This window comes from Scyliorhinus torazame, chromosome 1, assembly GCF_047496885.1.
Source record: "Scyliorhinus torazame isolate Kashiwa2021f chromosome 1, sScyTor2.1, whole genome shotgun sequence".
Lineage (NCBI taxonomy): Eukaryota > Metazoa > Chordata > Chondrichthyes > Carcharhiniformes > Scyliorhinidae > Scyliorhinus > Scyliorhinus torazame.
This window is the reverse complement of record NC_092707.1, coordinates 153,348,463-153,492,641: the sequence shown is the minus strand read 5'-3', so window position 1 is coordinate 153,492,641 and position 144,179 is coordinate 153,348,463. Positions and strand designations below refer to the sequence as shown.

Sequence of the window (144,179 nt, the reverse complement as noted above, 5' to 3'; positions counted from 1 at the left end):
CCCCCCCCCCCCCCGAGTTTCTCGCGGCCCCGAACCTAACCCATTTTCAGGCCCTGAATCGGTCGGGATCGGGGGCCATTTTGCGTCGTCGTGAACCTCAACGGCATTGACGACGGCGTGGGCACTTAGTCGCGGGAGCGGAGAATCGCGCCCGGCCTTCTCCAATCCTACACAGAACTGTTTCTTTACATCTGCCACTCATGAGACAGTGATGGAGTTGGATATTGATTGGCTGTAGGTGAGGTGGTGATGTGGAGGAAACTAGGATTGAACTTAATTTAGCGCACTGTACTTTATTTTTTTTTACATCAATTGAAGATTCAGTAAACACTTAGTAATTTTACATTTTCAGCCTTCGTTATGTAGAATGGTGGGACTTGAGGCTGTTTTCGTTAGAGAGAAGAAGGTTACTTGCTGACACAAAGTAGCTGAAACAGGGCATTGACACATTTAAGGGGAAGCTTTAGAGTACCCAATTAATTTTTTTCCCAATTAAGGGGCAATTTAGCGTGGACAATCCACCTAACCTGCACATCTTTGGGTTGTGGGGGTGAATCCCACGCAGACACGGGGAGAATGTGCAAACTCCACACAGATAGTGACCCGGGGCCAGGGTCGAACCAGATCCTCAGAGCTGTAGGCAGCAGTGTTAACCACTGCTCCACCGTGCTGCCCCAAGCGGAAGCTTGATGAGGGAAAAGGGAAGAGATGGATAGGGAGGTGGGTGGAAAGAGATATTTGGGAGTGGGAGGAGGTTCATGTAGGTAAGAGACAATAAGGGCAGCACAGTGGCGCAGTGGTTAGCATTGCTGCCTCGCGGCACCGAGGCCCCAGGTTCGATCCCCGCTCTGGGTCACTGGCCGTTGGGTTTGCACATTCTCCCCGTGTTTCCGTGGGTTTCGCTCCTACAACCCAAAGATGTGCAGGGTAGGTGCATTGGCTATGCTAAATTGCCCCTTAATTGGAAAAAAAATGAATTGGGTACTCTAAATTTTTTTTTTTTTTAAAGAAAAAAGATAATAGACAATAAACCAGTGGGCAAAATGGCCTGTTTCTGAGCTTTAGATTTATGTAATTCTATGAGGTCAAGGAGGAAGGGTGTATCCATTGGTGCATCATGTTTCAGATTCCGTGGTCAGTGCCTGATTACCTTAGGAAATTGAGAAGGAATTTCCCACAGGTTTCTTTACTGAAATTAGCTCCAGGTTTGTTTCTTTAGGAGATGGTAAGGTATTCAAGATGCGTCTGGGCAGAGGAATCTGGGTGTCTTTGTTCATGAATCACAGAAAGTCGGTATGCAGGTACAGCACATAAATATAAAGACAAATGGAATGTTAAAGTTTATTGCAAAAGGACTGGAGTATAAAAATAGAGAAATATTGTAATTATATCGGGTATTGATGAGACCACATCTGAAGTATTGTTTCCAGTTTTGGTCTCCTTATTTGAGGATGTGGTGGCATTAGAACATTGAGACTGCGCTGTAACGTTCTATGTTGTGCCGACCTGTGAAACCACTCTAAAGCCCATCTACACTATTTCCTTATCGTCCATATGTCGATCCAATGACCATTTGAATGCCCTTAGTGTTAGCGAGTCCACTACTGTTGCAGGCAGGGCATTCCACGGCCTTACTACTCACTGAGTAAAGAACCTACCTCTGACATCAGTCTCATATCTATCTCCCCTCAATTTAAAGCGATGTCCCCTCATGCTAGACATCACCATCCGAGGAAAAAGGCTCTCACTGTCCACCCTATCCAATCCTCTGATCATCTTGTATGCCTCAATTAAGTCACCTCTTAACCTTCTTCTCTCTAACGAAAACAGCCTCAAGTCCCTCAGCCTTTCCTCATAAGATCTTCCCTCCATACCAGGCAACATTCTGGTAAATCTCCTCTGCACCCTTTCCAATGCTTCCACATCCTTCCTATAATGCGGCGACCAGAATTGCACGCAATACTCCAAATGCGGCTGCACCAGAGTTTTGTACAGCTGCAACATGACCTCATGGCTCCGAAACTCAATCCCTCTACCAATAAAAGCTAACACGCCGTACGCCTTCTTAACAACCCTCTCAACCTGGGTGGCAACTTTCAGGGATCGATGTACATGGACACAGATCTCTCTGCTCATCCACACTGCCAAGAATCTTACCAGTAGCCCAGTACTGTCTTCCTGTTATTCCTTTCAAAATGAATCACCTCACACTTTTCTGCATTAAACTCCATTTGCCACCTCTCAGTCCTGCGCTGCAGCTTATCTATGTCCCTCTGTAACTTGTAACATCCTTCCGCACTGTCCACAACTCCACCGAATTTAGTGTCATCTGCAAATTTACTCACCCATCCTTCTACGCCCTCCTCCAGGTCATTTATAAAAATGACAAACAGCAGTGGCCCCAAAACAGATCCTTGTGGTACACCACTAGTAACTGGACTCCAGTCTGAACACTTCCCATCAACCACCACCCTTTGTCTTCTCCCAGCTAGCCAATTTCTGATCCAAACTGCTAAATCACCCTGAATCCCATGCCTCCGTATTTTCTGCAGTAGCCTACCATGGGGAACCTTATCAAACACTTTACTGAAATCCATATACACCACATCAACTGCTTTACCCTCATCCACCTCATCACCTTCTCAAAGAACTCAATAAGGTTTGTGAGGCACGACCTACCCTTCACAAAACCGTGTTGACTATCGCTAATCAAATTATTTCTTTCCAGATGATTATACACCCTATCTCTTATAAACCTTTCCAAGATTTTGCCCACAACAGAAGTAAGGCTCACTGGTCTATAGTCACTAGGGTTGTCTCTATTCCCCTTCTTGAACAACATTTGCTATCCTCCAGTTTTCTGCCACTATTCCTGTAGACAAAGATGACTTAAAGATCAAAGCCAAAGGCTCAGCAATCTCCTCCCCAGCATCCCAGAGAATCCTAGGATAAATCACTTCCGGCCCAGGGGACTTATCTATTTTCACACTTTCCAGAATGGCTAACACCTCCTCCTTATGAACCTGAAGCCCTTCTAGTCTAGTAGCCTGAATCTCAGTATTCTCCTCGACAACATTGTCTTTTTCCTGTGTGAATACTGACGAAAAATATTCATTTAGCACCTCTCCTATCTCCTCGGACTCCAAGCACAACTTCCCACTACTGTCCTTAATTGGCCCTACTCTTACCCTAGTCATTCTTTTATTCCTGGCATATCTATAGAAAGCTTTAGGCTTATCCTTGATCCGACCTGCCAAAGACTTCTCATGTCCCCTCCTGGCTCTTCTTAGCTCTCTCTTTAGGTCCTTCCAAGCTAACTTGTAACTCTCGAGCGCCCTAACTGAGCCTCCATGTCTTGTCTTTACATAAGCCTCCTTCTTCCTCTTGACAAGTGTTTCGACTGCTTTAGTAAACCACGGTTCCCTTGCTCGACCACTTCCTCCCTGTCTGACAGATACATATTTATCAAGGACACACAGTAGCTGTTCCTTGAACAAGCTCCACATTTCGATTGTGCCCATCCCCTGCAGTTTTCCTTTCCATCCGATGCATCCTAAGTCTTGCCTCATTGCATCATAATTGCCTTTCCCCCAGATATAACTCTTGCCCTGCGGTATATAACTATCCCTTTCCATCACTAAAGTAAATGTAATCGAATTGTGGTCACTATCACCAAAGTGCTCACCTACCTCCAAATCTTACACCTGTCCTGGTTCATTACCCAGTACCAAATCCAATATGGCCTCGCCTCTCGTTGGTCTATCTACATACTGTGTCAGGAAACCCCCCTGCACACATTGGACAAAAACAGACCCATCTAAAGTACTCGAACTATAGTGTTTCCAGTCAATATTTGGAAAGTTAAAGTCCTCCATAACAACTACCCTGTTGCTTTCGCTCCTATCCAGAATCATCTTTGCAATCCTTTCCTCTACATCTCTGGAACTATTTGGAGGCCTATAGAAAACCCTTAACAGGGTGACCTCTCCTTTCCTGTTTCTAACCTCAGCCCATACTACCTCAGTAGACAAGTCCTCATCAAACGTCCTTTCTGCCACCGTAATACTGTCCTTGACTAACAATGCCACCTCCCCCCCTCTTTTATCACCTTCCCTGGGCTTACTGAAATATCTAAACCCCGGCACCTGCAACAACCATTCCTGTCCCTGCTCTATCCATGTCTCCGAAATAGCCACAACATCGAAGTCCCAGGTACCAACCCATGCCGCAAGTTCACCCACCTTATTCCGGATGCTCCTGGCATTCAAGAAGACACACTTTAAACCATCTTCCTGCCTGCAACTTTGAAACCTTACTCATGACCTCACTACTCTCAACCTCCTGTATACTGGAGCTACAATTCAGGTTCCCAAGTCCCTGCTGAACTAGTTTAAACCCTCCCGAAGAGCATTAGCAAATTGCTCCCTCAGGATATTGGTACCCCTCTGGTCCAGGTGTAGACCATCCCATTTGTAGAGGTCCCACCAACCCCAGAATGAGCCCCAATTATCCAGAAATCTGAAACCCTCCCTCCTGCACCATCCCTGTAGCCATGTGTTCAACTCCTCTCTCTCCCTATTCCTGTCTCGCTATCACGTGGCACGGGTAACAACCCAGAGATAATAACTATGTTTGTCCTAGATTGGAGGCAGTTTGGAGGAGGTTCACCAGATTGATTCCAGGGATGAAGGGATTGACGTACGAGGAGAGTTTAAACCGTTTGGGCTTATACTTGCTGGTGTTTAGAAGGACGAGGGGGGATCTGATCGAGGTGTATAAAATACTAAACGGGATTGATAAAGTAAATGTAGATCAAATGTTCCCTCTTGTGGGTAAATCTAGAATGAGAGGTCACATATATAGGTTGAGAAGCAGTAGATTTAGAACTGAGATAAGGAGGAACTAATTCTCGTAGAGGGTGGTGAATTTGTGGAACTCGCTGCCCCATAGTGCGATGAAATCTGAGTCATTAAATGTTTTCAAGAAAGAAATAGATATATTTTTGATTTAGAAAATGTGTTAAAGGGATATGGGGAACAGGTGGGGAGGTGGATTTGAGACCAGGAAGAGATCAGCCATGATCTGATTGAATGGCGGAGGAGGCTCGAGGGGCTGAATTGCCTATTCTGCTCCTAATTCCTATGTCCTATTTCCCCATGAGGTTTACTGGATAGCAGGAGCTTTTTTTCTTTCCTTTTTGTGTCCAATTTAGCAGAATTGGTAAAATAGGGAGACAAAGCAGAACATGCTACAAATTAAACCATGACAGATGGACAATGTTGCACAGGCTCAAATGGGGAAAAGGAATATTTAGGGTGGAGGTCAGAAGATCTTAGTCCCAAGAGATAATGATGCATGGAATGGACTCTGTGCAGGGTAGTGGAGGCAATGCTCTCAGAATAATTTTAAAATGTCCAACATCTTCACAGTAGAGTGAGGTGGCACAGGACTATGGGGTTTTGAATGGGTGCGTTTAAATGGGCTGCAAATAGCCTCACCCAAACTAGTCTGGTGAGCCTATGAGTGTTCAGGTAACAGGTGGATCGGAGGCTCAAAACATCGGAATCCCATCTTTTAAAAGACAACTAGAAACGAGTGTCAGCTGTTAAAATGCTTTGACAAAATCTCAGAGTTGTAAGATAAATTATACAGCTATAAAAGGGGATTTCAGTGAGACAGCCTGTTTTGATAATCTCTTGAATGGGCAAAAGTGCCATGATTTTATTCCGTTCTAAAGCCAGCAACTGGATAGAGATGTCATACACTTATACGGTTAGTTATGTAAAGGTTCCAAGGTGCTTCACAGGATGAGTTATCAGTCACAATCTGACACTAAGCCACAAGAAATGTTGGGCCAGGTGACCACAGGCTTGGTCAAAAGGGTAGGTTTTAAGGAACATTTTAAAGAAGAAAAAGTGAGGTAGTGAGAGAGGGGATTTGGGAAGGAATTTCAGACCTTAGGCCATGGGCATAGCTGCCATTGTGGAATGATAGAAATTTGGGAAACGCAAGAGGCCAAAGTTGTAGGAATATACGTATCTCGGAGGACTGTAGCTTACAGATGCAGGAAGAGGATGAGGCCATGAAAGAATTTGAACAGAAGGATGAAAATTTTAAAATGGAGGCTTTGATGGACCAGGAGCCAATGTAGATCAGTGAATACAGTGGGTGATGCATGAACAGAATTTGCCGTGGGTTTTGGGTGAGCTCATACTTACTTTAATGTGGAAAAGCATCTCAAAGAGCTTTCTTATCCACAGTGAATACTGATTATGCCATTGGGTCTATAAAGGTAAAGAAGGTTCTGACTCCTGCCGTGTACTCATGCTGAATTTCTCCAGATTCATCAGCCCCAATCACACATTTCAATAGGGCTGCTCAACAGTGGAAGCTGAGGCCTTGGCTTACCCACATCCTCCCCAACCCAGGGACATATCTGCTGCATTCCTTCAGATCAGTGATCTCTGCACAGGATGTTAATTGAATGTAGGAGCTTCCAGGTTTAGAATTACTCAGTATCTTGCAGGAAAAGGCATTCACCAATTGAACCATTAAGGAAATAAATTCTGCATTAGGATAATGGCTTAGGATAATGGCTATCTGCCTTTTTACAACATGGGCCAATAATTGAGGCTCCCTACCATTTACACATCTTCTTCAGCTCTCGCCTGTTTGATTTTATTGAAACCAGGCCATATCCTTAAAAATAATCTTTTTTGTCCCTTTGTTAAAATAAATTTAGAGTACCCAATTAATTTTTTTCCAATTAAGGGACAATTTAGCGTGGCCAATCCACCTACCCTGCGCATCTTTGGGTTGTGGGAGTGAAACCCATGCAAACACGGGGAGAACGTGCAAACTCCATATGGACAGTGACCCAGGGCCGGGATCGAACCTGGCACCTCGGCACCATGAGGCAGCAATGCTAACCACTGCACCAACATGCTGCCCCCTCCTTTAAAAAAATCTTCATAGATAGGCACTTTGTTTACTGTAAATATAAAAGTCGCCACAAGTCCCAGAGGACCTTTTGAGAGAGAACTGGCCGGTGGGGATTTAACCTGATGATCACCACATCTCTGGCGAGAGGAGAGAATGAAAAGGCAGGGCCTCCATGAATAACCTCAGACGGTACGGGAATTTAACCTGTGCTGTTGACATTGCTCTACATCAAGAACAGCAATCACATCAAGAACAGCAATTAAAGTTTTCAGTGAGAGGCATCAATGTCATCTCAGGGTCTTGTGCTGTGTATCAATGTTTTGTATTTTTTCATTAATCGCATTGAGCTGACAGCCAAGTGCCAGGGTGGGGAGGGGGTGCAGTGCTCCAACAGAAACCCATCCTCAGGCCATCTGGGACATAGGTGACTCCTATATAACATAGATCAATACCATAAATTATGAGGGCCGGATGCATATATTAGGCTTGCATTCCCTCGAGCTTAAAAGTTATGAATGAATTAATCAAGGATTTCAAAATGATTAAAGATTTCCATTGGATAGATAGCAAAAAACTGTCTCCTCTAGTGTGAAGAATCCAGAAGAGATTGGTAAAGAAATTAAATAATACTCAACTGTCCAAATCTTCATATTATTTTCCAGCAATAAAAACCATGAGATTGTGGTCAGCGATGACTATTGTTTGCAAAGCATAGCGTACAGATCAGTTTGGTGCAGAGGTACAGGTGAAGCATTAGATGGCTATCAACTGTGCCTCCATCAGCAGCATTAGTAAAATCACTGGACGGAATTCTCCACAATATTTCTAAGTGGTGAGATTAACACTGAGTGGGTCGGCATGATGCAGATCGCAATCCACCCACACTTAGTTGTTTGGAGCTTGGGGAGATTTCCTCCAGGAAAGAGATGTGCAGAACCTAAAAACACCGGCCAGGCCAAGAACGCCCCGAGCTCCAGACAGCGTTACAGCAACAAGCCCTCCTTCTTGCTAGAAGAGACCTCCACCCCCCATCTGCAGGTGACAGGTCTTGCCCATCACTGGTCCCAGTGCCCCCCCCCCCCCCCCCAGTGACTGACACCGCTGAGAGATCGTCGAAGGCCTCCCTTTAAGGCCCCTCCCTCCATGTCCCCTCTTTCAGGCACCTCCCCTCAGGGTACTGCCAGGGCCCTATCCCCAACCATCCAGTGCCTCCAATGGCCTCTGAGCCGCCCGGCGAGATCCTCATGCTTGGTCTCCATTGATAGAGACCAGAGTGATTACCACCTGCCTCACGCTGCGCTGGCAGTGGTGGTGAATCCTGGGAGCTGGGAGACTCTGGCTAAAACCCAGAAACGCACATTTAAATCTGCAAATCTGTGTCCAGTACAGAGAGCTGGGAGCATCGAGCTCCGTTCGACACCCGGCGGGACTCTCCCGCTATTCTCCAGGAGTTTATAGTTCGGGACTAGAAACCAATCCAAAAGTTCAAATCCTACCATGGCAAATTGTGAAACAGAATTCGATAAACATGGCAAGTGCACTGTGAAGAATATCAACCAATATGCTTTAGGAAAGGGAACATGCTGCTCCTACTTGGTCAGGCCTATATCTGACTTTAGTCACACAATAGGATTGACTTTCAGTTCCCATTGTTTGAAGGAAATTAGGGATGGGCAATAAATGTGGTCTTGCCAGCTAAGAGCAACTGTGGATGGCCTAATTTAATGCCAAGCATGATGCTGCACCCATTGCGCTGACCTGTAACACATCATCTTCATATAATTTCAACTGGCCTTGATAGTTCCTGAGCTGTTGGGATAATGGAAAGATCAATGGCTGAGGATGTGTAAAGCTTTGGATTTTCTGCAAAGGAAGATGATTTTTCACTCGGTGTGAACATGGGTGGCAATTCTTGGATTTGGAGAGTGGACTCCCGATGGAGAAACCTGTGTCAAAAAAAGAACTTGGGATGGACAGACACGCCTCTCATCCCAACAGTAATTGCATCTGTGGTTGATCATAATCCATGGGAGAATGGATTATGCATGTTCTGTGGAAGGAATGAGTTTCATGGACTAAATGGCCTTGTGTGCTTTAGGCCCTTAAGATTTCTTTATCGAATGCTAGATGATAGAGAATAGTGACTTATTTTTGAAAATTCTCCTAAGTCCTCAAAGGGTTCAATTGAGCTATCTCCGCTAAAAGCAAATGTCTCATTCTCCTTATTTAACTGCGTTGTAGGTGTAATCATACTCCTGGTTTAGTGGACTGGTTTCGCTGTGTATGGTAAATGGCTGATCCAGAATAGGGTTTGAATCATCTGAAACAAAAAATAAATGTCACATTCAAGATAAATGCATTAAAATAATAAGGATTACGCACTGTGGAAATTTAGTCATTGGATAACACTTTGGTTTCGGTCTCAAAGGTTGTGGGTTCAACTCCCGCTCCAAAGTCTTGAACAGACAATCCTGACACTCCCAGAGCAGTACTACTAAGAGGGTGCTACACTGTTGGAGGTGGCATCTTTCAGATCAGAATTAAAACTCATCATTGTCAGATTGCTGCCAAAATTGACTGGTCCCTTGACATTATAACAGTCACTACACTTTCCAAGTAATGCTCTTTGAGGCATCCTGAAGTTGCGAAAAGTGTTGCCTAAATGGAAGTCTTTCCTTCATTCTATTAGGATTTTATACTCCCCAAGTGTTCACGTGGTCTGGTAGGTAAGGGTACCATCTTGATAGCACCAAACCTCAAGACACCAAAAGGTTTTTGGTTCAATCTCTGCTATGTGCTACGTTTGCTCATCTCACCTGGACGATTGATTGAAACAATATAAAGTGGAAGAACAGCCAGTCACACCTGCCCCGACACCAGAAATTTCCACTCCACTTTAAATGATCTGTCAAATTGTCCATCCTGCTCATGATGATTCCCGTGGTGGGCGGGGCTGGAAAATTTACCCAGTCTCATCAAAGCTGACCAATGTTGTGTCCAATCTCTCCCATCAACCTGCTCACTACCCCAACTTTCTGATTGAAACTAATTCTCACACACTAGCACCTCCAACAAAGCTCATTGTGTATTCCTAAAATCTCTCATTGAATGTCCAATCTCTGCTAGTTATCAAAGCCTGCCACTCTAGTACTTATAGACGCCCATTAAATCCCATCCCTCTTGTATCTTAACCCTCCCTTAAAAATCCATTCCTCTAGTCCCTTATGCTCTCAAATATATCCTTAACTCTACGACCCCATCGAAGCACACCAGTGTCCTCACACTCCCATCAAGACCCATCCTCCAATACCCTATCTCTCCAATCCAACCTGATTCCTCCAGCACCCAATCTCTCCCACTGAAACTCATTTCTCCAATATCCTAACTTGAAACCTATCACCTAGGAGTGCATGGTCTCCAATTCACCTCAGCAGCAACCTGTGGACTAGGGAAGTGTCCTGGTCACCTGCTGGAAAGCACAGGTGTTTAGCAAATGGCCACGGTGCAGGGCAAGTCGGCTGTATTCAGCCATTCAGGGATGAAGTCAAAGGTTCATGGAAATCTGAAACTCTCTCCCCTAAAAGCTGTGAAGCCGGAAGGACAATAGGAGCTTTAAAGATGGAAATGGATAGAATTTTGGTTGGATAAGGGATATAGATCACTGGTGGGTAAACAACAGCATTATGATCATCAGCTGTGATCTAATATAATATGGACCCAAGCCAGAGGGGCTGAATGGCCTTCCTCCTGTAGCTATGCTCCATACCCCAGTGGGGATCAGTACCTTTAGGAAGGCAGGGTGAAAATCAAATGGATGGACACAGGAGTTAGCATTTTCAAACAAGTCTGCAGGATGTTTAAGTGTGCACCTCCATCACTGTGTGTTTCTCACCTGTGGGAATGTCCTCTGGGCTCAAATTGGTTTGATCAGCCTTTGGGAAACACTTGCCGCAGCAGAAGCAACAACACAAACAGCAGCAACAGCATGTGATGACCGTGCAGAAATAGGCCAAAAACTGCAAGACAAACAAACAATTCAATGCACAATTACAGAAACCAAGTAACTGAGACCAGGCATTACAATCTTCCCCCTCCTAAACCTAAGAACCTGAGTCCCAACAGTAAAGGCACAAAAACACAGTGCTAGTTTTGGACCAGGCATGTTCAAGTTTTGAATGGACCAATTTGTTAGGAAACAGTTGATTGTATGGTACTACAATTGATTAAGTTTTATATTAATTTCCTTACTTGAACAATCCAATAACTTTTCAACTATAGCCGATTTCATTAAAGTTTGATCAAGCCTTTGATATAAACAGTTCCTGCAACTTGCAACAAAACTTTGAGAGATTAGAACTCCGGGTGATGTGTAGATTACATGGCATTATGTACTTTTTTTTATCTTTTAATTTCACAGAGGCGCAAGAGAGTTGTGACATTTTCCCGATAGATGAAGTTGGTAAGAAGGAATTGTATTGATTCGACAAAAGTGTTTGTAGCCGACGTGCTTTGTCCAGAATGGTGGGAAAGTAACACGCTGACTGATGAGTCAAAGGCATTTGATTATTCATGAATTTGTGTAATTGTCTTCTGCCTAAAGTTTGATTGATGGATCAATCAGGATGCGTAAACCTGAAGCTATTGATACGAGAATGAGAAGCAGATTAAGGAATGCTGAAACATAATGAGATTGAGGAGAGATTCAAGGGAAGAGAAAGCAGGATTAATTTGAGGTTTGATCAAACTCAACTGATAATGTGTGTGCATTCTCCAGGGAAGTTGTAAGTTTTTGCTGCAAGAGCTGCTGTGTTTAATTATTCTCAAGAATAGTTCTTAACATATACTTAACTAATCTGTCACTGTCTACCTGGAATACTATAAATACCAATATTTTGTTTGAGTATTTTGAGTAAGTACACTCATCCTCTAACATGATATCGTAGAATGATACAGCACAGAATGAGGCCATTTGACCCATCTGCCTCTTTGAAAGTGCTATCCAATGAGGCCCACACCCCGCTTTCCCCTTAACCCTGAAAATGTTCTCTTTTCAAATATTCATCAATTGCCTCCTCAAAGTTAATATTGAATCTGCCTCCACCACAGTTTGGCTATGTTTAAAATATGAATGAATGCACATCAAAAGCCATTTTAAAGTATTTTTCCTCCGCATTTTCATGATATGAACTTGTCAGCTATTTTAAAAATTTCAATTAACTTTCATCAGCTTCTGGTTGAGCGGGGGGCTATGATCCTGATGCACATTCCCTCAGCATTGCACCGAGTTATTAGCCTAGATTCTCCAATCTCTGATGGTGGGTGCACAGACATGGAGCCAAGGCTGATACCTAAGCGACGGAGGAAGAGTGTGCAGGACAGAGGATCTGGAGTTGAAAAAGAATAGAAGACGGCTTAAAGATACACTCTCCAATGTCAAGATGAGAAAAGAGTTGTGTTAGGCTGTGATGGTACAACATTTAAATGGTCACCAATCCTCACCATAGAATCCCTACAGTGCAGAAGGTGGCCATTCAGCCCATCGAGTCCACAGCAACCCACCAAAAGAGCACCTACCAAGCCCACTCCCGTGCCCTATCCCCGTAACCCCACCTAACCCTTGAACACTCGGGGGCAATTTAGCATGGCCAATCCTCCTAACCAACATTTCTTTGGACTGTGGGAGGAAACCAGAGCACCTGGAGGAAACCCATGCAGCCAAGGGGGAATGTGCAATTTCCACACAGACAGTTATCCAAGGCTGGAATTGAACCCAGGTCCCTGACTAACCCCAGTGCTAACCATTGTGCCACCCCACCATCTTACATGTGGAGAAGGGTGACTTGATTAAGGGGCTGGAGGGCACCCCATGCCCATGGAACCTTAACTGATTCATGAGAGAAGTGGGGATAATGGAGACAAAATTTTGAACATGTATCTCATTTGACACATGGTCCCACTGTCCCACTGCAAATGCATTGCCACTGTGGGAAAAACAAACATGGTAATGGGCTGGGGTTGCCAATCCTCCAGAATGGTCATGAAGGCGACAGGAATTAAAACTGAATCGCCCAGACACGGAGAGCAAAAAAATTGTTGGGGAACTAAAATAAAACAGTGCTGCATGTTATTTGCATTTCTTTGAACAATTTTATTCATACCTCATGTAAATAAATTGGAGATTTGGGATAAAAGTATAATGAAGAATCACCAAATCGGATAACCACATGGGGAGGTGGGGCGACGCGAGGAATGATGTGTTGGTGACCAATGATAGGAGCATGGGAACAGAGTGATTGGAAATGAGTGGTTAGGTAACAAAATCTGTGTCTAGCCAGTGTTGGTGACAAGAGGCGCAGTGCGCCAGCAATGTAGCTCACCTTCATGCAGCAGTTATTCTGTGAAGCCAGGATGTTTTCCCCATCCTCCCCAAGCATGGAAGCCATTTGCAGTCCGACTGAGCCATATGAATCATAGATGCGCTTCTTCTTTTCGTCTGAGAGTATGGCATTGGCTCTGTTTATTTCCTTGAACAGGTCGGCCGCCGTGGGATCATCCAGATTTTTATCCGGGTGGTATCTCAGTGCCAGCCTTCTGCATTACAACCAAACACAAAATCAGTGTCAGTCAAAAAAGACTGACATAGGCACCGTTACACAAGCTTGAAGAAGTCAGCACTCGGTCCTGAGCTATGGGTGGTTGCCTCACTAGGGATGTCTTCATTGGGCCTCCTGAGTTTACATCGCCTGAACTCCCGTTTTAGTGCCTCTCCCTAAACGTTCTCTCTTTCTCCCTGTCCTGAAATTCTTTTTCTTTGAATTTTAACTCAAGTCCCTGTTGTTACAGCTGTATCTTTGCTCAGGCTGGTCTGCCTTTTTCAGTTCCTTCAAGTTCAGTGTTCAAATGGTTTGCCACATGTTTCAGGATGTCCATTTTCCGAGTGCTGTATTGCGAGGCAAGCATTGAGGCAGGGTTAAATCACAACTGGGACTTATTTAACTAAGAAGAACTTTACATACAGAACAATACAACTACTACACAGGTCTTGTTCCCTCGACTCCCAAGCTAACTGTGAGCAAACCCCAGCAAACCCCAACAACCAGGTCTGCGCCCAAACCCCTGATAGGCTAATGTTCACACACTTTGTCCCCATAGGCTCCAGGCCTGTCATGTAGCCCCCAAAGGACTGCCCCTTAAATGGGCCACAGTACCACATTCCTCCCCCCTTAAATTGCCTTGCAGATCCCTGAAATACAATGTATAGAATTTTGAAAATGCCAATAAAAAGATTGATTTTTAAAAAAAGTTTATCAGGTGACTTCCTAACTTTTGCTGAACGCCTCAACTTGGCAACACCTTTTCTAGGTTGTAGACATCGGAGTCTACAACAAGGGCAGGCGAATTGGTAGCTTCCGTAGTAGGGGCAGTACTGACTACCTCTTGAACTCCTACTGTAGCCCCTGATGATTCCCCTTGAGAAGATCTCAGTTCTAACACCACTGACTCAGCTAGTGGTATACTGGGTTTGGGTCTACCTGCCCATTTGCGGGAATTACAGTTTCTCTCCTCAAATGAGCACCATGTTGTCTCGCTTTACACCTCTGAGTGTCTATGGCAGTCCTGGCAACAACTCTCCCAGGTAACCATTCTGGTCCTACACCAAAGTTCCACATGGATACTAAATTGTCTGTTTGAAACAACCCTTCCTTCATGGCTGTAACATGGTGGCTTTTCTATGAGGCCTCCACCCTCCCTGACAAATTTGGAAAAATTAGGTTAAACCGGGTCCATTAGCAGCCCAGCTGGGGTGACCACAGTAGTGGTATGCGGGTTTGTATTGAACACGAGCAAGAAGTCCGCGGAACAAAGCAGCAGTAGTCGATTAGCATGTTTGGACTGTTCTTTCAGTCGGACTGTTTGATGCAGGGTCGTAGGGGGCGGTTCTTACATGCTGGATCCATTGGGTTTAAAGAAGAGTTGAAACTCTTAGACTGTGAAGGCCGTACCATTTCCTGAGACAATCACTTTGGGTAGGTCATGGATGGCAAAAATTTGTTGCATCTTGTCCACAGTGACCACCACAGTGGTTGAATGCATAAGCTGAGCATCCAGCCACTTTGAGCCGGTGTCTACCACAATCAAAGACATAATTCTGAAAAAGGGACCTGCAAAGTCGTTGTGGAGCCTCATCCATGGGCTCCCCGGAAACTCCTAAGGGTGCAAACTTGCTGCAGGTGGAAGATTGTGTTGAGTCTGACACTGTTTGCAACAGTTGACCATACTTTCGATCTCCTTGCTGATCCCTAGACACTCAACATAACTCCTGGTCAACAGCTTCATTTTGGGTTGGCCAGGTGTAATCCTAGGTGAAGAGGCTGCCACCCCAGGGGTGGCACTATCACTCTGCAACCCCACAGGTAAACCCCGTCCTCATAGTGATTTTGTCCTTACATTGCATAAAGGGCCTAATTTGTTCTGACTTCTCAAAATGCCAGCCCATGAAAACCATCTTTTTAACTCTTGACAACGCAAGGTGTCTATTGGTCCAGGTCTTTATGTGGCAAGATGAAATAGATAGAGTGTCAAAAAAATTTCAAGCCAGGCCGATCTCCTGTGGAGTGAGAGGTTTGGAAATTGTTTAAGGCTGTGGAAGTCTGGTCAACGCATTAGATATCTGGGCTCCCGGTCCATGTTGGCAGGTTTATGAATATGCAGCCAAGTGCAGTGCCCATCGTTGCACTCGAGCCGACCTATTGGCAGATTGGGTTTATCCTCACAAAAAATGCCAAGTAATGATTTATTGTCCAAGATGATGGTGAAGTGGCGGACGTAAATATATTGATGACATTTTTTATGATATAAATGACAGCCAGACTTTCTTTGTCGCTGTCAGAATATTTCCTTTCAGCATCCAACAGTGTTCTGGATGCAAAGGTGACAGGCCTTTCCGCACCATCTGCCATATTGTGCCAGAGTACCACATTGATTCCATATGGTGATGCATCGCAAGTAACTACGATGGGTTTATCCAGGTTGGAATGGATCAACAAGGCCAACGGCTGCAAGGCCTGTTTGATCTGATTGAAAGGCTTCCTCTGGGAATCTTCCCACTCCCAATGTTGATCCCCTTCAGCAGTTGATGCAGGGATGTCAAAATGGTAAATAGGGTTAAAAAAAAGGACTGTAAAAATTGACCATCCCTAAAAAGGACTTAAATTCCAACATATTCCTTGGTTCATGAACCCGATTTATTGCCATTACCTTATCTTCAAGTGGGTGCAATCCCTTCGCATCAACTCTGAAACCTTTAGGCAGCACAGTAGCATTGTGGAAAGCACAATTGCTTCACAGCTCCAGGGTCCCAGGTTCGATTCCAGCTTGGGTCACTGTCCGTGCGGAGTCTGCACATCCTCCCAGTGTGTGCGTGGGTTTCTTCCGGGTGCTCCGGTTTCCTCCCACAGTCCAAAGATGTGCAGGTTAGGTGGATTGGCCATGATAAATTGCCCTTAGTGTTCAAAATTGCCCTTAGTGTTGGGTGGGGTTACTGGGTTATGGGGATGAGGTGGAGGTGTTGACCTTGGGTGGGGTGCTCTTTCCAAGAGCCGGTGCAGACTCGATGGGCCAAATGGCCTCCTTCTGCACTGTAAATTCAATGATAAATACATGACCGCATCAGCCTGAAATGTGCACTTCTCTCCCTTTAGCTGAAATCCGCCTTATTTAAACCTCCAAATTTGCTCTGTGTTCCTCTGGTGCTGCCCCATCACTAGAACATTGCCAAGATACACAACAACCTTCTGAATTCCATGAAGAAGGTTCTCCAGACACAGGCCGAGGAAACACCGAAGGGCAACCTCATATATTGGAACAAACCTGTAGTGATCTGTACATACATCTGCACATACACCAGGGACTGCAGACAGATGTAACAACCACAGCATCACTAGAGGGCATCAGAGACGGGTATAAAGGGTCCAGCCCAAGGTAGGATCCGCCTCTTTCAGAAGCACAGGGCTAGTGAGCAGCAGCACAGAGACAGCTCAGCATAGGCAGCTTACCTTAGCTTCACTGGTCATACCTCTTGACTTGATTATATCTAGTTAAGCTCTGGAAACAGAATGAACCCACTGAATAAAGTATTTGTGTTAACTGGAAGTCTACAATCTTTATTCAGACTTAGAGAATAACATATGATACCAGGAGTGATTTCAGAAAGCTAGCTAGACACCAGCAAGAGAAGAAAAACTTAAACCGGATATTCGGCTGTGGAAGACTTCACAGCAAATGGATCCTCGACGACTAACTGATTCGATGTAACTTGTTGGAACTCCATGGCAGCTGGAAACAGCCGGTAATTTAAGTTATAACTGGAAAATGTTTGACCAGCTGTTCCAAATATTTATTACAGCTAATGATTTAAGCACTGCCTCTGATGCAACAAAAATAGCCCTACTACTCTCAACAGGACGGCATGAAGCTAGATAAATCTATAATTGCTTTAATTACTTAGAAGGTGAGGACAACACCAAATTAGAAGTTCACACAAAAAATGTGATGAACGCTGTACCAGTCCGTCTGGTGTGATGCTGGAAAGATTTAACTGTCGTCAGAGAAACGGAGGGCCCATTTCTGATTTTATTACAAATCGTAAGTTAATACCACAAGGCTGTGATTATGCTGATTTCAGAGACACTGTGATAATGCATCAATTAATTTCTGGACAAGCTGATAAAAATTTGAGGGAAGAACTTTCACAAATTAAGTATCTAACTCTAGAAATCGCTATACAAAAATGCCTTGCTTATGAACAAAAACAAAATCAATACTTTGAGTCTCTACAAACACAGAATCATCAGTTAGAAAACAAAATCGGTAAAAATGGCGCGAACACTCACCATGATGCGGAGGCAGGGTTGAATCGGAGGAAGACGGAGGTTCTGAGCGGTGGCCATCTTGAGAAGGGAGCCGCACATGCCCAGTTGCGAAAAGAGTGCACAGTACAGGAAACTCGGAGTGCGCATGGGCAATCGAGGCCTACGCATGACGTCACGAGCGTCATGACGTCAGAGGACCAGGACCACGCCCACTTAAAAGGGAAATGCACAGAAATGAACAAAAAGAGATTTAAAGCTGCAAAACCCAATTTTCTTGCCTCAAAAGACAGAACAATGCACAAACTTACACCAGCAGTTGAAAATAACTTTCACAACGCCCTGGAACAAGCAGTTAGCACCGCCCTAGAAGATGATATGATCCTTGTAGACTACGACTCAGACGAAGATTTCATCTTGGGCGATGGCTACCCCAGTATCAAATCCGAACCGCAACTAGAGGTGTTGTACCGTGAAGACCCCGCCGATGAGTTCTCCAGATTGGGGAATCTTCAGCCCAGCATATATGACATCCCAACTCATGAGTGCAGGATTATGCTGCGGCCTGACGCCAAGGAACAGAGAGTGGTCCACGCACCACGAAGGGTCCCAGCCTCCACACAAGATGATTTGTTCATTGAACATAAAGAGAACGATCACGACTCCGAAACAAAAAGCGATGATTTGTCTATCGAACAATACACACAATACTGCTCAGACATGGCTGAGTTATTCGGAGATCCTGATCACAGCATCAGCAACACGGTTGAAAAGCTCAATACGACTCTTCTCATGGTAGATGGATCCAATACCATGGTGCCATGGCAGATCGTCAATACATGGGATGACAGCAGTACCCAAGATGAAGACGATGCCACACAGAGCACAGAACAACTCCCTTGAGAGAGCACAGATCGACTCTACAGTGAGAACACTGCACGACTCCACAGAGAGAGCGATGAAGGACTCCACAGAGAGAGCAATGAAGGACTCCACAGAGAGAGCAATGAAGGACTCCACAGAGAGAGCGATGAAGGACTCCACAGAGAGAGCGATGAAGGACTCCACAGAGAGAGCGATGAAGGACTCCACAGAGAGAGCGATGAAGGACTCCACAGAGAGAGCGATGAAGGACTCCACAGAGAGAGCGATGAAGGACTCCACAGAGAGAGCGATGAAGGACTCCACAGAGAGAGCGATGAAGGACTCCACAGAGAGAGCGATGAAGGACTCCACAGAGAGAGCGATGAAGGACTCCACAGAGAGAGCGATGAAGGACTCCACAGAGAGAGCGATGAAGGACTCCACAGAGAGAGCGATGAAGGACTCCACAGAGAGAGCGATGAAGGACTCCACAGAGAGAGCGATGAAGGACTCCACAGAGAGAGCGATGAAGGACTCCACAGAGAGAGCGATGAAGGACTCCAGAGAGAGCGATGAAGGACTCCACAGAGAGAGCGATGAAGGACTCCACAGAGAGAGCGATGAAGGACTCCAGAGAGAGCAATGAAGGACTCCACAGAGAGAGCGATGAAGGACTCCACAGAGAGAGCGATGAAGGACTCCACAGAGAGAGCGATGAAGGACTCCACAGAGAGAGCGATGAAGGACTCCACAGAGAGAGCGATGAAGGACTCCACAGAGAGAGCGATGAAGGACTCCACAGAGAGAGCGATGAAGGACTCCACAGAGAGAGCGATGAAGGACTCCACAGAGAGAGCGATGAAGGACTCCACAGAGAGAGCGATGAAGGACTCCACAGAGAGAGCGATGAAGGACTCCACAGAGAGAGCGATGAAGGACTCCACAGAGAGAGCGATGAAGGACTCCACAGAGAGAGCGATGAAGGACTCCACAGAGAGAGCGATGAAGGACTCCACAGAGAGAGCAATGAAGGACTCCACAGAGAGAGCAATGAAGGACTCCACAGAGAGAGCAATGAAGGACTCCACAGAGAGAGCAATGAAGGACTCCACAGAGAGCAATGAAGGACTCCACAGAGAGAGCGATGAAGGATTCCCACAAAGAGAGCGACACAAGCCTCCACAAAGAGAGCGACGCAAGCCTTCACAGACAGCTCAGTGACAGATTCAAAAATGGAAGCAAGCAAACACTCCATAGCGAACGCCATGCATGTACAAGACCATGACGATCTATCAAGCTTATTTGAGCCACCAGAAGAAGACACTGAATGTCTACCCACTGTCTGTGAGACAAGTGACGAAGAAATCACAATTCTCATACAGGATGTGCAGGATCACAGCGAGAATGACAGATCTCAGCTCATCTGCACAGAAGCACTCAATAATCAGAGGACGGCCACCCAAGAGTCCAGAGAGACCACGTCAATAGAAATCTTGACGATTTTGACTCCAGAAAAGGAGCACCACAACCCATAACAAAATGAAATCGTGAAGATTTTGACTCCAGAAAAGGAACACAAAGAGACTCCAGATGATTCAAATGAACCTGAAATGACTCCAACAGAGGAGCACCTAGAAATCAATGATGATTCAAGTGAACCAGAAATGACTCCAGAAGAGGAGTGCCAAGTAAGCAAAGAAGAGGAATCGAATCCACCACAAATGACTGATGTCACCAACATCAATGCAACATCAGATCATTCTCACAATTCTCAAACTGATACGCTCAATGTAGCAGAGACCACAAAGAACACTGACACAAATAACTGTGCAATGACTCAAATCATCCACATGGCACACTCATTGAGCACAACAAGAACAACAATAACCGCAAGAAGCACATCAGAAACAAGAACAACAGCAACAAAAACAACAACACGCTGGGATCTGTTAGAGATTCGACCTACAACGCCAGTATTTCCCACACTGGACTTGACCGAGTCCATTTGTCCACAGGACGTTCCTCGCCACTCAACGCCAGACAGTACTCTTGATGACATCAAACCATCATCCCTACTACCAACGTTAAGACGCTCCAGCAAATGCCGTAAGGCCCCCATCGGGCTAGGTTTGTGACGACACTTCAACACACGCACAAGACGAATATGGACATTTCTCACGATGGATACAACACAGTTAATTGTTTCTGTATTACTTTTATCATTTTCACAGTATGCAGGTTTGCATATTCTCACCACTTGTTATGTACAGTTTTCTTGCGGCCAGTCTTGAAAACATGTTCAATAAAAGGGAGGGGGGGGGGGGGGGGGTGGGGATGTAGTGATCTGTACATACATCTGCACATACACCAGGGACTGCAGCACAGATATAACAGTCACAGCATCACTAGAGGGCAGCATCAGAGACGGTTATAAAGGGTCCAGCCCAAGGTAGGATCCGCTTCTTTCAGAAGCACAGGGCTAGTGAGCAGCAGCACACAGTGACAGCTCAGCATAGGCAGCTTACCTTAGCTTCACTGGTCATACCTCTTGACTGAATTATATCTAGTTAAGCTCTGGAAACGGAACAAACCTACTGAATAAAGTATTTGTGTTAACTTGAAGTCTACAATCTTTATTCAGACTTAGAGAATAACATAAAGCCTTTGTGGGGCTTTTTGGTAACAAACCTTGTTTATTCACCTTCCAGCTCAAGCTGCTGGTACACATGGCCTAAATCCAATTTGGTGTATTTGAGGTCCCCTGCCAACTTGGCATATGAATCTTCTATCCTAGGGTCGGATATTTATCTATTTTAGCAGTCCTGCCCACTGCATCTTGTAACCACTGCAAATTTGGACTGTGGGGTCCAGCTTCAACACTCGGATGGTCAGTGCTGTCCATTCTGAAAACTGTACTGCAGTAATTATCCCCAGGTCTTCCAGGCGCTTCAACACAACCTTTACCTTTTAGTGGAGAGCATAAGGCACCGGTCTGGCGCAAAAACAGTTTGGTGTTGCTTCTGGCTCGATCTAGATCCGTGCTTTCACTCCTTTGATACACTGAGGGCTGGATTCTCCGCAGCCCCACACCGAAATTGCGTTTGGCGCGAGGGCAGAGAATCAACATTCGCGCCAAAATCGGGCCTGGCGCCGCTCCTGAGATTCTCCGGGAACTGAGAATTGGTGATTTTGCGAATTACTCCGCGTGACGGGGGGGGGGGGCCATTGCCAGAGGCCCACCCAGCGATCCTCCGCTCCCAGCCGGCTGAGTTCCCGGCGGCATGGTTCTAACCACCTATTGCCGATCGGGAACCACATGTGGCGGCTGCAGACTCCGTCCCCCCCTGGTGGGGGGCAGGGGGGGGCTTATGGGCGGCCGGGGGTTACATTTCGGAGCTGCCTCTGCTGTCCGAGTCCGCCATGGCACTCAGCGCGGCCGCTGGACTCGAAACCGGAAGTGTGGGGGCCATATCCGCAGCTAAAGCTGCGTGAATTACTCCGGGTCCCTGCCAGCCCCCTGAATGCAAGTGAACCGGTTTATCTTTTTTTGAGGAAACACGGGAGTGGAACACTAGCGTTTTTACGCCACGTGGGGACATAGCCCCATTTTGGAGAATCCAGCCCCCTAACTCTCTCTGGAGGACCTCATGGCATTTCCGTAGAAGTTCCTGGAAAACCCTGTCAGTGATGCTGAACTTTTCTGACCAATTCAACTTGATTTTATTCAGCCAATTCCGCCCCATGAGGTTTGGCTTTTGTCCCTTCATTACGATTAAAGGCAGCTGACATCTGTCGGTATGATACTGGTGTGGATGCCACCCCCAATATCTTCAGTGCCTCCCCAATACAGATGGCTAAGGTGGCTGAAGTGCTGCTGAGATTCACAGGCTGCAGGCCTTCCTGCAGATACCTAAACATTTGCTCACCCACTACTGGGGCAGCCGCCCCTCCATTGACCTCCATTTTAAGTGGCCGGCCGTAGATGGCAAGAACAATCCCAGTGGGGGATGTTTTACTTAATCTCGCCATGCTAAGTTTTTCTTCAGGGTCTTCCTCAAGCTTGTTCACTGGAGTCGCCGACTTTTTTTGCACGCTTGGTATAGACTGTTTGACTTTGTATCTGGCCTTCTTATTACATTTTAAACAGATGAATTCCTACACTTGCATCTGTATTGGGAATACTCTCCTCCACAGCAGGAACAAGCTTCTAACCCTTGTGACTGCCGGTTACTTTACTTCTTCTCTGGCTCAGTTGCTTCCTCGCTTCAGGAACCTCGAATGGCTGCCACTTCCTGCCACAAATGGTTCAACTCGCCTTGCATGCTTTGTAATTCAAAAGTGCTTTGTTCGGTGCTTTCAGTCGCTTGAGCCAAGTCAACCACTTTGTCCAAGGATATCTTGATTTCTGCCAGCAGTTTCTTCTGAATTTTTAAGTTGCTGATCCCACAGACCAACCGGTCACGCAGCATGTCACTGAGAGAAGTACTAAATGTACAATGTTCTGGCATTGTAATGTTGAAATCTGGCTAAAAAAGAAAATACCATTTCTCCAGGACGTTAAATGGTTCTATGAAATTTACAGTGCTATATAATATGGAGAGTCAGGGATTGTAGTGGTCCCTAACTAGCTGCAACAATTGATCAAGGACTTTGAGTCCTGAGCCTCCAGAGATGTTAAGCTTCGCACAAGGTTATATGTTAGAGGGCTGCAAACTGTAAGTAATATTACTTTTTGTTTGATTTCTTCCATGATTTCACTGGCAGTGAAAAAGTAATAAAGCCTTTTGACATATTGGTCCCGACTTTCACCCTCCTTAAAAAGTGATTAAACGGATCCATTTTCCCCAGTTTTGGCATAGCTATTCATCTGCTGGCGATCTTTTATCTTTTCAGGACTCTGGGAGGTCACTCTTTAACCACGTTCACGTTTCGCCAGGTTTCCTTAAACTGGATTGATTTATTTTCATCACCAATGTTTTATTGCGAGGCAAGCGACGAGGCAGGGTTCAATCACAACGGTGATTTATTTAACCAGGAAGAACTTTATATACAGAATAGTATAACTACTCCACAAATCTTGTTCCCTCACATCCCAAGCTAACTCTGACCAAAACCCAACAGCCAGGTCTACACCCAAACGCCTGATAGGCTAACATTTGGGTGCTCCTTGCCCGTAGCTTCCGGGCCTGTCGCGTGCCTCATGAAGGATCGACCCTTAAAGGGGCCATGCTACCACACGTAGCTTTTGGCCAGACCCCTGGCACAAAATGCCTTGCAAGGGGTAGACGTTTTAAACTGTCCCAAATTACGTCATCCTGTTCTAGGAAGGCACTGGCTTAGACGGTGGACAATTTGTTAGTACTCTAGTACTGCATCAAAAGAAATCCTGTCGTGGAATTTTTAAATTACTTCTCAGGATCAATTTGGTTCCCCCCTTCCAATTTCTCTTATTTGTCTCTGGGTTCAATTTGAATGCTAGCCCCCAAATTTCTGTTGCAACCAGGTGAGGCAGGGTCAATAGACCTATCCTCGTTTGACTGCAACAGGGTTTTTAATCTTTAAAAGAGGTTATACTTACCAATTCAGTGTCTACTTAACTGTTTTATGTGCTGTGATTATAAATAAATAGTTAGGCAAGTTTTCTCGAGTTGAACAAAGTAAGGAATCCGTTTTATCACACTAAAAATCTGAACCAGATTATTAAATTATGTCCTGACTTCCGTAAGCATATACACACGCCAACAATCAAAACCACACACAGAAATACAGATTATAGAGCAGGGGAGGATAGTTTTGGCCAATTTTAAGTTCATTAAAAACATTCACAATTTGTAGCTTGCTTTCATGTCTGGCTGTAGATAGTTCAATGGTTTTGTTTTGAATTCTTCCTTTTTAAAATCTATGTCTATTGCAGTAATGAAGACACAATCAAATTTAGTAGACAGGGCTCAGGCTTTAGATTGGGGGAGGGGGGGGGGGGGAAGAGCAGGAGGCTCTCTCTCTTTCACTGAACTGCTGGTGCTTTTTCATGGCCCTTCCCTGATCTTTGACTTAATAGGAAACGGCTCCTGTCTTCTCCAATACGACCCCAGGGATCTAGCTGGAACCATCCCCGAGGTTCTGTATGTATACGGCATCTTCTGTTTCAAATGCTCTCGCCGGCCTCCTGGCATCGTAATTCCTCTTTTGGCTTTCCTGTTTGGACTCCACCTTCCCCATCAAATTGGGAAATAGCAGGCTCAGCCTGGTGCACCTTCGCCGTGACATCAATAATTCCACCAGGGCGACTCCCGTCGTGGTGAGAGGTGTGGTTCGGTAATCAAACAGGAATGGAGCCAACCTTGTGTCCGTGGAACCCGCCGGCTGTTTCTTCATTCGATTGTCTGTACCGCTTGCTCTGTCAAACCATTGGACGACGAGCGGCACGGCGCCATCTGGATGTGTTTGATGCTGTCTGACTTCAAGAACGCCTGGAACTCCTCACTGGTAAAGGCGGTAGCACTATCAAATATGAGGACCTTTGGTATGCTGTGGGTACAAAGACTTTGCCAGAGTTTTTCTATTGTTGTGTGAGAAGTTGTGGAGGCCATGCCATGCACTTCCAGCCATTTAGAAATGGCGTCGACCATAATGAGGAACATTGATCCTAACAACAGACCAGCGAAGTCTATGTGCATCGGTACCCATGGTCTACCTGGTCATTCCCATGGGTGTAAGGAGGCCGAAGATAGGAGGAGCCTCTGGTTCTCCAGGCACGAGGAGCATTGCTTTACCAAGTCCTCGATGTCAGCATTGAGCCTGGGCCACCAAATGTAGCTCCTTGTGAGCATCTTCATCTTGGATACCCGGAGATATCCCATCAGAATTGGTTGCCGACCTGGGTGGAGGACAACTACCTGGGATCCCCACAGGATAGTACCATCTTCACACTTAGTTCTTGTCTTTTCGTAAGCAAGGGCTTCATGTTGTCCATGGGATGTCTTGGATCCCAGCATTGAGAATCATATGGCATAACTTGGTCTCCTTCTGAGACCAAGCTCTAATCTGTTTTGCAGATACTGGCAAGGTAGCTAAAAAGTTTAAAGTCATGATGACTTCTTCCAGCACCAACAAAGGAGCTAAGCTTGCTAGCAGCAGGATGTGGCTCACAGCAGCTGTGTTGGCAATAGGTGCTCCAGGGCAATGCTCGAGGGAGTATTCATAGGCTGCCAGTATCAAGGCCCAAGGAACTGAGCTGAGGCGATGAGGGGAATTGCTTTATCTTCTGTGAAAAGGCCCAGCAAAGACTTGTGGTCTGTTATGATTATAAAATGTCGGACATAGACATACTGATGGAATTCTTTCACAGCAAAATAACAGCAACCCTTCCTTTTCAATCTGTGAATAACGCTGCTCAGCGTCCACCAGGTTCCTGGGCATGCATGCAATGGGCTTCTCCATGCCACCGTCCCGTTGATGTGCAAGGACTACACACACACTCCATCACATGTCAATATTAGTTCTATTCTGGGGTCATAATGGGCCAGTATATTCAAGAACAGCTGTTGCTGTTTTACATTTGCGAAGGCTTCATCCTGCGGTGCCTGCCATGACCACCTTTGATGTTTTTTCAATAACATGCGCAGGGGCGACAGCTAAGTGATCAAATTTGGGAAGAATTTCCCTTAGTGATCTATCGGCCTAAAAGAAATTTCAACTCTGGTGTTTCGCTGGGTCAGCACCACCTTGATGGCCTTGGACTTTATCCTCCATAGGGAGTAGGCCTTTCCTATCTATCTGGTATCCTAGGTGGACCATTTCACCTGCCTGGAATACACATTTCTCTCTTTAGACGTACGTCTTCATTGAAAAATTGCCTCAAGACCGCCTCCAAGTTCACTAGGTGCTCTTGTTCAGTGGCCCGTGTGATTAACACATCGTCGAGATATCCTGCCATCCTGGGCAGCTCTTGGAGAATATTTTCCAAGACATGCTGAAAGATGGCACATTCCAACGGGACTCCGAAGGGTAGGAGTTTATATTTGTTCAGGCCCTTAGGGATGTTACCTGTTTACTTGCTGGATATTTCTCCTAGTTCGATCTGGAGATAAGCATGGTTCATATCCAGTATCGTGAAGGTTTGACAACTTGCCAATTTGGCATACAAATCCTCTACACGTGGCACAGGGTACCAATCCAGTCGTGAGACTTTGTTGACTGTAATGGAATCTCCACAAAGGTGGACTGATTTGTCAAGCTTGAGGACGGGGACCACTGGCACAGCCCACTCCATGAACTATACTGGCCGTATTATCCCAAGGCTTTCCAATCACTCGATTTCCATCGTTACCTTTGCAGTGAAAAGTATGGAATTGGCCGTGCCCTGAAATATTTTGGTAAGGTGTCGGAATCCACATAGATCTTGGCTCTCACTCCTTTTATTTTATTGAGGCCTTCTTGGAATCATTCAGGGTATTTATTAATAATCTCGTAAAATCCTCCGATCCCTAATTTCAAAATTTCCAGTCAGTCTAGTTGGATCTTCTGGAGCCAGTCCCTGCCCATGAGATTGGGTCCTAATCCTCGAATGACTATGTGTGGGAGTCGTGCAGAGTACTGTGCATAAACTACCGGAGTACCCATAATCTTCAAAGGATCTCCAGTGTACGTGGCTAGTCTGGCCCTGGTGGGTTAGATTTAATGTTTAAGGGCAGAATACCCGTTTGGAGATGCTGGAAATGTTGGTCCCCCAATGACGGTGGCTCCAGTATCCATCTCCATCTCTAAGGAATGACCGTTGACAAGCAGACTTATTCTTATCAGGGTGACCTTTGTAGATATGATGCAATTTCATTCTCGGAGGGCTGGTATACTTGCAAGGCATGAGCCCGAGGTGACTTTTGCTTTTGGCCTGGGCGGCTCATGTACTGCTGATTCTGGCAACATTGCCCGGATTGTGCCTGGGTTATGCCCTTCCACAGCACCTACATTTGTGATCTTCCAGGGAGATCTCCCGGTACCTCTGGCCATTTAAAAAAATGCCAGGATGCCCTTTCGGAATATTGGGTTGATGGTGGGTGAGGCACGTGGATGCCTTCCCCGGATACACTGTCTTCTCTATGCGAGGACCTTCCCTCCAACCTGAGAACCCTACTATCCATCATCCCTTTAAGTTCTGGTGTCCTTTCTCAGCATTCTCCTTTTTGAGGTCTAGGTTGGACTCTGTCAGTAAGGTTTTCTGGGTTGTAACGTTGTTAATCCCACACACTACTGCGTAGCATCTCAGTGAGGGAGCAGGCCAATTCGGAGTACTTTGCCAACTTCCGCAATCTAGCAAGGAATTCCATAACGGATTCCCCCAAAGTCCACCCAGCTGTTTTAAAATGGTGGCATTGGAGTATTATGGGCGGCTTGGATTGTAATGGTTTCTCACCAGGTCCATGAGCTCATCGAATATTTTGGTCTTATACGTTAAGCTGGATAGGTTAAAGTTTTGATAATGCCAAACATTGGGGCTCCGCATCCTCTTAGGAGGATTACCTTTTGTCTCGCATCCCCTTCAATGCCATTGGCACAAAAAAATAGCACATGCTCTCATCATACTGATCCCAGTCCTCTACGTTTGCATCATATGGCTCAAGTTTTCCAGAGAAAGGCATTTCCGGGTGTGTTTGTTTGTTTTTTCGTAACTGGAGTTTAATCCAGTGTTTGATCGTCATCGAACAATATAATAATTCCAGGAGGGAGTGGCACGTGCCGGTGATGCAGTAGTTAGCACTGCTGCCTCACGCGCGGAGGATCCGGTTTCGATCCTGGCCCCGAATCACTGTCCGTGTGGAGTTTGCACATTCTCCCAGTGTCTATGTGCGTCTCACCCCCACAACCCAAAAGATGGGCATGGTAGGTGGATTGACCACGCTAAATTGCCCCTTAACTAGGAAAAAAATCACGGTGGCGCAGTGGGTTAGCCCTGCTGCCTCACGGCGCCGAGGTCCCAGTTTCGATCCCGGCTCTGGGTCACTGTGTGTGTGGAGTTTGCACATTCTCCCCGTGTTTGCGTGGGATTCGCCCCCACAACCCAAAGATGTGCAAGGTAGGTGGATTGAACACACTAAATTGGAAAAAAATGAATTAGGTACTCTAAATTGGTTTAAAAAAAAAAAACTGGGAAAACACTGACTGGAATACTCTACATTTTATAAAAATAATAATTCCAGGAGGTGCAAGCTGAAAGGCAAAGGAGGTTTATTCTCCAACACAAATAACGCCACAGCTACGGCATACAAAACAATTGCCCTAGCCCAGAACTATCATAAACTGCCAGTCCGCATCTAGGGGTCAATATTTAAGGCCCCATTGGTGAGCCCTGATTGTGCGGGTCTCCGCCTGCTCAACACAGGAACTCCTATTCTATGACGCCCATGGGGAGATCAATCAGCAATATCCCATGGTATTTGTGAGGGTTATAACACTTGCCTAACAAGAATCTATTTTCCTCAGTCTTAAATTATTGAGTGGCCTGACTTCCTCGCTGAGGCAGAGAGTTCCAAAGTTGCACAATCCTGAGAGAAAACATTCCTCCTCGCCGGTCATAAAAGGGCGCCCACTGATTTTAAAACAGTGTCCCCTGGCTCTGGACTCACCATAAGAGGAAATATCCTTCACACATCCACCTTGTTGAGACTGTTCAGAATCTTATATACTTCAGTCAAGTCACCCCTCACTCGTCTAAACGCCTGCGGAAACAAACCCAGTCTGTCCAACCTCTCCAATAAGAGAGGAGAAGGTAAACACAATGGAATGATTTTCTCTGGAGAGAGTCTGGAACAAGGAAGCACAAACTTAAAATTAGAGCTAGCCCCTTGAGAGAGTAGTATCTGGAAGTATTTCTTCATCCATAGGGTAATGAAAATCTGAGACTCTCGTTCCCGAGAAATTGTTGAGGCTGGAGGAACAACTGGAGATATTAAAACTGAGATTGATGGATTTTGTTAAATCAAGGTATGAAGGGGAATGGGGCAATAATTGGTTGATGGAGTAAAGATGCAGATTAATTCTGCTCCAATTTAATGGCGGAACAGTTTCAAGGGACTTAATGGCATTCCGTGTGCTTATGTTCTTACCTGTATGCTGCTTTGACCTCTTCTGGCGGAGATCTCTTTGGCAAGTGTAGAATCCTGTAGAGAGCTTCGCCACTTGCCGAATTTGATCGTTCACGTCTGTTAGCCATCGTGGCTTCCTTTGGTAAGTGAAGATAATGTGTCAGGTTAACTGCTGGTTATCAAACCCCCTTCTGTCTTTTTTATAAATTTAGAGTACCCAATTCATTTTTCCAATGAAGGGGCAATTTAGCGTGGCCAATCCACCTACCTTGCACATCTTTGCGTTGTGAGGGGAAACCCACGCAAACACAGGGAGAATGTGCAAACTCCACACGGACAGTGACCCAGAGCCGGGATCGAACCTGCGCCACCATGCTGCCCTCCACCGTGCTGCCCTCAAACCCACTTCTGTTTGACAGATTTCAGTGAAAGGATACTGTATGGTTCACTCTTGGGGCTGAACGTAATGGAGGGAGGACACAGAACCTTAGAACATAGAGGGAAGGCATTCTACACATTATGCTTGTGATGGCTTCTATCATTCTCAGGGCACATAGGATGAGCAGCAATTTCTCATATTGCCAACATCCCAAAAACAAAAGTAACAAAATCCTTTAATGCACCTCATCTACCCTTTACAACACAGCCGCCCATCTCTGTCTCACCTCCTGTCCCAGTGCCTCAATGCAAATCTGACAGCCGATAAAGGGCCAGAATTTCCTTGGGCTTACTGTCACTGTAATTTCACTGGATGTGTGTCATGAGAAGGTGGGGGAAGGGGGTGGCTGTTGAGGCCAACATGGGGGTAGGAGGTCCATGCAGCAGCAAATACGAACATGGCACCAAAGGGCAGGTGGAGAAGGTAGTGAAGAAGGCATATGGCATGCTTGCCTTCATTGGCCGGGGCATTGATTATAAAAATTGGCAAGTCATGTTGCAGCTGTATTGAACCTTAGTTAGGCCACACTTGGAGTAGAGTGTTCAATTCTGGTCGCCACACTACCAGAAGGATGTGGAGGCTTTAGAGAGGGTGCAGAAGAGATTTACCAGAATGGTGCCTGGTATGGAGGGCATTAGCAATGAGGAGCGGTTGAATAAACTTGGTTTGTTCTCACTGGAACGAAGAAGGTTGAGGGGCGACCTGATAGAGGTCTACAAAATTATGATGTGGAGATACCGGCGTTGGACTGGGGTGAGCACAGTACGAAGTCTTACAACACCAGGTTAAAGTCCAACAGGTTTGTTTCGATGTCACTAGCTTTCGGAGCGCTGCTCCTTCCTCAGGTGAATGAAGAGGTCTGTTCCAGAAACACATATATAGACAAATTCAAAGGTGCCAAACAATGCTTGGAATGCGAGCATTAGTAGGTGATTAAATCTTTACAGATCCAGAGATGGGGTAACCCCAGGTTAAAGAGGTGTGAATTGTACCAAGCCAGGACAGTTGGTAGGATTTCGCAGGCCAGATGGTGGGGGATGAATGTAATGCGACATGAATCCCGGGTCCCGGTTGAGGCCGCACTCATGTGTGCGGAACTTGGCTATAAGTTTCTGCTCGGCAATTCTGCGTTGTCGCGGGTCCTGAAGGCCGCCTTGGAGAACGCTTACCCGGAGATCAGAGGCTGAATGCCCTTGACTGCTGAAGTGTTCCCCGACTGGAAGGGAACATTCCTGCCTGGTGATTGTTGCGCGATGTCCGTTCATTCGTTGTCGCAGCGTCTGCATGGTCTCGCCAATGTACCACGCTTCGGGACATCCTTTCCTGCAGCGTATGAGGTAGACAACGTTGGCCGAGTCGCACGAGTATGTACCGCGTACCTGGTGGGTGGTGTTCTCACGTGTAATGGTGGTATCCATGTCGATGATCTGGCACGTCTTGCAGAGATTGCCATGACAGGGTTGTGTGGTGTCGTGGTCGCTGTTCTGAAGACTGGGTAGTTTGCTGCAAACAATGGTTCGTTTGAGGTTGCGCGGTTGTTTGAAGGCAAGTAGTGGGGGTGTGGGGATGACCTTGGCAAGATGTTCATCGTCATCAATGACGTGTTGAAGGCTGTGAAGAAGATGACGTAGTTTCTCCGCTCCGGGGAAGTACTGGACGACGAAGGGTATTCTGTCGGTTGTGTCCCATGTTTGTCTTCGGAGGAGGTTGGTCCGGTTTTTCGCTGTGGCGCGTTGGAACTGCCGATCGATGAGTCGAGTGCCATATCCCGTTCGTACGAGGGCATCTTTCAACGTCTGTAGATGTCTGTTACGCTCCTCCTCGTCTGAGCAGATCCTGTGTATACGGAGCGCTTGTCCATAGGGGATGGCTTCTTTAATGTGTTTAGGGTGGAAGCTGGAGAAGTGGAGCATCATGAGGTTATCCGTAGGTTTGCGGTAAAGCGAAGTGCTGAGGTGACCGTCCTTGATGGAGACCAGTGTGTCCAAGAATGCAACTGATTTTGGAGAGGAGTCCATGGTGAGTCTGATGGTTGGATGGAACTTATTAATGTCATCGTGTAGTTGTTTGTGATTCTTCGCCGTGGGTCCAAAGGAAAAAAATGTCATCGATGTATCTGGTGTATAACATCGGTTGAAGTTCCTGTGCGGTGAGTAGGTCCTGTTCAAACTTGTGCATGAAGATGTTGGCGTATTGGGGTGCGAATTTGGTCCCCATGGCTGTTCCGTGCGTCTGGATGAAGAACTTGTTGTCGAAGGTGAGGACGTTGTGATCCAGAATGAAGCGGATGAGTTGCAGAATTGCGTCTGGAGATTGGCAGTTGTCGGTGTTGAGTACTGAGGCTGTTGCAGCAATGCCGTCGTCATGGGGGATGCTGGTGTAGAGTGCCGAGACGTCCATTGTGACGAGGAATGTTCCTGGTTCAACTGGTCCATGGGTGCTGGGTTTCTGTAGGAAGTCCGTCGTGTCGCGACAGAAGCTGGGTGTACCTTGTACGATGGGTTTCAAGATGCCCTCGATGTAGCCAGAGAGGTTCTCACACAGGGTCCCATTGCCTGAAACGATAGGGCGGCCGGCCGAGAGATCTGCAGTGCGGCAACCGAAGAGGAAAGAGTCGAATTGGACCCCTCCGGAAGGCCGCTGCCCTAGACTCGACATGTATGCTCAAGCCGTCAGGAGTCGGGTCAATGCCAGATTCATCAGTCGCATTCACAAGACAGCCCCGAACGTCACCCAAGCACAACGCAATGCCATCCGCGCTTTCAAGACCAACCACAGCATCGTCATCAAACCAGCAGACAAAGGGGGGGCTACTGTCGTACTGAACAGAACGGACTACTGCAAAGAAGTATACCGACAACTGAACAACCAAGAACACTACAGACAGTTACCCGCAGATCCGACCAAGGAACACATCCGCCAACTTAACAGACTGATCAAGACCTTGGATCCAGATCTTCAGAGCACCCTACGTGCTCTCATCCCACGTACTCCCCGCATTGGAGATCTCTACTGCCTCCCGAAAATACATAAGGCCAACACACCAAGCCGCCCTATCGTTTCAGGCAATGGGACCCTGTGTGAGAACCTCTCTGGCTACATCGAGGGCATCTTGAAACCCATCGTACAAGGTACACCCAGCTTCTGTCGCGACACGACGGACTTCCTACAGAAACCTAGCACCCATGGACCAGTTGAACCAGGAACATTCCTTGTCACAATGGACGTCTCGGCACTCTACACCAGCATCCCCCATGACGACGGCATTGCTGCAACAGCCTCAGTACTCAACACCGACAACTGCCAATCTCCAGACGCAATTCTGCAACTCATCCGCTTCATTCTGGATCATAACGTCTTCACCTTCGACAACAAGTTCTTCATCCAGACGCACGGAACAGCCATGGGGACCAAATTCGCACCCCAATACGCCAACATTTTCATGCACAAGTTTGAACAGGAGCTACTCACCGCACAGGACCTTCAACCGATGTTATACACCAGATACATCGATGACATTTTTTTCCTTTGGACCCACGGCGAAGAATCACTGAAACGACTACACGATGACATTAATAAGTTCCATCCAACCATCAGACTCACCATGGACTACTCTCCAAAATCAGTTGCATTCTTGGACACACTGGTCTCCATCAAGGACGGTCACCTCAGCACTTCGCTTTACCGCAAACTTACGGATAACCTCACGATGCTCCACTTCTCCAGCTTCCACCCTAAACACATTAAAGAAGCCATCCCCTATGGACAAGCGCTCCGTATACACAGGATCTGCTCAGACGAGGACGAGTGTAACAGACATCTACAGACGTTGAAAGATGCCCTCGTACGAACGGGATATGACACTCGACTCGTCGATCGACAGTTCCAACGCGCCACAGCGAAAAACCGGACCGACCTCCTCAGAAGACAAACATGGGACACAACCGACAGAATACCCTTAGTCGTCCAGTACTTCCCCGAAGCGGAGAAACTACGTCATCTTCTTCACAGCCTTCAACACGTCATTGATGACGATGAACATCTTGCCAAGGTCATCCCCACACCCCCACTACTTGCCTTCAAACAACCGCGCAACCTCAAACGAACCATTGTTTGCAGCAAACTACCCAGTCTTCAGAACAGTGACCACGACACCACACAACCCTGCCATAGCAATCTCTGCAAGACGTGCCAGATCATCGACATGGATACCACCATTACACGTGAGAACACCACCCACCAGGTACGCGGTACATACTCGTGCGACTCAGCCAACGTTGTCTACCTCATACGCTGCAGGAAAGGATGTCCCGAAGCGTGGTACATTGGCGAGACCATGCAGACGCTGCGACAACGAATGAACGGACATCGCGCAACAATCACCAGGCAGGAATGTTCCCTTCCAGTCGGGGAACACTTCAGCAGTCAAGGGCATTCAGCCTCTGATCTCCGGGTAAGCGTTCTCCAAGGCGGCCTTCAGGACCCGCGACAACGCAGAATCGCCGAGCAGAAACTTATAGCCAAGTTCCGCACACGAGTGCGGCCTCAACCGGGACCCGGGATTCATGTCGCATTACATTCATCCCCCACCATCTGGCCTGCGAAATCCTACCAACTGTCCTGGCTTGGTACAATTCACACCTCTTTAACCTGGGGTTACCCCATCTCTGGATCTGTAAAGATTTAATCACCTGCTAATGCTCGCATTCCAAGCATTGTTTGGCATCTTTGAATTTGTCTATATATATGTTTCTGGAGCATACCTCTTCATTCACCTGAGGAAGGAGCAGCGCTCCGAAAGCTAGTGACATCGAAACAAACCTGTTGGACTTTAACCTGGTGTTGTAAGACTTCGTACTGTACAAAATTATGAGGGGCATAGACAGAGTGGATAGTCAGAGACTTTTCCCCAGGGTAGAGGGGTCAATTACTAGGGGGCATAGGTTTAAGGTGAGAGTGGCAAGGTTTAGAGTAGATGTACGAGGCAAGTTTTTTTACACAGAGGGTAGTGGGTGCCTGGAACTCGCTGCCAGAGGAGGTGGTGGAAGCAGGGAAGATAGTGACGTTTAAGGGGCATCTTGACAAATACATGAATAGGATGGGAATAGAGGGATACGGACCTCGGAAGTGTAGAAGATTTTCGTTTAGACGGGCAGCATGGTCGGCGCAGGCGTGGAGGGCCGAAGGGCCTGTTCTTGTGCTGTACTTTTCTTTGTTCTTTGTTGTGAGTCATGTGCTTGAGCCGATCCATTTGCGCTTGTTGGAACGTATGGTCCATCCATCTCACACTTTTAAGAACTTTATATCTGCCAGGTAATGTAGGCTCAAGGCATGGCCTTCTCTCTTTTAAAAAAAATTAAATTCTTATATTTTGCCGTAATAGTGGTGAGAACTGCTACGTCACAACCCTAAGGGCCAGGGTTCGATTCAGGCTTTGGTGACTGTGTGGAATTTGCATGTTCTCCCAGTGTATGTGTTGGTTTCCTCCGGGTATTCCGATTTCTACCCATAGTCCTGGTTAGATGGATTGGCCATTCTAAATTGCCCCTCAGTGATCAAAGTGAGGTGGGGCTATGGGAATTGGGCGGGGGAATGGCCGAAGTGGGATGCTCTTTCAGAGGGTTGGTGCAGACTCAATGGGCTGAATTGCTTTCTTCTGCGCTGTAGGGATTCTATGGATGTATATGGATGTCATTGGGGTCGTTTCTTCCTGGCCAAATTGTCCTGGTCATTTATGCCCCTCTTCCAATGTCATATCCCATTTTCTGGATGATAGTTCCTCAGGTGCTGCTCACACTCTTCTACCTCCCAAAATTTCCATATTCTGTGCGTAAGGTTAGACAGGGAAAGTCAAACAGGCTGTTACACTCTGGGTCGATGCGCCACCAAGTCCAATGGCCCCCTGGCGCTCACACAAGTGAATTCCAACAGGAGACCATGGAAACCTTTGAGGCAAGAATGACAATTGAATGCCACTTTCATTCTCTATGATGAGAGCAATCGCAAAACATTCCCCCTGCACCTCCCTGAGGTCAGCTAACTCAGGACAAGAACTGCAATTGGGTGTGAAACCCCTGTCCATCTGTAAGGCTAAGAAAAACCATGAGAAAAAACTCAACTACAGGGGACCCCCCACTTCATCAGGTAAATGCAGTAGCATGTGCAGAAGCCAGGTGATCAGATGTCACATGATCAAAATATCACGCTATCAAACATTCAGGCATGTCTCCAACCAGAATTAGTAACAGCAAAGTGACTGTTCCTTCCATGTCTGCGAACTCTTTATACCAACAAATATATTTTTTAAATAATTTAGAGAATCCAATTTTTTTTTTCCAATTAAGGGACAATTTAGCGTAACCAATCCACGTAACCTGCACATCTTTGGGTTGTGGGGGTGAAACCCTCGCAGACACGGGGAGAATGTGCAAACTCCTCACAGACAGTGACCCGGGGCCAGGATCGAACCCGGGTCCACAGTGCCATAGGCAGCAGTGCTAACCACTGCGCCACCGTGCCGCCCTTTTATATCAACAAATAGAGGGATTTTAGTTCTATATGGAGGAGAGTTGTTTTAACCTACCAGCTTACCATTGGCTGGGGTCTAATGGCAAACCCACAATCCTTAGGGAGTATGAGCTTTCCCAATGAGGGGGGGGGGGGAAAGAAATCATTAGCAGGTCCCTGCATAAATAAAGCTGGCCATATGGAACCAGCTAGAGAGGAGTGAGTGGCAAGGGAGTTACTGCTGCTGTTGTAGATATATATGTTATTGTAAATAAAGTTTTCTTTCTGTTCTACAAACTCATGCTGGATTCTTCGTGGCCCTCCCAAAAATAAATTTTATGGACTTCCACAATCCATATAATGAGAGGGAGGCAAACACACTTGATTATCCCATTGCATGTCAGCCTGGAATTCTGAGCAGCTCTGGTCTCCGCACGCCAAGTTTTTCTGGAGCGGGGTCCTAACCTGCTGACTCGGAGGCAGGAATATTACAACACTGAAGCTTAAAGCTGCCTCTTACTGAAATGTTTACTGTTTACATGAGCAGCTACCAGATCCAGAGCCTTTGACAGAAGTAAAGCCAAATTTGGTTAGTTTCCTGTTGTAAGCACACCAGTTTAGACATTCATGCGATAGGGTGTCAGAAAGCCACTAAAACGGAGCAGCTGACCAACAGAATGTAGAGTTTATTCGTCAGATCGAAGTTAAATTCATCAGTAAGTTTTAAGCTCAGCCAGCTCTAAATAAAAAGAATAAATAATGCCTTTCATAACGTCCGGACTTTCCAAATCGCTTTGCAATCAATGAAGAACGTTTTGGAATGTATTCACTTGTTATAACTTGGAAGATATCATCATGTGATGTTCTCAGTATTTAAGTTCTGACTGTGGGACATCAGGTACATGCTGCTGACCTCATGATAACTGATCAGTTGACCTCTCCAAATGTTATCACATTTATTGCATAATGACAGGCTGCCTCTGCCAGATTATTGTTGCTCAGGGTTTAGCACCAGACTCTGGTGAGGGAAACTCTGAGGACCAAGAGGAGAAGAGGTGAAACCTACAGCAGGAGTCGGGAAAATGGAGGGCAGGGGGAGGGAAAACAGAGGTAGGAGCAGGGAAACTGAGCGCAGGATGGGAAAACAGAGTTGGGAAGAGCATTGATTTCACCAGCAACTAATATGAATTCAATCAAATTACACTGATAATAGTAAAACTGATAGAACTCAGAAGCAACACTAAGATAACTCACTAATAGCCTAGATTTAACTGCAATGGGGGCATTGCCCCAATATCCAACTTCTAACCAGTAGTAATGCTGGAACTCATTGTCATTCATCCTGAAACCAGAGTCAGCACACACTATACTTTCAACAGGCCCCATCTCTTTCCTGATCTCTGTGGATTCTGGTATTAACCAAGGATCTGTGCAAACCGGGAATCCCAGTCAGAACTGATCTATCGATGGCCTTCACACCGACTGGTGCAGACAGGCCTGAACCAAACTGAGAGATCATGTAAACAGGGTCATGGACTCAACGTCTGAGTCACTTCTCACAGGGCACATTATCCAAAGCTTGGCTCGGCTTCGACATTCCAAAACCACCCCCTGCGCTTGGGCTAAATAAAGAGGCGTTTTCATTGAATAATAGAAATCACAGCACAGGGGGAGGCCACTTGACAGCTGGTCCCTTTGTCAGTGCTGGCATTCAATGCAGTAAACGCCATTTCACACACTCCACCCAGGTACTTTTACATTCCTCATTTTCAAATACTTATTCCAATCTTTTAAAAATCTTTTTGAAAGTATGTTCAACTTTTTTCCTCAATAACTGCTTGTGCTACTCCCCTAGGCTACTTTCAGGAATTTTCCTTCAAGGTTCTTCCAGTGAGAATCCTCAAACGCCTTCTTTCTCATCTGCCCATCGGTGGAAATAATCTTTCCTGCATATTAGCAGCAGGGGCTCCAGGTTTCACTCTGCTCTTTATTTGCAGTTTCTGTCCCACTGACGCTCCCATTCATCACCGGGATGTTTCTTAAGCAGCTGCTGCTCCTAGCCCTGTGGAAAATGTCGATGCCCTTTCTCAGGTCATTCCCTGGTCACCCCCTCTTCCCAAATAAAAAGCAGAAAATGTTGGAAATACTGAGCAGGTCAGGTAGCATCTGTGAAGAGAAACACAGTGAATTTACAGCTCGATGACGTTTTCTCTTCATTCCCCAGTCTCCCTCTCCTCTCCTTTCCCAGTTTCCATCTCTCCTGCAACCCCTTACTCAAGACCGAACCTTCAGTAACCAGAGCCACTCCTTCCCCCCCCACCCACAACCACCCGCCCCGATTCTTAAATGGAAATATAATTTGAGATATACAATAGACAGCCAATTCTCTACTGTCGGTGGTATAATATCAAAGAAGTTCAAAATTACTTCCAGATTATCTAAAATTGTTTTGAAATCTCTTGTTTTTAAAATTCCTTCAATACTGTTCACAGTAAGCAATAAAATAATAATAATCGCTTATTGTCACAAGTAGGCTTCAATGAAGTTACTGTGAAAAGCCCCTAGTCGCCACATTCCGCGCCTGTTCGGGAAGGCCGGTACGGGAATTGAACCCGCGCTGCTGGCCCTGTTCTGCATTACAAGTCAGCTGTTTAGCCCACTGTGCTAAACCTGCCCCAAGTAATTGTTGTGTAAACCTTCAAAGTGCTTAAATATTTCAATATATAACTAGCAATAGTTTTTGTTATATTTACAGCCCTCCACTTAAATGTTGCAAACATTAAAATAATTATCAGGAACTTGAGAATATAATCCAGGCTGAAACTACATTGCCATTACTGGGGGAGTTCCGCACTGTCAAAGGTGCTTCGGATGAGATGTTACCCGAGGCTCCATCTGCCCTCCCAGGTGGATAGGAGCGATTCTACAGTGCTATTCTGATAAAGAGCAGCAGTCCTCCCTGACTTTCTGGCCACTATTTATCCTTTAATAAACATCAACCCAAAGCAAGATTATCTGTTCATTACCACATTGCTGCACGGTAGCATAGTGATTAGCACTGTTGCTTCACAGCACCAGAGTCCCAGGTTTGATTCCCGGCTTGGGTCACTGTCTGTGCAGAGTCTGCTTTCCGTTTAGTATTACTATCGGGACAGGTTTTCTGACTCAGCACAGAGCTGGTGAGATTCCGTGGTTAAAGTGAAAGGCATCCAATTTACTTCCTGTGGGGCATTTTCAGGTGATGAATATGGAAGAACAGTGGCACAGTGGTTAGCACCGCTGCCTCACAGCACCAGGGACCCGAGTTCAATTCCGAGGACTGTCTGTGAAGTTTGCACTTTTGCCCTGGTGCTCCAGTTTCCTCTCAGTCCAAAAATGTGCCGGTTAGGTGGGGTTACGGGGATGGGCCAAGGTAAAGTGCTCTTTCAGAGGGTCGGTGCAGACTCAATGGGCCGAATGATTTCCTCCTGCACTGTAGGGATTCTAAATTCTATGCTCCTATGCTTCCCGACAGAACAGTGGAATAAAGCATCAGGGTCCTTCTCCAGAGATTGCTCTCCACCACCCTCTGCTGGAAAGTGTGTGTGTCTGTTTGAACCTTTAGTAGCCATGATGCCGGTTGGACTGGGGTGAGCACAGTAAGAAGTCTTGCAAAACCAGGTTAAAGTCCAACAGGTTTGTTTCGATATCACTAGCTTTCGAAAGCACTGCTCCTTCCTCAGGTGAATGACGAGGTATGTTCCAGAAACATATATATAGACAGATTCAAAGATGCCAAACAATGCTTGGAATGCGAGCATTAGCAGGTGATTAAATCTTTACAGATCCAGAGATGGGGTAACCCCAGGTTAAAGAGGTGTGAATTGTATCAAGCCAGGACAGTTAGTAGGATTTCGCAGGCCAGATGGTGGGGGATGAATGTAATGCGACATGAATCCCAGGTCCCGGTTGAGGCCGCACTCATGCGTGCGGAACTTGGCTATAAGCTTCTGCTCAACGATTCTGCGTTGTCGCGCGTCCTGAAGGCCGCCTTGGAGAACGCTTACCCGTAGATCAGAGGCTGAATGCCCTTGACTGCTGAAGTGTTCCCCGACTGGAAGGGAACATTCCTGCCTGGTGATTGTCGCGCAATGTCCGTTCATTCGTTGTCGCAGCGTCTGCATGGTCTCGCCAATGTACCACTCTTCGGGACATCCTTTCCTGCAGCGTAGGAGGTAGACAACGTTGGCCGAGTCGCACGAGTATGTACCGCGTACCTGGTGGGTGGTGGTCTCACGTGTAATGGTGATATCCATGTCGATGATCTGGCACGTCTTGCAGAGATTGCCATGGCAGGGTTGTGTGGTGTCGTGGTCACTGTTCTGAAGGCAGGGTAGTTTGCTGCAAACAATGGTTTGTTTGAGGTTGCGCGGTTGTTTGAAGGCAAGTAGTGGGGGTGTGGGGATGACCTTGGCAAGATGTTCATCTTCATTGATGACATGTTGAAGGCTGTGAAGAAGATGTCGTAGTTTCTCCGCTCCGGGAAAGTACTGGACGACGAAGGGTAATCTGTCGGTTGTGTCCCATGTTTGTCTTCTGAGGAGGTCGGTGCGTTTTTTTGCTGTGGCGCGTTGGAACTGTCGATCGATGTTGAAAGATGCCCTCGTACGAACGGGATATGGTGCTCGACTCATCGATCGACAGTTCCAACGCGCCACAGCAAAAAAACGCACCGACCTCCTCAGAAGACAAACATGGGACACAACCGACAGAATACCCTTCGTCGTCCAGTACTTCCCCGAAGCGGAGAAACTACGTCATCTTCTTCACAGCCTTCAACACGTCATTGATGACGATGAACATCTTGCCAAGGTCATCCCCACACCCCCACTACTTGCCTTCAAACAACCGCGCAACCTCAAACGAACCATTGTTTGCAGCAAACTACCCAGTCTTCAGAACAGCGACCACGACACCACACAACCCTGTCATGGCAATCTCTGCAAGACGTGCCAGATCATCGACATGGATACCACCATTACACGTGAGAACACCACCCACCAGGTACGCGGTACATACTCGTGAGACTCGGCCAACGTTGTCTACCTCATACGCTGCAGGAAAGGATGTCCCGAAGCGTGGTACATTGGCGAGACCATGCAGACGCTGCGACAACGAATAAACGGTCATCGCGCGACAATCACCAGGCAGGAATGTTCCCTTCCAGTCAGGGAACACTTCAGCAGTCAAGGGCATTCAGCCTCTGATCTACAGGTAAGCGTTCTCCAAGGCGGCCTTCAGGACGCGCGACAATGCAGAATCGCCGAGCAGAAACTTATAGCCAGTTTCCGCACACGAGTGCGGCCTCAACTGGGACCTGGGATTCATGTCGCATTACATTCATCCCCCACCATCTGGCCTGCGAAATCCTACCAACTGTCCTGGCTTGACACAATTCACACCTCTTTAACCTGGGGTTACCCCATCTCAGGATCTGTAAAGATTTAATCACCTGCTAATGCTCGCATTCCAAGCATTGTCTGGCATCTTTGAATTTGTCTATATATGTGTTTCTGGAACATACCTCTTCATTCACCTGAGGAAAGAGCAGCGCTCCGAAGGCTAGTGACATCGAAACAAACCTGTTGGACTTTAACCTGGTGTTGCAAGACTTCTTACTGAATCTTTAGTGGCCTTTCCTATCCCTTGCCAGGGATATGCAACGACCTTGGCCCACACTTGAAAGACACGCACAAGAGTGAGAGGCATCTGTAAAACGGATCCCAAAAGTGATAAAAGGGCTTTGGGGGCCAGCACAAAAGAAAATTTGTCCCTAAGCCACTGTAATATCTTAGAGGGAGGGGGAGATGGCTTATGTTGAAATAGATAGAACATCAAATAAAATGCCCATTCTCAGTTACACCACACTCAGTGCACTATCGCGTCCAATCCTTACAAATCTCACTATTTACCATGATCTTTTTTTTGACTGACTCGTCCAGAGTTTGGAGTCTGAATGACCAGAAATTTCCAAAACATAAATCCTATGGTAAAGAATCAGTTTTGACTAAAGATGTCTTTTTTTTCTTTACAGATTTTAGAGTTGTACGGTTTGTATCCTACTCATCTGCTCCCTTTCTCTCCTCCTCCGCCTCGCCACATTCCCCCTCTATCCCACTCTGCCTGCGGACCCCTCTCCTCCACTCATCTCCCTTCTTCCCTGGCCCCCATTCCCACGCCACCAGTCTACCGTTCCTTTACTTCCCCTCTCCTTATGCTCCTGTCCTATTTCTATCTTCCTTCTCCCTCCCCCAAGGTGCCTTCTCATCCATTCTCTCTCTCCCCTTCCCCACCCCTTGCCCTCTTTTGCCATCTCACCTCCACTCTCCCTCTACCCCTCCCTTCGAGCTTGCTTTCCGTCAGCTTTTGTCCTTATCAAGTGTACATTTTGTCTATGAATATTCTAGCAATCACAGCCAAGAACCGCACACATAACAGCTCTGTCCCTCTGTATCTGTGCAGCTGGAATCGCTAAGAGCTCTCACTTGGGCAGTGCTGCATTTTCAATGTGGTTTTCTTACCTTTAGTTTTTAATTGACTCCAATGTGTGCAGACAATAACTCCGCGGGTTAGATTATGACTTGGCAAGAAACCTTGCATAGGGACTTCCTGAATTCTGCTGTTGAAAGTCTGTCCCGTGCATGTAACAGGTCTTGTGATCAGTGACAAATAGAGAACTGCCTTTCAGATTAGGGAACATAGGACACGCCCTCCTGCCGGGTGCATAACATAAAACAATATATTGTTAGATTCATTGAGAAAGCCGATTTCAACTACCTACCGTGGCTCTGGTTGTACAATGCAGCACCCAGCGTGGAATTGAGCTATGCTCAGGATAGTACCAACCTTATTCCTGACTAGCTCCTAGTTAGTCAATCTGAAATCATGAGATACTGGAGGTGCAGTTGACCTCGATTTGCCTTGGGCTCAGTTAAGGAAGACCATTAGCTGGGGCTTCCCGCAACCTGATCACTATCAGCCTGTTAAGTGTATGGTTGTCAAGTAGCTTGGACTGTGATGCTCTTCATTGTTGAGTAGTCAGTAGAGACTCACTATCGGACTCTCAAAGGATGACTGGTCATTAGGCAAGTTATCAGTATATATAAACCACTCAATTTATATAAATATATAGAAAAATAAAATATAAACAGATCAGCTATAATCTTATTGAATGGCAGGGCTGGCTTGAGGTGTCGAATGGCTTACCTCTGCTCCTATTTTGTATGTTCGGTTGTATGTACTCCTGACTCGGTAGGAACAACGTACAGTTATTCTGCTCACTAACCTAACCATTTAAACTGTCTAAAATTATTGGGTCAAAACAGCAGACAAATTTCATATGAACCCAGAATTGCATTTCAACTTACAATTTTCTACAGTTTAAAGTTTGCAGCAAAGCAAATTAAATCAGAGTCTTCTATCACTATGGGCTCACTGAATAGGTAATTATGATGTCAGCATATTCTATCACTATGGTTTCAGTAATGAGTTCAAATGGGCTTCATAAGGTCTTAGAGGAAGATGCCATGGCCATTGTTAGAGAAGGATAAGATTAAATGGATAGTAAGACTTTCTTCATGTGTCAAATAGTAAAAACTGGCAGCAAAGATTATTAAGTGCCAGAGGGTCGATAAGCACCTGTGGAAATGTTCTGCAACATTAATTAACATATTTAGTATTGTGTGATAAAATGCACATAAATGGCTCCTTAAGTAGCAGAATTGCAGAAGCCTCCTTGGGCAAAAGGGGAATAAATAAGTCAGTGCTGACAGTTTCCAGTGGTGTATCAGTCATTCCTACGATACATGCATGCCATGCTGAGAGGTTCTAATCAATGTTGCCATTCAGTCTGTCAGGGGATAACCTTTGCTGGTATTTCTCGGTTGTGAACGATGGTGCTGATCAAATTAGCTGGCTTCAGGACTCTTTTCAATTCTCTTTTCCAATTTTCATCCTTGCTTCCAAATCCCTCCATAATCTCCCCTCCACCTTCCATTCCAATTTCCATAGCCTACCTCCAGACCTTAGAGACCTCTACAGTTCTCCAGTTTGAGCCTTTTACACATTCTATTTTAATCGCTTCACCATTGGTAAATACATTCAGTTACCTAGGGCCTAAGCTCTGGAATGCCATCCTTAAACCTTTCTGCATCTCTACCTTACTCTCTCTTCCTTTAAGATGTTGTTAAAAATCTACCTCTTTGACAAGCTTCAGGTCAGCTGACCTGATGTCACCTTACCTGTCTCAATGTCAAATGTTGTTGTTGTTTTTGCTGTTACAGCTGATACAGACATGATAGTCCTAGGAGGGTGAGCCCACGGAGTGATCAGTAAATTACGAAAAGGATTTAGTGATAAAATCTTTAAATGATAATGCATTTAGATAGCACCTTATCCACAGGGCATCCTAAAGTTCTTAACGACCAAAGTAACACCTTTTGAAGTATTTTAATGTAGGGAACACAGCAGCCAATTTGCCAATTGCAAGGTCTCACAAATGAGCAGATAATCTGTTTTTAGTGAGGTTAGTTGAGGAATAAATATTGGATAGGACACTGGGGAGAACTTCCCTACTCTTTGTCAAAATAGCACCATTAACACTCACCTGAGAGAGCAAGCAGCAAGTCAGATAAATTACCAACTGAAAGAGAACACCTCCAACAATGGAGCATTCCCTCAGTGCTTCACTGGGAGAGTCCGCCTAGATTTTGTGCCAAAGCCTCTGGAATGAGAAATGAACAACCTTCTGACTCAGAGAGGAGAGTGCTTCCATTGAGTGATGGCTGACACAGTTCACTGTCAAATTGCAATTCCAATAAAATTGCAGTAAAACAAATAAACTATCTAACAAAAAAAGGAATGGATTAAATAACGGTACTTAAATTGATCATTTTTGTGGATATTGTATGCATTGGGTGGCACAGTGGCACACTGGTTAACACTGCTGCTCACAGCGCCAGAGAACTGGGTTCAATTACAGCCTGGGGTGGCTGGCTGTGTGGAGTTTGTACGTTGTCGCCGTGTCTGTGTGGGATTCCTCCAGGTGCTCTGGTTTCCTCACACATTCTAACCCACGTTAGCTGGGTTGGCAGTGTGCTCTTTCAGTGGGTCTGTGCAGACTTGATTGGCTGAATAGCCTCCTTCTGCACTGCAGGGATTCTATGGAATATTGCATGATGATAAGATATGTGTGCAAGATTCCTTTTGTGTTGGGTTCAATTTGCGAGTCGAATAGTGACCCCTGTTGTACACCATAGTTATGTCATGAAAAACAAGGATTTACAGATCTGCGTCATTTAGACCTGCCACATTTTGCTAAATAATTTCCAAGAATAGAGTAATAAAATGATGCTGAGCAGGTGTCAGCATCATAGTTTCAGTTCTTGCTAAAATTCCAAAGATCTGTGGATTTTATTCTCTATTCCCAATTCTCAAGGGAAACTTGAGCATATGAATTTACATTCCATGCTGGAAGTGCAAGCATTAAAGTAACATAGACAAAGTGTGCGAACTGCGAGTTTTGATACTGATGGTGATGAATTAATTGGAAACTTTCATAATCAATGTCTTTGCACCACCAGGGATCAAAGTAGAAGTAAATTGATTTCTGTTGGTGCGTGGATTCTATTTTAGTACTTCAAGACAAAAGCCAGTTATTTTCCAGTTTAGCAATCTTTTTCCTCCATTCTTTACCTAAAGGCATGTCCAATCCATTGCGTTATGAACCCCACCATGGGGTCAGACAAGGAGGCAGGTCCAGAATGCACCCCACCTGGAACAGGGATCGAACCCCATAATGTTAGCACTGATCCGATCCGCACTGGCCACCCAGCCAACTGGTCTGAGTTGCTGCGGTAATGTACGCTTTTACATTTTGTAGCCTGGAGCTATAAATGGGGATAGTGATGGTAGAGGTTCCAATTTGCTTTCCATCACATGCCTGACCAGGAATCTCCCCAGTTCTTACTGCCTGCCATTGGCACATAATGGAAGGATTTACACGTTGATACTCAACCTTTTCGGCCACATTATCAACGCTCCTTCCTTGGCTATCAAGTCCTGGAGTGGGACTTGAACTCAGAGCCTCTGGCTCAGAGGCAAGAGGTGCTGCACACTGCACCACAATACCACCTCAAGAATATATAATTATACTACATAATTAATACAATATAATTATATTATATTCATTTCACACAAATTTAATTTCCCTTAATGCAGTTAATATAGAAAAGATACAGCTGAAAAATATTTTGAGGCCTTTATTCTTATGTGAGCACACAAGGGGAATATGTTAAGTGCATATGTCCTAATATAGACAATGCTTCACAGAAATCATAGAATTGTTACTGCGCAGAAGGAGGCCATTTGGTAAATTGTGTTTTGTCAACAAAATAAAGAATTGCGTTAATGTAGCACTGTTCACAACCATCGGATGTCTCAAAGTGCTTTACAACAAATAAAGTACTTTTTTGGAGTGTAATTGTTATGTCTTCTGGTTCCCTTAAATTAGAAATAATCACACTTCAGGCTCAAAAAGCTGGAGCGTCATCAAACAGGTTTCTTGCTGCTCTCAATGTGACTGATAGACTGATACATTATTACCTAGCACATGGTAGCATTGAGAAGGTGAATGTGGCACCTCAGGACATGGATTCAGATATAACATCTAGTTCCTAGCTCTTTACAAAAAATATAACAATATAACAGTAATTACTGTTGTAACACAAGAAATGAATGTAGCTGACAAAACTCGCTCAGCAAAATTCCTCAATCAACAATCAGATATTCTGTATTGGTGATGTTGTTTGAGGTTTTTGGAAAATCCTCTTCAGACAAATAATAAATGAATGCTAACGTAGTGTACCGATCTGGGTAGGCCTGCCCCTATATTTGTGCTTCTTAAATGCTTTATACATGACAGTCTGTATGGGTTTGCCTGTTCTCCCTGTGCCTGCATGGGTTTCCCCGTGTTCTCCAGTTTCCTCCCACATTCCAAAGGTGTGCAGATTAGGTGGATTGGCCAAGCTGAATTGCTCCTTTCTGTCCAAAAGCTTAGGTAGGGTTACAGTGATAGGATGAGGACGTGGGCCTGGTAGGTGCTCATTCCCAGGTTCGGTGCAGACTCGATGGGCCGAATGGCCTCCTTTTGCACTGTAGAGATTCTACGATTCTATGATTATTTTCCTACATTGCAACTGAGGATGGATGAAAGGAGAACAGGTCAAAAGGAAATGCCAAATCTGAAAGGGGTAAGAAAAGAAAATTATAAAACCATAAATATTTTCCAAGTAAGTTACAAAAATAAAAATGTTGATCCTGTGATTAAACTGAAATACTTACCTTAATCTGAAGTTGGGAGTTCGAGAACTCCAGTTCAACAGGCTTTGGACCTGTTGCACACGTGCCAACCAGAAAATGGCAGCACAATGCGAGGTTTGGTGATTCCGCATTTTAAAAAAAAAATTTCAACAGATTTTCAACAAACCGCCTCCCCCCCCCAACAAAAAGAAAGAAACAAGAACACAACAATCAAAAATTATACATTGGATTTCCCCCATCTACGATAATCCCCCATATGACATTTAAAAGCACCAATAGGGAAGCCCCCCCCCCACCCACCCAAACGCCCCCCCCAAAAGAACCCCCCCTCCCTCCCCCCCCCACCCACCCAAACGCGCCCCCCCCCCCCCCCCGCCCCTGGGCTGCTGCTGCTGCTGACCTCCTCCTAACGCTCCGCGAGATAGTCTAGGAACGGTTGCCACCACCTGAGGAACCACTGCACAGACCCTCGCAAGGCAAACTTTATCCTCTCCAGCTTGATGAACCCTGCCATGTCATTGATCCAAGCTTCCACACTAGGGGGCTTCGCATCTTTCCATAATAGCAAAATCCTCCGCCGGGCTACCAGGGACGCAAAGGCCAGAATACCGGCCTCTTTCGCCTCCTGCACACCCGGCTCATCCTTCACCCCAAATAATGCCAACCCCCAGCTCGGCTTGACCCGGGCTTTCACCACCTTGGACATAGTCCTCGCAAAACCCCTCCAAATCCCATCCAGTGCCGGGCACGACCAGAACATATGGATGTGATTTGCCGGGCTTTCCGAGCACCTCCCACACCTGTCCTCCACCCTAAAGAACCTACTCAACCTCGCCCCTGTCATATGCACTCTGTGAGTAACTTTGAACTGTATTAGGCTGAGCCTGGCGCAAGAGGAGGAAGAATTAACCCTACTCAGGGCATCGACCCACAGACCCTCATCTATCTCCTCCCCCAGCTCCTCCTCCCACTTGCCCTTTAACTCCTCCACCGAGGCCTCCTCCTCTTCCTTCAGCTCCTGCTAAATCGCCGAAACTTTGCCTTCTCCAACCCATACACCCGAAATCACCCTGTCCTGAATCCCCTGTGCCGGGAGCAGCAGGAATTCCTTCACCTGCCGCCTCACAAATGCCCTCACTTGCATGTACCTGAAAGCGTTTCCCGGGGGTAACCCAAACTTCTCCTCCAGCGCCCTAGGCTCGCAAACGTCCCATCGATGAACAGGTCCCCCATTCTTCTAATCCCTGCCCGATGCCAGCTCCGAAACCCGCCCTCCATCCTTCCCGGGACGAACCGATGATTCTCCCGAATCGGGGACCAAACCGAGGCTCCCACCTCGCCCCTGTGTCACCTCCACTGCCCCCAGATCTTCAACGTTGCCGCCACCACCGGACCCGTGGTGTACCTTGTCGGCGAGAGCGGCAGCGGTGCCGTCGCCAGCGCCTTCAGGCTCGTGCCCACACAGGACGCCATCTCTAACCTCTTCCACGCCGCCCCCTCTCCCTCCATTACCCACTTACGGATCATCGCCACATTGGCTGCCCAATAATAGCCGCACAAATTCGGCAGTGCCAGCCCCCCACTGTCCCTGCTACGCTCCAGAAACACTCTCTTCACCCTCGGGGTCTTATTCGCCCACACAAAACCCATGATGCTCCTGCTTACCCGTTTGAAAAAGGCCTTGGGGATCATAATGGGAAGGCACTGGAACACAAAGAGAAACCTCGGGAGGACCGTCATTTTGACCGACTGCACCCTACCCGCTAGTGGGAGTGGCAGCATGTCACATCTTTTAAAATCCTCCTCCATCTGCTCCACCAACCGCGTCAGATTGAGCTTGTGCAGGGCCCCCCAACTCCTAGCTACTTGGATCCCGAGGTACTGAAAGCTCCTTTCCGCCCTCTTCAGCGGCAGCTCGTCTTTCCCCTTCCCTGGTCCCCTGAATGCACCACAAAGAGCTCACTCTTCCCTACGTTGAGTTTATACCCCGAAACGTCCCCAAACTCCCTAAGGATCTACATGACCTCCGCCATCCCCTCCACTGGATCCGCAACATACAGCAGCAGGTCGTCACCGTACAACGACACCCGGTGTTCCTCTCCCCCCCCGGGCCAATCCCCTCCATTTCCTGGACTCCCTCAGTGCCATGGCCAGAGGCTCAATTGCCAGTGCAAACAACATGGGGGACAGGGGGCACCCCTGCCTCGTCCCCCGGTACAGCCAAAAGTACTCCGACCTCCGCCGATTCGTAGCCTCACAAGCCACTGGGGCTCTATATAGCAGCCTGACCCAACTGATGAACCCCTCCCCGAACCCAAACCTCCGCAACACTTCCCAAAGATACTCCCACTCCACCCGGTCGAAGGCCTTCTCCGCGTCCATAGCTGCCACGAGCTCCGCTTCCCCCTCCACCGGGAGCATCATAATCACATTGAGGAGCCTCTGCTCATTTGTATTTAATTGCCTACCCTTCACAAATCCCGTCTGGTCCTCATGAATCACCCCTGGGACACAGTCCTCAATTCTCGTAGCCAGCACCTTTGCCAGCAACTTAGCATCAACATTGAGGAGCGAGATCGGTCTATACGACCCACATTGCAGTGGATCCTTGTCCTGCTTCAGGATCAAAGAAACCAGTGCCCTACACATTGTCGGGGGCAAGGACCCCCCCTCCCTCACCTTATTGAAAGTCCTCACTAGCAACGGGCCCAGCAGGTCCACGTATTTCCTGTAGAATTCAACCGGGAACCCATCAGGCCCCAGGGCCTTCCCCGCCTGCATGCTCCCCAATCCTTTAACCAGCTCCTCCAGCCCAATCGGTGCCCCGAAACCAGTCACCTCCTCCTACTCCACCCTCGGGAATCTCAGCTGATCTAAGAATCGTCGCATCCCCTCCTCCCCCGCTGGGGGCTCAGACCTGTACAGATCCCCATAGAAGTCCCTAAATACCTTGTTTATTCTCACCGCACTCCGCACCGTATTCCCCCCTCTATCCTTAACTCCACCAATTTCCCTCGCTGCCTCCCTCTTACGAAGCTGGTGTGCCAGCATCCGACTCGCCTTCGCCCCATACTCATGCGTCACCCCCTGCGCTTTCCTCCACTGTGCCTCTGCTTTCCCTGTGGTCAACAGGTCGAACTCCGTCTGGAGGTACCGTCGCTCCCTGAGTAGCCCCTCCTCGGGGGCCTCTGCATACCTCCTGTCCACACTTAAAATCTCCCCCACCAACCTCTCCCTCTGCCTCCCCTCTCTCTTCTCCCTGTGGGCCCTAATGGAGATTAGCTCTCCCCTGACCACCGCCTTCAGCACCTCCCAGACTACCCCCACTTGCACCTCCCCGTTGTCGTTGGCCTCCAAATATCTTTCAATGCACCCCCGCACCCGCCCGCACACCTCCTCATCCGCCAATAGTCCCACATCGAGGCTCCACAGCGGGCGCAGGTCCCTCTCCTCCCCCAACTCCAGCTCCACCCAATGCGGGGCGTGGTCCGAGATGGCTATGGCCGAATATTCAGTTTCCTCCACTTTTGGGATTAGCGCCCTACTCAAAATGAAAAAATCTATCCGGGAGTAGGCTCTATGGACGTGGGAAAAGAAAGAAAATTCCCTGGCCAGCAGCCTGACAAACCTCCATGGATCCACTCCCCCCCATCTGGTTGTAGCCACTTAAAATGGCCAACTCCCGATTCAAAATGGCGAACGGCAAAGGCTGATGGGAAAGTCAGCCAACAGGACGAGCAGCGGAAAGGCCAGACAAGAAAGATACCAGCAACCATCAGCATAACAAAACACCAGCCATCTGCATACTAATGAGCAATCCCCGGGAACAATAAGCAACATTTAGACACACAAAGCAAAACCAGACTCTTTGGCGCCAGAAGAAGCCAGAAGAAGCCTAAACAAAAGGAGGTGAACGAGCACCTCAAGACCGTCCATCGATCAGGGAACCGCTCCAGCATTGGAGAGAATCGAACCAAGTGATTGGGACAAAGTCCAATCACTTGGGACCAGGTACAGAGTCCGCCCCGAAAGGCGGGAAGCCCCTGGGGACTATAAGAATTGAGCCCCAAGTTCAAGGCGCTCTCTCTTCCACCGCTTGCAGCTCTTCTTCTTCGGCTCGCTTCCAACTCTTCCAGCTCTCGTCACTCTTCAGCAGCCGATCGAACCTGTAATTCTTACTTCAACGCTCGCTACGAGCTATCAATCTGTACCAACTTCGAATCCCGCAGGCTCAGAACCCGAACAAAAGGCCATTTGTTTCTCTGACCTGGTGGGCCAGTTCCAAGTTAAGTATAGGCCTGTTAGTTGTAGAAGTAGCTTGAACATAGAATTTGTGCATGAGTCGTGATTACTGTGTATAATAAATGTGCTTTGATTTAAATCTTACTAATCGGTGTATTGGATTATTGCTCATTACTCGGACTTGAACCACGTGGCGGTATCATAAAGGTACCTGGCGACTCAAGAGCAAAGGTGATAAAACAGAGCAATTAAACTAAGGCAAAGTTAGCAACATTATTTGGCGACATCCTGGCGGGACCCGATCTAGAAGTGGAAAACCACTCCGGGAGAACCCAGAATTTGAATTAGAGATCCAGTTGGAAACAGAAAACCACAAGTGTTCAAGCAGATCTGATCAATACTCATCAATTCGGAAGTGTGTGTATGCATGCGTAACTAACAGGGCGATAAGGTTAAACTGATAGATTTTTTGTTGCGACAAAACTGTCGGAAGTTTGTATATCGGAAAGTAGCGAAAGCCGTACCCGTATTTACAGCACCGCCTTAATACCCCTGTCCCAAATTTCAAGAGCAGCATTCGGATTAAAACCCCTGTCCCAAAATTTGAAGAGCAGCATTCGGATAGGAAGGATGGCAATGCAGGCAATGCAGCGCCTAATGAACCCAGAGGAATTTGCAGTCGCAGCAACCAGCAGCAGTAGAGTGGGACAATGTCCCATTTGGGAGGAAGAAATCAGGAAATATCTCAAAGGGAAAGGATGGCCCCTTTGGAATGAATTCTGTGACAATGAGGAATCAGGTCCTGGGAGTATAGGACATACTTGCTGGGAGAACCTGAGCGAGATCCACAAAAAGAGCTTTGGGAAAGCTCGCAAGCCGATGGCAATCGTGTCCTGCTTGGCACAATTGCGAGGCACAGAGGATGTTGTTAGGACGCTCCGAAAATAAGCTGAGGGCATACATTGAATGAGTAAGGTCGATGTAAGCGAGGTAGAAAATGAGAATTTAGAATTGAGAAGGAAATTGGCGGCAAAAGATGGAGAGGTGGATGACGCCAAAAGGGCTCACCAGTCTTGTCTGGCGCGCTTAAGCAGCTTCCAGTCTCAATACGAAAAGGCCTATCAGGACACGCAACGTGCAGTCCTGGTACGTGAGGAAACGGAAAAACAGGTAGAGGCATTACAGAAACAGTGTAGTGACCTAAAGGCAGCATTAAGGGCACTCCATGCTGCCACCACAGAACAAAGACAAAGCACGCTAGATCACGCAAAGTGCCGGAAGCAGATTGCAATCGCTGCTTTCTGTTCAGAAAGGTTTCCAGGAAACCTTTGAAGAAAACGTAGATCAGGAAGACAGCCCTGATTCGGAAGAATCGAACGAAACAGCGCAGAGATATGTTCAGGGAACATGTGCGCAGGGAAAGCCACAAAAGAGAAAAGTGCCCCAACCCCCCACACAGCAGATAGTTCAAGCTCCAATGAACCCAGTAACCACCCACCGCACAGCCACATCGGACGATGCGGAATTTCTATACTCCAGCCCCTTAACAGTGACCCAATTACGGGACGCGTGCGAAAAGATCACACCATTCCTCCCCACCTCAGACCCCCACCATTTCTTTGCCACAGTTAAGCATCAGGCGACCATGTGCGGCCTGGATGAGCGAGAGCATGTAAAGCTCACTGTTTTAAGTTTAGACCCGTCGGTAGCAGCAGCCCTTCCCGACCCACAGAATGTAGGAGGAGGCACCCTTGCAGAAATGCATACCGCGATCCTGGATGCGATCGGGTATAACTGGGGTGACCCCGTAGATGGCCTCAACAAATGTAGGCAAAAGAAATCCGAGCACCCCACAGCGTTTGCTGGACGCCTGTGGATCCACTTTGCAGCAGTCTTTGGAGACTTAGACCGTGCCCATTTGTCCCCAGACAACATGGCCAAAGGAACCCGCACCCTTATCTCCCATGCCACAGAAACAGGACAGAAAGCCTGTGCGAGTTATGATCCCTCAGAGGCGGCCCATAACGAGAAGTGGGTAGTGAAAAGATTGTCCCGCGTTTGGGAGCAATCTGTTCAAAGTAAACCCGCAGTCAAGAACCTTGAAGAAAAGCAGGCCAGCGCAGATATGCAGGCAGTAAAAACAACACAGCAGAACCCCGCATGGGTGAATGAGGGAAAGAACAGCCCCCCACCCAAGTCACAGGAGTGTTACAACTGCGGACAGTTGGGACACTTCGCAAGGGAATGCAATGCCCCTAAAAAGCCACAGAGAGCCCAGCAGACGGGCACTCTGATTAAGAAAAAGACAGAGCCCATTCATAGCGTTAGCGCCCATTCAGATCAGATGGACTTGACCGGAACGGACTGACGGTGTACGGGCTCCCCAGTTGGGTCTGCGACACCCTTTGGGATAGGTCCGGACGACCGGTAGTTGCAGCGAAATTTCGGGGACAGCCCATCGAATTTCTATGGGATACAGGAGGGTCACGCACCACAATAAATTCCTCCACCCTGTTTCAAAAAGACACGTGGCCCACTACAGCCACCATCACCCTCAGCGGCTTTACAGGCCACTCACAGCAGGAACACATCACAGCCCCTGTACCAATTCAAATCGGTAACATCACCACCAAGCACCACGTAGTGTTAGTTGACCTGCCCCACACAGCAGAACACATGCTGGGAATCGATTTCATGAATTCCCATAATCTTTCATTCGATCCAGTCAACCAGTGTGTCTGGAAAAAGGCAAAATCCGCAAGAGCCCCCGCAACGCTCAGCATAGCAGAGTACACAAACAAAATTAGCGCAGTAGGCAAATTTTGGTTCAATCCAACTACGCTTAGCACGGACAAGCAGGTTAGGGCAGTTCTGCAAAAGAACAGGGCAGCATTCGCGACCCACAAGCACGACTGGGGATGGATGACTGGCTCCGTTCAAATAACAGGACCTGACCCTAGACCCAAAAAACAGTACGGATTTCCCCAAGAGGCAGCGGGAGAAATCTCCAAGGTAATAGAAAGCTTATTAGAGCAGGGCGTACTTAGATCAGTAGCCTCCACTAATAATGCCCCAATTTGGCCAGTGAGAAAGCCCGATGGATCATGGCGACTGACTATCGATTACCGGGAACTCAACAAAGTCACCCCCGCAGCAGCCCCCACAGTAGCAACAAGTCCCGAGACCATGCTCAAGCAGGGACTCAATTCCCGATTCTTTACGGTTTTGGACGTCAGTAATGGATTCTGGTCCATTCCATTGGCAAAGGCGTGCCAGTACAAATTTGCCTTCACCTTTAAAGCACAGCAGTACACGTGGACATGCCTGCCACAAGGATTCCACAACTCCCCCTCCATTTTCCACCGACAGCTGGCAAATGGTTTAGCCAAATTCTCTCGCCCCGAATGTCTGGTTCAGTACGTAGATGACCTACTACTGCAGACAGACACCAAGGAAGAGCACATTGAGCTTCTGTCCGAACTCCTGGAATTATTACACTCAATCGGTTGTAAAGTCAACCCCAAAAAGGCCCAGATTTTGGAAGAAAAGGTGATATATTTGGGAACAATTATCACACATGGTAAACGCGAGATCGAGCATAAAAGGATTGACTCGATTGCTAAATTGCCCCTTCCCCAGAACGTTTCAGCCTTCCGGTCGTTTTTAGGACTGGTTGGCTACTGCCGAAACCACATTGACGGTTTCGCCAGCAAGGCAGCACCCCTCTCAGACCTCCTAAAGAAAGGAGCCCCCTGGGAGTGGCTTCCGCAGCATACGGATGCTGTGGACTCTTTAAAACAGGTACTCATAGCAGCCCCCGCACTACACGTTCCAGACCCGCTTTCCCCTTACGCCATAGAGGTAGTGACCACAGACCGCACCCTTTCGGCTGTGCTCCTCCAGGAACGGCACGACCAGTTAAGGCCCGTAGCTTACGCCTCCAGAATTTTACATGCTGTGGAGCAGGGATTTTCAGCCTGTGAGAGGCACCTGCGCGCAGTATTTTGGGCAGTGCAGTATTTTTCATATATTACCGGACTGAACCCCATCATAATTCTCACCGAACACACCCCCACCCAACTTTTACTGGACGGACGACTCAAGGACGGTACAATAAGCCAGATTAGAGCAGCGAGATGGACCCTTCTCTTGCAGGGACGGGACATCACTGTTAAAAGGACAAAGACGCACACCTATTTAGCCGACAACTTACAGTACCCCGGAACCCCCCGTGAATGTGAGATTATCTCTCCACACCACAACACAGGCCCCTTTATCGCTAAAACACCCCCCAGAAAGATAGGTAGTTCAACCCAGAGCCCCCAGCTCACGGACACGTGTGAGCCCATAAAGATCTATGTGGATGGATCTTCCACAGTCTTGGATGAGAAACGCATAACAGGCTGCAGCATCTATATCGAGGACGCGCAGAGACGCACCCTTGAGGAAATATCGTTAAAACTTCCAGGCCACTTAGGCGTGCAGGCAGCAGAGCTCGCAGCTGTCGCGTATATAGTGGAACACCCAGATTCCTTCCCCAGCCCAGCAGACATATACTCGGATCGCCTCTATGTCTGCAACAGCCTCACGGAATTTCTGCCCCTGTGGAAAGCAAGAGGATTTGTTTCCGCAGACGGAAAACCCCTCCCCTCAGCCCCATTGCTCCGTCACATTTTAGAGAGAGCACAGAACAGGACCTTTGGGATAGTTAAGGTTCATAGTCACCATCGTTCCTCCCCCCCTGGAAGTGTGAAAGCCGATGCACTGGTTAAGGCAGGTTCCAGACATGGATATTGTTGGACACCCCCCGAAAACGTACCAGTGAGTGCAGTTCAGGTCTCACAACAAAGATCGAGGATCTAGTGGAGGCCCAGAAGCAGGACAGCAATCTCAGGGAGATTGTAAAAGGAAAATATCCAGCTCCCTATGAGAGGTTCAAAAATGCACTGACCACACATGATGGTGTGGTGTTAAAAGACACCCTTCATATGGTTCCTGAACAGGACAGGAATCAACTGATTTGCTTGTTCCATGACGGTCATGGACATCAGGGAATCGATCCCACTGCAGCCCATCTCAAGCAGCTTTGTTGGTGGCCGGATTTAAAGGAAGATGTAAACCACTACATCGGGAATTGTCTTATCTGTGCCCAGAATAATCCGGACAGATATGCCAAAAAGGCTCAACTCAGCCACACCCGACCCGTTAATGGCCTCTGGACTAACCTCCAGATTGATTTTATAGGACCATTGCCCCCTTGCAGGAATGGCTATAAATATGTACTTGTGGTAATTGACACATTTACGAAATGGGTGGAAGCATTCCCAGCCCGCACAAACACTGCAAAAACCACAGCCAAGATTTTGACCCACCACATCTTTACAAGATGGGGACTCCCCCGCAGCAGTGAATCTGACCAAGGCTCCCATTTTAATGGGATGTGTCATGCAGAACGTCCTCACGATATTTGGCATCGCCCAAAAATTCCACATAGCATACCACCCACAGTCGAGTGGTATCGTGGAGCGCATGAATCGGACCCTAAAATCCACCCTCAGAAAATTGGTCCAGCAGAACAACACCACTTGGGACGCAGTCCTCCCTTTCACGCTGATGTTTCTGCGTAATACAATTTCAACTTCCAGAGGTTACACCCCACACACCCTCATGACCGGACGCCCCATGAAAGGCACAGAATATTTGTTAGGTTTAGACTTGACCAGCCTCGAAGTGACGGCCCTCACACACGAGAAAGCAGTACAGCAATTAGTTCAAAATGTTAAAATGGCTCAGCTAGCAGCCGCAGTAAAATTGGGCACAAGGAAGAAACAGAGCATGGCTTGTTTCGACAAGACAGTGCATGCGACTGAGTACAGTATCGGACAGCAAGTTATGCTCTCTGTATATAACCCCAGCACATTCCTGTCACCAAAATACTCGGGTCCGTACTCCATTGCGGATAAAGTAAGCCCTTCCGTGTATAAAATAAAGTGCCCCAATGGTAAGACTGCATGGTTTCAGATAAACCAGCCGAAGGCATATGGGACAGTCGAACCACACACACCACGCCCCGCCCACAGCCAACGTAACCCTACCATCCCCCAACACGTCCAGCCCAGCCACGACTTGACCTCGACTCCACCCCCTAAATATACACTCCGCCCCGGCACGCCCACAGACTGCAGCAGCAGAGACAGCGACTGTGACTCGGACGATAGCCACAGCACGCCTCCCTACTATCCCCATGCAACAGGACCCACACCCAGCGATTCCGACTACGATCCGAGTGAGCCCTTCATGATCACTTTCCTAAACAAACCCCACCACCGACCACCGAACTACACTGACGACCCCGATTCTGTCCCCACACAACTAGACACCAACTATTGGCACCGAGATAACTCGTTCCGACTCGTCCGCAACGACGAGAGCGACTCCACCTCACACCATGCAGCCCTTTCAGCCCTGATACACTCAAGTGTTTGGCACCCGGGAGAAGAGGACGACCTTGGGTCTGACTCCCAAACCGAGAACCCATTTGCGACCCTGTTCACAACCGAGAACTGAGGTGTCCAGATGATGTTTTAAAAGGAACCGCTTGGGAGAAGTGGTGTCCTTTCTGATGGAACCTGCAGAATGTTTTATGTTGTTTGTAAGTTTGTTACATATTGTTTGTCAGACAGGAAAACATTTTCACGGCCCCACGCCTATTCGGCCAAAACCTCTGAGGACTTGCCCACAGAGGCTCACTATTGCCAGACACTAGTTCAGCGAAACTAGCTTGTCTGCAGAGACTGGTTAAGGTACCAGACGCCCGTTCATAACTGCCCTTCTGGTTCGAACGAAAGAACCTCTACGGCAGCCCCACCACGATGACTACATTTCTTGCCCGTTCTTGTCGGTTGCTCAGGCAGTGGAGAAACGGCTTGGGACCCGCCCTGTCTGGGAACCCCCCCTCTGGTCAACTACGCTCGGGTAGGAGAGACACGGCATTGGTAGCCGTCCTACCCGGGGACTCCATCCAACTCTTACCCGTCGCGGCCCATACGCACCTCATTTTGGCACTTTTCGTTCAGAAGTTTTGTTTTGTTTCAGGTAACCCTTAGGTTGCCAACCACATGCTATTTACATCCTGAAACATTTGGATGGTAAATTGCGCAGTCTGCGAGACGGCTCGCACTGGTTCATTATTTGGAAGTGTGTCTTGTCCTAAAATTCGGTTTTTGAAAAAAAAATGAGGGAGTCATACATAGTGACCAATTATAAAGGGAGTAATTGGCACTAAAGGACAGACATGCTAACACACGAGATATTAAACCAAGATAGTTACAGACACTATGCTTGTTTCCACAGAGCTCCAGAAGCTCCAGGACCGGAGAAGAGAAGAAAGAAAAGAAAAGAGAAGAGCCATGAGGACTTCCTTCACATGGATCAGCCTCATGTTTATGGACATTTGGTTGCGAGTGAACGCGAACCCCATGACTTAAAGCCCCCCAGCCGTTAATGTTTCACTTCCCCACAGTACCCAGAGCCCAGTCACCAGCGACACCACACCATCTTGGTGTGCCAGGTTTATAACCTGGTACTCCCTGTCCTATGTAATAGAAACATTACTGGTATTAGCGATACTCTGCTGCATTGTGCAGACTATGCGTCGAAGGAAATGGAGAAGGAGAGCCTACCGCGCTCGAACCCCGGTATATAGGATCAGATCCCCTATTTTCAGATACGACCAGACCCCCGACCCCCGCGATCTATAATAAAGAGCATTCATTTGCGGTTTTATTGTAAATAAAGAAATGTAAAGAACTATTCATGAGCAAATTGTACGATCCTAAGCTTGACTGCCAAGCCAGGAAGACTTATGTATAAACTGCTATGATTTGTTTGTATGGTTGAGAAAGGTAGAATTATGAAATGTTTAAGTGAGTGTAGTGTATTAAGAATAGTTAGAGGTTCCCAGTTTATTGTTTTGTAATGCATGTCGCTGTCTGACATAGCGGCCTTAGAATTGTTAGTTAAAACTTTTTTTTTGCATAGCTATGGTCAGTGCAGAGGCCATGAAGGAAGTGCCCCCCCTCCACCCCCCCCCCCCCCCCCCCCCCCAGGTCAGGGAATGGAAAGCAACATAGTTGTGTGATCCTTCACGCTTCGCGTTAGGATCACAAGGCGGGTTGTAGCCACTTAAAATGGCCAACTCCCGATTCAAAATGGCAAACGGCAAAGGCTGATGGGAAAGTCAGCCAACAGGACAAAAACGAGCAGCGGCAGGTTGGTTGTGTATTTACCTCTGGAAAGGCCAGACAATATCGATACCAGCAACCATCAGCATAACAAAACACCAGCCATCTGCATACTAATGAGCAATCCCCGGGAACAATAAGCAACATTTAGACACATAAAGCAAAACCAGACTCTTCGGCGCCAGCAGAAGCCTACACAAAAGGAGGTGAACGACCACCTCAAGACCGCCCACCGATCAGGGAACCGCTCCAGCATTGGAGAAAATCAAACCAAGTAATTGGGACAAAGTCCAATCACTTGAGACCAGGTACAGGGTCCGCCCCGAAAGGCGGGAAGCCCCTGGGGACTATAAGAATTGAGCCCCAAGTTCAAGGCGCTCTCTCTTCCACCGCTTGCAGCTCTTCTTCTTCGGCTCGCTTCCAGCTCTCGTCACTCTTCAGCAGCTGATCAAACCTGTAAGTCTTACTTCAACACTCGCCATGAGATAGGCGCTCCTAGCTATCAATCTGTACCAACTTCGAATCCCGCAGGCTCAGAACCCGAACAAAAGGCCATTTGTTTCCCTGACCTGGTGGGCAAGTTCCAAGTTAAGTATAGGCCTGTTAGTTGTAGAAGTAGCTTAGACGTAGAATTTGTGCATGAGTAGTGATTACTGTGTATAATAAATGTGCTTTGATTTAAATCTTACTAATCGGTGTATTGGATTATTGATCATTACTCGGACTTGAATCACGTGGCGGTATCATAACGATACCTGGCGACTCAAGAGCAAAGGTGATAAAACAGAGCAATTAAACTAAGGCAAAGTTAGCAACATAGTCCATAAACCCCCTGAGCACCTTGGCCGCAGCCGGCCTCTTACCCGTCCTGGACCTAGACCGGTCCAGTGCTGGGTCCAGCACCGTATTGTAGTCCCCCCCCCCATTATCAAACTTCCTCCCTCCAGATCCGGAATCTGACCCAGCATGTGTTTCATAAATCCGGCATTATCCCAATTCGGGGCATATACGTTCACCAATACCACCCGCATCCCCTGCAACCTACCGCTCACCATCACATATCGACCTCCATTATCCACTACAATATTCATTGCCTCAAACGACACCCGCTTCCCCACCAGTATTGCAACCCCTCAGTTCTTCGCATCCAGCCCTGACTGAAAGACCTGCCCTACCCATCCCTTTCTCAGTACGAAGTCTTACAACACCAGGTTAAAGTCCAACAGGTTTGTTTCGATGTCACTAGCTTTCAGAGCGCTGCTCCTTCCTCAGGTGAATGAATCCCTTTCTCAGCCTAACCTGATCTGCCACCTTCAGTTGTGTCTGCTGGAGCATAACCACGTCTGCCTTCAGTCCCTTTTGACCGGCCTGTTCAGGCCCCTCACATTCCAAGTTATCAGCTGGATTGGGGGGCTACTCGCCCCCTCCCCCCCACTGCCGACTAGCCATCTCCTTTTCTAGGCCAGCCACGTGCCCACGCCTCCCGCACCCTCCAGTCAACCAGGCGGCGGACCCCCGCCCCAACTACCTCTCCTACTTCCAGCTCCCTTTTGGCCAATGCAACAGCAATCCTGGTCCCCCCCCTCCCCCCGCTAGATCCACATCTAGCCATTTTGCTCCCCCCATGGCACTCCCGTAAGTCAGCTGACTCCTGCTGACCCCGGCCTCTCCCGCCATTCCATTGACCCCCCCAGTGTGAGAATCCCCCCATCCCTTGGCAGTCAGTGTGTGCCCTCCCCCCCCCCCCCCGGCCCCACCCCCATTCTTCCCTACCGCGGGAAAAAGCCCGTGTTTCCCTGAGCTGGCCCCGCCCCCTCTGGCACAACTCCTTTTTGCGGCCTTACCCCAACTCCCCATCCCCGCGCCTCCACTCCCCCTCTTCCTCCGTGGGGCCCTGCCCCTCCAACACCGACGCCCACACTCTCCCACAGCCCCCACATCAAATCCATTCACGCATCCCCACCCAGCACTCAAACCCAGAGAACATTCCCCAAATGCAATAAACACAGTAAACATCCCCCCCCCACGACCAACTCTCAATTTGAGTCCAACTTTTCAGTTTGTATAAAGTTCCATGCCTCATCAGGCATTTCAAAATAGTGGTGCCGATCTTGGAACGTGACCCACAATCGCGCTGGCTGCAGCATCCCGAACTTCACCCCCTTCCGATGGAGCACTGCCTTAGCCCGGTTAAAACCAGCCCTCTTCTTAGCCACCTCCGCACTCCAGTCCTGGTAAATTCGGATCTCCGTGTTCTCCCACCTGCTGCTCCGCTCTTTTTTGGCCCATCTCAAGACACACTCTCTGTCCATAAAGCGGTGGAACCTCACCACTACAGCCCTTGGCGGCTCATTGGCTTTGGGTCTCCTTGCCAGGACCCGATGAGCCCCATCCAGCTCCAGGGGCCTCGGGAAAGCTCCCGCGCCCATCAGCGAATTGAGCATCGTGCCCATATATGCCCCGGCATCGGGCCCCTCCACTCCTTCAGGGAGACCCAGAATCCGAAGATTCTTCCTCCTCCACCTGTTCTCCAGGTCCTCAAATTTTTCCGCCCACCTCTTGTGCAGCGCCTCGTGCGCCTCCACCTTCACCGCAAGGCCCAAGATCTCATCCTCGTTCTCCGAGGCTTTATGCCGCACCTCCCGGATCGCCACCCCTTGGGCCTTCTGGGTCTCCACAAGCTTCTCAATCGCCGCCTTCATTGGCGCCAGCATTTCTGTCTTCAGCTCCTCAAAGCAGCGTTTAAGAAACTCCTGCTGCTCCTGCGACCACTGCGCCCACGCTGCTTAGTCTCCACCCGCCGGCATCTTGCTTTTCGTCCCTCGCACTTTTCGCTGCCCCAGGATCACTTTTTTAACCCCTCCACTCCTGGTCCAATCCATATACTATCGGGGGGGACCTTGCTGTCACCTTCCCACACTGGAAGCCGTTGGGGCCCCTCTGGAGAGCCCAAAAGTCAGTTTCCGGCGGGAGCTGCCGAACGTGCGACCTACCTCGGCATAGCCGCAACCGGAAGTCCTGATTCCGCTTTTTAAAAAAATATATATTTTATTCAAATTTTTCGGTCAAACAAAGACAGTACAAAATGTTCCCCTTTTGCAACTTTAAAACAATATAAATAATGATGATGACCGTTTTTTTTAAAGAATAAAGAATATATTAACTAGATGGCAACTGCCAGCAACAAAAGTAAAAACTAGCCAATATCCAAAATAATAAAGTCACAAAAACCAATATAAATAACTCATATACAAACACCTGTACAAAACCCCTGAGGGCCTGGATGGGACCTCCCCTCCCCCCCTCCCCTCCCCCCCCCTCCCCCCTGGGTTGCTGCTGCTACCTTTCCCATTTCCCTTATCGTTCTGCGAGATAGTCGAGGAACGGTTGCCACCGCCTGGTGAACCCTTGAGCCGAACCTCTTAGTGCGTATTTTATCCGCTCCAGTTTTATAAACCCGCCATGTCATTTATCCAGGCCTCCACGCCTGGGGGTTTAGCTTCTTTCCACATAAGTAATATCCTTCGCCGGGCTACTAGGGACGCAAAGGCTAAAACATCAGCCTCTCTCGCCTCCTGCACTCCCGGCTCGTCCGCAACCCCAAATATCGCCAACCCCCAGCCTGGCTCGACCCGGATCCCCACCACCCTTGAAAGCACATTCGCCACCCCCACCCAGAACCCATGCAGTACCGGGCATGACCAAAACATGTGGGTGTGGTTCGCTGGGCTTCCCGCGCATCTCCCGCACCTATCCTCCACTCCAAAAAATCTACTTAACCTTGCTCCAGTCATGTGCGCCCTATGTAGAACCTTGAATTGTATCAGGCTGAGCCTGGCGCATGAGGATGAAGAGTTTACCCTACTTAAGGCATCGGCCCACAGCCCCTCCTCAATCTCTTCCCCTAGCTCCTCTTCCCATTTTCCCTTCAGCTCCTCCACCATCGTCTCCCCCTCGTCTCTCATTTCTCTGTATATATCTGACACCATACCATCCCCCACCCATGCCCCCAAAATCACTCTGTCCTGAATCGCTTGCGGCGGGAGCCGTGGAAATTCCCTCACCTGTTGCCTCGCAAAAGCCCTCAGTTGCATATATCGAAATGCATTCCCCGGTGGCAACCCATATTTTTCTGTCAGTGCTCCCAGACTCGCAAACGTCCCGCCTAGGAACAAATCCTTCAATTTCACAATCCCTGCTCTCTGCCAAGCTTTAAATCCCCCATCTATCTTCCCCGGGACAAACCTGTGGTTGTTCCTTATCGGGGACCTCACCGAGGCACCCGTCACTCCCTTATGCCGTCCCCACTGCCCCAAAATTTTCAGCGTTGCCACCACCACTGGACTTGTGGTGTATTTCTTCTGGGAGAACGGTAAAGGCACCGTCGCTAATGCTTTTAGGCTGGTTCCCCTACAGGACGCCATCTCTAGTCTTTTCCACGCCGCTCCCTCCCCTTCCCCCATCCACTTGCATACCATTGATATGTTGGCGGCCCAATAATAGTCACTTAAACTCGGCAGTGCCAGTCCCCCCCTATCCCTACTACGCTGCAGGAACCCCCTCTTCACTCTTGGGGTCTTCCCAGCCCACACAAAACTCATAATGCTCTTATCCACTTTCTTGAAAAAGGCCTTTGTAATCATCACAGGGAGGCACTGGAACACAAAAAGAAACCGCGGAAGGACCACCATTTTTACCGCCTGCACCCTACCCGCCAGTGACAGGTGCACCATGTCCCATCTCCTAAAGTCCTCTTCCATCTGCTCCACCAATCTTACTAAATTAAGCTTATGCAAGGTTCCCCAGTTCCTGGCCATCTGGATCCCTAGGTACCGAAAATCCCTTGTTATTCTCCTCAACGGCAAATCATCTATTCCCCTGCCCTGTTCCCCAGGGTGCATCACAAACAGCTCACTCTTCCCCATATTCAATTTATATCCTGAAAATTCCCCAAACTCCCTGAGTGTCTGCATTATCTCGGGCATCCCCTCCACTGGGTCCGCGACATACAACAACAAATCATCCGCGTATAGTGACACCCGGTGCTCTTCTCCTCACCTAAGTACTCCCCTCCACTTCCTAGAGCCCCTCAGCGCTATGGCCAGTGGCTCAATTGCCAACGCAAACAGTAACGGGAACAGAGGACATCCCTGTCTTGTCCCTCTGTATAGACGGAAGTGGTCAGATCTCTGCCTATTTGTAATCACACTTGCCACCAGGGCCCTGTATAGAAGCTGAACCCATCCAATAAACCCCTCTCCAAATCCAAATCTCCTCAACACTTCCCACAGGTAATCCCACTCCACTCTATCAAATGCTTTCTCTGCATCCATCGCCACCACTATCTCCGCCTCCCCCTCCGGCGGGGGCATCATCATCACACCCAACAGCCTCTGTATGTTAGTGTTCAATTGTCTCCCCTTAACAAACCCCGTTTGATCCTCGTGAACCACCCCCGGGATACAATCCTCCATCCTCGTCGCCATCACCTTGGCCAGAAGCTTGGCATCTACATTCAGGAGGGAGATAGGCCTGTAAGACCCGCACTGCAGCGGGTCTTTGTCCCTTTTCAAGAGCAGCGATATCGTCGCCTCCGACATCGTCGGGGGCAACATCCCCCTTTCCTTGGCCTCATTAAAGGTTCTCGTCAGAAGCGGGGATAGACAGCAGGTCCACGTATTTCCTATAAAATTCCACCGGGAACCCATCCGATCCCGGGGCCTTCCCTGCCTGCATGCTCCCAATCCCTTTTACCACCTCCTCCACCTCAATCTGTGCTCCCAGTCCTGTCCTCTCCTGCTCCTCAACCTTCGGGAATTCCAACTGGTCTAGGAAGTGCATCATTCCCTCCTTCCCTTCCGGGGGCTGAGCCTTATACAGCCTCTCATAAAATGCCTTAAACACCCCGTTCACCCTCTCCGCTCCCCGTTCCATCTCACCCTCCTCGTCCCTAACCCCTCCAATCTCCCTCACCGCCCCCCTTTTCCTCAGTTGTTGGGCCAGTAACCGGCTTGCCTTCTCTCCGTACTCATACTGCACTCCCTGTGCCTTCCTCCATTGTGCCTCCGCCTTGCCCGTGGTCAACAAATCAAATTCCGTGTGCAACCTTCGTCTTTCCCTGTATAGTCCTTCGTCCGGGGCCATCGCATACTGCCTATCCACCCTCAAAATTTCTCTCAACAATCTCTCCCTCTCCTTGCTCTCTTGTTTCCGCTTATGGGCCCTTATGGAAATCAGTTCCCCTCTGACCACCGCCTTCAGTGCTTCCCAGACCACTCCCACCTGAACCTCTCCATCGTCATGAATCTCCAGATACCTTTCGATACATCTCCTTACCCTTACACACACACCCTCGTCCGCCAACAATCCCATATCTAATCTCCACAGTGGGTGCTGTTCCTTTTCCTCTCCTACTTCCAGATATACCCAATGTGGGGCATGGTCCGAAATGGCTATAGCCGAGTACTCCGTCCCGGCCACCTTCGGGATCAGCGCCCTTCCCAGGACAAAGAAGTCTATCCGAGAATACACCTTGTGGACATGGGAGAAGAAGGAGAACTCTTTACTCCTAGGCCTAGTAAATCTCCAGGGATCCAGCACCGTGTTGAAGTCTCCCTCCATTACCAGCTTTCCCGCCTCCAGGTCCGGGATACGCCCCAGCATACGCTTCATGAAGTTGGCATCATCCCAGTTCGGGGCATATACATTCACCAGAACCACCGCCTCACCTTGCAATCTGCCACTCACCATCACGTATCTACCCCCACTGTCCGCCACTATGGTCCACGCCTCAAACAATACCCCTTTCCCCACTAATATTGCCACCCCTCTATTTTTCGCATCCAAGCCCGCGTGAAATACCTGTCCCACCCATCCTTTTCGTAATCTGACCTGATCCGCCAGTTTCAGATGCGTCTCCTGCAGCATGACCACATCTGCCTTTAATTTCTTTAGGTGCGTAAGTACCCTTGCCCTCTTAATCGGCCCATTCAGCCCTCTCGCTTTCCACGTGATCAACCGGGTTGGGGGGCTCTTTACCCCCCCCCCTCATCGACTAGCCATCCCCTTTTTTAGACCAGCTCCTCACCCGGTTCCCACGCACCCACTTGTCCCCCCAACGGTGTCCTCCCGTCCCGACCATCCCATCCCGTAGCAGCTCCCCCTTCCCCTTAACAGCAGCAACCCAGTTACCCCCCCCCCCCCGCTAGATCTCCCTCTAGCGTGATTGCTCCCCCCATGTTGCTTCCAGAAGTCAGCAAAATCTGGCTGACCTCGGCTTCCCCCGTTTATCCTCAGCCTCCCATTGTGTAAGGCTCCCTCCTTCCTGCGCCCCCTTTTCCCGCCACAATTACCATAGCGCGGGAGCAAAGCCCGCGCTTCCCACTCGACTCGCCCCTAATGGCGCAGCTCCCTCTCTCCTTCCCCCTCTCCTTCCCCACCGGCGCCCACAGTTCACCATACCCCCCCACATCGAGGGGAAAGAGAACATTTTCCCCCCCCTTCCGATTCCCAGTCCCACGCAATCACACCACTACTTTATTACAAAAGTTCTTTCTCTCTCCAGTCTAGTCCAGCTTCTCCTCTTCAATGAATGTCCACGCCTCTTCTGCCGTCTCGAAGTAGTGGTGTTTCCCTTGATGTGTAACCCACAGTCTCGCCGGCTGCAGCATACCAAATTTAACTTTCTTTCTATGGAGCACCGCCTTGGCCCGATTGAAACTCGCCCTCCTTCTCGCCACCTCCACACTCCAATCCTGGTACACACGGATCACCGCGTTCTCCCACCTGCAGCTCCGTGTCTTTTTCGCCCATCTCAGGACCATCTCCCTGTCTTTATAGCGGTGAAACCTCACCACTATAGCTCGAGGTATTTCTCCCGCCTTCGGTCTTCTCGCAAGGACTCGATATGCTCCCTCCACTTCCAAGGGGCCCGTCGGGGCCTCCGGTCCCATTAAGGGATGAAGCATCGTGCTCACATATGCCCCGACGTCCGCTCCCTCTGCACCTTCGGGAAGACCCAAAACTCTTAGGTTCTTCCTCCTCGAGCTATTTTCCAGGGCTTCCAGCCTCTCCATACACCTCTTATGCAGTGCCTCGTGTGTCTCTGTCTTCACCACCAGGCCCTGTATTTCGTCCTCATTTTCGGCAGCCTTTGCTTTCACGCCACGAAGCTCCAATTCTTGGGTCTTCTGCGCCTCCTTTAGCCCCTCAATCGCCTGCAGCATCGGGGCCAGCACCTCCTTCTTTAGTTCCTCAACACATCTCCGAAGGAACTCTTGCTGTTCCGGGCCCCATACCAAACGGCCTCCCTCTGCTGCCATCTTGCTTCGTGCTTCCTTTCCTTGCCGCTGCTCCAGAGGATCCTCTGCAATCCGGCCACTATTATCTCCTTTCTCCATGTACATCCGAGGGGATTCCCTTCTGTTTCACCGCACAATGGGTTTAGCCGTCAAAAATTGCCGTTGGGGCTCCCAATACGAGCCCAAAAGTCCGTTCAAACGGGAGGTGCCGAAACGTGCGACCTAGCTGGTCATCGCCGCACCCGGAAGTCTCCTGATTCCGCATTTTTTAGGCCGAGAACAATATGTCAGATGACCCGAACCAGGGAGCCATTATCAAGTAGGTATCCCAGGGAGCAGGAAACGGGAGGGGGGCAGGGAGAAGGTCATAAAAAGAAGTCCCAGGTAAGGAACAAAACCAGGGGACAGGATTAGCTCCCCGTAAGTGAAGTTAAGGAAAGGAGCAGAATAACAGGCTCTGAATACAAGCGAAAGCTGCAGACTTTAAGCGAAGCAGGCACAGGAAAAGGTCTAAAAATCCACGAAGGCAACTGAAGGTTGGTGATACAATGCTGCATGCTATTGAGGCATAGATACCCCTTTAGAGCAGTGGTGTTCTGCTAGGCATGGCTGAAGATCTGAAATTGTCATTGGAGGTGATACTTGAGCGGACTCGGAAACCCAGGGGACAGGAAACGTGGGAGGAAAGATTGAAATCCTGAGTGAAACAACCTAAGAGGGAGCTGCTTTTATAAATAATTCCAAGGTGAGATCTTCAAATAAGGAGATTGGAAACCCTCATGTGAAAGACAAAGTAACAGCCTCCCCAGTATACACAATGCTTTATTAACCACTCCCTCCAGTTGTTCTGCTATCTTCAATCATCGATGCACATATACACCATGTTCTCTCTGCTCCCACACCCCTTTAAGAATTGTACCCCTTATTTTATCTCTCCTTGTTCTTCCAACCAAAGTGCATTACCTCACACTTCTCTACACCAAACTTCATCTGCCACTTGACTGCCCACTCCACCAATGTGCTTATGTCTTTTTGAAGTTCTATACTGTCTTCTTCAGTTTACAATACTTCCAAGTTTTATATCTTCTGCACACTTTGAAACTGTCCCCTGCACACCAAGATCGAGATCATTGATGTATATCAGGAAAAGCAAGGTCCCCAATACTGACCTCGGGGGAACACCACTACAAACCACTAGCTTTGACAAAGAGTAATCCAGACTCAAAAAGTTAGCTCCCTTCTCTCTCCAAAGATGCTGTTAGACCTGCTGAAATTGTCCAGTGTTTTCTGTTTTTGTTTCAGATTCCAGCATCTGCAGTAATTTGCTTTTAGCCACTACAAACCTTCCTCCAGCCCGAAAAATATTCATTGACCATTACTCTTGCTTCCTGTTTATGAGCCAATTTTGTAGCCACATTGTTATTGTCCCTTTTATTCTTTGTATTAAAATTTCATCAGCAGGCTCCGATGAATTTGTTCAGTAACTTTCCTTCCCGGTTTCTGAAAGAAAAGTTAGGATCAATCAAGCCAGATTTCACTCTGGGATCTGATTTGTCCAGTGTTAGCAACAGCTTTGAAAAGTTTTGTACAAAATTAATGACTGCAATGGATTAATTGCCAGTATACAATATGGCGACGCACTGAGCAGTCACAACTCGGAATGGGCAGATAGAGCATAACACGTGACGATGACGCAATCGCCGATGCTACAACGTCGTGCCGCGCCGCGCCGACAGGGAGACGTTGGTGACGGAAAAGCGCCGAAGCAGCGAGCGCGGGGCCTCGGCTGTTTCTCGGTTGTTTAGCGGCAGTCGGAGACCGGGGGTGGGCCGGTAGGCCCCGCAGGCTCGCTTGGAGGCTGCGAACAATAGTTCGGAGCGAGAGGGAGAAGCAGGAAGGAAAATGGCGAACGCAGCCGAGGTGAACGCGGTGCCTGTTGGGGATGTGGTGGTGGTGGTGAAGGCCGAGCCCGTGAGCCTGGAGGGGGAGAGCTCGGAGGAGAGCAAGACCCAAGTCATTCTGCAGCTTCAACCGGTGCAGCACGGGTAAGGAGCGGTGAGGAGAGGCCTGCCGGCTCTGTATAACCCTAGCAAGTCCTAGCGTATACCCATGGGCAACAACAGGCACAGTACAATCACGTTCAAATAAATGAAATCTATTAAAGCATAAGTATAGTGAGAATGTACAAACATTAAGATATTAAACCCTGATACCTTGAAATCTGATAATACATTAACACGTAAGATTAACCTGTGACCTAGATCTTCTGATGCCCAGAGTGGCGAATGGGGAGCTGCCCGATGCCCAGGGTGCCGAATGGGGAGGTGCCCATGTGGCTGAATGGGGAGCTACCCAATGCCCAGGGCACTGAATGGGGAGCTGTCTGATGTTTAGGGTGGTGAATGGGGAGCTGCCCAATGCCCAGGGTGGCGAATGGGGAGCTGCCTGATGCCCAAGGCAGTGAATGGCGAGCTTCCCGATGCCCAGAGCATCGAATGGGGAGCTGCCTGATGCCCAGGGTGCCGAATGGGGAGCTGCCTGATGCCCAAAGCGTTGAATGGGGAGCTGCCTGATGCCCAGGGTGCCGAATGGGGAGCTGCCCAATGACCAGGGCGCCAAATGGGGAGCTGCCTGATGCCCAGGGTGGCAAATGCTTTTAAAAAAATGTTTAAAGTGCCCAATTCATTTTTCAAAATTAAGTGACAATTTAGCGTGGTCAATCCACCTACCCTACACATCTTTGGATTGTGGGAATGAGACCCAACCAGACACAGCGAGAATGTGCAAACCCCACACGGCAGAGCAGTGAATGCTGAGCTGTCTACTGCTATTGCACCTTAGGATCTGTAGAAATCTTGACATAGACCGGCGCTGTCGTAAACTTTCAATGGGCTGATTTGCACAGCCCGGGACCTTCCACGGCTGTCTCTTACGCTGGTCTTTGTGTTGGAGACATGGGCTATGTAAGCCCTACTACTCAGATACTTAGCCCAGCATTGTTGAACTGTTTAATCTCTGGTGTAACTCTGCAATTAATATCATAATAAGAACATAAGAACGAGGAGCAGGCGTAGGCAATCTGGCCCCACGTGCCTGCTCTGCCATTCAGTAAGATCATGGCTGATCTTTTTGTGGACACAGCTCCACTTAACTGCCCGTTCACCATAACCTTTTATTCCTTTACTATTCAAAAATCTATCGACCTTTGCCTTAAAAACATTTAAAAAGATAGTCTTAACTGTTTCACTGGGCAGGGAATTCCACAGATTCGTGACCTTTTGGAGAACAAGTTCCTACTCAACCAGTCCTAAATCTGCTGCCCCTTATTTTGAGGCTATGCCCCCTAGTTCTAGTTTCACCCGTCAGTGGAAACAACTGCTCTGCTTTTATCCTATCTATTCCCTTCGTAATTTTATGTATTGCTATAAGACCCCCCCCTCATTCTTCTAAATTCCAATGAGTAAAGTCCCAGTCTACTTAGTCTCTCCTCATAAGTTAATCCTCTGAACTCTGGAATCAACCTAGTGACTCTCCTGCACACCCTCCAGTGCCAGTACATTCATTCTCAAGTAAGGAGACCAAAACTGTACACGGTATTCCAGGTGTGGCCTCACCAGCACCCTATACAGCTGCCACATAACCTCCCTGCTTTCACACACCATCCCTCGAGCAATGAAGGACAAAATTCCATTTACCTTCTTAATTATTTGCTGCACCTGCAAACGAACATTTTGCGATGCATGCACAAGGACACCCAGGTCCCTCTGCACAGCAGGATGCTGCAATTTTTTTCCATTTAAATAAGTCCATTTTGCTGTTATTCCTACCAAAATGGATGACCTCACATTTACCAACATTGAACTCCATTTGCTAGACCCTTGCCCGCTCAAACTATCTATATCCCCCTGCAGACTTTCAGTATCCTCTGCACAATTTGCTCTACCACTCATCTTCGTGTCATCTGCGAACTTTGACACATTACACTTGTTCCCGAATTCCAGATCATCTATGTAAATTGTGAACAATTGCAGACCCAACACTGATCCAGGAGGCACACCACTAGCCACTGATCACCAACCAGTAAAACACCCATTTAACCCCACTCTTTGCTTTCTGTAGTCAAACAACCCTCTATCCATGCTAATGCATTACCCATAATGCCATGCACCTTTATCTTATGCAGCAGCCTTTTGTGCGGCACCTTGTCGAATACCTTCTGGAAATCCAGATACACCACATCCACCGGTTCCCCGTTGTCCATCTCGCTCGTAATGTCCGCAAAATACTCCACTAAATTAGTCAAACATGACCCGCCTTTCATGAACCCTTGCTGCTTCTGACCAATTGGTCAGTGTCTATCCAGATGTCTTCCTTAACGACAAATTCAAGTATTTTCTCCACTGCGCCACCCCCATTTCTCAACTAACCCGAAGGCTCCCCCACCGACCCTGACTCACTACCGACCCACCGAAAAGCCTTTTGAGATCTTTAAACACCTGAATGTGGCAGCTGATATTGTTGAAATGGAAACCTGTGCTCTGCTCCTCTTGGCTATTTTGTATGGATGGTTGTGCTGATGCATCGCTGCTGCAGGTGGGGCAGGAAGTCCTGGCTGGAAGGGGGCAAAGAAAATCAGGGCGCAAAGAAAATCAGGGCCAGCAACCTTGACAGTCACCGACAATCAAACCCATCTGGTCCAGCATTTGTTGAACTACATTAAAATAAATACATTATAATAAACCAAGTATGTTAGGAAGTAAATATGGAACAATGCATGTTAAACAAATTATATATTTTTAAATTTTGAATTTCATTATGCCACTAAAGTTCAAATCTAAACATTAAAATAAATACATTAAAATATAAGCACTGAACTATAATTGGTAAAACTAACCTACCAATATTTTTAAAAATACACCTAATTTATAAGTATTGCATTATAACTAACTATATTTTAAGATTAAATTGTAAATCCATTAAATTATAAATGTTCAGCAATAACATGAATGTAAAATTATAAACAGTAATATTTCTATACTATAAATAAAATAATCTGAAGTGCTTAGAAATTAGACTTGGAGAAGATGTGGGGAGTCCAAAGCTTAAGGTCCTCAAATGTAAGATAGCGACTAATAAATATTAATAAGAAATTCAGAAGAAACGTCTTTACTAGAGGAGTGTAGCGCTCACTACCGCATGGAATGGTTGTGGCGACTGGTTAAGGAGAACCTGGATAAACATACGAGGGGGAAAGGAATAGGTCAGGTGAAATGGGGTGGGAGGAAGATCGTATGGACCATAAACATTGACCAACTGGACCAGTTTCTGTGCTGTAAATTCTATGTAATAAATCAGAAAAGTAAAACCATAAAAACATATATAATTAAAATTCAAACATGCAGCATAAATTTTTTTTAAATGTAGATAAATACCATAAATTTTAAATTTTAAACTGGCATCAAATGTTAAGTAAATTTTAATATGAACAAATAGTATAAATGCAATGAGTTATTTTAATAAATAGATTACATTTTAAAAGCTTAAACGCACATTTGTTAAATGGTGAATAAATATTTTAAACTGAAATACAAATTGTGAAATAAAATGCCAAAATTAAATAGAAACAATTTTTAAAGGATAAATTGATGTTAAAGTTACTATAAGTATATAATTTAATAAAGTTAAATATAATTAAAATGAAATCTGACAAATATAATTCAGAATTACATCTTGCAGACAGGAAAAAAAATTCTTGGAAAATGTACATTTCAGTCCTTCATGGCTTCCAAGTCTTTCTCCAGAGACCTGAACACCAAATTCTGGTTAGCATCCCAGTGCAGTACTGAGGATGCGGCAGAGTTAGAGGCTTTCAGATAAGAAGTTAAGTCAAGACTCTACCTGCCCTCTCGGGAGACATCAGCGATCCAGTGCCATGAATGGAACATGTGCAGGAGTTCTAACTGGTGCCCTGGCCAATGGTTATCCCTCTGCAAAAATCACTGAAAAGAAAATTATCTGGTCATTATCTCATTTCTGTTTGTGTGCAAGTTGGCTGCTGTTTTTCCTAATTAATACAGGTGATCTGCGCTTTGGGGGGGTGGGGGAGGTGGGGGAGGTGGGGGAGGGATACTCATTTGGCTATAAAGTGCTTTGGGGGGGGGGGGGGGTGGTAAAGCAAAATACTATGCATACTGGAAATACAAAATCAAAACAGATAACGCTGGGAATACTCAGCATAATAGGCAGCATCATGGAGAGAGAAACAGGGTTAACGTTTCAGACCTAAGACCAATTGTCCAAAAAGATCTTCAGAATGACAGCAGAGTAATTCAGCATCTTGTGCCCGTCCTGCTGCTCTTCAGTCTGAGCTCTCTACTTAAACCCCACTTCCCTGATATCTCCTGCATATCTTTCTATATTCCTATCAAGCGCACCCTATTCCCTGTTGCTTGATGTTATGGTCTATTCCATAACATCGAATACATTTTCTTTTTTTTAAAAAATATATTTTATTCAAATTTTTCGGCCAAACAAAACAATAAAGGTTTTCCTTTTTACAACAATAAAACAATATAAATAACAGTGACCGTTTTAACAAATAAATAAATAATATATAAACTAAATGGCAACTGCCATAACAAAAATAATAACTCTCCAAAAATAAAATCAAACAATCCAATATACATAACCTAGTACAAATATCTATACAAAAACACCCCTGAGGACCCATCCGAGCCCCCCCCCCCCTCCCCCCTGGGTTGCTGCTGTTACCTTCCCATTTCCTTTATCGTTCTGCGAGGTAGTCAATGAACAGTTGCCACCGCCTGGTGAACCCTTGAGCCGAACCCCTTAGCGCGAACTTTATCCGTTCTAGTTTTATAAACCCTGCCATGTCATTTATCCAGGTCTCCACGCCCGGGGGTTTGGCTTCCTTCCACATAAGCAATATCCTTCGCCGGGCTACTAGGGACACAAAGGCCAAGACATCAGCCTCTTTCGCCTCCTGCACTCCCGGCTCTTCTGCAACCCCAAATATAGTCAACCCCCAGCCTGGCTCGACCCGGACCCCCACCACCTTCGAAAGCACCTTTGCCACCCCCACCCAGAACCCCTGCAGTGCCGGGCATGACCAAAACATGTGGGTGTGGTTTGCTGGGCTTCTCGAGCATCTTCCACACCTATCCTCTACCCCGAAAAATTTACTGAGCCTTGCTCCGGTCATGTGCGCCCTGTGCAAAACCTTGAATTGTATCATGCTTAGCCTGGCGCACGAGGACGACGAGTTTACCCTACGTAGGGCATCAGCCCACAGCCCCTCCTCAATCTCTTCCCCCAGCTCTTCTTCCCATTTCCCCTTCAGCTCATCCACCATGATCTCCCCCTCGTCCCTCATTTCCCTGTATATATCCGGCACCCTACCATCCCCCACCCATGTCCCTGAGATCACTCTATCTTGAATCTCCTGCGTCGGGAGCTGCAGGAATTCCCTCACCTGTTGCCTCGCAAAAGCCCTCAGTTGCATGTACCGAAATGCATTCCCTTGGGGCAACCCATATTTTTCCATCAGCACTCCCAGACTCGCAAACGTCCTGTCTACGAACAGATCTCTCAGTTGCACAACCCCAGCTCTCTGCCATGCTCCAAATCCCCCATCTATTCTGCCCGGGACAAACCTATGATTATTTCTTATCGGGGACCGCACCGAGGCTCCTGTCCTTCCCCTATGTCGTCTCCACTGCCCCCAAATTTTTAGCGTTGCCACCACCACTGGACTTGTGGTGTATTTCTTCGGGGAGAACGGCAACGGCGCCGTCACCAGTGCTTGTAGGCTGGTTCCTTTGCAGGACGCCATCTCCAATCTCTTCCACACCGCTCCCTCCCCTTCTCCCATCCACTTACACACCATTGAGATATTGACGCCCCAGTAGTATTCACTTAGGCTCGGTAGTGCCAGCCCCCCCCTATCCCTGCTACGCTGCAAGAACCCCCTCCTCACTCTCGGGGTCTTCCCGGCCCACACACAACTCATGACACTTTTCTCAATTTTCTTGAAAAAAGCCTTCGTGACCATCACTGGAAGGCACTGAAACACAAACAGGAATCTCGGGAGGACTACCATTTTGACCGCCTGCACCCTACCCACCAGTGACAGGGGCACCATGTCCCACCTCTTAAAATCCTCCTCCATCTGTTCCACCAAGCTTGTTAAATTAAGCCTATGTAAGGTTCCCCAACTCCTGGCTATCTGAATCCCTAAGTACCGGAAATCTCTTGCTACCTTCCTCAGCGGTAAATCATCTATTCCCCTGCTCTGCTCCCCCGGATGCACCACAAACAACTCACTCTTTCCCATATTCAATTTGTACCCCGAAAATTCCCCAAACTCCCTGAGTGACTGCATTATCTCAGGCATCCCCTCCACTGGGTCCGCAACATACAGCAATAAATCATCTGCATACAAAGATACCCGGTGTTCTTCTCCTCCCCTGAGTATTCCCCTCCACTTCCTGGAGCCCCTCAGTGCTATGGCCAGGGGCTCAATCGCCAATACAAATCGTAACGGAGACAGGGGACACCCCTGCCTCGTCCCTCTATGAAGACTGAAGTAGTCAGACCTCTGCCTGTTCGTGACCACACTCGCCACCGGGGCCCTATACAGCAGCTGTACCCATCCAATAAACCCTTCTCCAAAACCAAATCTCCTCAGCACCTCCCACAGATAATCCCACTCCACTCTGTCGAATGCTTTCTCGGCGTCCATCGCCAACACTGTCTCCGCCTCCCCCTCTGGTGGGGGCATCATCATTTCCCCTAGCAACCTCCGTATGTTCGTGTTCAGCTGTCTCCCCTTAACGAACCCAGTTTGATCCTCGTGGACCACCCCCGGGACACAATCCTCTATCCACATCGCCATCACTTTGGCCAGGAGCTTAGCATCTACATTTAAAAGGGAAATGGGCCTGCAGGACCCACACTGCAGCGGGTCTTTTTCCTTCTTCAAAAGGAGCGATATCGTCGTCTCCGACATAGTCGGGGGCAACTGCCCCCTTTCCCTGGCCTCATTAAAGGTTCCCGTCAAAAGCGGGGCCAGTAGGTCCATATATTTCCTATAAAATTCCACCGGGAATCCGTCCGGTCCTGGGGCCTTCCCCGCCTGCATGCTCCCAATCCCTTTTACCACCTCCTCCATCTCAATCTGTGCTCCTAGTCCCGCCCTCTCCTGCTCCTCCACCTTCGGGAATTCCAGCTGATCCAGGAAACACATCATTCCCTCCTTCCATTCGGGGGCTGAGCCTTATATAACCTCTCATAGAATGCCTTGAACACCCCGTTCACTCTCTCCGCTCCCCGTTCCATCTCTCCCTCCTCATCTCTCACCCCACCTATCTCCCTCGCTGCTCCCCTCTTCCTCAATTGGTGGGCCAGTAGCCGACTCGCCTTCTCTCCATACTCATACTGTACACCCTGTGCCCTCCTCCACTGTGCCTCTGCCTTACCCGTGGTCAGCAGGTCAAATTCCACATGTAACCTTTGTCTTTCCCTGTACAGTCCCTCCTCCGGTGCCTCCGCATATTGCCTGTCCACCCTCAAAAGTTCTTTCAACAATCGCTCCCTTTCTTTACCCTCTTGCTTCCCGTTATGTGCCCTTATGGATATCAGTTCCCCTTTGACCACCGCCTTCAACGCCTCCCAGACCACTCCCACCTGAACCTCTCCATTGTCATTAAGCTCCAAGTACCTTTCGATACACCCCCTCACCCTTAAACATACCCCCTCATCTGCCAATAAGCCCATATCCATTCTCCAGAGTGGGTGCTGTTCTTTTTCCTCTCCTATCTCCAGGTCTACCCAATGTGGAGCGTGGTCCGAAATGGCTATGGCCGTATACTCCGTCCCTGTCACCTTCGGAATCAGTGCCCTTCCCAAGACAAAAAAGTCTATCCGTGAGTATACTTTGTGAACATGGGAGAAAAATGAGAACTCCTTACTCCTAGGCCTACTAAATCTCCAGGGGTCTACCCCTCCCATCTGTTCCATGAAGTCCTTGAGCACCCTGGCCGCTGCCGGCCTCCTCCCGGTCCTGGACCTGGACCGGTCCAGCCCTGGATCAAGCACCGTATTGAAGTCTCCCCCCATTACCAACTTTCCCGCCTCCAGGTCCGGGATACGTCCCAACATACGCCTCATAAAATTTGCATCATCCCAGTTCGGGGCGTATACGTTCACCAGAACCACAGCCTCCCCTTGCAATCTGCCACTCACCATCACATATCTACCTCCACTATCCGCCACTATGGTCTTTGCCTCAACAGTACCCATTTCCCCACTAAGATAACCACTCCCCTATTCTTCGCATCTAAACCCGAATGAAACACCTGCCCCACCCATCCTTTACGTAGTCTGACCTGGTCTATCAGTTTCAGATGCGTCTCCTGCAACATAACCACATCTGCCTTTAATTTCTTTAGGTGTGCGAGTACCCGTGCCCTTTTAATCGGCCCGTTCAGCCCTCTCACGTTCCGCGTGATCAGCCGGGTTGGGGGGCTCTTTACCCCCCCCCCCCTTTGTCGACTAGCCATCCCCTTTTTTAACCCAGCTCCTCACCCGGTTCCCACGTACCCATATATCCCCCCCGACGGCGCCCCCCCGCCTCGACCACCCCATCCCATAACAGCTCCCCCTTCTCCTTAGCAGCAGCAACCCAGTTAACCCCCCCCCCTTCCGCTAGATCCCCCTCTAGCGTAGTTGCACCCCCCGTGTTGCTCCCAGAAGTCAGCGAACTCTGACTGACCTCGGCTTCCCCCCTTGTCCTCGGCCCCCACTGTGCGAGGCCCCCTCCTTCCTGCGTCCCTGTTCCCGCCATAATTACCATAGCGCGGGAACAAAGCCCGCGTTTCCCACTCGGCCCCGCCCCTAATGGCCGGCGCCCACAGTTCCTCATACTTCCCCCCCCCCCCCCCCCCCCCCCAACATGGGGAAGAGAGAAAAGTTACAGGATCACAAAATTAACAAATTGAAAAATCATCCCCTTCCCCTTCCTCGCCCCACATAATCACCCCACCACTTTGTCCCAAAAGCTCTTTCTCTCGCCAGACTATTCCAGCTTCTCGTCCACAATGAATGTCCACGCCTCTTCTGCCGTCTCAAAGTAGTGGTGCTTCCCTTGGTGTGTGACCCACAATCTTGCCGGTTGCAACATTCCAAACTGGACCTTTTTGTGAAGCACCGCTTTAGCCCGATTGAAACTTGCCCTCCTTCTCGCCACCTCCGCACTCCAATCCTGGTTTACGCGGATCACCGCGTTCTCCCACCTACAGCTCTGAGTTTTCTTCACCCATCTGAGGACCGTCTCTCTGTCATTGTAGCGGAGAAACCTCACCACTATAGCTCGAGGTATTTCTCCAGCCTTTGGTCTTCGCGCCAGAACTCGATAAGCTCCCTCCACCTCCAAAGGGCCCGTCGGGGCCTCCGATCCCATTAGCGAGTGAAGCATCATGCTCACATATGTCCCGACGTCCGCCCCTTCTGCGCCTTCGGGAAGACCCAGGACTCTTAAATTCTTCCTCCTCGAATTATTCTCCAGTGCTTCCAACCTCTCCACACCCCTTTTGTGCTGCGCCTCGTGCATTTCTGCCTTCACCACCAGGCCCTGTATTTCATCTTCGTTTTCAGCAGTCTTTGCCTTCACGACCCGAAGCTCCAGCTCTTGTGTCCTCTGCTCCTCCTTTAGCCCTTCAATCGCCTGTAATATCGGGGCCAACAGCTCCTTCTTCAACTCCTTCTTCAGCTCTTTCACACAGCGCCGCAGGAACTCTTGTTGCTCCGGGCCCCATAACAAACGGCCACCTTCCGACGCCATCTTGCTTTGAGCTTCCCTTCCTTGCCGCTGCTCCAGAGGATCCTCTGCAATCCGGCCGCTATCCTCTCCCTTTTCCATGCGTGTCCGGGGGGATTCCCTTCTGGTTTACCGCACAGTGTTTTTGGCCGTTTAAATTGCCGTTGGGGCTCCTATTAAGAGCCCAAAAGTCCGTTCCAACGGGAGCTGCCGAAACGTGCGACTTAGCTGGCCGTCGCCGCACCCGTAATCGAATACATTTTCATAACTATTTTGGTTTGGAAACATCTTGTAACTGGAACTCTTTTGAACCGTTTTTGCTGCTGGGGAATGTTCATCCAATGCAAAGTTACTTTAAAAAAAAAAAGAAAAACTCTATGGGTGATTTGCGATGAATACTTAGGTGACCCAAAGTCCATTTTTAACCAAGGTATAATTTTGCCCAAGACTCCTTGCCTAAGATACGGTTCTGGTGGGAGGGGTGTGGTGCCAGCCTAGTATTTGAAAATTTGGGAGAGGGTCTCCACGGCAGCTGGTGTAATTTGAAATCAGTTAATAAATCTGGAATTAAAGGCTAGTCTCCGTAATGATAACGATCATTGATTGTCATAACCTATCTGGTTTATTAATGGCGTTTTAGGGAAGCAAATCATAGAATCCCTACAGTGCAGAAGTAGACAATTTGGCCCATCGAGCCTGCACCGACCCTTGGGAAGAGCAGCATACTTAAGCCCACGTCTCCACCCTATCCCCATAGCCCAGTAACCCCACCTAACCTACTGGAGGGGGTAATTTAGCATGGTCAATCCACCTAACCTGCACATCTTTGGATTGTGGAAGGAAACCGGCGCACCCGGAAGAAACCCATGCAGAAACGGGAAGAACCTGAAAACACCACACAGACAGTCACCCGAGGCCGGAATTGAACCTGGGTCCCTGGCGCTGTGAGGCAGAAGTGCAAGCCACTGTGCCATCCTTCCCCAGTGTGACCTACATGTGACTCCAGATCTACAGCAATATGGTTGACTCTTAATTTCCCTCACTTTCAGCGTGATCATAAATTGGCAGCAAATGCTGGTCTTGCCAGTGACGCTCACATTATGAAAGAAAAAAAAAGGTTGAGCAACTGTTTTTTTCCAGCACTCCTGGGTGTCCCCTGTCTGATGCTGTTGTCTAGGGTAGGCTAATCTGTAAAATATTGTCAGGGTGTGGATGATGCTGGCAAGGTTGGAATTTATTGCTTACCCAAGGGCGTTGAGAGTCAATCATGTTGTGTGGGACCAGCCAGAGAAACATGGGACAGGCCAAGTAGTGTTGACAGGTGCCAATCCCTCCTGAGCATGAGTGAACCAGTTTATTTATAGACAATTGCAGTTTTCATGTCTTACCTGATGCCTGCCTAAAAACTATCATATTTTTTGACTTGTCATGGTGGGATTTGAGCTCTTAACCTCGAGATTGCTAGTTCACTCTCATAATCACTGGTTTATCGTAGAAGCTAAATTGTTGAGCAGTAACTTCCTACTCCATTGGTAACCATTCTGGCCAAAGAGATGAGGTTTCGATCTTTAAAAAAGGTTGGATTTTGCTGCTTCATTTGTGACTCCGGCATTTTGAACCTAGTTTTCCATAGATTTTTCACAGTTACCTCATTGCAGTGTTACTGTAAGCCTACTTGTGACAAAGATTATTATTGATAGATCCTCCTGCATTATGCACGGGGTGGACCTGGTGGATGATGTCATTTTCCTGGCCTCTTTAACTTTGGGGGGGGCTCATAATCCCCTTTCTTCTCCTAACTGGAAACTCAATTTTTTTTTTGCTGTTAAATACAATGGTGTGTGACTCTATTTGAATTCTGAATCTGCCCACATTCCCTTCTATTCCAACCTCCAGACTAATACCGTCCCAAATCCAGAAATTTCAGATTTCTGCTTCTTTTCAAAAAAGGATTGAGGGCCTGCCGTAACATTTATCCAGCTGGAATGTTTTACGTAGGTACATGCAGAATGTAAAACGCTGATTGACATATGCCAATCATCAATTACTCCAGGGATTGTCCTGTCTTTTGCAGTTTGTACAGCGTTTCTGGAAGTTTTGCCAATCTACAACTGAAGCCATGACTGAGGTCAAACATGGAGAAAATCTAGGGCTGCTGCATGTTTGATCATTGTGTCAGTGCCAGTAGTGCAGGAGTGTGAGTTGATTGTCTCAATGAGGGGACAGTTGGCTATGAATGAATGAAAGAACAGTGGGTGTGTTGGAAGTGGAAGTGAATAGCTGGTGCAGGTATGATGAGCTGATTGGCCTTTTGTGCTGTTTTATGATTGAAACATTCTATCTCGCATATGAATCATTTTTAAGCAGTTTAAAAACTACAGTAATTAAGTTTGTTTCCACATGAAGGACACTTTTACTTTGAAGGCAAGTTTGTGTTATTCCTCCCATTGACAGCATTCTCTGATAACCTATGTGGTCCTTACGTTGTTGACGATCCACCATTTTCTATTGTGCTGCAAGATGCTGTGGCCTTCTACTCATCAAAGACCTCCAGCATCTTAACAAAAATGCAATAGAAAGGAAGTTAAATTAAATCTCCAGATTAAACAATCAAACTGCAACGTTAGTGTAATCTAGTATTAATCCTATATCCTGCTTAACCCAAGTCTGTTGCAGCACAGAGACCAGGGCAAGGCTGAATTCTTATTCTCTGCCGATTTAATTTTCAATTAGAGGTGGGAATCTTGTAGTTGGCTTCAGCACTTCTAGACCTAGTTTCTGATCACCATCCATTGACCCATTGCTGGAAAGTATATGGGCATAATGTGAGAAAAGCTAAACTACTGTGCTCCCATTGTCAATTAGCTTACCTAAATCTTTTTGTCAAGACCCAAATATGAAAAGTAATAATTTGGAAAAAGTACTAAAAGGCTTTTTGTTGTGGAGCTATATTGCAGCAAAATCCAGCACCTTCGGGAATGGAAAGGGGAACATTTCAGGGGATCACGTGAAGCAAAACTTGAAACCCAAGCAACTGATTTAAAGTATTGCTGGTTATTAAATGCTTTATGTTGTCATTTGGCATCTAAAGTTTTTTGACATCACCATGATGTTGAGGGAAAAATATCACCATCAATTATGTTTGTGTGTGCGTTAACTTGAGAACGTTGTAAATTTGAGTTTATTATGAGGACATGAGCTTATAATCGAAGTTGACACTAGAGTGCAGTACAATGTCATACTTTGGATCTAACATTAAGCTGTGGTCCCAAGCGTTCTGACTTTAAAATATCTGGCGCTGTTTCAAAGAAAAGCAGGCCTTTTCTTGGAGCTCCCTTGATGCTTGGGCTAAAGTTCCGTCTGGATAACAGTGAGTGCGGCCAAAAATAATTCATTGTGTCTATCACTGAGAGAAATTTCTCACAAAGTGCTGAAATGCTATATAAATGCTAGTTTTTAATAATGATTCAAAATGTTTTATGATTTGATCTTCATTACTTCATCGCCTAATGTTGCTTCCACGATATCCATAACTCAAAATGCTTTTCCAGACACAATCTCAGGTTGGTTGGAGAGAATCCAAAATGGTTGGATCTTTTTCCACTTGCGGTATGTGTGTAATTGCTCACAGAGAGTTGGAACAGATGTTTACAACAATAAGGATGTATACTGGACAAAGTGTTGCATGCAATAAATGTAGCAGTTACAAGAAATGCCCATTATAAACCAGACTTTCAGTATACCAATACCGCATTTTGATGGTCAGTTGCTGTGTTTCATTGAACTTTCAGTGGCAGTACTGTATATTCTTTTGACTAGACTGCTTTCCATTTATCTTTGTGAAGTTGTTGGGCGGCACGGTGGGGCAGTGGTTAGCACTGCTGCCTCACAACGTTGAGGACCCGGATTCGATCCCGGCTTAGGGTTACTGTCCGTATGGAGTTCGCACATTCATAGAATCGTAGAATTTACAGTGCAGAAGGAGGCCATTCGGCCCATCGAGTCTACACCAGCTCTTGGAAAGAGGTCCCTACATAAGCCCACACCTCCACTTATCACTGTAACTCAGTAATGCCACCAAACCTTTTTGGACACTAAGTACAATTTAGCATGGCCAATCCACCTAACCTGCACATCTTTAGATAGTGGGAGAAAACTGGAGCACCCGGAGGAAACCCACGCAAACACGGGGAGAATGTGCAGACTCCGATCAGACACTGACCCAAGCCAGTAATCGAACCTGGTGCTGTGAAGCAACAATGATAACCATTGTGCTACCGTGCCGCCCTTATCCCGTGACTGCGTGGGTCTCACCCCCACAGCCCAATAGATCTGTAGAGTAGGTGAATCTTTGTGTAGTTGTTGATTCCTGTACTTTGGACTGATCCCCCGCTTGAAATTATTCCAATAGCATGTGTGAAGAAGGAGCAGAGTCGAATTGCAATGCTTCAGTTGTGACCGTGGAGACTCACACTTTACAGAAGCTAGCAGACGGGGAAGGTAAGAGTTCAGACTATATACACTCGTAACATAAAACATTGGTTATTACCATTTGAGTTTGGTTTATCTTAAGGTTTGAACATCCAATCGAGCATTGCTAAATATTATGAGGGAACAAAACTTCTCCTTGACTTCAGGGTTAAGGGGTTACAGGGGTAATGTCTGTTGAATGTTTGATGTTACAGTTTGATTTCAGCAGTATTTTTTTTTTTTTTTTTTTTTTTTTTTTTTTTTTTTTTTTTTTTTTTTTTTTTTTTATAAATGTTTTATTGAAAATTTTTTCCCAAACAACAATTTTTCCCCTCTTACAAAGCAAACGCAACAATAACAATACAGAAATTTTAAACAATACACAAGTAACAAAACCCCTTTATCTTTGACCTAAACTAAACCCCCCCTCCCCCCCCCCCCCCTCCCCCTGGGTTGCTGCTGCTGGTCATCTGTCTTCCCTCTAACGTTCCCCTAGGTAGTCGAGAAATGGCTGCCACCGCCTGGTGAACCCTTGAGCCGATCCTCTCAGGGCAAACTTTATCTGCTCCAGTTTAATGAACCCCGCCATATCATTTACCCAGGCCTCCAGTCCGGGGGGTTTCGCCTCCTTCCACATGAGTAGGATCCTGCGCCGGGCTACTAGGGACGCAAAGGCCACAACGTCGGCCTCTTTCGCCTCCTGCACTCCCGACTCTTCCGCAACTCCAAATAGAGCTAACCCCCAGCCTGGTTTGACCCGGGCCCTCACCACCCGCGAAATCACTCCCGTCACTCCCTTCCAATACCCTTCCAGTGCCGGGCATGCCCAAAACATATGTGCGTGGTTTGCCGGGCTCCCGCCACACCTCCCACATTTGTCCTCCACTCCAAAGAACCTGCTCAATCTTGCTCCCGTTATGTGTGCTCTATGTAGCACCTTAAATTGAATCAGGCTAAGCCTGGCGCATGAGGAAGAGGAATTTACCCAGCTTAGGGCATCAGCCCACATACCCTCCTCTATCTCCTCCCCTAGTTCTTCTTCCCACTTTCCTTTTAGTTCGCCCACCGACTCCTCCCCCTCTTCCCTCATCTCTCGGTAAATCTCTGACACCTTGCCCTCTCCGACCCACACCCCTGAAAGCACCCTGTCCTGTATCCCCTGTGTCGGGAGCAATGGAAATTCCCTCACCTGTTGTCTAGTAAATGCCCTCACCTGCATATATCTCAAGAAATTTCCCCGGGGCAACTTATACTTTTCCTCCAATGCTCCCAAGCTCGCAAAAGTCCCATCTATAAATAAATCTCCCACCCTCCTAATTCCCAACTGGAACCAGCTCTGAAATCCTCCATCCATTCTTCCTGGGGCGAACCTATGGTTGTTCCTGATTGGGGACCCCACCAGGGCTCCCCGCACCCCTCTCTGTCGCCTCCACTGTCCCCAGATATTCAATGTTGCCGCCACCACCGGGTTCGTGGTAAACTTTTTAGGTGAGATCGGTAGCGGCGCCGTCACCAGCGCCTCTAAACTCGTCCCTTTACAGGACTTTCTCTCCAGTCTTTCCCACGCCGCTCCCTCACCCTCCATCATCCATTTACGTATCATTGCCACATTGGCGGCCCAATAGTAATCGCCCAAGTTCGGTAGTGCCAATCCTCCTCTGTCCCTACTACGCTGAAGGAACCCCCTCCTTACTCTCGGAACTTTCCCTGCCCACACGAAGCTCGTGATGCTCCTGTCTATTTTATTAAAAAAGGTCTTAGTGATTAGTATAGGGAGACATTGAAATACAAATAAGAACCTCGGGAGGACCATCATCTTAATTGCTTGCACCCTGCCCGCCAGCGATAGAGGCTGCATGTCCCACCTCTTGAAGTCCTCCTCCATTTGTTCTACCAACCGTGTCAGATTAAGTCTGTGCAAGGTTCCCCAGCTCCTAGCGATCTGAATCCCCAGGTATCGGAAGTTTCTTTCCACTTTCCTTAGAGGCAAGCCTTCTATCTCTCTACTCTGGTCCCCTGGATGTATCACAAATAATTCACTCTTCCCCATGTTTAGCCTATACCCCGAGAAATCCCCGAACCCCCTCAAAATTCGCATAACCTCTATCATTCCCCCCGCTGGGTCCGACACGTATAACAATAGGTCATCCGCATATAACGAGACTCGGTGTTCTTCTCCCCCTCTAATCACCCCTCTCCATTTCCTGGAGTCTCTCAACGCCATGGCCAGAGGTTCAATTGCCAACGCGAACAACAATGGAGACAGCGGGCATCCCTGTCTTGTTCCCCTATATAGTCGGAAATACTCCGATCTATGTCGACCTGTAACTACGCTTGCCGTTGGAGCCCCATAAAGAAGTCTAACCCAGCTAATAAACCCGTTCCCAAACCCAAACCTCCTTAACACTTCCCATAAATACTCCCACTCCACCCTATCAAATGCCTTCTCTGCGTCCATTGCCGCCACTATCTCTGCCTCCCCCTCCACTGGGGGCATCATTATCACCCCTAATAGTCGTCGCACGTTAACATTCAGTTGTCTCCCTTTTACGAACCCTGTCTGGTCTTCGTGCACCACCCCCGGGACACAGTCCTCTATCCTCGATGCCAGTACCTTTGCCAACAATTTGGCGTCCACGTTCAACAATGAAATGGGTCTATAGGACCCGCACTGCAACGGATCTTTATCCCTCTTCAAAATTAACGATATCGTCGCCTCCGACATCGTCGGGGGTAGAGTCCCCCCTTTCCTGGCCTCATTGAACGTCCTCACCATCAACGGGGCCAACAAGTCCACATATTTTCTGTAATACTCCACCGGGAACCCGTCTGGTCCTGGGGCCTTCCCTGCTTGCATGCTTCCCAGTCCCTTAATAACCTCGTCCACCCCAATCGGTGCCCCCAGGCCTACCACCCCCCGCTCCTCCACTTTCGGGAACCTCAATTGGTCCAGGAACTGCCGCATCCCCTCCTCTCCCTCTGGGGATTGAGACCTATACAGTTCCTCATAGAAGGTCTTGAACACCTCATTTATCTTTCCTGCCCTTCGCACCGTGTCTCCCCTTTCGTCTCTAATTCCTCCTATTTCCCTCGCTGCTGCCCTCTTTCGCAATTGATGAGCCAACAGGCGACTCGCCTTTTCCCCATATTCATACCTCCTCCCCTGTGCCTTCCTCCACAGTACCTCCGCCTTTCTGGTGGTCAGAAGGTCAAATTCCGTCTGGAGTCGTCTCCTCTCCCTGTACAATTCCTCCTCCGGGGTCTCTGCAAATTCCCTATCCACCCTTAAAATCTCCCCCAGTAATCTTTCCCTTTCCTTGGCCTCTGTTTTCCTTTTGTGGGCCCCAATGGAGATCAGCTCTCCTCTGACCACCGCTTTTAGTGCTTCCCATACCACTCCCACAGGGACCTCGCCGTCGTCATTGACCTCCAGGTATCTCTCAATACACCCCCGCACTCTTGCACACACTCCCTCATCCGCCATCAGTCCCACATCTAATCGCCAGAGTGTTCTCTGCTCCCTTTCCTCTCCTAATTCCAGGTCCACCCAATGTGGGGCATGATCCGAAACCGCTATGGCTGAGTACTCAGCTTCTTCCACCCTAGAGATCAACGACCTTCCCAAAACAAAAAAATCTATCCGGGAGTACACTTTATGGACATGGGAGAAGAAGGAATACTCCCTAGCCCTAGGTCTAAGAAATCGCCATGGATCCACTCCCCCCATTTGGTCCATAAACCCCTTAAGTACCTTGGCCGCTGCCGGCCTTCTTCCGGTCCTTGAGCTGGATCTATCTAGCCCCGGGTCCAGCACCGTATTAAAGTCCCCTCCTAAAATCAAGTTTCCTACCTCCAGGTCCGGTATACGCCCCAGCATCCGTCTCATAAATCCCGCATCGTCCCAGTTTGGGGCATACACGTTAACCAACACGACCTCCATTCCCTCCAGCCTGCCACTCACCATTACATATCTACCTCCGCTATCTGCTACGATGTTCTTTGCTTTCAGCAGTATTTTAAAACAACATCGTAAACATGTCCTATACAAGTGCAGGAGGTTTAACATGTAAACTGCGCATTAAAGAGGAGGGAAGCTTTGGAAATTGTAGAATTTTTAGCTCTGTCGAAGCTGTTAACACTTTGTGCTGGTGCTAGCTTTTGATCTGCTCTAATTACATAGAGTTGTACAGCACAGAAACTGGCTATTTGATCCTACTTGTCTGTGCTAGTGTTTTTGTTGCACACACGCCACCTTCCACTGTACTTCATTTAATCCCATCAGCTTGTCCTTCCACTCCTTTCTTTCTTGTGTGTTAATCTAGCTTGTTCTTAAATGCATCTATTCAATCCACTTCCTGTGAAAAATGAAATTTGCTTATTGTCACAAGTAGGCTTCAATTAAGTTACTGTGAAAAGCCCCTAGTCGCCACATTCCGGCGCCTGTTCGGGGAGGCTGGTACGGGAATTGAACCGTGCTGCTGGCCTGCCTTGGTCTGCTTTAAAAGCCAACGATTTAGCCCAGTGTGCTAAACCAGCCCCTGTGGTAGCAAGTTCCACATTCTAAACTATGATACAGAGGTTTCTCCTGAATTCCTTGTTGGATTTATTTGTGACTTCATGACGGCTCCTAATTTTGCATTTCCTCACCTGTGGGAACACCAGTTGAGCTTCTCATTCATTTCAAACCTAGCTATTACACAGAATTATTTTTTTCTCTACGTCAACCTCATCAAATCCTTTCATAACTTTAGACCTCAATTAAGTTGATAACTTTAGACCTCGGTTAGGTTGTTAATTGTATTTTGTGTTTACTTGTATGTAAAAGTGATGGTCATTTAACTGGGAATTCATTTGTACTTCTATAAATAGCAACAGATTGAAACTATGGTGGGGAGGTTAGGAGGTGTCTGTATGAAATAGATATCTCTCAGCAAAAGCTTATCAAAAGTGTATAAAGTTTGGTTTCAGTTCTATTCTTCATTTGCAGGCTTTCTGGATTAGAACATTGGTAATCCCTCCGCTCTCTCTTTTCAATCAAAAAGAATCCCAGCCTGTTCATTGTTCCCTGATAGATATAAATTCTCTCACTTCTAATATCATTTTGGTCAATCTTTTGGTACTTTCTCCAGTATGGCTACATTATATTTGTAATATGAAGACCTGGGCTGTGTCCAAGTTGTCTAACCAATGTTTTTCACAGGTTTTACACAATCCCTGCACTTTTCGTTCTTCCACAACCTCTCCACTTTTTGGTTCTATTCTTCTGGAAATTAATCTTTTATAATTCTTCCCTTATTTGTATTGTTTTTATAGTCTTGTTTAACGATTTGTGAATTCTGTACCCTCAGGTCCCTTTGCTTTTTTTCGCAAAAGGTGTATTTGGTCTCCTTATACTTCCTACGAAATGTACCTCCTCGCATTTATCACATTGAAATTTGATTGCATGCCCATTCTGCAAGTTTAATAGTGCTATCTTGCATTAATTCTCACTATTAATAATACCTCTAATTAAACTCCTTTCTGTTCATTCCACTATCCAGGTATCCTGATCCACTAATCACCTTTCTGTTCATTCCTACTGCACAAGACTTATTGGGAGCACAGGTCCAGAATGCCAACCCTTTGCTGTTGTACAAAATTCTTAATCCAATTAACGGTCTAACAAAAAAAGAAATATCTGTATAACGATATCAAAATTGCAGCAAACACTTCAGTGCAACCAAATGTATTCATCAAAATGACTTTTAGAATGATTCTGCGACAATGAGTTTTACAATTTCCTGCACAGTTCGCTAAAATAGTGCAGACTATGTATCATTACTATGACTTTTTTTGGAACTTCAGCTCAATGTGAACAGATGTTTAAGCTGCTAAAAAAAGAAACTTTTCATACATCTTTCCCATTACCAAATCAGTGTCCTGATATCACTGAATAAATTGGTGTTGGGAGGGGGACACTTAAAGACTTGTTTCTGAGTTGAACATTTATTTTAAAAACAGGTAATATCTTTTATTAGGGTACTCACAGTAAGATGCCATTCGACAAATTACATGTTTCCCATGATTTCATTACTTTAAGTGAATTATACAAGGTGCACAACCAGTGATGAAATATCCTAGTCCTTTTTCTCCTAGTTTTAGAGATAATCCTTACCTTGGTGTCTCAAGACTAGCATGGGACATTGAAGACACTAGAAAACTGCAGCTTTTTTTCACTGCAAACCAATGGACTGGATGAAGTTGAGCTGCATTTTCTCAGACCTCACCATTTACTGCGTGGGTTTCCTCCGGGTGCTCTGGTTTCCTCCCACAGTCCAAAGATGTGCAGGTTAGGTGGATTGGGCATGATAAATTGCCCTTGGTGACCAAAAAAAAAGGTCAGGAGGGGTTATTGGGTTCCGGGGATAGGGTGGAAGTGAGGGCTTAAGTGGATCGGTGCTGACTCGATGGGCCGAATGGCCTCCTTCTGCATTATATGTTCTATTTGCAGTGTTGGAGGAAAGGAGTTAGCCTGTCCCGTCCAGCCCTTTTAAAAGATCATAACCAAACCATCACACCACATTGCATCTCTCAGATAAGCCAGACTTCAGTTGACCATTCAGTACGTAACTACTCTGTTAGGGTGAGGTTAGCTAATCTTCAGATTGTGCTGTTTTGTTGTTCTCAAAGCTCCTTGGGCTCAGTAAAGAGAAACAAAATCCTACATGTTTCTCATTGCAGTTGCTGCACAGTGACCCATGCTGGAAAGTGTGCCCTTTGTGGACAGGGTCCAGCTTGGCTCTGATCCAAATTATAGCCTGCCAACACTCATGAAGGATGTGTCATGTGGGTGAGATAATGGAGGGCAAGTGGTGTCTGTGAAACTGTACCGTAGCACAAGTAAGTGCCTTCAGGAGTCAAGAGGCTCTGTCAGGAATATCAGTAATGGTACTTTACACGCTGTGACTTGCGTTCCTTAATTTCCCCACAGTGGAGGCACCTGGTACTCTTGTGTTCAAGATTTAAAGTCAGGAATGTCCAAGCTTCATCGCTTTTTAGGCTGATTAGTGGATTCATTGGAACCTTGTTCAGTTGCCAGAGAATCAGTGCGATTTCAGAAAAGGTAGAGGAGCCACTGATATTGAAGTTAGACTGCTCCAGGAGAAATGCCAAGACCTGAACATAGAAGTCTCTACACCATGTATATTGACCTGACCAATGCCTTTGATACAGTCAGCTGTGAAGTCATTTGGAGACGTTTGGCTGTCTTGAAGCTCATCATGATTCAACAGTTCCATGGAGATATGTTAGTGCATGTTCTGGATGGTTGTGAGTATCCTGAGCCATTCCAGTTCACTACTAAAAACGGGGCTCTGTCAGCACTAACCCTCTTAATGTTTTTCCTCTGCCATGCTTCCCAATGCTTTCCATGATAGTGATCCTGGCATTGAAATTAGATATCTCTTGGATGGGAAGCTGCTCAATTTGAGACAAAGTCAGGTAAAGATCAAAGTCATCACAGCCATACTTTGGCGATTTCTTGTTTGCTGCCAACTGAACTAGCTATCAGAGTTGGATGTGCAGTGGAGCATGGACTTGTTCTCCAAGGCATGTGACAACTTGGCCTTGCAATCAACATAGAAAACTGAAGTAATGTACCAGCCTGCTCCAGGAAAGCCCTATCTCGAGCCCAAGATTTCACACCATGACCTATCAGAAGTGGATAAGTTCATATTTCGGAAGCATGCTCTCGAACTGTCCATATTGCATACTAGAAACGTGGAAAAATAGGCAAAGCAAGTGTAGCTTTCGGCAGACTTTGAATACCAGTCTGGGAGCAATGAGGATTAAGTTTCCCTACAAAAGTCTGTAAAGCAATAGTACTGCCCACTCTACACATCCGAGATTTGGACTGTGTACCGGCATTATGCCAAGAAGCTCAACCACTTAAATTTGAGCTGCCTTCATAAGCTTCTGACAGTCAGATGGCAGGACAAAATACTGAAGGTACTCCCCCGAGCTGGCGTGCCAAGCAATCACATCATATTGAGACTGTCACAACTGAGTTGGGCTGTTCATATAACCAGAATGCCTGACACTTGCTTACCAAGGAAAATTTTCTAGGAAGAGCTGGATTCTGGAGTGCACTCACATGGCGATCAAAAGGAATGCTACAAGGATACTATGAAGGCTTCACTTAGGAGTTTTGATCTCAACTTTGAGTCCTAGGAGAAGTTTGCCTAGGAACAATGCACACAGCCCAATCAAATAAGAAAATGGTGTGGCCTCCTTTGAAAGCAAGCGCTGCTCAACGGCAGTGAGAAAACGCAAGCAGAGAAATCTCAAGCCAACACTCAACCAAAACTCAATCGTCTGCGGTATTCTGTCCTATTTGCAGCACAGACTTGCGGGTACAGATCGGTTTTAGCAGTCATCCACGTACACACTGGAACCCTACCAAACACTGCAGATGATGAACATGTTCAGCTTCGCCTCGAAGAATGAACAAGAAGTAGATCCACTTGGATCTTGTTGGTGCATTCAAATTGAAGTGCATCATTCAATTCCTCTGTGTATATCTGAAGTAGCTGCAACTGACAGATCCCGGTGTTCTGATTTGGAATGTATTCACCAATGAGGGCAACAGTACGAAAAGCAGCACTTTCCAAATCTCCAGACTCCCAACATATCAAACAGGACAAGCCAACATACTAAGTATAAATTTAAATTTCCTGACATCCATGCCCAGTTAAAAAAACATAGGAAATAGGAGTAGGTGTAGACTACGTGACCCCTAAAGCCTGCTTCACCATTCAAAAATATTGTCAAATCGCTTCAATCCCTGTATATTGCCCTGGGCTGTGTATTACTCACCAACTGCAGCTTGGACATCCCTCCATTGGACTGCTGGAAGGAGATGGCCTGATCTGTGTTAGTTGATCTCAGAGTAATTCCTCAGGCTTTTTTTTATTTTCACAGAACCCTCTCAGAGTTAGTTTGGAATTTCCAACAGCATGGAATGGGGAAGGAGCACATTTGAGGCAATAGAAGACCATCAAGCAGCTGAACCATCACTTGCAATCCTAATCAGATGAAAGCATGAATTGCTCATTGATATTTATCCCTACTTGTCGTGATGCAGATAACCTCAAGCAGATGTGACTCAAATGATTGTGGCTTCAGCTCTCACTCCAGAGACTTGAGCATAAGATCTAGGATGACTCGCGGTACTGAGACAATGCTGCCCTATCAGTCTTGATGAAACATTTAACCAACTTCATACAGATTACGTGTCTGCAGGACCTTGCTGTGCACAATTGGCTGTCATAGTTCCTACATTACAAGTACCCTTCAAAGGATCGTGCCTTGGGGCGTGTTGAGGTGGTGAATGCTTTATAAATGCTGTTGATTGATCTGAAAAGATTCCAGACCACTTCCACTGGTCTCTACCCTTGATGCTACAGGCAAATCTCCTAACTGCACTGGTATAGGCAGGCAGACAGGGTGAGGCTGGCTGGCAAGCAATGAGAGACTAGCTGGCAGTGTGAGACCAGGTGTCAGCATGTGGCTGGCAGGCAGGTTGTCGGCTTGGGGTCTCGGGTGAGGCCAGCAGGCAGTGTAATATAATAGACATACTCAGCTGAAACTGTGCGATTGCTAACGAAGTGTAGAATAATAACCAGTATTTCTATTGGCATTCACCTCTCTCATACAGCTAGGCACAGGAGTACCTCCTAGTCACTTGCCACGAGAAGAATAACAACATTTGGAAAAGGAAAAAGACAAGGGGGAGGCGAGTGAATAGGAAGAACAGGGAGGCTGAGAAGGTAATAAAGGAGAGAGAAGAGAGTTTAAAGTATTTTTTGGTTTTATTTAAAGTAATTGAGGATACATTCCCTTGAACACTTTACTGACAGTGTATTTACACCATTTAATGTGCATATCCCATCTCCCAGTGGCCTGGTTAATAAAATGTACCGCCCAATGTAGAACTAAGTCACACAGCAGGCACTGGGTTTGATCCCCAATCCACTGATTTCAGCCTGAGTATTCTGTTGGGCCTCTGCTTCATAATTCAGCGAGACAAAATCCGACATGGATTCAGCTGCTGTCCAGTAGCTCCAACCAGAAAGGATGGGAAGGCAGTGGCGTAGTGGTATTATCACTGGACTAGTAATCGAGAGACCCAGAGTCATGCTCTGGGGACCTGGGTTTGAATCCCGCCATGGCAGATGGTAAAATTTGTCGGTTGTTCTAAAAACCCATCTGGTTCACTAATATGCTTTAGGGAAGCAAATCTGTCATCCTTAGCTGGTCTGTTCAGGTAACCACAGCAATGTCGTTGACTCTTAAAAGCCCTCTGGGAGCAATAAATGCGGCCCAGCCAGCAACGCTTGCATCCCATGAACAAATAAAAAGAATATGCTGTTTGGGTTTATTTGTAATGCCGACCTGCCAACACTCCCTCCCTAGACTCGCAACATATATCAGACAACATATGTTACCTGTGGCATAGTAACCCAGGAAGGTATCACAGATGTGGGCATCAAATTGCAGTGTAGTATAGTGGTACTGTACCAGGAACAGTGGTCGAAACGTTTTGAATGAACCTGATTAACAAGTGAAAATTGGACCAGGAAAGTGGATTTTAAAAATCATTTGATGTAACTTTTTAAATTCATTTACAGGATGTGGGTGTTGCTGGTTAGGTCAGCATTTATTACCCATTCCTAGTTGCCTTCAGAAGGTGATGGTGAATTTTTTCTTGAACAGCTACAGTTCCTGAGGTGCTTTGAGGGAGTTCCAAGATTTTGACCCAGCGACAGTGAAGGAACGGTGATATATTTCCAAGTCGGGATGGTGAGTGATTGGAGGGGAACCTCCAGGTTGTTGGGTTCCCAGATATCTGCTGCTCTTGTTCTTCTAGATGATAGTGGTCATGGGTTTGGAAGGTGCTGCCTAAGGAACCTTGGTGAGTTCCTGCAGTCCATCATGCAGATGGTACATACCACTGTTGGCAGTGGCGGAGAGATTGAATATTTGTGGGAGTAGGAGCAATCAAGCAAGCTGCTTTGTCCTGGATGATATTGAGTTTCTTGTGTTGGTGGAGTTGCACTAATCCAGATGACAGAGAATATTCCATTGCACTCCTGACTTGTGCCTTGTAGATGGTAGCCACAGTATTAATATGGCTAGTCTAGTTCAGTTTCTGATCAATGGTAACCCCCCAGGATGTTGATTGTGGAGGATTCAACTATGGTAATGCCATTGAATGTCAAGAGACGATGGTTAGATCCTCTCTTATAGGAGATGATCATTGCCTGACACTTGTGTGGCACAAATGTAACTTGCCACTTGTCAGCCCAAGCCAGGATATTGTCCAGGTCTTACTGCATTTGGACCTGGTGCTAAACATTGTGTAGCCATCTGTGACCATATCCACTTCCGATCTTTTGTTAGAAGGAAGGTCATTGATAAAGCAGTTGAAGATGGTTGGGCCTAGGACACTGCCCTGAGGAACTCTTGCAGTGATGTCCTGGAGCTGAGATGATTGACCTCCAACCACCACAACCAACTTCCTTTGTGCCAGGTATGACCCCAACCAGGGGAGAGTTTTTCCTCTGATTCCCATTGACTCCAGTTTAGCTAGGGCTCCTTGATGCCATACTCTGTCAAACGCTGCCTTAATGTTAAGTGCAGTCACTCTCACCTCACCTCTGGAATTCAGTTCTTTTGTCCATGTTTGAACCAAGGCTGTAATGAGGTCAGGAGTTGAGTGATCCAGGCGGAACCCAAACTGAGCATCCGTGAGCAGGTTATTGATGAGTAAGTGCCGCTTGATAGGACTGTTGATGACTCCTTCCTTCACTTTGATGTTGATGGAGCATAGACTGATAGGGCGGTAATTGGCTGGGTTGGATTTGTCCTGATTCTTGTGTACAGGACACCCGGTCAATTTTCCACAATGCTGGGTAGATGCCAGTGTTGTAGCTGTACTGGAACAGTTGGCTAGGATGCGGCAAGTCGGAATACTGTCAGGGCCGATAGCCTTTGCAGTATCCAGTGCCTTCAGCTGTTTTTTGACGTTCTACGGAGTGAATCATATTGGCTGAAGACTGGCATCTGTGATTCTGGGCACCTCAGGAGGAGACCGAGATGGATCATCCACTTGGCACTTCTGGCTGAAAATTGTTGCAAATGCTTCAGCCTTGTCTTTTGCACAGATGTGCTGGGCTCTGCCATCATCGAGGATGGAGATATATGTGTGGAGCCTCCTCCTCAAATGAGTTTACGGTAGCACAGTGGTTCGCCCTGTTTCTTCACAGCGCCAGGGACCCGAGTTCGATTCCCAGCTTGGGCCACTGTCTGTGCAGAGTCTGCACGTTATCCCCGTGTCTGCGTGGGTTTCCTCCGTGTGCTCCAGTTTCCTCCCACAAGTCCTGAAAGACGTGCTTGTTAGGTGAATTGGACATCCTGAAATCTCCCTCGGTGTACCTGAACAGGCGCCATAGTGTGGCGGCTAGAGGATTTTCACAGTAACTGCATTGCAATGTTAATGTGAGCCTACTTGTGACACTAATAAAGATTATTAGCTATTTATGCTGTTGGGCACACAAGTGGTCCTATGTTGTAGCTTCACCAGATTGACACCTTATTTTTAGGTATGCCTGGTGATGCTCATAGCATGCACTCCTGCACTCTTTATTGAACCAGGGTTGATTCACTGGCTTCCTAATGGTGGAGTATGGGGTGTGCCGGATTGCAGATTATGGTGGAGGGCTGCTGCTGATGGCCCCCAGGGCCTCATGGATGCCCAGTCTTGAGTTGCTAGGTCTGTTCGAAGTCACCTTCAGTGTTTCCTCCAAGTGGTGTTCAACATGGAGGAGTACTGATTCATCAACTGATGGTTGACAGCACATGGTAATCAGCAGGAGGTTTCCTGACCCATGTTTAACCTGAAACCATGAGACTTCATGGGGTCCAGAGTCAATGTTGAGGACTCCCTCCCGACTGTATACCACTGTGCCTCCGCCACCTTTGCTAGGTCTATCTTGCCGATGAGACATGATGTCCCCAGGAATGGTGATGTTGGTGTCTGGAACTTTGTAAGTTTTGATCCTGTGAATATGACTATGTCAGCTGTTGATTGACTAGTCTGTGAGACACCCCTCCCAACTTTGGCACAAGCCCCCAGATGTTAGAACAGAGAACTTTGCAGGGTCGACAGGGCTGGGTTTGCCATTGTAGTTTCGGTGCCTGGTTTGACGTTGGGTGGTCCGTTCTGTTTCATTCCTTTTTTGTGTTTTTGTAGTGGTTGAATACAACTGAGTGGCTTGCTGGAGGGCATTTAAGAGTCAACCACATTGCTGTGGCTCTGGAGTCACATGTAGGCCAATCCAGGTAAGGATGGCAGATTTTCTTCCCTAAAGGACATTTGTGAACCAGATGGGTTTTTACGACAATCGACAACGGTTTCATGGTCATCATTAGACTTTTAATTCCAGATATTTTATTGAGATTAAATTCCACCACCTGCTGTGGTGGGATTCGAACCCGGGTCCCCAGACCATTACCCTGGATCTCTGGATTACTCATCCAGTGATAATAGCACTACGATAAGAATATAATGTAGAGGTGTTTGTTAATAACCAAATCCCCTTTGGATAGGAAAGGCTTTGAACTTCTGATGTTTTGTTCCTTTAATCTTGTAGGTATGATTACTATGTGCACTTCCTGCAGTGGTTAAAGTAATTGTATGGATCTTGTAGATAAATTTCATATCAACATAGGTGCAACCCTTTAGACTAAGGTTTGTTGCAAAATCCTGAGTTTTTTTTAACTTAATTGCTGCATTCTTTGTTGCTTCCTTCCCCCCGTTACATCTCATGTGCCCAGAACAGCATTTCCCCATTCGGAGTGGAATGGGATCAGAGTGGAATCGGGCAATTATTAATGCAATGGAGAGCAAGGGAGCAGCTGAAATGGTGGCCTGGGCACAGGATGCCCGGCCCTCTCCACAAATGGATTATGGGGAGTAGGAGGACATAGTACAAAATGTTTATAAATAAGATTGTGTCTGAGACTTCTCTTCCATTAATTTTGTCTACTGCCTCCTTGAAAGCGCTGCCCATGGGTGGGGTGCAAGGACCTCAGTTCCTGGATATTGTAAAGGCTGTTCTTCATGCATAATAGACAGTAAGCATTGACCAGATTTCTTCTTCACCCGTCTTAATTATCTTCTTTGTAACTCCCTGTCCGGTTTTGTCTGCTAATGCACCCGCAAAACACCTTGGAACTTTTAAAAAAAACTTCTGTTAGAGACACTTGTGATCCTGGACCAAACCCCCCCCCCCCCCCCCGCCAAGTTTTTGATAAGAACTGATTAAGGACCAATATAATTTTTTTTGAAGTAGACAGAGTTTGAGATTCAAGATATTTGCTAAGAGAATAAAGTCACAAGATTTCAAGGTTTCTGAACAAACAAAATAAACTTTACGATACAAAGTTAGAACAGTAAAACATTTTACAATGTCTGCTTGCACCTTATGTTAACCCTAGATGTTAGAGTATTTGTAAATTCACAGGCAAACTGGTCTAACACCCATAGCACATATTAAGTAGCTAGTGTGACCAAGATCGATCCCATAGTTTTCTCATCAATCCACCCAGATGCCAGAAAGCACTTGAGTCAATCAATCTCATTGAAACTTCCTCTCTCATGAAGGATTCAGTCATCACTTTCGAAGATCCAGCCTTAGAATTCTTTTCAAAAGTTGCTCCAACTTGAAATGCCTAAACCACTTCGCAGGGTTTCAAGCTCATCTCCCAAGACTCTGTTCCCCTGGATACCCAAGTCTGCACCCAGCACCAGCTCACAAGCACACGTTCATTTTTTGGGACGCAGTGAGCCAAACACTACTCCTCCAAAGGGTTACATTTGCAGCACAAAATCACCAATCCTTCTCCAATCTTCAGGGCTTCTCCCAAACCCTCAAACGCCAGCCAATTGCAACATACTGCCCCCGCTCATCAATAAGATAGGTTTGGATCTAGTACAGCACATATTTATTTATTGTTTGATTTGATTGGGTGGATTTGGGGCCTGGGGAGCAGGGGAACTGTTGTACGATGGAGTGCATCACTGTTGAGGCTTCATTTGACATTTAGAAGTGGAATTACCAGCAGGGAGTGAACAATAATGATCAGAAGGGAGTGAGTGGAATGTGAGCAGGGAGCACGCTGACTTGTTTTTTCCTTCTGGGCTGAAGTACTGAGGCCTATTAAATCATTACCGCCAACTTCTCAGATCAGCGAAGGTGACACAGACTGTCTATTGCGCCCTTTACGATCTGTATAGTTCAGTACCATACTGGGCAAATTTACTGATCAAACCTTTCAGGGATAGCTGATGCTATTTCTGACATGGACCTCTGTCCTCAAGTAAGTTGTACTCTTTTCTGAGTTAAAATATCAGTTACACAAAAGCCATAGTTGATGGACTCTTACAACACCAGGTTAATGTCCAACAGGTTTGTTTGGAATCACTAGCTTTCGGAGTGCAGCTCCTTCATCAGGTGAGTGATGAAGGTTTACTCAACTGATGAAGGAGCTGCGCTTCGAAAGTTAGTGATTCCAAATAAACCTGTTGGACTTTAATCTGGTGTTGTAAGACTTCTTCCTGTGCCCACCCCAGTGCAACACCGGTGTCTCCACATTAGGACATTCTGAAGTAACTGGTTTGATTCTGAGGAGTGATTTGCAATGTTTGGAATCCAGTGCTTGATTCAGGCATGCAGTTAAGTTCAGAGCAGTCTGATCTTGTGTTACCTTTTCTAGCCATGTTCCTGGTAATAGTGTTGGTGCAAAGTTATTTTAAATTGCATCCATTTCATCACTCGTTTATGCAGTGGCGGATATATGCTGCCAATTGACAACTGCTGACAACATTTAACTTTAAATAACTCTATAAATGTGCATGTAAAGGACTGAGTGGCAATATTCACCACCTCATTTCAAATTCAGACCGGACTAATGGGATGAGTCATCAACCAACCATGAAATCTTGTGCAAGGTGAGTTTGAGACCAGTTCAATCCAGTTTGCAGTCTGATGAAAGTTCACATCACTAGTCACTCAAATAATAGGATATCTATTATGGGGAACCGAGCTATCGAAATGAAACGTTATGTGCAAAGAGTGATGGATCTTGTATCTGATCTGTGCTGTGGTTTGGTCTTTTGTGTGTGATTGGTGGAGGATCTGTTAAAGGAATTTAACACTACATGTTAAACTGTACTCATTTGGAAGTACTTGATTGGGACATTGTCGAAGTAGTTTTGCTCTATATCTAACTCCCTCTTTATCTTGGGAGTTCTTTCTGCTTGTCCTAGGTTCCGTTTGTTTTATTCCTGCTTCCCCCTTGTACAAAATTCCATTCATTGGACATTTATTAAAGCTGTTCTAAATTAACGCCCATCCCTATATCTAACCTCCAGCAGCCCTATTACCCCTGAAATTGCTGTGTCCTTCCAATTCTGACCTCTCGCACATCTCTGATTTTCATCATTTGCCATTGGCGATAGCTGCCCATAGCTCTAGAATTCCATTCCTAACTTCTCTGCTCCTCTACCTCTCTTCCTTAAGATACTTCTTAAAACCTGTCTTGTCACCTGTGCTAAATATTCCTTCTGTGGCTCGATGTCAAATTTTGCTTGATAATGTTCCTTTGAAGTGCTTTGGCATTTTACTAAGTTAAAGGCACAATGTAAGTCACTGTTGTTGTAAACTGGCCACTGGGAAAAGAATTGAAAACAGTTTGCAGAGACTTAGTGAAAATTTACAGTATATAAAGGTGTATTTTTTAAATTTCAGATATCTGCAATGAGCTCAATGAAGAAGTTGAAATTGCTTATCCCATTACCTGTGGCGAAAGCAAAGCTATTCTCTTGTGGAAAAAGTTTGTTTGCCCGGGTATTAACGTGAAATGTGTAAAGGTATGATGGTGATAAAATGTTCTAGATATAACTAGTCTGAAATTTCTGATAAATTTGCTGCTCTTTTTGTTGTTGAGTTCTGCAGATCATGAAGGTCTTATGTTTGATTTATGGCTGATGCAGAGTTGGCAGATCTCAAACAGGATATCAAGCAAGGGTACCTCAATTGATCTAAGCACCCTGGGCAGGATTCTCCGATTATCGATGCCGAAATGGCGTTCACCAATCGGCCAGAGAATCCCTTTTTACGCCAAAATCAGGGGTGGTGCTGTTTTCGGATGCTCCGCCCCCTCAACAACAGCGTACTCGAGGAGTAAGCCACACGCCTTAGGACGTCACCTGAGGACCTCCCCCGATGGTCCGACTTCCCGACGGCGTGGGACACATGTCCTCTCAACTTTCATGAACCTGGCATGGCGGCTGCGGACTGTGTCCAGCGGCGCCACAGTGGGGGGAGGGGGGGGGGGGGGGTAGAGCCCTTCTGCTGGCAGGGGGGGCTTCGGCGGGGACTATTGGGGGTTACAGGGGGCAGTGTTTGACAGGCCGGGTCTGTGCGCAGCCGCCGCGAGCCGCTGCCATGCATATGCGGTCACGGACACGGCCAATCTGCATCCATATCGTCAGGTAAAGTCGGGGTTTTTACGTGGCGCAGCTGCTAGCCCCCCCCACCGTACGGAGCATCGGTGCGGGGAAGGCGCCAACATTTTAGTCATAAGACCAGATGCTTCCTCAGGACATAGCCGGAGAATTCAGCTCCCTGTGTTTGGAACGGGATGAAATCGGCTTGAGCTGCTACTTGCTCTTTATCCTACTTCCATGTGTGTTTGAAATCTGATTCTGTTGCGTTGCCTCTAAAGGCTGAATGATCTGCTGCTGTCTCGGTTTATAAATGTTAATGATGTTGTGTACCCTTTTGCAGCAAATGGAGAGCTAAGTATTCCCCAGCATGAGTCAATACCTCCGTTTCAAGACTCTTGCCTCTGAAGGTGCTTGAGCTGTGTTTTGGTGTGGGGGAATTTGCATGCATGTTTTTGTGTCTTTGTGCATGTATGCCTGCAGTATTCTGGAACTAATGCAGACGTTTCTGTCCTTTGTGTAGTATATGACCTAAGGTGTCAATATTTCCAGTTCTGAATTAATTATCCTGATTTTCCTTTTTTCAGTTTAATGATCAGCTCATAAGCCCAAAACAGTTTGTACACCTGGCGGGGAAGTCTACACTGAAAGACTGGAAGCGGGCAATTCGAATAGGAGGTATAATGTTGAGGTTGGTACCATTTTGCCAGGATTCCTATTTTTAATGTTGACCACTTCTCATGTAATCTTGAGCGATGAACTTGAGGATGATGCTGTCTTGTGTTCTTAATTTTGTGGGCGGCAGGATGGTGCAGTGGTTAGCACTGCTGCCTCACAACAGCGAGGGCCCAGGTTTGATCCCGGCCCTGGGTCACTGTCCGTGTGGAGTTTGCACATTCTCCCCGTGTCTGCGTGGGTTTCACCCCCACAACACACAGATGTGCAGGTAGGTGAATTGGCCACACTAAAGATGCTTGCCGGCGTCTTGGCGGTGGAATTTGAGAAGCAATGAAGGGTTATGTCCAGGAACCTTAGTAAAGTTAGAAAAGACCTCTGAAACGGTAAAAGTGATGGCGTGGCGATTTATGGATGTGGAGACTGCTCTTTTGAAACACAGCGAATAAATTGCCTCGTTAGAGGCTGAGATCTCCCTGATGGCCAGTAAAAATAAAGCACAGAGGGCCAAGGTAGATGATCTGGAAAACCGCTCTAGGAGGCAGAATGTCAGGGTCATGGAGTTGCGGGAAGGTATGGAAAGCCCAACTGCAACAAGATGTTTGGGAAATTGTTGGGAAGGGTGGATTCATGTCCCCTCCCAAGCTGGATTGAGCCCATTGGGCATTCCAGCAGAAGCTGCGACCCAACGAACCACCACAGGCTTTTACCGTTCGGTTTTACAGCTTTCAGCTGAAGGAACAGGCCCTGAAATGAGCTAAGGAGCCTCGGAACTACTAATGGGAAGTCCATGCCATCATTCTTTACTTGGACGTTGAAGTGGATTGGCAAAGTAGCAGGTGGCATTTTAAAAGTCCAAAGTCGCCCTGTATAAAGAGTAGAGTTCGGTGGCATTTTCTGCAACCGAGGGACAAGGATTTTTCTTTTCACATGTCCATCAGTTTTACCCACGGATTTACTTTTTTCTGGTGGGTAGGTCTCTTATCCCCTGGGTGAAGAGGGCTGGGTATTCAGATATTGTACACTCAGACCATGCTCAACACTTTATGGACTGGTTCTAGAGTCAGTTCCCTCTCAGTGCCTGATATGGAGGTTCGATACGGTGTGGTTAGCTGTCAAAGGATTTTGCGAACGTATATCATTCGCCATTGAGGAATATATCAAGTTTAACAAGAGAGAGTCTATCTCACTCTCTGTGCTATGGGAAGCCCTTAAAGTGGTCATTAGAGGGGAGATAATTTTCTATAGGCACACATGGAAAGGGCTGTGAGGGTGGAGCGGAAGACTCTGGTGGACTCGCCCTTGAGGTGGACCATCAGTACTCGCTTGACCCTACCCAGGAGTTGCTTGCGAGCAGGAAAAATCTGCACACGCATTTTGAATTGTTATGAACAGGTAAGGCGGTGAGTCAGCTGCGGTGCTCGAAGTGGGTATACGGGGGGGAAGGCCAGTTGCCTTTTAGCTCATCAGCTGAGGTGGCAGGTGACTTCCCAGAAATTATACAGATACAGACTCGAGTGGCAGTTTGGTTGCCGCCCCATCTAAAGTCAATGCGGCTTTCGAAGAATTCTATAGGCATCTTTATAGATCGGAAAACCCAGAGGAGAGTTTACTCATGGCGGAGTTTTTAGATGGGCGTCCTTCCATTAGTGGAGAGAAAGTGGGAGGAGTTTGAATCCCCATTTGAGTCCTGAGGAGATTTTGAAAGCTTTGAGTTAACGCAGAGGGGTAAAAGCTTCCGGCCCTGATGGATTCCCCATTGAGTTCTGCAGGAAGTTTGTGGGTCAGTTAACCCCGTTATTGGACATGTTAAGCGATTCCTTGTCCTGGGGTTCGTTGTCCATTACACTTACACGGGCTTCTATTTCTCTGATCCCGAAAAGGACAAGTACCCTACGGAATGTGGGTCGTATCGAATGTGGTGGTGGAGTCCGCCCTGAGGGTGTGGAAGCAATTCCGACAACATTTTGAATTTAGCTCCCTGTCATTGTTGGCCCCTATCTGTGATAATCAATTCTTTGTGCCAGTGAGCTTACACTCAACATTTAGGTAATGGGAGGAGAAGGGTCTGGAAAGTTTTGGGGACTTGTTTGTGGAGGAACGGTGTGCCAGTTTTGAGGAGCTATCAATAAAATTTCAGCTCCCTGGGACTAATTTGTTTCGATATTTCCAAATTTGAGATTTTTTTGCAGAAGACTTTTCCTTAATTTTCCTTGACACCACACTCCTCCTTGTTGGAGAGTATTTTATCTTTGGTCTGGTGGCAGGAGTAATTTGGGTAACTGGCCAGATCCTTTCAGCGGCGTTGGTTCCATTCGACGAGGTGAAGACAAAGTGGAAGCGTGAATTGGGTCCTTTTCTAGATGAGCTGTGGAGTGAGGCTCTTGGCAGGGTAAAGTCCACATCCTCCTGTGCTCAGCTCAGTTTGACCCAATTCAAGGTGGTGCACAGGGCTCATCTGACCAAGGTGAGGATGAGTGGATTTTCTTCGGGGGTGGATAACAGCTGTGAGTGGTGTTCTCTGGGGCAGCACAGTGGTTAGCACTGCTGTCTCACAGTGCCAGAGACCTGGGTTCAAGTCTGGCCTTGTGTGCAGTTTGCACTATCTCCCCATGTCTGCAGGTTTCCTCCCACAGTCCAATGATGTGCAGGTTAGGTGGGGTTATGGGGTTGCGAGGATAGGGTGGGCTTAGGTAGGGTGCTCTTTCGGAGGGTTGGTGCAGACCCGATGGGCCGAATGGTCTGCTTCTGCACTGTCGGAATTCTATGTTTCTAACAATACTCATATGTTCTGGTCATGTCCTGAGTTGTTACGCTTTTGCGTCTCCTTCGTTAACACCATATGAGGGGTTCTTAAGTTGAACACCTGGTACATTGCCCACTGGTGGCCATTTTCGGGGTATCGGACTATCCAGTGCTGCAGATGGGGGCGAAGGCGGCTGACCTCGCCTTTGCCTCATTAATAACCCTGAGGTGAGTTCTGCTTGAGTGGAGGTCTCCTACTCCACCCAGCGCCTCGGACTGGTTGGGTGACCTCCTGGAATTTGTACATTTGGAGAAGGTCCAGTACATCATCAGGGCGTTGGTAGAGGGGTTCTATCTGAGATGGCAGCCATTCATTTCCTTCTTCAGAGAGTTAATTGTTGTTATGGGAGGGCTTTGGTTTGTTGTTGGGGGGGTTAGGTTTGGATGTGTTCTTTACCGTTGACTGTTTTTTAAATTTTGTATGCTGAAGCATACGTTTTATATTGTTATAAATGAAAAGGTTTTCAATTAAAAACTTTTTTTAAATGTAAGGTCCAAATAATCACAATCCCTTCTTCCTTTAAGCTTCTTATTTTTCCTTCAAATATAATATTTTTACACCAAGCCTTCAGTCATCATCCCTAAACTTTCTCCACTTTACTCCGTGATCCGTTCTTCCTACTATACTATAAGCACCTTGGAATTTTTTGTTTATTAAAGGCAGTAGAGAAATGCAGATTGTTGTTGGTGGAGTACTTCTGTGCTCACTGGAACCCTAATATGTTTGTTTTTCCTGTCTTGTTCCTTCTGAACTTTAATTGTGTAATATACCAACATAAACACACTTGGACAGTGCCCTACATCATTGTCGTATGAAGTTAAGACGACCCTTTCAGAGCAACTCACCTGTCAATTCTGTATCCTAATCTTTTAACATTGGTGTTTTCCTGCACAGTCTATCGTTTTAGCTAGGTTTAACTTTTTAAAAGTTTGAAATTTAGTCATTTTGTGTGTCTGCAATCATCTGAGGCACATCAGCACATGCTTCCTTTAGGGAGTTTCCACCCGGATTGTATGCTCATGATTTTCCTGTATGCACATGAAAGAAGTTAAAGCTCCCCAAATGTAGTAATAATAATAATCATTTATTGTCACAAGTAGGCTTCAATGAGGTTACTGTGAAAAGCCCCTAGTCGCCATATTCCGGCGCCTGTTCGGGGAGTCCGATACGGGAATTGAACCCACGCTGTCTTGTTCTGCGTTACAAGCCAGCTGTTTAGCCCACTGTGCTAAACCAGCCACTGCGTATTTGTTAAAACACTGCTGTCTTGGCAACATGGTGGCGCAGTGGTTAGCACTGCTCCCTCATGGCGCCGAGGTCCCCGGTTCGATCCCGGCTCTGGGTCACTGTCCGTGTGGAGTTTGCACATTCTCCCCGTGTTTGCGGGGGGTCACCCTCACAACCCAAAGATGTACAGGGTAGGTGGATTGGCCACGCTAAATTGCCCCTTAATTGGAAAAATGAATTGGGTACTCTAAATTTATTTTAAAAAACACTGCTGTCTCAATTTTTTTGTCATCTCCATACTGCTGTCCTGAACTCTGTTGTGAATCCCCTATAATTGGTAACAATCACTGCCAGAAGTGTTATGCTAAAGTGTCAGCAGTAAATGATAGTCTGCAGCATTCTTAAAGAACCTGTAATACTGTATTTACATTGGCGTTATTAGCATTGCCTCCATCGAGGCTCTTGATGTTCGCCCATGGTGCAGAGGTCCTATGATTTCTTTCTGCCATGGGCAGAGGATATAGTTTGAGGAGCTGAGTGATCAGTGATGATTAGAACAGTAGTGGTATACATGTCCTTGTGCTTTAGTGCTGGTGCTGTGGCCACTGCCCTGCACAATAATTCAAACGAGAACAAGAGCTTTTCTATTTGGAGCAGCCAATATAGTGGTGAGAAGTAAATTTTATTTTGTGGGGTTCTAGAGCCTTTCACTCATTTCTGGTGTTTATGGTACAAGGTTAGGCTTGAGTGGCCCACGCTAATAGCTGTCTCGGCCCGCACCTGAAGAGTGAGGTTGCTAATGTGAGGTTCTGCCAATATAATCCTCCACGCGTGACAATGACTGCAAGCAAAAGGGCTTGGGAGAACCTTAAAGAAGGAATTGCAGTGCAACATCACTGGCGTTCTGATGTGACCTCGCTGTGGTGTGGGAGCTCTTGGATTTCTATTTTATTCCAAACCTTTTAAAAATTGATGACCCAGGATAAGTCACAAGGTGCAGGGCATCACTAAGTTGTTGAAGATTTTAAAAAATCAGGAATTAGTGGATGGACACCAACTTATTTCTGGATTTAAAATCCTATAGATTGTCAGAAGAAGATTGAGGAGATTCCACAGCCTTGAAACCGTGGCATGGTTTCGGGGATGACTAGGAGCTCCTGATTTCAATTGCACTGCGATGAGAATCCAGAGAAAGGAAAAATGTGTCCACTAATTATTAGTTCAAGTGAAGAGAACTCTTCCATGTTGTGAATGGAAGCTGGGAATGGCAGCACGGTAGCATTGTGGATAGCACAATTGCTTCACAGCTCCAGGGTCCCAGGTTCAATTCCGGCTTGGGTCACTGTCTGTGCGGAGTCTGCACATCCTCCCCGTGTGTGCGTGGGTTTCCTCCGGGTGCTCCGGTTTCCTCCCACAGTCCAAAGATGTGCAGGCTAGGTGGATTGGCCATGATAAATTGCCCTTAGTGTCCAAAATTGCCCTTAGTGTTGGGTGGGGTTACTGGGTTATGGGGATAGGGTGGAGGTGTTGACCTTGGGTAGGGTGCTCTTACCAAGAGCCGGTGCAGACTCGATGGGCCGAATGGCCTCCTTCTGCACTGTAAATTCTATGATAACCTCTGATCGTCGTATGAAAAATGAAGTGCAAAAAGAAGCCATTCTGCCCATCTTGCCCATGCTGTCTCTTTGAAACAGTTATTCAATTAGTCCCACTCTGCTATCCCATGGGGTCTGCAAATTTTTCTCCTACAGGTATTTGTACAATTCTCTTTTGAGAGTTTCTGAGGGCATAGGGGAACAATATCATTTTGTTTAAGAAGGGTAGCAAGGATAATCCAGGGAACTACAGGCCGGTGAGCCTTGCGTCAGTGGTAGGGAAATTACTGGAGAGAATTCTTCGAGACAGGATCTACTCCCATTTGGAAGCAAATGGACGTATTAGCGAGAGGCAGCATGGTTGTGTGAAGGGGAGGTCGTGTCTCAATAACTTGGTAGAGTTTTACGAAGAGGTCACAAAGATGATTGATGCAGGTAGGGCAGTGGATGTTGTCTATATGGACTTCAGTAAGGCCTTTGACAAGGTCCCTCATGGTAGACTGGTACAAAAGGTGAAGTCACATGCGATCAGGGGTGAGCTGGCAAGATGGATACAGAACTGGCTAGGTCAAAAGGCAGAGAGTAGCAATGGGAGGGTGCTTTTCTAATTGGAGGGCTGTGACTAGTGGTGTTCTGCTGGAACCTTTGCTGTTTGTAGTATATATAAATGATTTGGAGGAAAATGTAACTGGTCTGATTAGTAAGTTTGCAGACGGCACAAAGGTTGGTGGAATTGCGGATAGCGATGAGGACTGTCAGAGGATACAGCCGGATTTAGATCGTTTGGAGACTTGGGCAGAGAGATGGCAGATGGAGTTTAATCCAGACAAATGTGAGGTAATGCATTTTGGAAGCTCTAATGCAAGAATGGAATATACAGTGAATGGTAGAACCCTCAAGCGTATTGAAAGTCAGAGAGATCTAGATGTACAGGTCCACAGGTCACTGAAAGGGGCAACACAGGTGGAGAAGGTAGTCAAGAAGGCATACAGCATGCTTGCCTTCATTGGCCGGGGCATTGAGTATAAGAATTGGCAAGTCATGTTGCAGCTGTATAGAACCTTAGTTAGGCCACACTTGGAGTATAGTATTCAATTCTGGTCGCCACGCTACCAGAAGGATGTGGAGGCTTTAGAGGGGGTGCAGAAGAGATTTACCAGAATGTTGCCTGGTATGGAGGGCATTAGCTATGAGGAGCGGTTGAATAAACTCGGTTTGTTCTCACTGGAACGACGGAGGTTAAGGAGCGACCTGATAGAGGTCTACAAAATTATGAGGGGCATAGACAGAGTGGATAGTCAGAGGCTTTTTCCCCAGGGTAGAGGGGTCAATTACTAGGGGGCATAGGTTTAAGGTGCGAGGGGCAAGGTTTAGAGTAGATGTACAAGGCAATTTGTTTTACACCGGGTAGTGGGTGCCTGGAACTCACTGCCGGAGGAGGTGGTGGAAGCAGGGACGATAGTGACATTTAAGGGGCATCTTGACAAATTCATGAAAAGGATGGGAATAGAGGGATACGGACCCAGGAAGTGTAGAAGATTTTAGTTTAGACGGGCAGCATGGTCGGCACAGGCTTGGTGGGTCGAAGGGCCTGTTCCTGTGCTGTACTTTTCTTTGTTCTTGAGTCCCAGCTTAGACCAAATCCCATAGTAGGGTAGACTCTGAATGGAAGCCCAGTGCCACATACTGCAACCAGTCTGCAAGGATGGTAGATTATGATGCAGTGGATGGCAAGTTGCCTTGGGCTGTATTATGCATGCCACTTTTCTAATTGTCCCTGGATGCACTTATTTGCAGGAAGATGATGGATTCTGGGCAGTTGGACTTCTATCAGCACGATAAGGTTTGTACCAACACCTGCCGCAGTACAAAGTTCGACCTTCTAATCAGCAGTGCCAGAGCGCCAGTTCCCAGTCAGCAGAGCAATGTGCTACAGACCTCTACCTCCATGGATGGTGAGTGCAACAGAGATGGAGGGAGATGTCAATTTGTTGCAATTTCATGACTTGCTTTTCACATGAACCGTAGGGGTCTCTGTACTCTGTACCTGCCTTTGTGTTTTTTAATCATTTGAATTTGATGCGATGGCATACTTCATAGATTGGGACAGAAAAATGTTCTGAGAGAGAAGAAGTTTGGTCAATGTTTCAGGTGAGAACCTTGACTGAAAATTCTCTTGGAATGCAGATTGCTCAAGTGCATTATTTCAGATTTTTGGCATTCGCTTTTTAAAAAAATTTCTGTCTGCACGGTGTGGTCTCGTGGCTCCATCACTGGACCAGTCCAGAGAACATGAGTGCAAAACTCACCAGAGTAGTTTGAAAATTTGAATTATCTTTTTAAGTTTTCAAACCTGTAAATGTAACCTGGAAGCTGTCAGATTATTGTTAAAAACCTATCCTCTGAGAGAAGGAAACTCTGCATCTCTCCCTGATCTGACTTGCATGTGAATGCAGTCCCACACTTAATTTGGTTGATTCTAACTGGCTTCCGACCTCGCAAAACAATTAAGGGCAATTAGAGATAGATATTAAATGCAGGCCTTGCCAGAATCAGCCACATTGCGAAAATTAATACTTACAGAACAGTTGACTGGGGTAGGAGTGCATGCAAAATACGCACTGAGGCAACTTGTGAATTTTGTTTTCTTTTGATTCATTCATGAGATGTGAGCATCACTGGTAAAGCCACCATTTTATTGCCCACCTCCTAATTTTTCTGGTAATGGTGAAGATAATGAAATGAATGAAATGAAAATTGCTTATTGTCACAAGTAGGCTTCAAATGAAGTTACTATGAAAAGCCCCTAGTCGCCACATTCCAGCGCCTGTTCGGGGAGGCTGTTACGGGAATTGATAAGCCACCACCTTGAGCTGTTGCTGTCCGTCTGGCGAAGATACTCCTATAGTTGGTAGGGAATTCAAAGATTTTGGCCCAGCAGCCTTGAAGGAACAGCAATATATTTCCAAATCAGGATGGTGAGAAACTTGCACATGGCAGTGTTTCTATTCACCCTTGACTTTCAAGTGGTATTAGTCACTGGTTTGGCATGTGCAGTCAAAGCAACCTTGGCATGTTGCTGAATGAATGTTGTAGGTGGTACACACTACAGGCATAGCTCGCCAGTGCTGTAGAAAGTGAATATTTAAAGTAGTGTTTGGGGAGTCAACCAGCAACATGCTTTGTCCTGGATGGTGTCAAGCTTCTTGGTGTTGGAGCTGAGTTCACCCAGCCAAGTGGAGCGTATTCCAAATGGTGCCTTGTAGAAGGTGGCAAACGTTTGGGAGTTTAGATGTCAGTCCCTCATCAAGGAATACAAAATCCTTGACCTGCTCTTGTAACCACAGCATTTATGTGACTGGTCCTGTTAAGCTCCATGATTAAGATGGGGATTGACAATGTAAAACGGTAGAATGTCAAGGGGGGGTGATTAGATTCTCTTGTTGGTGATAGTCATGGCCGATAATTATGTGTTGTGAGAGTTATTTGCCACTTATCAGTTTGAGTGTGTGCGTCTTGCTTCATTAGCTGAAGAATTAACACTGCGGTCTTCAGTGATGATCCTCTCTTTTGATCCATGGAGAACGGTTAATTGATGAAGCAGTTAAAGATGGTTAGGCACAGGACACTATCCTACGGAACTCCTGCAGTGATGTCCTCGGGCTGAGACCATTGGCTTCCAATAACCACAACTATCTTTCTTTGTGCTGGGTATATGACTCCAACCAGTGAAGAGATATCCCTCTGATTCTCATTGATTTGGCGTTTGCTAGGGCTCCTTGATGCCACACAGATCTCTGACGTCAAGGCAGTCACTCTAAGCTCACCTCCAGAATTTAACTTTTTTGCCTTTGCTTGGGCTGCAGCTGTGATGGGCCTGGAGCCCAGTGGTACTGGCAGAATTCAAACTGAGCTTTGGTCAGCAGCTTATTGGTGAGTTAATGCTGCTTGATAGCCCTGTCATTGGCACCTTCCATCAATTTGCTGATTAAGAGTAGACAGATGGGGCAATAGTTAGGCAAGGTTAGATTTGTCCTCCCTTTTGCAGACAGGACGAAACAATTTTCCACTTTGTTGGATAGATGTCAGTACTGTAACTATACTGGAATGACTTGACTAGGGAATTATGGGGCCTAAGTCTTCAGTACCACAGCCAGAATGGTGTCAGGGTCCATAGCTTTTGCTGTATCCAGTAGTCTCAGCTATTCCCTGCTATCCCATGGAATAAATCGAATTGGCTGAAGACTCAGATTTCTGATGCTGGAGACTTCAGCAAGTGACTGAGGTGGATCGTCCATTCAGCATTTCTGAATGAAGATGGTTGCCGCGCTTGAGCCTCCTCCTTTTTTACTCGTGCTGTGCTCCACCATCCTTGAGGATGGGGTTGTTCATGGAGCCACTGCCTCTTAGTTATTTAACTACCCACCACTATTCAGCACAGGATGTAGCAGACTGCATTGCTTTCATCTGATCCCTTGGTTGTAGCTTATCTATGTCCATAACATTCTGCTTCTACTGTTTAGCATGTGTGTAATCCTGTGCTGTAGCATCACCAAAATGCAACCTATTTTTAGGTATGCCTGATGCTGCACCGATCATGCTCTTCCATACTCCCATTTGAACCAGAGCTTGTGCACTGTCTTGGTACAGTTAGGGACAAGAGGTGGAATGCAGTTCTGCTGCTAACCTCGTGGATGCGTAATGTCTGGCTGCCAGATCTGTTCTGAATGCATCCCTGTTAGCACAATGGTAATGGCCTACAACACAATGGAGGAGCTCCTTGGTGTGAAAATGATATTTCATCTCAACAAGAACTGTGCTCACTCCTACCAGTACTGTTATGGGCAGATACATGTATAACGGGATGGTGAGGACAAAGTCAAGTAGGTTTTCCCTCATGTTGGTTTCTTACCACCTGCCACGGGCCTAGTCTGGCATCTTTAGCTGTTAGGATTCAACACCATGGTCAATAGTGATGCAACTTATCCACTCTTGGTGATGTAGGACATGTTTGTGGAGCATTTGGAGACACATATAGATCAGATTGGATAAGGACAGCAGATTTTCTTTTGGCTGAAATTTTAGTTTTATGATCACCATAACTGAAACTCTATTTTTATTCCCGATTCATTCAATTAACTAAATTGACATTCCTTGGCTACCGTAGCGGAATCTGAATTTTTTTCCCTTCTTTCTTTCTATCTATCTATCATTAGTTTAGGCCATTGGATTACTAGACCAGTAAAGTAACCACAGTACTATTATATTTCTGTATGTGATTGGCACGCCCCTAGTACAACCAGATATTATGCATCTGGCATGTAGAGTTCCTACAGAACTGCTCTGATTACTGCTCCTTGGATGTTGCACATAATTGTGCCGCCACTGAACTTCCTAGGTTCATAATATGTGTTTAGTACATTTAAATACTTGTCACTCCTGATGCACTATGCATTTCTTGTGGGCAGTTATTGAAGAGTTACCAACACCCCCACCTCAAATCACCCTTTGGCCTTTAATATCAAAGAAGCAGACCACTTACACAAACAATGACCCTGTTGGAAAGAAATGGAATGTTGCATAGTTTTTTTTTTTATGGCTTCCCCTGAATTTCCCCTTCTAAACAGGTTATGAGCAAGTTACACAGCTCACGCTTGTCTGGTGTAGTATGACAGGATCTCCAGTCAAAGTTACAACTGGGGCATTGATAAAGTGCTGCACCGTTGGGCAAACCGTCAGCTGTGCTTTGTGCTGCTTGAGTTATCATCAGGCCTCCAGGCTCAGTCATACAGATCTACCTTTGAACCACATAATGTTTTGAGGAATAGAAAATATTTAATGTGCTGGATGGCATTCCTATTGATGGACCATTTCTGCTGACAGATTGGGGGGGGGTGAAGATCTGGGACATGCATTCAAACAACGCAAAGGTAGGAACAGGCTAGATGTTAGGCAGTTCTGTTTTTTTCCTGGAGAGTGATGGGCCCCTGGAATATACTGCAAGTTGTTGTTCTGGATGCTGACTCTCGTGGGCCTCCAAGAAGGAGCTGGTGCGACTCCTAACTGGGCAGAGGTCACATATGTAAAATGTAAATGGGTTAACAGTTAACGCCTGAGGATATCTGCAAGGAATTTTCCGGACTCTTTTTCATCCTTAATTTTCCTGAGTGTTTAATTACACAGGGATTGGGGCTGGGGTAGAAAATGTTTGATCATGATGCTTCACGAATCATGTGAGGCAAGATTGATGAGCAGTTAATATTTTCCTGCCAGCTTTTTTATTATGTGGGATTACTCTCTAATTGTTGAAGAATGGCACAATGAAGTTGCAGGTAAGAGGAAAGGGATGAGATTTTGTCTACTCTAGTAGAACAAAAAAAGTATAGTTCCAGTCTAAGGAATGTCTGTTCATTTTGCAGGCAATGGGGCCCACATCACTGTGTCTGAAGAGAACACTGAAGAGTGCATTGAATGGAGTCCAGCGCTGACCACAGTTGCGGTCACTACAGAGGATTTAAACAGGAAAGATGGTGAAGAGATCTCTGGTGAGTTCAGTGAGCCTACCTGTTCTGAGCTATAGTCAATTCTGAGCTATAGTCAAATTAAAAGCCCTGCAATGCTAGAGTTCTAGCTGACATCAGAAAACATAGCCTGTAGCCTGCACAGGAGGAATCCAAATGCTTAAAAAATACAAATCATTGAACAAATTTTGCTGGTTATGAGGCGGCACAGTGGTGAGCCCTGCAATCTCACGGCGCCGAGGTCCCAGGTCCTGGGACACTGTCCGTGTGGAGTTTGCACGTTCTCTCCATGTTTGCGTGGGTTTCACCCCCACAACCCAAAGATGTGTAGGGTAGGTGGATTGAACATGCTAAATTGCCCCTTAATTGGAAAAAATGAATTGGGTACTCTAAATTTATAAAAGAAAAAGAAGTTTTGCTGGTTATAAAATATTGTCACTCCATAATGCTGTACCAACTAAATGCACTACCTCGGTCTCATGTTGAGCTATGCAAACCAGCAAGTCTTGCGTCCATAAATAGATCTGGCTGGTCTGATACCCCGAAGACTGCCACTTTCGGGCATGTCTCCACCATCATCCGCACCACTTTGGACATTGCCTCAAAGAAGGCTGTCCAGTACCCACTAGTCTGGGGCAAGACCATAACATGTGGGAGTGGTTGGCCAGGCCTCCTTGGCACCGCTCACATCTGTCCTCCACCTCCGGGAAGAATCTACTCATTCAAGTTCTTGTTAAGTGGGCTCTATGTACCACTTTCAGTTGCGTCAGGTTGAGCCTTGCACGTGGAGGTGGAGTTGACCCTATGCAGTGCTTTGCTCCAGAGTACCCACCCTATTTTAATCCCCAGGTCTTCCATTTCTTTCTCGTTGCATCCTGTACGGTGTCAGCCCTTTCTACCAGTCATTCATACATGTCGCTACAGTTTCCTTTATCAAGGATGTTTGCATCCAGTAGCTCTTCCAGTAATGTCTGTCGTGGCGGTTGTGGGTACGTCCTTTAAAGGTGGCGTCAGTCAGCACTGATGTGAACCTATGGTTGTTGCAGATGGGGGCTTTGTCCAACATTTTGGTCAGGCCAAATTGCTGCTGTCGTTGACTCCAGGACTGGAAGGTGGCTATCACCACTGGGCTGCTGGAGTATTTTTTGGGTGGGGATGGGAGTGCTGCCGTGACGAGGGCCCGGAGGGAGGTCCCCTTGCAGGAGGCCTCCTCCGTGAGCACCCACTAGGCTTCTGGCTCCTTGATCCATCCCCTTGGCTATCGCCACCCAGTGGTAGAATTGTAGGTCTGGGAGGGCTAGCCCACCCTCCGATTTTGTTTTTTGTGGGACCTTCTTTGTGATCCTAGCATTCTTCCCCTCCCATACGAACGGCATGATTTGTTTGTCAAGTGCTTTCAAAAAGGCCTTGGGGATGTAGATCGGGATAGATCAAAGTAGGAAGAGGTACCTGAGCAGTATGTTCATTTTGATCGTCTGGACTCTTCCCCAAGAGGGAGCGTGGGAGTGTGTTCGATCTTTGCAGGTCCTTTTTGACTTCCTCTGTCAGACTGGTGAGGTTCCATTTGTGGATCCCTTTCCAGTCATGGGCTATTTGGATCCCAAGGTAGCGGAAGTTGTGTCGGGCTTGTTTAAACAACAGTCCCATTGGTGCTGCCCCCCGCTCCTTGTGGGTGTACCGGGAAAATCTCTCTTTTGCTCATGTTGAGTTGTAGCCCGAGAAGGCACCAAACTCTTTCAGGAGCGTGATGATTCCGTCCATGCTGCTTTGTGGGTCCGAAATGTAGAGGAGCAGGTCATCTGCATAGAGTGAGACTCTGCTCTCTGCCACCCCTTCGGATCCCCCTCCAGATTGTTGCTGCTCCGAGGGCGATTGCTAATGGTTCGATCACTAGAGCGAACAGCAGCGGGGACAGTGGGCATCCTTGTCTGGTGCCCCTGTGCAGCTGGACGTATCGGGAGTTGGTGTTGTTTGTCCGTATGCTCACCATGGGAGCGTTGTACCCAGGAGGTGAACCCTGTTCCAAGCCCGAACTGCTCCAATACCTCTGAGGTACGTCCATTCAACCCTGTCGAACGCCTTTTCTGCGTCCAGGTGTTCTCTCTCCGGATGGGGTCATTATCACGCCTGATGTTCGAGGTTAGCTGTCAACCTTTGACAAAACCCGTCTGGTCCTCTGCGACCACCTCTGGTATGCAGTCTTTCTAGCCTTTTGGCTAGGATTTTGGCCAGTATTTTGCCATCTGCGTTTAGAACATAGAACATTACAGCGCAGTACAGGCCCTTCGGCCCTCGATGTTGCGCCGACCTTTGAAACCATTCTAAAGCCCATCTACACTATTCCCTTATCGTCCATATGTCTATCCAATGACCATTTGAATGCCCTTAGTGTTGGCAAGTCCACTACTGTTGCAGGCAGGGCATTCCACGTCCTTACTACTCTCTGAGTAAAGAAACTGCCTCTGACATCAGTCTCATATCTATCTCCCCTCAAGCTATGTCCCCTCGTGCTAGACATCACCATCCGAGGAAAAAGGCGCTCACTGTCCACCCTATCTAACCCTCTGATCATCTTGTATGCCTCAATTAAGTCACCTCTTAACCTTCTTCTCTCTAACGAAAACAGCCTCAAGTCCCTCTGCCTTTCCTCATAAGATCTTCCCTCCATACCAGGCAACATTCTGGTAAATCTCCTCTGCACCCTTTCCAATGCTTTCACATCCTTCCTATAATGTGGCGACCAGAATTGCATGCAATACTCCAAATGCGGCGGCACCAGAGTTTTGTACAGCTGCAACTTGACCTCATGGCTCCGAAACTCAATCCCTCTACCAATAAAAGCCAACACACCATGCGCCTTCTTAACAACCCTCTCAACCTGGGTGGCAACTTTCAGGGATCGATGTACATGGACACCGAGATCTCTCTGCTCATCCACACTGCCAAGAATCTTACCATTAACCCAGTACTCTGTCTTCCTGTTATTTCTTCCAAAATGAATCACCTCACACTTTTCTGCATTAAACTCCATTTGCCACCTCTCAGCCCAGCGCTGCAGCTTATCTATGTCCCTCTGTAACTTGTAACATCCTTCCGCACTGTCCACAACTCCCCCGACTTTAGTGTCATCTGCAAATTTACTCACCCATCCTTCTACGCCCTCCTCCAGGCCATTTATAAAAATGACAAACGGCAGTGGCCCCAAAACAGATCCTTGTGGTACACCACTAGTAACTGGACTCCAGTCTGAACATTTCCCATCAACCACCACCCTTTGTCTTCCAGCTAGCCAATTTCTGATCCAAACTGCTAAATCACCCTGAATCCCATGGCTCCGTATTTTCTGCAGTAGCCTACCGTGGGGAACCTTATCAAACGTTTTACTGAAATCCATATACACCACATCAACTGCTTTACCCTCATCCATCTGTTTGGTCACCTTCTCAAAGAACTCAATAAGGTTTGTAAGGCACGACCTACCCTTCACAAAACCGTGTTGACTATCTCTAAGCAAATTATTCCTTTCCAGATGATTATACATCCTATCTCTTATAAACCTTTCCAAGATTTTGCCCACAACAGAAGTAAGGCTCACTGGTCTATAGTTACCGGGGTTGTCTCTACTCCCCTTCTTGAACAAGGGGACAACATTTGCTATCCTCCAGTCTTCTGCCACTATTCCTGTAGACAAAGATGACTTAAAGATCAAAGCCGAAGGCTCAGCAATCTCCTCCCTAGCTTCCCAGAGAATCCTAGGATAATCCCATCCGCCCCAGGGGACTTATCTATTTTCACACTTTCCAGAATTGCTAACACCTCCTCCTTATGAACCTCAAGCCCTTCTAGTCTAGTAGCCTGAATCTCAGTATTCTCCTCGATAACATTGTCTTTCTCCTGTGTGAATACTGACGAAAAATATTCATTTAGCACCTCTCCTATCTCCTCGGACTCCACGCACAACTTCCCACTACTGTCCTTGACGGGCCCTACTCTTAACCTAGTCATTCTTTTATTCCTGACATATCTACAGAAAGCTTTAGGGTTATCCTTGATCCTACCTGCCAAAGATTTCTCATGTCCCCTCCTAGCTCTTCTTAGCTCTCTCTTTAGGTCCTTCCTGGCTAACTTGTAACTCTTGAGCCCCCTAACTGAACCTTCATGTCTCATCTTTACATAAGCCTCCTCCTTCCTCTTGACAAGTGTTTCGACTGCTTTAGTAAAGCACGGTTCCCTTGCTCGACCACTTCCTCCCTGTCTGACAGGTACATACTTATCAAGGACACACAGTAGCTGTTCCTTGAACAAGCTCCACATTTCGATTGTGCCCATCCCCTGCAGTTTTCCTTTCCATCCAATGCATCTTAAGTCTTGTCTTATCGCATCATAATTGCCTTTCCCCCAGATATAACTCTTGCCCTGCGGTATATACCTATCCCTTTCCATCAGTAAAGTAAACGTAATCGAATTGTGGTCACTATCACCAAAGTGCTCACCTACCTCCAAATCTAACACTTGTCCTGGTTCATTACCCAGTACCAAATCCAATATGGCCTCGCCTCTCGTTGGTCTATCTACATACTGTGTCAGGAAACCCTCCTGCACACATTGGACAAAAATTGACCCATTTAATGTCCTCAAACTATAGCGTTTCCAGTCAATATTTGGAAAGTTAAAGTCCCCCATAACAACTACCCTGTTGCTTTCGCTCCTATTCAAAATCATCTTTGCAATCCTTTCCTCTACATCTCTGGAACTTTTCGGAGGCCTATAGAAAACCCTTAACAGGGTGACCTCTTCTTTCCTGTTTCTAACCTCAGCCCATACTACCGCAGTAGACGAGTCCTCATCAAACGTCCTTTCTACCACCGTAATACTGTCCTTGACTAACAATGCCACCCCTCCCCCTCTTTTACCACCTTCCCTGCGCTTACTGAAATATCTAAACCCCGGCACCTGCAACAACCATTTCTGTCCCTGCTCTATCCATGTCTCCGAAATGGCCACGACATCGAAGACCCAGGTACCAACAAATGCCGCAGGTTCACCCACCTTATTCCGAATGCTCCTGGCATTGAAGACGACACAAGTTAAACCACCTTCCTGCCTGCCGGTACACTCCTGCAACTTTGAAACCTTACTCATGCCCTCACTACTCTCAACCTCCTGTATACTGGAGCTACAATTCCGGTTCCCAAGCCCCTGCTGAACTAGTTTAAACCATCCCGAAGAGCATTAGCAAATTTCCCCCCCAGGATATTGGTACCCCTCTGGTCAAGGTGTAGACCATCCCGTTTGTAGAGGTCCCACCGACCCCAGAATGAGCCCCAATTATCCAGAAATCTGAAACCCTCCCTCCTGCACCATCCCTGTAGCCACGTGTTCAACTCCTCTCTCTCTCCCTATTCCTCGTCTCGCTAGCACGAGGCACGGGTAACAACACAGAGATAATAACTATGTTTGTCCTAGATCTAAGTTTCCACCCTAGCTTCCTGAATTCCTGCCTTACATCCCTATCCCTTTTTCTACCTATGTCGTTGGTACCTATGTGGACCACGACTTGGGGCTGCTCCCCCTCCCCCTTAAGGATCCCGAAAACACTATCCGAGACATCACGCACCCTGGCACCTGGGAGGCAACACACCAACCGCGAGTCTCTCGTTCCTACAGAATTTCCTATCTATTCCCCTTACTATGGAGTCTCCAATAACTAATGCTCTACTCCTCTCCCCCTTTCCCTTCTGAGCAACAGTGACAGACTCTATGCCAGAGACCTGTACCCCATGGCTTACCCCTGGTAAGTGCCATCTCCCCCCCCCCTAACAGTATCCAAAGTGGAGATGGGTCCACTTCCCACAGATTAAATCAGCAGGGACACTGACGGCGTCCCTCACCTCAAACATTCTGCAGGAGGAACATTGCACTACCTTCCCTGACATCCCCTCCAGATAAAAAAATGAAAAAGAAAGAAAAAGCTTGCCTGTTATTCACGCCCCTTCTCAGCAAGCATTCACTCAGAAACCTCTGCGCCCTGCACGGTAACACCCGAGGGAAAATAAAAGAAAAACTACTTACCAGTCATCAGCCAATCCCTTACCTGCAGGCTGTGACGTCACGGTTCAACTTCTTTCTACTTCTACCTGCCCTCGAGCCTTCCTCTTGATCTTTACAGCGGTTGGGTTTTTTTGGTTAGAGGAGGGTTTAAGTGTCACTTGACAACAGCTCCTCCACAAACCACCTTCAAGTTAGGGCGACCACAACGGACCTATGCAAATTTCCCCCGCAACAGCCAATCAGCAGCTCCACTCTACTACCCTCTGCTGGCTGAGAGGCTTCCCAGTGAGATGGCTCTGTATGACCCCACATTCCGTTGGGTTTTTATCTTTCTTGGGTATCAGCGAGATTGAGGCCTGTGCTCGTGTAGTTGGTAGCGTGCCCCTAGCCAGCGAGGCTGTGAACGTCTCCCGCAGGTGCTGGGCCAGTGCTGTCGCAAATGTTTTGTAGAAGTCCGCCGGGAACCCGTCTGGTCCCAGCGCCTTCCCCGCCTGCATGGAGCATGGAGCTAATGGTCCACATTGACTCTCCATGATCTTTCCCAGTGCTAGTGGTGCTTTCAGGCACCTGTTTTCTGCCCTCCCACACGACTGGCATGTCCAGTCCATCAAGGAACCATTTCATCCCAGACTCCCCTGCTGGGAACTCTGAGGTGTACAGCCCTTGGTAGAAGGCCTCAAAGATTTTGTTGATCTTTTCTGGTTCTGTTTCTAATGTGCCTCTGGTATCCCTGATTTGTGCAATTTCTCTGGTGGCTGCCTGCTTTCTCAGCTGGTGTGCCAACAGGCGGCTGGCTTTGTCTCTGTGTTCGTATAGGGTCCCCCGTGCCTGGCGGAGTTGGTGCACTGCTTTCCTAGTGGAGAACCTTTGTTCCTTTGTAACTCTTTCCTCTCCGCCAGGTCGGGGCCTTGGAGCATTTATGATCTACCTTCAGTATGGAGCCGACCAGCTGCTGTCTAGCTGCCCTTTCCTCCCTATCTGTTCGCACTTTGAAAGCGATAACTTCCCCTCTTATTACAGCCTTTCGCGATTCCCAGAACGTGGAGGGTGAGACCTTCCCTTTTGGTTGTTCTCCGTGTACTCTGCTGTGGCCTGCGATATCTTTTTGTTGAAGGCCTTGTCGGCTAGTAGGGCAGTGTCCAACCTCCATGTGGGATGTTGGTCTATGTCCGTCTCCAACCTCACATCCATGTAGTGTGGAGCGTGGTCGGATATCACAATTGCGGAGTATTTAGCTTTGACCAGTCCCGGAAGCACCATTGCCCCCACCACAAAGAAGTCAATTCTGGTGTGTACGTTGTGTACTGGGGAAAAGAAAGAGAACTCCTTCTCCCCTTGGTGGGTGAACCTCCAGGGGTCCACCACCCTCATCTGTTCTATAAAACGACTGAGTTCCTTTGCCATGTTTGAGGTTTTCCCTGTTTTGGGGTTTGATCTGTTAGTCATTGGTTCCTGTACACAGTTGAAGTTCTCCCCCCATGATTCGTCGGTGGGTTTCTCTTTCGGGGATTTCTGCCATGGTCTTTTTGATGAAGTTCTTGTCGTCCCAGTTGGGCACGTATACGTTAACTAGTACTACCGGTGCCCCGTCCAGGGCCCTGCTGACCATGACGTACCGTCCCCCTGGGTCCGTAACCATCTTTGTCGCCCAAAACATCATCCTCTTGCTGATCAGTATTGCCACCCCGCTGGCTCTCGTCCCGTAACAGGAATGGTAGGTCTGTCCCACCCAGCCCTTTCGTACCCGCAGTCAGTCCTTTTCTCAGGTGTGTCTCTTGGAGGAAGACTATGTCGGCTTTCATGTTTTTTAGGTGATCTTTTCACTGGGCCGTTGAGCCCCCTTACGTTCCAGGTGACTATCCTGGTGAGGGGCTTCTGTCCCCCCGTTCCTGTTGAATTAACCATACTTACCTTTACTGGTGGCATGTGGTGCAATGGTTAGCACTGGGACTGCGGCGCTGAGGACCCTGGTTCGAATCCCGGCCCTGGGTCATAGTCCGTGTGGAGTTTGCACATTCTCCCTGTGTCTGCGTGGGTTTCACCCCCACAACCCAAAGATGTGCAAGTTAGGTGGATTGACTGCGCTAAATTGCCCCTTTAATTGGAAAAAAAAAATAATTGGGTACTCTAAATTTATTTTTAAAAAGGTACTTACCTTTTGTATGCGCCCCTGCACTCCGGGGTTTCCCTTTGTTAGGGGGCCGTCCAAGATGGCCGCTGTTCAAAAGTGAACATAAGAATTCATAATTTTATAGAATCCCTGCAATGCAGAGGGAGGCCATTCAGCCCATCGAGTCTGCACCGACCCTCTGAAAGAGCACTCTACCTGGGCACACGCCCCCACCCTATCCCCACCCAACCTTTTGGACACTAAGGGACAATTTAGCACCTAACCTGTACATGTTTGGACTCTGGGAGGAAACCCACATAGACACAGGAAGAACATATAAACTCCAAACAGGCAGTCACCCAAGCTTGGAATTGAACCCGGGTCCCAGCCGCTGTGAGGCAGCAGTTCTAACCACTGTGCCACCAAGCCGCCCTTTACACACTAAATACCACTAACAGCAATTGGGTAATGATTAGATAATCTATTTTAGTGATGGTGATTGAGGGATAACTTTTCGCAAGGTCACTAAGAACCCCCTGCTGTTTTACAAAATATAGCAACGGGATCTTTTACATCTATCTGAGGGACAGATGGGGCTTTTAAACATCTCTCCCTAACCACAGCTTCTCCAAGAATGCAGCATTCCATTAGTACAGCACTGAAGCTTCAGCCTAGATTATGAGCTCAAAACTCAAGTGATACGTGAACCACTGAGTCACAGCTGATGTTCTCTAACATGCTTAGAATTAATACTACTTCCAACATCTTGTGGACTTTGGTCCATTGATTCACACAAAACTACATCAAGATTTATAACACAAAAAAGAACATTTGGCTTAACAGATCTATGTCAATACACCACATAAGCTACCTCTCATCTTTTTTCATTTCATAACTCATTCTTCTATTCTAGTCTCCCTAATTTCTCCTTCATGTATTATGTATTTTCCCAATAATGCACCAAAGCTAACTGCCTCAATTGCTCACTGTGATAGGAGTTTTCACATTCGCACAACTCTCCGATTAAGTAAGTTTCTCGTGAATTCCTTACTGCATTTATTAGTGACCATAGGGTATAGGAAAGGAATTAGGCCATTCGGCCGATCAAGTCTACTCTGCCATTCGATCGTGGCTGATAAGTTCTTCATCCCCATTCTCCTGCCTTCTCCCCATAACTCCTGATCCCCTGATTAATCAAGAAATCCCATTATTAATCAAGAACACTATATTTGTGCTCAACGTGCTGTTTCCTACAGGACTACAGACCAAGAGCTGGAAGGTGGATTTGGGCAGAATAGTTATTTCTTAGAACGTAGGAACATAAGAACTAGGGATAGGCAATTTAGCCTCTCGAGCTATGTGGACTTCTGATGAACATAACACCAGGTTTTGGCAATAACTTGAGGTTCACTAGCCGAACAAAATCACAATGTAGAATTGCACATGAAGATTAGGCATATGCATGAGAACTGTTTTTTAAATTTAGAGCACCCAATTCATTTTTTCCAATTAAGGGGCAATTTAGCATGATCAATCCACCTACCCTGCATATCTTTGGGTTGTGGGGGTGAAACCCACACAAACACGGGGAGAATGTGCAAACTCCACACGGACAGTGACCCAGAACCGGGATCGAACCTGGGGCCTCGGCGCTGTGAGGAAGCAGTACTAACCACTGCACCATCGTCCTGCCCCATATAGTTGAGAACTGATGATTGAATTGGGTGAATCATTTTTTAAATTCCTTGATGAAGAGTTACTGAGAGTTTGTTCCTTAAAACGTACTAGTGAATTTTCCATGGAAAGTTGAATGATGTGTTGTCTGAGAAGGCATAGAGTGTTAATAAAGTCTAAAGACAGACTCTTGTAACTTGAGTTTAGCTATTACGAAATTGTGCAGATTGGAATGTGATCATCTTTTTAGGCTGCACTTCCGCATCATGGAACATTTAAAATTGTTTTGCAAAGTGATATCTGTGTTCTAGGTATGTTAATTTTTTTACATTGTAATGACCATTGAATGATCAACACTATGATCAAAAATAGCTTGGCACTTTAAAGACCACTGATTTTTAGATGTTTAATATTGGTAATACTTTCTACAACCCTCCCTTTTCCCATGAAAGTGCATGTGTACGGACAAAAATCCAGCCATGCTCTCTATTTACACCTGTATGTTACAAACGGTTATTTTAGGAAGTGTAGGAGTTGGAGGGAACACTAAAGTAGATTAACTAGTCATTCATTTGTGGGACCTCGCTGTGAATAAATTGGTTGCAGCATTTGCCTGCACAACGACTGTGAGTGTACATCAAAAGTAGTTATTTAGCTTTGAGGTCCGAGGGAATTTTGTTTTCAGTTTTCTCATTTCTGAACGATAGTGCTACTGGAAACGAGAAGAAAAACTAATGGATCTCAGTCACCAAATATCATCAGGTGATGGCAAAAACAGTGTGTGATCATAATAACATAATTGTTCACGGGCATTTAAATCTGAAATGATGAAAAATGTGTACATATTGAGAAAGATGGGAGAGCCAAGTTTGACAGGGTAGGTGTCACCATAAAATCATACAGTACAGAGCTATTCGGCCCATTATGCCTCAAGGTTTAAATGTGTAGAAAAGTGATTCCACTGATGGCTAGATGAGTTTATTCAGTGATCCATCCAGCCCAGGAAGTTCTTGGGTTCAATCCTTCATGTATTCTGATCAGCTGATTTCTGGGAAGAGATGGCAGTCAGGGTGATACAGTTGGATTGATTGCTGCTGTGCTGGACTCAAGGGTAAATGTTGAAACAACAGCATGAAAAAATGACAACTGTATGATGCCGACAAATGGTTTGTGAAGGTTTGTATTGGAGAAAATAGAAGTTGAATGTTTGTTTCACAGCAACTGTCAGTGTGGATTTCTAAAATACTGTGAACCTTCATCCTGGACTTAGCAATGCTGTTGGAATATTAGACTTCTCGAGTGGTTTTATTTCTTGCTGCAGAGGACACCCTGGCTTTCTGGAAAGGAATAGCAGACGTGGGTTTGCTTGGGGAAGTTGTCACTAACATTCAGAAGGAACTGATGGAGATGCTAGCAGGCGTTCAGCAGAGAATGGGTCAGACGACCTTGCAGATCACAGGTAGGTGACAGAACATTTTCAGATTAAATGGCATTCTTGTGAAGGTAGCTTCCAGCTCCGTGTCTTCGTATAACCTTTCACTTGAAGATCCTGCAGCCACAACAGTCATGGTGGCACGGTCGCACAGTGGTTAGCACTGTTGCTTCACAGCACCAGGTTCCAAGGTTTGATTCCTGGCTTGGGTCACTGTCTGTGCAGAATCTGCACGTTCTCCCTGTGTCTGTATAGGTTTCCTCCGGGTTCCTCCCACAGTCTCTAAAGACGTGCTGTTAGGTACTTTGGACATTCTGAATTCTCCCCCTGTGTACCTGAACAGGCGCCGGAATGTGGCGACGAGGGGCTTTTCGCAGTAACTTCATTGCAGTGTTAATGTAAGCCTACTTGTGACAAAGATTATTATAGAAAGGACTGTGCCAGGATGCCCCCGTCTCACCATTCCACTATTTAATTAACCAACTCAATATTTCTAATGGGAGGTTGAAGTTAAATTCTCCTCGTTAACTACAGTACTGATCAATTACTCCAGTGCTATCTTTGTTGCACTCATCTTCTACCCTCCATTAACTCCAGTTTGTTTAAGACCCTGCTGGCGATGTCCCATTGAACAAGTCAAGTTCATCCACAAGTCAAGTTCATCCACCATACTCGCTGACTTAGATTAATTCATAGGCTCTCATTGCCTCAAATTTGAAACTTGTGCCCTTATCTTTAATTCCTATGAGGCTTTCCTTCCCGATCTTTAACCTTCTGCAGCCCTATCAAGCCCCTTTCCTTTCCAGGCACCCCAGTCTTCCAACTTTGACCTCCTATTCTTTCCCTTACCACTTCATTTATCTCGGTGGAACTTCCAGAATTCTCTCCTCGACCCCCTGTGCCTCTTGCAGTTCTCTTCTTAAAACAGGGTTCTTTGACCAAGCGTTTAGTCATCTTCCCGAATCTCTCCTTCTCTCGCTTGGCGTCAAGTTTCTTCGTAACTTGCTCAAGCGTGTTGGGACATTTTTAAGTGAAACATCAAAATGTCAGTTAATTTTGCAATTTTATTCATTATTTTCTGTTCTCTCTGCCCACCACCAGTAGTAGCTTAATGCAGCAATGTTCAGGTTACAACTGATGGACTGTATATAACTCTTTAAGACCTTTTAAAAAATAAATTTAGAGTGTCCAATTTTTTTTCCAATTAAGGGGCAATTTTAGTGTGGCCAATTTACCTATCCTGCACATCTTTGGGTTGTAGGAGTGAGACCCACGCAGACATTGGGAGAATGTGTAAACTCCATAAGGTTTGTTACCCGGGGCCGGGATCAAACCCGGGACCAATTTTAAGACCTGACCGTACAGCCCTCAAAGCCTAAACAATTCAGACCTATGTACAGTTATACAACATTGTCCCTACTTATTTACCTTGTTTGTGTTTTGAGTCCCTGGAAATTTGAGGACGGTAATCATTGGCATTGTTGCCTCACGAGTGTATAAAACTAAATAAAAATCTAAGATCTGTTGGTTTCAGCAATTTAAGAAGTGCGCAGATTAATTTGAATGTGGATATATATTTTACAAGTGACCCATGACTACTTTAATACGTATACCTAAGTGGCTCATGTAAACAAAACATTTGGACACTTGGGCCCAATGATTTTTTCGTTAGAATCCTTGCCTATGTAATTCGGCTAACAATGCCTGTCTGTAACTATCATCCATAATTGTGGTGGGTTATTGCGTTTGTTTTATCCTGTTTATAAATCTAGTGATCTCTTTGGATTAGCTGCTGAGATTGCTGAAATATTAAATGTATAAATACAAAAGCAAATCTAAAATAATAATCAAAATAACTGGAAAAACTCCGATCAGACAGCATCTATGGAGAGAAACAGTGTTAACGTTAGAGGTTGATGACCTTTCAATGGAAATAAATCCACTGCTTGAGTTGATGTGGAGCCATTATGTTAGGAATGTTGATTTGATCCCCCCCATTCCACCTTGAATTAACTATTGATGGAGCTGTAGATGGATACTACTAGAGTGAGGAGAAAAACGGCCAGAATTCCTACTCCTGATTATTACCAGAATATCTGGTCAGAATATCAGGCTTAATCTGATGACCTCGACAGTCGAATAGCCAGTTGACTGCCTTTATTTGCACATGAAGAAGACTAGGCATTAGAATGAGGTACAATTTAGTTGCCAGATACCAGAGGATTACCCCAGCAATGGTCAATGCCTTCAGGAGAAGAGATACTTAGCTGGTCATTCAGGCTGATGGATATGTAGTCAAGTGATCCCTGTTCTGGATTAAAGAGATATCGCAAAGTATTTTTTTTGGCTTCAGACGCTGCTGTTCTGAACAATATGGCACACACCTTTGGCCTCCTGGAGACGGTGAAGAAAGTTTTGGACAAAAGGAAGAGTCAGACTGATCAAAGCCAAGAACAAATTCATAGTGATCTTGCAGGTAAGCTGTCTTCCCCCCCCCCCCCCCCCCTACATGAAGGTATCAGAACACTGGTTCCAGGGGCGAAAGTTTATATTTTCCTTTTTCACAATTTCTTCAAAGTTTACACCCACCAACAAAAAATCAACGGTAACAAATACAATGACAATCCCCTCAGCAACAACAACAGTCCCATCCTCCCACCAACCCCCAAACACCAATCCACATGTCAACACCAACATCAAATAAAAAATGAATCAGGAATCACCCATAGTCACCATCAACATACACAGACCCCCCCACCCCAATGTTCGATGTCATCCAATTCTTGAAAGTGCTTAATGAATAACGGCCATGAATTGTAGAACCCCCTCCATCCTTCCCCTCAATTCAAACTTCACCTTCTCGAGAGTTAAGCATTCCAGCATGTCCCCCCGCCACGCCAGGGCACAGGTGGAGAGGTTGACCTCCACCCCAACAGGATCAACAAGGCGAAGGCTACAACATCTGCTTCTGCATCGGCTTCCAACCCTGGCTGATCCCGATTTTTTTCCCCCCCCCCCCCCCACCGGCAATATTCACTCACATCTTCTACCCCCTCAAAGAGCAAGCTTATTCTCGCCTTTGTGAGGTGTGCTCTATACCTTCAGCTGTATCAGCCCCAACCTCGTGCACGAGGTGGAGGCATTCACTCTCTGGAGCACCTCACACCAGAACTCCTTCTCCATACCATCTCCCAACTCTTCCTCCCACTTTGCTTTGATCCCTTCCAGCGGTGCCTTCTCTTCTTCCAAAATAACCCCGTAAACCGCCGACACTACCCTTTCTCCAGTCCCCCCGCCTCCTCCAGAAATGTGGAGGCTGGCTCCACTGGGAAGCTCTGTATCTCCTTCTTGGCAAAGTCTCGTACCCGCATGTATCTAAACATTTCCCCTGCTCCAGCCCATACTTCGCTCCCAACGTCTTCAATCCTGCAAACCGACCCCCTAAAAACAAATCCTTTAGTGCCCGAACTCCCTCCTCCGAAAATTCCCATCCCACTTCCCTGGCTCAAATCTGTGACTCTCCCAAATCGGCATTTCCCTTGACCCTGCCGCCAACCTGAAGTGCTGGCAAAACTGCCTCTAAATTCTCAACAATGCTATTACTACTGGCCTCCCTGACTATTTTCCCGGGGCCATCGGTAGCGCTATTGCTAGCACTTTCAATGCCGACCCCCTGCACAAACACTCCTCCATTCTGACCCACTGGGAATCCATCCATCTGACCCAGCTCCGCACCTTCTCTACGTTCGCCGCCAAATAATAATACATCAGGTTCGGAAGACCCAACCCCCCTGACTGCCTTCCCCTCTGTAGCAGCACCTTTCTAACTCTAGCCACCTTCCCTCCCCATATGAACGAGGTAACCATTCCTTCAACCTCTCTAAAAAATGCCTTTGGCAGAAAGATCGTCAGGCATTGAAAAATAAACGAAAATCATTTTAATCACCTGTACCCGACCTGCCAGTGACCGAGGGAGACCATCCCACCTTGCCAGATCAGCTTTCACCCTCCCCACCAAACTAGAAATGTTGTACCTATGGAGCCCCCCCCCCCCACAATCCTGAACAACATGCACTCCCAGTTATCTAAAGTGAGTCCCTGCCCTACGGAATGTCAGCCCACCCACCCCCGGCCGAGACACCAAAAAATACTCACTCTTGTCTAGATTTTATTTGTGCCCCGAGAAAGACCCAAAAACCCGAAGAAGCTCCAATATTCCTCCTATTGATGCACTCGGGTCCCACACGTATAACAGCAAATCATCCGCATATAAGGATACCCTTTGCTCTACCACCTCCCTCCTGCACTATCCCTTTTCATACCCCAGAACTTCTTAATGCCATGGCCATCGGCTCAATCGCGAGAGCAAACAGCAGGGGGAAACATAGGACATCCCTGCCTAGTCCCACGGTGGAGAGAAAAATATCCCGAGCTGACGTTATTTGTGCGGACACTCGCCCTCGCTCCTTATACAGTAGCTTTACCCAGTCCACAAATCATGGTCCAATCCCAAACTGCTCCAGAACTGCCATCAAGCACCCCCATTCTACCCGGTCAAACGCTTTCTAGGCGTCCAATGCCACAACTCTGTTTCCCTCCTCTCCGCTGGCGCCGTAACCACGTTCAATACCCTCCTAATATTCACGAGGAGCTGCCTCCCTCTCACAAACCCTGTCTGATCCTCACCTATCTAAAGTGAGTCCCTGCCCTACGGAATGTCACCCCTGTCCCCACCCCTGGCCGAGACACCACAAAATACTCACCTGTCACCTTTGGGAGGCACTCCACCAGCCTACCTGCCAGTACCTTCGCCAACACCTTTGTGTCCACATTGAAAAGTGATATGGGCCTCTACGACCCACACTCCCTCAGATCCTTATCTTTCTTAAGCAACAGGGAAATCGATTCCTGCCCCAAAGTTTGTGGTAACACCCCACTCCCTATCACCTCCTCAAACATCCCCACCATTAGCGGTGCCAGCTTATCCTTGAATTTTTTATAAGATCCTACCGGCAACCCATCCGGCCCTAACACCTTCCCCGACTGCATCCTCCCAATCGCAAATATTATCTCCTGTTCCACTATCGCCCCCTCCAATGTAGCCCTGTCCCCCTCCCCTAACCTCGGGTACTCCAGCCCATCTAGAAATTCCTGCATCTGTCTTCCTTATTAATCTGATCCGGAGCCACCACCAGCTTCCCCGCCCTGTCCCGCACCTGGACAATTTCTCTTGCCGCCGCCTCCTTCCAAAGCTGACCCACTAATATACTCTCCATGCTCGGAAACTGCACCCCTTGCTCGCCTCGATTGGCGCACTGCCTTCCTGGTAGATAGTCGGCCAAAGCTCGCCTGTAGTTCCTTCCCCTTTTACATCTTTGCTGGATCTCCATCTTCTGCATAACTCATATCTACCTCCAACGTCTCATCTATTACCCTCTGATGCTCCAGCTTCTCTTTGTCCACCCTAGCCTTAAACGAGATCACCTCACCACCGCCTTTAGAGCCTCCCGAATAACCGCCTTCAACATCTCCCCCATGCAGTTAAAACCTACATATTCCTCAATTATTTTCTCAATTTTATCACAGAAACCTCGGTCCCCCAACTGACCTACATCTAATTTCCACCCCAGCTTCTGTACTACCCCTTCTGCAATACCATATCCACCCAATGCGGAGCATGATCTGATATTGCAATTGCCGAGTACTTCGACCTCTTAACTCCAGCCTTCCCCACCACAAAAAAGTCAATCAGCGAGTATACCTTATGGACCACAGAGAGAAACAAGTACTCCCGTTCCCTCGGGTGCAGAAACCTACAAGGTTCCACCCCTCCCATTTCCACCATTAGCCCCGCCAACACCTACACCCTTTGCCGCCGACAGGACCAGCGAGCATGGCCGTGACCTGTCCAATCTTGGCTCTTGCACCAAGTTCCAGTCACCCCCCCACTATCAGTTTGTGTGAATCCAAGTCGGGGATGGCCCCAAACACCTTCATGAATCCTACATCATCCCAATTGGGATCATACATACCTACCAGCGCCACTAACCTCCCCTCCAGCGCCCCTGTCACAATCACATATCTACCCCCCAGATCTGCGACCACCTTCTTTATCTGGAACCATAATTTCTTGCTGACCATTACCGCTACCCCTCGAGCCCTTCCTTCAAATCCAGAATGAAACACCTGGCTAACCCAGCCCTTTTTAAGCCTCACCTGGTCCTTCACTCCAGTGAGTCTCCTGCTGCATTGCTACATCGGCCTTCAAGCTTTTAAGATTTGCAAATACTCTTTACCTCTTGACTGAACCTCCCAATCGCCTCACGTTCCACGTGACTATCCTAACCGTTGGTCTCTCACCCACCACCACCACCCCACTTCTTATCCACCATCATCATACCACAGGGTCCTGCCCCAAGAACCTGACCCGCCCCTATCCACCCTCATACTTCCTCTCGAAAATCCCCCACCCAGTATCGATCCCATCCCCCCCCCCTTTCACACCTCTTAGGCCCATCGAAACCTGCTCACCAGGCTCCAATGTCCGCAGCCCCACCTCGCCTCCGTTCACTAGCCGACTTTAGTTAGCGAGTGCGGGCCCCTCCACACCTCAAGGCATTCCTTCCCTCCCACCCAGTCCCAGAAAAAAACAATCCAACCCATACAACTCAATAAAATAGCATATAACCGTCGCAACAAAGAATGCCAATCAAATCAAACAAAAAGTAAGTTACAATACCGGTTAATGAACAGAAAGTTATAACATTCATACATTCTCCAGCGCCCCAATCACAGTCCACGACCCCTCTCCAGTTCCACTCTTCACTTTTCTTTTTTTTAAATAAATGTAGAGTATCCAATTTATTTTTTTTCCAATTAAGGGACAATGTAGCGTGGCCAATCCACCTAACCAGCACATCTTTGGGTTGTGGGTGAAACCCACGCAGACACAGGGAGAATGGGCAAACTCCACACGGACAGTGACCCAGGGCCAGGATTCTAACCCGGGTCCTCAGCGCCATAGTCCCAGTGCTAACTAGTGCGCCACGTGCAGCTCCACTCCTCACTTCTGTCCCAAGCCTTCTGCCTTCACAAGCGCCTCAGCTGCCTCCACCGTCTCAAAATAAAAATCTTTGGTGTTGTATGTCACCCTCCGCTTCGTCGGGTACACCACACCAAATCGCACCCACTGTTGTACAGAGCCGTCTTTACTCGGCCAAAAGCCGCTCGCCTCTTTGCCAACTCCACCGTCAGGTCCTGGTAGATCCGAACTCCAGCACCAGCCCACTGCACCTCACGCTTCTGCTTTGCCAGCTTAACACTCTCTCCTTCGTGTCATATCTATGGAAGCAGATGATTACTGCACTTGGTGGCTCATTTAATTTTGGCTTTGGCCTTAACGACCGATGAGCTCGGTCTAGTTAATACGGGAGGGCTCCTCACCCTCCCCCATCAACTCTGCCAGCATCTTGGCGAAATACTCCGTTGGCCACGAGCCCTTTACCCCTTCAGGCAAGCCCACAATCCTCAAAGTGTGCCGCCTTGAGTGGTTCTCCAAATCTTCGAGCTTTGCTCAAAGCTCTTTGTTAGCCTCCACCACCCTCTGCAGCTCTTCCCTCATTGCACAGCTGGTCGCTGTGCTATGACATGGTCTCTTCCACTTCCTTCATCTTCTCACACTGCTCTCTCACCTCAGCCGATGTCTTTGCCACAGCTACCCTCACCGGGGCAATTGCCTCCTCCACCAACGATTTCAGTGCGACCGCCATCTCCTTCCTCAACGCCTCCATGTGCCTCGCAAACTGCTTCTCCAGCTCCACAGCCATCACCTCAGTCATCGCCTCCACCGTAATCAGTGCAGCCCCACCTTGTGGTCCAGCCTCCGACATTTTGCCAGCACCTTTGCTGGCCCTCGACGGTGAGCCCTGGCTCCCTCCCTTCTTCACAACTGGTTTTTGCAGTCCTTTTGGCATCTGATAGCGACTTTTTATTTCCCTTCCTTCAATCCTCTAAAAATTACCCCGGGACCGGACTTTAAACCACCTAGAAATATACGCGGGAGCCACCCAACATGCGACTTCCCCTCTATATGCCGCCACCGGAAGTCCTGCTACAAGAGGTTTGTGAGGAGATAGCTCGCCCTCCAGGGGAGCACCTGTTTACCACTCAGCCACTTCCCACAAATCAATCCTCCGATTAACCCAAATAGTGAAGTGTATTGCCAATTAAAAAGTGACCTCTGTCTCCATATTCTCTTATTTCAGTCAATATCAGTCATTCTTATTATTCCAGGATCACAGGAATATTAGGTTTCTCAATAATACTGTCCCTCTTACTGAGGGAGGCCTGCTGCCTTAAGGCCACATTGCCCTGTTTGCTGCTGCTGACAAAATCAATATAAGTCATACAAGGACCGGGTGCCCTTCATCAGCTACTCTTCATATGGCAATGTCTAGCTCATTCATCCCAATGGCATTGGAGACCCATAAAAACAAACTTAATTTATTGTTGGGATAAGAAAACTACGTGGGGAGTTTGGAGATGTTGTGTTTTGTTGCACAAACCCCATCCCAAATTTTTGTTGTCCAGAGCTCTACATTGAGGTCTGTTGTCAATTGTTTAAAAACTCCTGTCTTGGCCTCTAAAACTTGATGCATGTGAACAATGCACTATCCTGAAATATTTTCACAGAATCATTAGCCAACAAAATTTGACACCCAACTATATAAAGTGATATTAGGGCAAATTGGTCAAAGAGGTAGCCTTTCAGAAGCAACGAGGGAGAATTAATGATGTGCAGAGATTTGGGGAGGGATTTCCAGAACTTAAGACCTAGGCAGCTGCCGGGTGTGTAAGAGGCCAGAACTGAAGAAGCTCAGAGATCTCGAAGGAGTGCAGGGCTAGAGGAGGTTGTAGAGATGGGGAGGGTGGGAACGCAGAAGAGGTGGGGGAGAGGGGAACGAGATAGATAAGTATGGTTGATTCATGGCCCTTAACTTCCTCAATGTCAATCTCCAGTGAATTGTCACACTTGACAGCCTTACCCATGCTGGGATTCCAAAGCCCTGTCTCGTCCAACATTCTACGCTCAGGCTGGGTGGGACGGGAGCAGTGAAGCGTGTCCCCAGTTGCATTGGCTCAGGCTGGGGGAGGTGTGGGCTGTCCCATGCAAAGCTGGGTCTGAGTGGTTAAATGGTTACTCTGGAGTGAGGGCAGCACGATGGCACAGTGGGTTAGCCCTGTTGCCTCACGGCGCCGAAGGCCCAGGTTCGATCCCAGCTCTGGGTCACTGTCCGTGTGGAGTTTGCACATTCTCCCTGTGTTTGTGTGGGTTTCACCCCCACAATCCAAAAGAAGATGTGCAAGCTAGGTGAATTGGGTACGCTAAATTGCCCCTTAATTGGAAAAAATGAATTGGGTACTCTAAATTTTTTTTAAAAGTTACTCTGGAGTTAGGAGTGATTTTTGTTTTTCCTTCTAACTCTCAGAGTAACTTATCAGGGTAAAACTGGCAGAACCATCCAAAGTTAGTGATTGAAGTCTCTTTTGTCAGATGGTTCCCAGCCCAGCGCAATTGTCCAGAAGGAAATTAGCGCTTCTGGGCAATTGTCAGATAAACGCATGGGAGCTTCCGAGAGGAATTCCCCATCCCATCATTGAGGTACCCACTAAATGCGACGTTGGGGAACCAGGAAGTTATAGGCCTATGTTATTTTACTCAGTACATTTGTGTATGGTTACACAGAGAAGGATGTTTCTTTTGATTGAAAGTAGCTGTCATTTCCTTGCATTGTCCTCCTTTAATGATCCATTCAATGGTATTACACATGCTATATACTAGTGCTTTAATTATTGATTGAATTTTTTTATTCCTATAATTCTACATGGACTGAACTCTGATCAAGAAATGCAATATGAACACGTGCAGATATTGAGTACCAAACCTATTTTTCTTCCCCCTTTCTTACGCCTTCCACTTTCCAACAACAGAACTAGAACGTCAGCTGGAGGAGCAGAGGAGACGAGCCAAGGAGCAGAAACTGAAAAACCAAACTCTGCAAAACGTGGTGCTGATGCCGATCGCTACTCCCAAACCCAACAAGCGCCCCCGACTGCAGAGACCCGCCTCGGCCACCATCCTCACCCCAAACACACCCGTCCAAACACCCCAGTTCACCGTTATATCACCTATTGCCATCACTCCAATAGGATCAAACTTTTCTGTCGCCAATGTCACAACCATGCCTCTGGCCATTGGCCAACAGTCCAGCCCCATCACTGTACACACACTGTCGGGCGGATCCCAGCTCTTCACCAGGTATGCCGGTGTTGTCACTGCGGCCAAGACAACTGCCTCTGACACGGTCACCATTCATCCTGCCTCCAGCCTCGCCCTGCTGAGCACAGCAGCCATCCAAGACAGCAACACGATCACGACCATGGCCGGCATGAACGTGGGCCCCATGGAACTGGTCACTGTGGACTCGGGTCTGGTGTCCGTTGTTCAGAGCCACGGTATTGACCATTCAACGACAGATTCACAGACTGTGATCGAGATTCATCCTGGGCCAGAGATGGACTCGGACCCAGATGGTGCAGTGGAAGCAGAGTGCGATGACAAGGTGCCAGACACGGACAACAAAACCCAAATACAAGCCATCGAAGTTGTGACCCAGGAGGAACAGCAGAATGAGAGAAATGATGAAAATTAATGAAAAACAAATTTGAGCTATTGAAGTACTTGCTTGGCTGTATTTGAATGTACTGTTACCAAAACATAGTTATGTGTAAAAGGTATGAATTTCAACGCGAGGATTTTTTTTAAAGGAAGGAATGCAGTATTATAATGCATTCTTTGTGCTGTGTTTCGCCTATTCAGCTGGACCCTCAACCTTGGATCAGAATTTGCTCCAGTTTGCCTTGTTTTGCAACTGCTAACGAACAAGCAGTGTTTGGGTAGCATGTTAGCATCTTGACCTTTTGGCATTGTCTGTCCCCTCCCTATTCCAGAATAACTTGTAAAGAGGATGCAAGCTCAGGTTCACTGATGTAAAGTAATGCAAGATAAATGCACCATCCACATACTTCCAATTGATCGCCACAAACTAGCCGCCACTGACAATTCCAACTCCAGATGGGTTGATTCAGCTTCACTTAAACCCTAGGCTGATGATGCTATTCAACTTTGACTCCTTTCCCTAGAAGGGTTGAGGTACTCTTGTGCATGAAGCAAAGCAAATGTTTTAAGTGTCATTATTAGTAGATGACGAAACCAACTCAATGAGTTCAGAGGCAGGCAATTCTGTATTGGGTACTTTGGAGGACGTTTTGGGAAGCAATCACTACAAGCATAACTGATTAGAAAGTTACAGCTGCCACTGCTGTAAATCTGAAGTAAAAACATAAAATTGCTGGAAATGCACAGCAGATACGGCAGCATCTGAAAATTCGAAACACGATCTGCGTCTCTTCAGCTTAAAAAGAGTTCCATTTGTAAAACATTAACCTGTCATCTCTATTCAGATGCTGCCGAACCTTGCTGTGTGCTTGTATTTTTACTCTCAAGTGTAACCTTCTTGCATATCCTTGCCAAAATTTGAAAGAGCCTCATTTGTGTAAGGGCAGCTTCAGTGTGTCTCCTTTCCAATGATGTTTTCAGAAGTTTCTTAATGTGAGCCTGTATTTTCATTTGCTTCTTATTATGAATCCACACTATGTACATTTTTTTTTTTACTAAACCAACAAAAGATGCATAGCATTCCTGTATAACAATTAAATGCATGTGAGAGAAAGGTGGTTGAAAATTATTTTCTTTTGTGGGTAAGCACCCAACAGGTTAATATGACTAAAAGGGCAGAACAGTTCAGCCAACTTTGGTACACATTCTGGCAAGGGACAGTGAACAACAGCATTCCCATGCCCAGCAGAACTGGAGCCAATTGTAGTGATCCATACTGTAGCTTCATCTTCAGTCAGCTTATCAGTATCTGAAATCACCTTCACCAATGCTAAATTAGGTTTTGGTATCTATCTGCCAGCAACAACATTGATGGCAAGGATGTGGGGTGGTGGAATTACAAAATGAAGTCTTTTCAGACATGACGCGTAAATATAAGCATTTGAATCTAAATTCTGGAAATACTCAGCATGCAGGATCCGTGGAGAGAAAGAGTTAACGTTTCACGTTGATGGCATTTCATCTGCTTTTGGGTAGTCTCAACTCAGTTCCTGGTGGTTATAGCAACAAATTGCACTAATATAGTGCCTTCAATGTAGTAAAACACAAGAATATTCACAGGAACCTGATCAGATAATGAATGACACTGAGCTAAAGACAGTTAACCAAAGTTTGGTCAACGGTTTTAATGAGTGCCTTAAATTACAACAATCTCCCACATTATAACAGTATTACGCTTCAAAATACTTCTCTGACTATAAAATTATTTGGGACGTGCTGAGTTTGTGGAAGGCAAATGCAAAGAGGAGCAAGACCTATAAAGGTAGATAGGTGAGAGACAGAATCGCATAGCTTAGGATCTAGTTATCTAATGGCATGGTTAGAAGGAAATTGACATTGGAAAAGTGAGAATTGGACAATGCAAATAGACCCACTCTCGTTTTCCACCAATTGATTCTCGATCTCCAAAGTATTGGTCAAGATTTAGATAATTTTGGGAAACTGAAAAACATTTGCTGCATTCGGCAAGTGCCTTCTGAGGATAGGATACATTGGGCCAGGGAAAACATATTTGTATTGGCTGAGCTCTTTCTGATTCAAAAGTCGAAAATCTGTTTAGCTTTTCATTCCCTCAACCCAAACACAGATAAATGTTTATAATTTTATATTTAAGTGATAATATGATTCTGCTGAATAATTACATGAAATTTGTGTACAAGTTACTTGTTCTCATTTACAGATAACTCTAGGTCTGATTTCCTTGAACATTCCTCACATATGCCTTTCAGTCCTCTAACTGGGCTTATGTGCATCCCATTCTTACTCAGCTCCATCTTTGGTGGTGGACCCTTCAACTCTCTTGGCAGTACTCTAGATCTCTGTCCCTAATCAATACCCCTCTCTTCACCTTTGAAACTCATCTTAAAATTGAATTACCCATCATGATTTTGGCTACTTTTTCTAGATCTTGCAATGCTGCTCAGTGTGAGTTTTCTTGGATTGACAAATCCTGCCGTTGGTTGATTAGTCCTTTAACCTATATTAGCCATTTTAATCCTATTGCCCTGCAGAGTTTTATACTGTAATGTTTAAAACACATACCTGTTTAAATATATATCTTGAATGGAATTAGAATTTCTGTCTTAATAGTCACTTGTGGTAAATTTAGTATTACATATTCTATCAACTTCTGGCGTGAAAATAATTTTCCTCTTCTGTTTTAATGGTAAACTAGAGTCTATCCCCTCTTTACTAATTTACGACCGGGCGAAACAATATTCCACAAGGTGGATAAATGGAGTTAAAATACAGATCAATTGTGATCTAATTGAATTGGCGGAGCAGTTGAGGGGCTGGAAGAAAATTTGGCACATAATCCCAGAACAATTCACAACTTGAAGGAATGAGACTCAAGATTTATATTAGTTAAGTTACAGTGCCAGAGATTGCTAGCAATTTAAAAATTATCATATTGGTAAAAGGTACTACAACATTATTTACTAAACCTTTTGTGGGAAGTCTAATAGGCAATTAATGCACAAATTCAGCAGCCTCACGATAAGGGAGGTTGAGGGCGAGGAGTGGTCTTGGGATCGTAACACTAGAGTGGCACAAATCATCCAGCAACTTAAGGTAACTTGAAGTTCATTGGGTCCCTTTTCCTGACCATTAGTTATTGCAAAATATGAGCTCAACTGCCAGCACTATTACACAACTACTTTCCCAGCAAAGTCTCATGTTAAATGTGGACTTTTGTGTGAAAGTGATTAACTGATGTCTAACTAGAACACAAAAGGAGGAGTTTTGTACAGTTATACAAAGCCCTGGTTAGTTCACACCTGGAGCATTTAAGGGGCATCTTGACAAATACATGAATGGGATGGGAATAGAGGGATACGGACCCAGGAAGTGTAGAAGATTGTAGTTTAGTCGGGCAGCATGGTCGGCACGGGCTTGGAGGGCCAAAGGGCCTGTTCCTGTGCTGTACAATTCTTTGTTCAATATGTAAAGCTCTCGGCACCTTGGGAAACATTGGCTTGAATGAAGTGCAGCACGGTTTATCAGTGTTAACGGGGCTTCAAGGGAGAGATTCTGAGGAAAACGTTCACATAACCAGAGCTTGCTATAAAGGAGTAATTTAACTGAAAGCATCAGAATTTTGGAAGGAGTTTATGGGGTTTTCTGCTGGTGGTGGGAGTTCAAGGCGTTTTGACATCAAAGCCGAGAAATCAGAAGATAAACTAGGAAACACTTCTATATGCAAAGAGTGGTAGAGGTTGTGGAATTCCCACAAAAATAGATACCAACAAAACTCATTTTAAATCTGACATCAATTGATTTTTGCTAGCCTTGGATATTAAGGGCTATGGATCCAAGGATTCCTTCCAATCCCAGTTGATGTAAACTGGATAGGAAGATCCCAGAATGAAACCCTGATTCAAAAGACTAACTTTTATTTTTTTTTATATATAAATCGTGGAGGAACAGAGTAAAAGAATCACAAATTAGTTTTAACAACAAGGAAAAAGCATTTACTGAATCTGAAAACTTGGATTATTATACAATATTCATTACTTATCTTAAATACACAGATTTAAAGATCAACGGATTACAGAGTACAATGATCGCAACGCAAAAGGTCCCTTTTTAAGAACACAAGATGACTGGTCAAATACATGCACTCTACTCTGAACCCAAGTTAGTGCCTGTGGATTTCTTCTCAGAATCCCCCCAGATGATGATCACATAAGAGTTTCCAAACTCCACACTCAAAAACATGCTTTAAAATGTTCCCATAATAATGCTTTCCCTGAGCAATTTGCATTCTGTAATCCAGACCAGGTTTTCCAAATGACACCTAAACAAAGCTTCTGCTCCACTTTTAACAGAGACTCCAGGATTTTACACCAACCTCTTCAGATGTCTTTGTCTTCACTGCTGTGCAAACTTCTTTCACTCTTGATTGCTTTCACTCTTGATTCACAGACTATTAAAATTGCACAAGCCATTTGATTTACCTTTGAAGGCTGGTGTCCCACAATAAATCTGGGGCTGGATTCTCCGCTCCCTGACGCCTAAATCGTGTTCGGCAACAGGGCGGAGAATCTGTTTTGGCGCTAGTATTGGGAGTGGCACCGGTTTATGTATTCTCCGCCCCCTGAAAAGTACACCGCGCTGATTATCCATGGCCTCAGGCCATTGTCTGTCCCCGAACGGCCGAGTTAACGATGGCATGGGACTCATAGTCTTACCCATCTTGAATTTATCGTGGCAGCTGCGGATTCAGTCTGGGGCCGCCAGAGTCTGGGGGGGGGGGGGGGGGGGGGGGGCGGAGGTCCGGGGCACGTGAGCGGCTGAAGGGGGGCACTACTTTTACGGTCCAGGCCTGCGGGCTGAGTCTGCCATGGAGCACGGCACAGCTGCTGCAGGCCTCTGCCGTGCCCAGGCGCCGGAACCGGAAATGCTCGGTCGTATCTGCAGCTAGAGCCCCCAGCAAAACGGGGAATCAGTGGCCCTGTTACGCCAGTTTTCCTGGCGTAAAATACCACCGTTTTCACACCAGTGTGGGGACTTGGTCTCCAAAATGGAGAATCCAGCCCCTGGTTACTGCAATTGTCTCTTCAACTCAGGACACTGCTTACTCTTCCTTGAATTCTTCTGAACGATACCTTGGTCTCCACTTTTTTTTTAAAATTTAGAGTACCCAATTATTGTTTTGAGGGGCAATTTAGCATGGCCAATCGAACTAACCGGCACAACTTTGGGTTGTGGGGGTGACACCCACACAGACACAGGGAGAACATGCAAACTCCACAGGGATAGTGACCCAGGGCCTGGATTCGAACCCGGGACCTCAGCACCGTAGGCAGTAATGCTAACCACTGTACCATCATGCTGCCCTGGTCTCTGTTCACTTAACTTCAGGAACCTTAAATGTTATTTCTGTCCCAATTGCCTGGTTATCTGGATTGTATCCTGTTCCTTAGGAAGGTTTCAATCCCTTGTCCTGTCCAGCTTCGCCTGGCAGAGTTGGGAGAAGTTCACTCAGTGTCCTGTCTCCAACTTCTCACAAATTCAGCTGAAACTAAAATTAAAAAGCGTCTCTGCTGTACAATATTCTGGTTGCTGAGCAACACATGCTTGTGCCTTTAATCATGGTACACATTGGTACTAATGACATATGCAAGAAGAGTGACAAGGTCCTGCATGGGAAGTTCAGGGAGTTAGGTAGTAAATTTAAAAAACAGGACCTCTAGGGCGGCACGTTAGCACGGTGGTTAGCACTGTTGCATCACAGTGCCAGGGACCCGGGCAGCACGCGACACCAACACGCTCCCCCGAGACCTTTCTGCTTCACACAAGCATTCATCCCGAACTTTCCATGTGACCCCCCAACCCTGAATTAACCCCCTCTCCCTTCAACCTCCCACATTCTCCCCACAGTCCAAAGATGTGCAGGTTAGGTAAATTGGACATTCTGAATTCTCCCTCAGTGTACCAAACAGGCGCCGGAGTGTGGCGACTAGGGGATTTTCACACTAACTTCATTGCAGTGTACTGTAAGCCTACTTGTGACACTAATAAAGATTACTATAGGCGAGATTCTCCGAAAAGATTTCTAATTGTGGTAGTGAGCGGGAACTGCTGCGAGGTTCCCGACGCTCGGCCCAGCGAGTCTGGCAACTCTATTCAACATTAATTGGTCCATTTAACGAGGCTCGCCAGCCCCCGCTAACATGGTCGAGCAGCACTTTACAGCCAAACCTAGTCAACTCGCAACAAAGGCGCCCAGGATTCGGGGATGCAGACCTGGGGAGGCTTCTAGTTGCACTGGAGGCCAGGAGAGATACCCTGTTCTCCCCTAGGGTCCCGGAGGGTCAGCCACAGGGCAGTCAGTGCTGCCTGGGATGAGGGGGCGGCGGCTGTAAGCTCCAGGATTGTGACCAGGGGGAATGGCCTCCAGTGCTGAAAATAGGTCGACAACCTACACCGGGCAGCATGAGACACCAACACGCTCCCCCCCCCCCCCCCTCCCCCCCGCCCGAGACCTTTCTGCTTCACACAAGCATTCACCCCGAACTTTCCATGTGACCCCCCAACCCTGAATTAACCCCCTCTCCCTTCAACCTCCCAACCCTTCCTTCATACCCCCGCTCCCACTACTGTGAAACACGCATGTGGCTAACGATGCCCTCTCTGTGTCTCCTCAGGA

At 46.9% G+C, this 144,179-nt stretch overlaps 2 protein-coding genes across 3 annotated transcripts; one reads left to right on the top strand and one right to left on the bottom strand.

The window, feature by feature from the left end:
- Positions 1 to 8,039: 8,039 nt before the first annotated feature.
- On the bottom strand, positions 8,040 to 44,051 carry LOC140429790 (dnaJ homolog subfamily C member 5-like). Of its 2 annotated transcripts, none has more exons than XM_072517245.1 (6): positions 43,947 to 44,051; positions 43,262 to 43,453; positions 29,777 to 29,892; positions 13,320 to 13,533; positions 10,835 to 10,958; positions 8,040 to 9,262 (listed from the first exon to the last, which is right to left on the bottom strand). In XM_072517245.1, the coding sequence occupies exons 3-6, from the start codon at positions 29,881 to 29,883 to the stop codon at positions 9,165 to 9,167; spliced, it is 543 nt and encodes a 180-aa protein (XP_072373346.1). In that variant the 5' UTR covers positions 29,884 to 29,892; positions 43,262 to 43,453; positions 43,947 to 44,051; the 3' UTR covers positions 8,040 to 9,164. The 2 variants fall into 2 exon arrangements, with proteins under 2 accessions (XP_072373346.1, XP_072373339.1); XM_072517238.1 differs by lacking the exon at positions 43,947 to 44,051 and adding an exon at positions 43,587 to 43,660.
- A 26,518-nt stretch (positions 44,052 to 70,569) lies between these two features.
- Positions 70,570 to 138,581, top strand: gmeb1 (glucocorticoid modulatory element binding protein 1). Its single transcript, XM_072501028.1, has 9 exons — positions 70,570 to 70,889; positions 85,092 to 85,180; positions 102,001 to 102,122; positions 103,286 to 103,389; positions 110,799 to 110,956; positions 115,421 to 115,546; positions 126,679 to 126,816; positions 129,143 to 129,265; positions 136,780 to 138,581. The coding sequence occupies exons 1-9, from the start codon at positions 70,747 to 70,749 to the stop codon at positions 137,499 to 137,501; spliced, it is 1,725 nt and encodes a 574-aa protein (XP_072357129.1). The 5' UTR covers positions 70,570 to 70,746; the 3' UTR covers positions 137,502 to 138,581.
- The last annotated feature ends 5,598 nt before the right edge of the window (positions 138,582 to 144,179 follow it).

What these genes read in the sequence shown, in the direction of transcription:
- LOC140429790 (XM_072517245.1), bottom strand. Translation starts at nt 29,883, where the DNA reads ATGGCTAACAGACGTGAACGATCAAATTCGGCAAGTGGCGAAGCTCTC. An exon ending in GAGGTCAAAGCAGCATACAG is followed by an intron (nt 13,534 to 29,776) that starts GTAAGAACATAA and finishes GTTGTAATGCAG; the next exon opens with AAGGCTGGCACTGAGATACC. An exon ending in AGAATAACTGCTGCATGAAG is followed by an intron (nt 10,959 to 13,319) that starts GTGAGCTACATT and finishes TTTGTCTTGCAG; the next exon opens with TTTTTGGCCTATTTCTGCAC.
- gmeb1 (XM_072501028.1), top strand. Translation starts at nt 70,747, where the DNA reads ATGGCGAACGCAGCCGAGGTGAACGCGGTGCCTGTTGGGGATGTGGTG. An exon ending in CTTCAACCGGTGCAGCACGG is followed by an intron (nt 70,890 to 85,091) that starts GTAAGGAGCGGT and finishes TTATTCCAATAG; the next exon opens with CATGTGTGAAGAAGGAGCAG. An exon ending in GACGACCTTGCAGATCACAG is followed by an intron (nt 126,817 to 129,142) that starts GTAGGTGACAGA and finishes TTTTGGCTTCAG; the next exon opens with ACGCTGCTGTTCTGAACAAT.